The following is a 144,179-nucleotide window of genomic DNA, read 5'->3' as shown; positions in this document are numbered from 1 at the left end:
TGATGTACCAAAGAAACCCCCAAACGAAAAAAAACCCAACAGCAGAAATTTTGCCATTCATCGTGGTTCAGAATGATTGCATTAAAAATAAAACAAAAACGAAGTTATTCCTCATGTGGAAATCTCTTACACTATCTTGGCAGAAATCAAAGTATTAAATTGATCCATTGTTTGTTTCGTCTGATCTCAAAAAGAAAGAATCAATCATGATTTTCTCTCTTGCCTTCTTGCTCTGTTTTGTTTGCTTTTTATACTCCGACCACCTCACACCAATGCCTTTTTTCTATTCCAGATGCTGCTAAGATGTTGCTAGACGGGAGTTGTAGTTCAGCAATAAATGGAGGGCCACAGGTTCCACCCTTTCCCCAATATTACTTCGCTCCAAGCTCACTAGTTAAAAATCACAACACCTGGCACTTACAGATTCACTCATGCACCAAAAAAGTATGGAAATAGCAAGTTAACTTAGGACGTGTGGATGCTAAGCTCTCAAGTGAGCACAATAAGTGAGACTGTAGAATGGGTTGGAACCATGCTTACATGGTTGGAATATCATGCTGCAAAGCATGTTCAGTAATATAAAAGAAAACCACCGAAAAGCTTGTGGAGAAGGCCCACCATTGTGTTGACCACAAGCCAGCATGTGTCAACCACCGATAGGATAAAGGAGAAGTGCTTCCTGGCCAAATTATGTACCTTCCTGGCTGGCATTTTGTTCCCTGCAACTCTTTTTAATAGAAAAGAACCTCGAAATCCATAGCCCGCAAGCCTCACTCCCGAGGATCCAGGAAAATGTGTTCACCTGTGTACCATTTTATACAAGGGGTTAAAATGTGACAAATCCAAATTAAGTGATCTTGTGTGTACACCCTGAAAATGGCTTTAAACAAATCGGGCCCATTTCCTTCTATGGTTTCAATCAACATAGTAAGTAACAAGGGCCTTCATTTTTATCAGATACATGCGCAGGGAGGACTGCTTCAGCACTTCCTGAAAACAAGGAGCATGGCTGCTGAGCTGTCTTGGACTGACCCAAAGGGTACCATGTGGTGATGGCTTTCTTTGGCACTTTCTGGCCCACAGGGCAAAAGCTGCCAGTGGTTTTGGAACCTGATCCAGCCTGACAAGGACGTCGCACCAGATCAGATCAAACTGCTTGGGATGACCTGGTGTGAAGTGATTTTATTTGACAAGGCCTCAGATTCAGTGATGTGCCGAACTGGGACCACTTTCTCCCAGCTCTCAAGGATTTGGAGAAAGAGAGGCATCTAAACAGCACAATCCAGGCTTTGTGTTGGATGGGTGTGGCCAAATGTGATGGAGAAAGAACAAAAGCATGTCAGATGCATCCCTCCCCTTTGCCCAGGAATTTCTTGCTGATGATGCTGACCTGGCAGCTTCTCCGAGGCAAGTATTTGTTTTGTTTTTTAAATCAGCACAAGGGAATGAGTAAGAAATGGCGAGGAACTGATGGAGCTGTAAAATTTTTACAAGCATTTCCCCAGAATTGTTATTATTTGAATTTACACATTCAAAGGTACAGATTTATTGACAGCTCCCAAAACACGTTTAAAATTTAAATATCATGATGCACAGCCACGTAGGCATTTACTAAGAAGTAAATATCATCATCAATAGGATTCAAACTTTCTTTTAGGGTGACACTGTGTGCCTTAAAAAAGAAAGAAGAAAAGAAAGAAGGAAGGAAGGAAAGTCCCCAAAATATGTTTTTGAAAAAAAATTCAAAATTTGCACCAGCTGATGCCAGTGAAGTATCCAACAAGCATAAACATTTGATTTTTTTTTAAAAAAGCCATTCATGGTAGTATACACCAACATTTGACTCACACTATAGATTAGGATGTCCCTTGTGCTGGCCAGCGGCAGAGAGCAGGGATCTTATATTGGTGCATGCGGATGAGTTGTACCAATGCAAATAAATTTTGGAAGCAGGTGATTACAGAAATCAGTACACTTTCAGGTAAAAATGTGCTCCTGGCCCCTGAACGATGTATTTTAGCTTGTGCAGATCTTACACATAAACCGCCATGAGATTTTTATTTTTTTTTAATGAAGGGCAATATGTAAGTTTAATAAACAAAACAAAAGAGCTAATTGTATATCTTGTGGTAGCTGCTCGACCAGTAATTGCTCAAGGCTGGAAAGGCTTTGCATTATGCCGTAGAGAACTGGTTCAAAAAAGTTATATTCATTGCTACCCAAGAGAAACTATCAGGCAATATCTGAGTGGCTGGGGTCATGCTGCTCCTTTGTATTTCGCCTCTGTCTGGTGTGAATAAATTTATTCATTAAATAACGAATATATTTACATGGGCGGCTATCTTCAAAATATGATCTTATTTGGTGGTGTCTACAAAGAGGCAAGAGCTTTCTCTCCCACCCGCCCATTTCCTTCATTGTACAATGTAATGTGTTTTTATACCTCATTTATAATTTTATAAATATATATCCATTTCGTACACTCCTGGTTTTTTCTTTTTCTTTTTGACTTTATCACCAAAAGCTCCTTGTTTTATAACTTACATTGTTTTGTTACTGTTTCTCTTCATGTGTATTGTCTGTTTTCATTCATTCATATATATATATATATATATATATATATATATATATATATATATATGTAAAAAACATGATTTTCCATCATTTAGACTCTAAATATTGTAACGGCACTGCTTGAAGATCCGAAAGCTTAAAGAATGAGCCTGCAACTATGTCACAGAATCAATTTGCAGATCTAGAGGGAGGGGTTGGCTTTTTAAAATTGCAGTTGCAAAGTAATTGTGGAGAGAATGATGAAGGCAGCTAAGTGCAGACCATGGCAAGGTATCTGTGGCAAGCAGCTGTTTTAGTATACTAGTCCACGCAATGCCAGCTCATGGGCAAGGTGAGGCAATTGCCTCAGGCAGCAGGATCCACTGGAGCAGCAGAACCTGATGTCTACCTTTCTCCCCCCTTGTTCTGAATGTAAATCTTCCCTCAGCCCTGCATCCCTGGTGGAGAGTGGGGCACCATTTTGAGGTCCACCCCAGATGTCTTGGGTCAGTCCTGTGTTCTATTGCCTGCAGTCATGTGCAATTCCTCCCTCCCTCCTAAGTTTTGGATCTTTATATGCGCTCATGGTATCTTGCAATAACAGCACCACTGTTAAGGACATGGGTAGGCAACCTAAGGCCCGGGGGCTGGATCTGGCCCAATCGCCTTCTACATCTGGCCCGCTTTGGTCTGGGAATTAGTGTGTTTTTACATGAATAGGATGTGTCGTTTTATTTAAAATGCTTTCAGTGCAGCTTTTGTTGTCCCTCTGAAGAATATAAAGAGAGCCTGGCAGGATCAGGGTCATCTGCCCAGCATCTTGTTCTCACAGTGGCCAGCCAGGTGCCCAAATGTTCCCTGCGTGTAAGCAGGATCTGAGCATTCTTCCCATATTGGATTCCCAGCAGCATTCAGTTTCATGGGATTTCCACAAAGTCTAGTGTTATGAGAGAGCAAGGAAAGCTTTTTCAAAATCCTGATTAACCATCCCCCCTCACCAGGGGTGAAACTAGGCTTTATTTCACCCAGGTCAAAAACCCAGTTTGACACACACCCAAACATTTGCACGCGTGCACACACACACACACGCTGGGAGTCTCAATGGTGCCCTTATGGAGGCTTACCTGGGGTTGCAAAATACCTGGCTAACCCCCCAGTAGCTACAGCATTGCCCCCTGCCCAAATACTAGTGGACTGCGTGGCGCAGTACTGGATCAGGGCCTGACAGAGAAGGGCTCAAATCCCCACTCAGCCATGAATCTCATTGGGTGACCTCTTTAAAACGGTACGCTACTTGGTAATAATTTAACCAACTATTGCAATAATTCTTAATTTCTTCATAAGGGTTTAATCTTACATCACCATGCTCTTTAACTAATAGCTGTTCATATGTTGGCCAACCCTTTTCCATATTCTTCTTTTTCACGGCTACAACTTCTAAGGGAGATACCCACCAGGGTATCTTTGCTTCTAAAAGCCATCGGTAGTTCGCCCAAATCTTGTATAATGACTTCCTGATTATATGGTTCAGGAAGTCCTTATTTACAGCCACATCATAAACTAGGTAGGCGTGGTTGTTCCTGTTATGTACTGAAGTTCTCACCCTGGGCCAGCAGGGGGATGCTGTAGATAGTTTTCACTCAGGTCCACATATGCAAATAAGGGATTGAAAGTGATGCTCAGTGACAGAAAGTTGTTACAGTTGCGTTGTTGTGGAGCTCTATATAAGCAGGCTGGCTGAACCCTCCAAGGGGAGTTCCAGGAATGGAACCTGTATCTTGTCTTGAATGAATATTTATTACTTTGGGTGATCTGTAATGGCAGTTGCAGGCTTTAGAAATTATACTGTGGGATCTCTCATTACCCCAAGTGTGGCACCATAAAGTATTCATGCTGTGAATTTTTTTTTTCCCATGGGACAAAGGGCTTCAAGAGACATTAAATGCAAATAAAGTTTTACAGAAAAGCCTTTTCTAAAGACTTATGCATGCCATATATTTGGCAGCCATTCTGCTTGTCCTACATAAACAGGCAAGGCGGTCAGATAACAAACATTTTTCGCTCTCACAAGGGACAAAGATGCCTTGGGCACTTAGCATGCAGATTCATCAGGACAGTTCAGGCTGCCCACTATGGGTGGTAAATTGATGGCTTCAGGGGTCTGGGTGCACCAGTTAATCCCCTTAGAATATCCCATCTCCTCCTCTCTCCTAATAAACAAGATTAACCCATTACCAATTAAAAAAGGAGACAGATTTGTCAAGACTATCCATGGCATATGTATAGATCCAAATTAGACAGAGGTTCCTAATAAGGTTTATCCACACTTACCTTTCCTCTGGTCTGTCTAGTCATGGCCTGTGATTTACACTTTCTTCCTCTAAAGCTTTCATTGTGAAATCTGCTCTTTGAAGCTCAGTCGGAGCAATTGTCAATCCACAGAAAGCCTGAATTGACGTTTGTTCCAACAGCTTTAAAGATTGAGTTTTCGCAGGAAAGGTTCAGTGCAAACAACAAAAATGCTCAGACATGGAGCATTTAAGTGTGAACCTCTGCCTGCAGAGTGAAGGACAAAAGGTACGTGTGGATAAGCCCTTAAACAGAACTCCAATGCTGCTTCCACAGGAGGGCCTGCATTTCTCTGCAAGGGGGCTACAGAGCAGGCAGTGCTGATCTACCATTCCAAAACCACCCTTCTTGTTGCCCAGCACACTTTCATCCTTAATCCGTGAGACAAGCATCCTGTAAGTAAGAAGCATATAATTCCCTAATGGCAGATAGTAGACTTATTGGCCTATCATTAGCAGGGCCACTTCTACTCTTAAAGATTGGCATTACAATAGCTGCTGGCCAAGAAGGGAGCATGTGAGCAGAAACTGACACGAGTGAACAAGGATGCTAGTACAGGGACCCACCACGCCGTATTCACCTTCAGAAGTTCAGGTATAATTGAATCAGGCCGTGAAGCTTTCCCTGCCTTTAACAGGAGATCAAGAGCCTGGTTTCCTGCTGGGTTCCATGAGGGTTCTTCAAAAGAGAAGTGCTGGCATGAGAATCTCTGGTGTCCTCAAAAAGATTGGAAAAGTGGGATACCTGTGTAATAGCTGACATACCGCAAATAATTGAGCAAGAGAAATCTTCCAGGGCTCTTGTAATTATTGACCAGAGCAGTTATGTTTTGAACAAGAATCAGGCAGCATTGAGGCTGCAGAACTTTTCTCTTTTTCTGAGCTATGTTTATATTGAGATTTAAGCGTCCTCCATTCTCTACTCCTGGGACACAATTCTCCCCTTTATCTCCTTATCAACCTACCTGGAAAATTCATTTAAAGGGGTACAACGCTTTCAGTTCAAGGCCAGGGTAAGTTGGGAGTAGAAGCTCAAGTCAGATAATGCATCCAGGGCTGCTAAGATTCATGCTTTAAATCCTATGCCCTCTGATGATGAAGAAGAAGAAAAGATAGCATTTAAACCAGCATATCAGCAAAGTTGCCTGTGAGGTGATGAAGCTTTTTCATGATTCTGCTTATTGGTATGCTTCTAGAGCAAGGATGGGAGAAAAAATAAAGCGGGAAATGGTCACTCTCCATGTAGTCACCCACATTGTTTTTTTAAATGAGGTTATAAGCAGAATCAGAAATGCAGACATAATCAGGAACACTGCTTCCTCAGCCTGAGATGTACGTATGTAAACTCAGCACAATGTCTGCCATTAATAATTTTAAGAGCTAAGAGACTAGTGCTGTGAAATACAAATGCCTGCAAAACTGACCTTAGAATATCTGTTTGCAACAGCAAATCTCACACCCCAACGCCCTCCATATTTGAGAGGAGAGCACCTTATTGTTAAAACGCATTCTGGCATTAAAATCACCTGCTGCTGAAGGGAATTGACTCTAGATTGATAAAATAGTTCTCCAGAGAATGCTATGGTTGTTTTATCAGGGCACTCCTAGAGAGAGGAGAATATAAACAACAAAGAGAAGGGATGGGGTGAGATCTAAACATAATTATAGCAGCTGCTGCAATTTGTTTACATGGATAAAGCCATTTAACAATAGTATGAGCATGGTGACAATCATAAAACAAATAATATAATATCGGATATACTATGACCCACTAAAAGTGAGATCAATTAAATTAAAACGTAATAAATGAAATTATTATTATGTAGCCCCAGGCATTTCTCATGATATAAAATCCCAAGCGTTGATATTCAATTTGTGCGGGTGAGCTAATTCTTTTAGAGGAGTCAATAGATGAATTCCCAAGATGAACCATGTAGCAGAAGCACCTTAGATGCTACAATCAAATATATTGTTAAATGGCTGCTCTCAGGGTAGCAGTACACTTCAAAGCTGGGAATACAGAATATCAGATCAGTAGAAACAAACACATAATTGATAACACTTCCCTCTTGACTAGGGATGAAGGTCAAATTCCCAGGTTAATTGCTAGAGCCCCATTAAGAATACAAAAACTGTATTTCGTAATTATACTGTAGAGGATTTTACCATAATCACCCATCATACTATCCTTCAGATCCCTTGCATTTTAAAGGGAAAAATTGGGCTTATATGTATTTACTCATTCAAAATTCCCTCCTCATTTTATGCAATATGGGCATTTAAATCTCGCATTAGAATAAGGCTCCCCTCCTGGTTATGAACTCGAGTTGTTAAATAGATTCATCCAAATCTCCCCATTATTGGAATTTACAGGTGGAATATGAATATTTACCAAATAAACATAATTGTAAGCATTTAAGTTATATATGTTTACACATTGGATGCTAGGGCAAGCTACACCAGTCTCAGCTCATTTGATGTCATATTTGGTAGATAAAGGTAAAGGGACCCCTGACCATTAGGTCCAGTCATGACCGACTCTGGGGTTGCGGCTTTATTGGCCGAGGGAGCCGGCGTACAGCTTCCGGGTCATGTGGCTAGCATGACTAAGCCGCTTCTGGCGAACCAGAGCAGCGCATGGAAACGCTGTTTACCTTCCCGCCGGAGCGCTACCTATTTATCTACTTGCACTTTGACGTGCTTTCGAACTGCTAGGTTGGCAGGAGCTGGGACAGAGCAACAGGAGCTCACCCCGTTGCGGGGATTCAAACCGCCGACCTTCTGATCAGGAAGTCCTAGGCTCTTTGGTTTAACCCACAGCGCCACCCGCATCCCACTATCAAATTTCACACATTTGGCAGGCATTCAAGCATTTGTGAAGGCAGCACAAACATTTTAAATGGCTGGGTTTTCTCATATTAAACCAGAAGTTATGAGAAAAGGGACAGGGTCCCCTTTTCAAATTTCGTGCAGAGGATTCTGTACATCAGGGTGATGAAACTGTGACCAGAGATAATGGGAGCTGGAGTACAACAACATCTGGAGGGCCAGAAGTTCCCCATGAGTATATGTCATTCAACACAGAACTACACATGTAGTTTGTCATTTACACTTGAACATTCTCTATGTGTGTTTTGAAAGGAAGGTCAGAAACAACAATGAAACTACAGGGAAGCTTTTTTGGGGGGGGAAGCTTTTTCATAATTGAAATCAGGAGTGGGTTCATTTCAGAGACTGTAACAGGTCAAAAAATGATCTGGTCAGTTTGAAGCATTGGCTAGCAAATCTTAAGAGCATCCTTCCCAGTCACCAGAGCCCTCCAAATGTTTTGGACTACAACTTCCACTTGATGCAGTACCATTAAAACTGGGTTTCAGTTGCACTTTTGGCTGACCATATTTTAGCAACTTTGGTGGGCTGGATTTAACCAATAATTAAATCCAAATTAACATCAGTCTGCTCCGAGAATATCCAGGTTTCTTGGAGGCAGATAATGGAATATTTCTTCAAAAGGTTACCTCCTTATCAATTATTTTCTTAGCTAATCCAGCAATATTCCAAGAAACTGATTTACAATAAGATCTTTACATTGCACCAATCACTGGTAGGAGGGACCCCACCACCATTCTGTTATGCAGCTTTCCTGTTTGCAGGAGGTGTACCTCCTCAAGTACTAGGATATCCCTGGGGGTGCCACTTTTCGGCCAAGTCCAGGGTACCATACTACCAAAGATTACCAAAGTCCACCTTTGATCTCATCCAGCAAATTCAAAGAAGACTTCCCTGCTTTTTGTTGACCCAGCCCTGTTCACAGGAGAAGCTGGTCAGTTTGCTGAACCATGGTGGGCACTTTTCTTCAGAGTGATTCCTTCTCAGCTTCTCCCAGATGTCAGCAAAATGCACTGCAGTTTTATGACATGGCAATCAGACGACTCCAAACTATGGAGGGGAAAAAGAAATGAAAAGGAGGTGGGGAGAAAACCTAGCCAATCTACACATTACTGACACACCATTATTGTGTCCCCTCAGCAAGAGCACCCCTTGATTGCAGTGTGGGGTGAAGATTACTATTGGACTGCAATATCCTTTTTGCTCCTGTGTGGCTGCTCCATTATCCAAATCTTTGGTGCAAGCACATTTGGAATTCTGTGCACCATTCTACACCACTTCAAAATGGATAATGTAGAGTTGGAACCGTTCAAAAAATGGGAACCAGGATAATCAAGTGGGTGGAGTCCCTCCCCTGTGGGGAAAGGGTGCAGCATTTGGGATTTTTTTAGTTTAGAAAAAAGGCAAGTAAGAGGTAACTTGATAACAAGTATATACAATTATGCAGTGCTTTTTCTGTAAAAAAATGTTTTGGGTACCCTCATTTTTTCAAGAAAATCACCATTTTATAGTTTAAATCTGGAAAAATAAATACAGTAAATGGACAAATGGACAAAGATTCGCAAAATGTTTAGTGGTCTGCGTTCCCCTCCCAGAAAAAAGCACTGTATGCCATAGAGACCATAGAGAAAGCTGACAGATAATAGTTTTCCTCCCTCTCTCATAACACTGGGACACAGGGGCATCCACTGAAGCTGAACAAAGATTCAGAGAAAGGTAAAATAAAGTACTTTTCCCACGCAGTGGGGAATTAAACTACAGAATTTGCTCCCACAACAAAGGTAGTTGTGGCCATCGACTTAGATGTCTTTAAAAGAGGATTGGACAAACTAATGGATAATGTCATCTTGTCTTTGCCAATCCCTTGCAGCTGAGTAAGATTGTCTTCCATGAACACGGTCTTAACAGTGAGTCCGTAAGTGACTGTGGAGGCCAATTCTGGATCCACACGTCCTTCCACAGTGGGGACAGAGGTTTCTGGGTGGGAGTTGATCAAGGTGAGGGTTTGCCAAACATGCCTTCCTCTTAGCACATTTCTCCCCTTCATTTTGAGTTTGAGCGTCTTCAAAGTCCACGACACCTTTGGTAAAGGCTAATCTCCAATTGGAGCACTTGCAGGCCAGTGTTTCCCAATTTTCCGTGCTTATACTGAATCTTTTTAGATTTGCCTGGTGAGTGTCCTTAAACCTCTTTCGTAGTCCACTGACAAATTGCTTTTCCATTCTTAAGTTGGGTATAGAGTAGTTGCTTTGGAAGATGATAATCAGGCATCCGCACATGAACAATAGTAATCTTCACCCCACACTGCAATCAATATCGGCCTTTGTGGAAAGATAACTGCCTAGGTAGGAGAAGTGATCAACATTTTACAGCTACACCGTTGTTGGATTTGAGGCACTGCAGAGGGGTTGTTTTGTGCTTGTTGGTGCAGCACTTTGTTTTTCTGTATGTTGAGTGATAGGCCAAGCTTTTCGTTAGCTTCTGCGGAGATGTTGAGGATGGTTTGGAGGTCATCCTTTCAGGGCGCACACATTACATTTTCATCAGCATATTGAAGCTTTATGGCGGAAGTTGCAGTAACCTTCCTCTTTGCTTTCAGCCTACTCAGATTAAAGAGATTTTCATCTGTTGGATATATGAGTTCTACTCCGGAGGGGAACTTCCTTTCGACAAAGTGTAGGATCATGGCAATGAAAATAATGAACAGAGTTGGGGCGATAATGCAACCCTGTTTAACAACTGATCATACTGTGAATGGTTCACTTTGAGAGCCATTGTTATCTGCAATTGTTGCTGTCTTATTATCACAGCCGAAGAATGTTCACAGATTTATCCAGGCAGCTGATATCTGTAGGCTCTCCATGGCTACCAGAAGAGCCTGTTGGATCAGGCCACTGGCCCACCTAGCTCATTCAGCCCAGCAGGAGCTGGGTTGAAGCTTGCAAACTGCATGCATAGTCTTAATATATATTTCTTATTAAAGATGCTGCTGCCCACCTGGGCATTTAATCCCTTCGCCTGCCCCCTGGATGGGACCAGGCACACCTTGAGGCTTCATTTCACACTTCAAGGTCTGGCAACACTACACACCACAAGACAAAATTCAATGTGTGCTTCTCATCCCATGCTGCCTATCTTCTTTCTGTCTTGTGTAACAGCTGCTAATTTTTTTGCTGTAAGGCGGATCCATGGGAAGAAGGGGGGGGGGGGCGAAGCCTGGAAGGTCATGAGGAATAACAGCTTAATTGATTGAAATCCATCCTGGCACTTTAGAGAGTTTGCTAGCCACAGGGAGAATGTTGCAAACCTGGTTGGAGATTTTATATATATTTTAAAGTGCATTGGTGAAGCATCAGCATAGACAGACAGGTGTGGGCTTGAATTGCTGCACTGAGCTGAATCTCGAAGCAACCAAGATTCAGAAAAGGCAGGTTTAAGTCTCCCTTTAAAAAGAAGAAAGAAACCAGTAGCACACAAATATTAAACAAGAGGAATCAAGAGTTGTCCTAAGCCTTGAGCACAACCTCTAGTTCCTGCTCTACTCAGCAGGGCTGAATTATTAACACTGAGTAATCAAACCAAAGCAACATTCCTGAGGCATTTATTGGTGTGGAATTTTCACCAATTCCCTGTGGGGTGGGGGTGGGGGGCTCCTGGACCACAGCTCTATGCATTTTCCAGCATTAGCTACTGTACATGTAGGGAGTGAGTGGCACTGTGAGCCAACCTAGCAGTTTAAAAGCACATCAGTGCAAGTAGATAAATAGGTACCGCTGTGGTGGGAAGGTAAATGGCGTTTCCATGCACTCTGGCTTCTGTCACAGTGTTCTGTTGTGCCAGAAGCGGTTTAGTCATGCTGGCCACATGACCCAGAAAGTTGCCTGTGCTCAAATGCCAGCTCCCTTGGCCTGAAAGCAGAGATGAGCACTACACTACATAGTCCGCCCAGGGGTCCTTTATCTTTACCTTTTACCTACATGCAAACTAAACCTTTGTCTCCAGAGCTGGACTTTGGAAGCTTCTCCAAGCTGGTGAGAGCCTGTTGTAACCTGCCAGCTTAATAAAATCCCCCCTTGCTACATGCTGCCATGATGTGGGGCTGAGATCAAAAGCAATAAAAATGACAGGGAGCCATTTATAAGATGCATGAAGCATCATCACAAGGGATGCGGATGGCGCTGTGGTCTAAACCACTGAGCCTAGGGCTCGCCGATCGGAAGGTCGGCGGTTCGAATCCCCACGATGGGGTGAGCTCCCGTTGCTCTGTCCCAGCTCCTGCCATATTAGCAGTTCATTTTTTTTTCATTAAATATTTATTGGCATTTTCAGGAAACACACAACAAACAAAAGCAAAAAATAAACAACACAAAAAAACCACAAAAATACATAATAAACAAAAAAAATAGAAAAAACACCTAAAGTTTCTGATACTTATTATTCTTAACCTTATTTCTCAGACCTCCTCACACCTCCCCTTCTTGTATTCCAGTTTAAATTGTCAGTTCAGCAAGTCCTTAACTTATTTCTTTACCTTAACTTAGACATTTGTTCTAACATACTATTGTTTTACTTTACTTCTTTTTTCCATTTCCTCAATTTATTTTTAACAGCCTTATTTTCAATTAATTTAAAAAGAAAAAACCAATTTTACCTTATTAAAATCCCACATCAATACTTATACCTCATTAATTATTCTTAAACCTTTTTCCTAAAGTCGACCAAAATTTCCCTTCCACGATTTACCCAATTTCCTTACCACTAACAAAATATAAAAAGCAAATTATCCTTATGTACCCTTTGGATTCCCAACCTCCACCCACCCTTTTCCCGGTTCCAGTCCCCAACCAATATCCATCAGTCTTTATGTTATTTATTTAGCCTGGAGATCTCACGTCCGAGGCCCTTATATCTCTCTCAGTTCCTTTCTGCCGGTCTCTTTGATAGTCCTTGATGTTAAGCCCCAAGTCTCGGAGGGGCTCCGGCCCAACAGAATCCATGTTGCTTCCAGCCAGTCCTCCATACTTAAAAGCAAAGCCTATGGGGTGCTCCAACTCTTGTTTCAAGTTTCTTTCAGATCCAGATGTCCCCAAAGCTCCAGCTTTCACCTTCAACAAATTTGTAATCCTCAGGTCTTCAGATCTCCTCCAAAGGGGATCTCTCCATTTTCCAAACTCCCATTCAGACCAGGCTTTCCACATCCAATTTTTATTGTCCTTTTTTATCATCATGTCAGGCCTCATATTGTAACTCTCCTTTGACTCCTGCAAATCTCCTGCTCCTCCTTCATTTTCTTCAAAAACAACATATTGCTCCATCGTATCTACACTTTCAGTTTCATTTATTTGTTCAGTTAAATAGGCTTCCTGTTTCAAGTCCTTATCAGGCTCAAAACTGTTGTTTACTGTCCAGTGTAGTAGTGATACCTCTGTAGACAAAGCATTGTATTCATCTTGCAAGTTTCCCAAGAGAACGAGTGCTCTGTCCAATTCTGCTTGGATTTTACATACTCCAGCCATTTTTGTGATGTAGTGTCCCTATTACCCCTCTAGGGGGATTTTAGTTCCTTAATATTCCTTTCAGCTCAAAACCAAAAGTCCAGTTATTTTGTATCAGCCCTCCTTATTTTCAACAAGTTATACCAAATAAACCAGCAAAAACAGCAGAAACAATGTTCTCTTTTTCCAGCTGACAACTAGCTGACTAACAGCTCACTTGACAGCTGTCAAAATCTTCAATGCAACAGGCTTTCTCATAGGATGTTCCCGGGTCTCGGGGGGGGGGGTGAAATTTCAGCTCCCAAAATTCTTTTTATCCTCCAGTAAATCTTCTTATAGTGTCAAAACCGTGAAGTCAGGATCTTTCGTTAAAAAACAAGAAACAGATTCTCTCGACCTTAGCTGCCCAGTCCTTTGCTTTAAATTGTTTACAAAGGGGGGGGGTTGGACTTCCTTTTTAGCCCCTTCCCGCTCGTTCCAAATCCAAAATTAAAAATTTTTTAAGGTTCCAATCTCCGTATTACTCACGGGTTTATGTTTTAAAGTCCGATCGGTCTTGGAAGAAGTTGGCGCTCTCTGTCAATGGCTTGCGGCTTCACTCCGTAAGCGAGGGAGTACTCTCAGCACCACGCCTCACCCTGCCTCCGTTCCGAAGCCTTTAAAAAGGCTCCGTCGCGGATTGGGGGGGCGCAAATGGTGCCCGCCGAGTCTCTGTGTTCACAGGCATCCGCGGTTGTGATTTTAAGGGTCTCCGCTTCGCCGCAGCGGCCAGACCCAGACGCTACGGAGCCGATTCCCTCCGGAGCTCAGAGGGAATCCGCCATTAAACAATGGCGCCAACCCGGAAGTCCCATATTAGCAGTTCAAAAGCACACCAGTGCAAGTAGATAAATAGGTACCGCTGTGGCGGGAAGGTAAACAGCGTTTCTGTGCACTGCTCTGGTTTCACCAGAAGTGGTTTAGTCATGCTGGCCACACGACCCGGAAAAAAATGTCTGTAGGCCAACGCCAGTTCCCTTGGCCAGTAAAGCGAGATGAGTGCCGCAACCCCAGGGTCATTCGTGACTGGACTTAATTGTCAGCTTTACCTTAAGCATCATCACAGATGCAAAGCATACATGAGAGCCAGTGTGGTGTAGTGGTTAAGAGCGGTAGTCTCGTAATCTGGGGAACCGGGTTCACGTCTCCGCTCCTCCACATGCAGCTGCTGGGTGACCTTGGGCCAGTCACACTTCTTTGAAGTCTCTCAGCCCCACTCACCTCACAGAGTGTTTGTTGTGGGAGAGGAAGGGAAAGGAGAATGTTAGCCGCTTTGAGACTCCTTAAAGGGAGTGAAAGGCGGGATATCAAATCCAAACTCTTCTTGTGCTTATTGCAGGAGGATATAGACAAAGGGGGGTGGGGTGGGAAGCAAGGATTCTGTTTCCATTTTTGTGTGTGTTAATACTGTTAGACAAGAAAGCAGGGCTTAAGGTATGTCTGTGTTTGTCACTTCCTTTTATCCAGTGCTGATCAACCCAATACCACATGCTTGGTGGTAAGAAATTATAGTTCTTTTAGGAACATTTTTGTAAATAGTTGTCCTGAATCTGTGTGTATGAAGCTCCAAATATTTCAGAGTGTATAACTAACCCCATCAAGAGAAGGCAACCTCTCATCCATCCAATGTCTCAGTGGTACCTAGATTGAACCTCAGTCCATGACCAAGGGAAGACATTGGTCAGCACACACCTGCAGGTGTAAAGCTGAAGTAGAGCTGTGTGTCATCATCGCATTTGCTGAAGATGTACTGCAAAATGCTGAATGGCCCCACTCAGCGGTCAATAGGCTCCACATTAACCAAGATCGTACCACATGCTTCACCAGACATTCCACCTCTGAATGTTAGGGGATGAATATTGTTATTGGCCAGTTACATTTCAGAGAAGCTTGTTTGGCATTACCAATCTTCTTACTCAGGAGCCCCAGTCTTTGGAAACAACTAGGACAGAGGACGGGAGGAGAGATGTATGAGTGGTTAAGTCTTAGATGTTTTCTGATGACAACCAAAAGGTAACATTATTTGGTGGAAGAAACCAGCAACAACCAAGCAGTGGAGCGCAGCCAAGTCAGACCATTGGGTTCATCTAGCTTAGTCTTGTCTGCACCACCTGGCAGCAGGTCACCAGAATTCCAGGCAGGGGGTCCCCCCCCCCACAGCCCTATATGGAGATGCAAGGGATTGAACGTCGGATGTTGTGCAGCCAAGGCATATGCCCTGTCCCTGAGCTGCACCCTATGGAATGAGGCTGCCTGACTGAGAGCAGAAGGCGATGGACCAAACTATGGCCACCTGCTATAGGATCTTCTTCACAGTCTTGGCAGAGGGTAATGACCTTGATCAGCCAACCTTGATTCTTTCCAGTTAGCCACACAGAAATCAACAGATCAAATTGGAGACAGGGGCTTTAGATCCCATGGACCATTTATTCACCTTATTGGCATATGTGAGCACGGGCTAATCTCTGGAAGAAAACCCAGGCTTGGTTTACAGAGAGATGCCATCCCAGTGATCAGAGGTAGTGAGCTTATCCTACATGAAAGGATGCCAACTTGAGAAAGATGTCCAGAAGAGGCACCTGCAAATTAATGTTATTTATAACCTGTCTCATTAGCATTCACAGCTTGAGATCTCAGACAGAAGCTCTTTTTATTAAAAATTATATATATATAAAACCAATCCCACTTCATCTATGATTAGATTTTTTTTCTTTATAAAAGTGAGCCAAATTGCATGCAAGTTGTGTGTGTGAGGTTTTGTGTGTATGTGCACACACACACAAACACACAAAATTGGAGTTTACTTAAAAAACAATGAGCTACTTTTTCTTGCTGTGAAAAACTTGTTTGTGTTCAATCGGAATGAACAATGAAGAAATTACATGCTTGATTCTTCTGCCTCATCTTCCTTTTGATCTCCAATATTAGATTGGTATAATTGGGTTTCATCCCCTTCTGCATGCAGAATGAAGGAATTACATCCCTCCTGCAAACAGAGAAATTGCATTGCGCTTGGAACAGCTGGTCCTCCCCTCTCCTTTTAAAAATCCCTCATGGCACAAACCCTCACTATTTAGCAAGAAACATTGGCAAATTATCTTTAAATGGGGTGTCCGGTCCAATTCTCCTCTTTTAATTCCTGCATTTTATTCAAACTATGCACATTGTTTTTTGGGGACTGACATAATGAGAATATACTGCTGATTCCTGACAAGGATTTCACACAGTTTCTGCCACACACAGAGGCGTGCCTAGGCTCCCTTGCAACCTTGGCAAGAAGACATATTGGTGCCCCCACCCCATTCCTTGCACCCTTGGTAGAGGAGCTGAGCCAGAGCAAGGGTGATTTTTGCCCCCCCTCCCAGGACTGCCCCTTGTCAGGGGCCAACCTAGCCAACTCCTAGGATACACCCCTGGCCTTGGCAAGCGGGGATGCCACCTTCATTCAATGGGGTGTTTCAGCAGCAGCTGGGTGGCCATCAGGAATGCAAGGGTTGCAAGACGCTGCACTGACAACACTTAACGTTTCAATGCTTAATGTTCTATGATTCTGCTACTAACCAGAATGGCTATGCTCTGCCTGCAGGGTTGGAGGCAGTAAAACCTGTTGCTGGAAACCATGGTGTGGGTGGAGGGGAGTTCAGTGCTTGGATCTGCTTGTAGGTTTCCCGCAGGCATTTGGTTGGCCATTGTAAGAAAATGATGCTGGACTAGATGATCCACTGGCCTGATCCAGAAAGCTCATCTTACGTTGCCACCCCAATCTCCAAGCGGTGAGAGCCTCCCAGGGTTCCAGCAGAGGCTGTGTGTCTTTGGCATATATGGATTTATTTATTTATTTATTTATTTATTTATTTATTTATTTATTTTTACCTTCATTTCCACCACCTTCTTCGGGCTGGGCTGCAAGATGCCTTGCATTACCTGGGAAAGCTCTGCTGGACAGCATAGTGAGGATGCAACGGAGGCAGCAAAGTATGCCTTCTTTGCTGCCTTCACTGCCACTAGGAAGCCTCAATGAAGAGCCCTCACCCACATTCTATTTCATTCAACCAGAGTTTTTCTCCACTTTCGCTCAAGCCACCTCCAAGGTTGTTTCTTTGCCCTAACTCGGGAGTATACCAGGGGGCCAAGCAGGCTCCACAAAGTGTGAGAGGGTGATCTTGTCAACCACCTCAGCTATTTGGATGTTCTGCAAGTTGCCCAGAACTTCAACAGAAACACATCATATCAACCAGAAAATCTCTCAGCCTCCAAGGGCAAGCCATCCTTATAGGTCCCACACCTTTGTAGTGGGGAAAAGTTTTGAAGCCTAAATCTCAACAGGAAGTGATCTGACCATGACAAGAGACTGATGTCAATATCCCCCACTTTCAGATCATTCTCTTCCTGCCCAGGTGAGAAACTAAGGTCCAGAGTGTGGCCTGCCGCATGGGTGCCTGTGACATTGGGACAACCCCATGGTTGTCATGGCAGCCATGATGTGCTGAGCCACCCCAGTCGCCTTGTCATGGATGTTGAAGTCCCTCAGATCCCTCAGTCTGGGAGTCCTCAACACCACTTCCAAACAAGCTCTCATAGTTCAGGCAGAGAGATTGCTGCGCAGTGAGGCAGAGAGCAAACCAGAAGAATCCCTAATCTGTTCTGACGGTCCAGTGGCAGGAACAATGCCTCTAGATTCCCCCCTGGAACTGGAGAGAGTCTGGAGAGGGAGATAGAATCTCTACAGAGCACAGCAACTCCCTCTCCCTTTGTGTCAGGGCAGGTGTTGGGATCAAAAATTCACACGGCATCAGTGAAGTACTTTATTCAAAGAAACAAAATAGCTCAGGCCTAGTGAGAACAGAAACTCTTCCCAGTAGATCCTACCCCTATGAGGCAGCTGTGGAGACTCCAATTCCCATAATCCCTGACCACTGGTCTTGCTAGCTAGGGAATATGGGAAATGTAGTCCCAAAACAGCTAGAGACCCAAGTTTGGGAAACCTTGGCCTAGATCAGGGATGTCCAACAGGTCGGTTGTGAACTACTGGTAGATCCCCAGGAGGTTTTGGTAGATCGTGGTCAATCGCTGGGTCCCTTTCCAGCCCAGCCCCCTCGTCCTGCCATTCATTGTTGCACAATCTGCGAAACGGAAAACTGAGGAAGATTGTTTGGTACCCCAGCGATCTGTTGGTGAGTGACTGTTCCTCTTTCTCACCAACCCCCCCAAAAGTGGGCTTTATTCCTCCCTAAAAAAAGGTCAACAACTTTGATTTGAACCTCCGCAACACGTAGGGAGCAGTCTCTTGGGAGTTGGCTAGCCCTGGCCTAGACATGCTGATGCGTTCTACCCCCCCCAAAAGGATCACAGGTTTGGAAGGGACACAGGGTATATCATCTAGACTGACCCCCCAATATCATCACATTATGTTCTAATGACCTTCTGCATGTGAAACAGATACTTTGCTTTGTTGTTGTTTAGTTGTGTCCGACTTTGTGACCCCAGAGCATGCCAGCTACTCCTGTCTTCCACTGCCTCCCGCAGTTTGGTCAAACTCATGTTGGTAGCTTCGAGAACACTGCCCTAGCATCTCGTCCTCTGTCGTCCCCTTCTCCTTGTGCCCTCCATCTTTCCCAACATCAGGGTCTTTTCCAGGGAGTCTTCTCTTCTCATGAGGTGGCCAAAGTATTGGAGCCTCAGCTTCAGGATCTGTCCTTCCAGTGAGCACTCAGGGCTGATTTCCTTCAGAATGGATAGGTTTGATCTTCTTGCAGTCCATGGGACTCTCAAGAGTCTCCTCCAGCACCAGAATTCAAAAGCATCAATTCTTCGGCGATCGGCCTTCTTTATGGTCCAGCTCTCACTTCCATACATCACTACTGGGAAAACCATAGCTTTAACTATACGGACCTTTGTTGGCAAGGTGATGTCTCTGCTTTTTATGATGCTGTCTAGGCTTGCCATCGCCTTTCTCCCAAGAAGCAGGTGTCTTTTAATTTCGTGACTGCTGTCACCATCTGCAGTGATCATGGAGCCCAAGAAAGTAAAATCTCTCACTGCCTTCATTTTTTCTCCTTCTATTTGCCAGAAGGTGATTGCCATGATCTTAGTTTTTTTGATGTTGAGCTTCAGACCATATTTTGCGCTCTCCTTTTTCATCTTCATTAAGAGATTCTTTAATTCCTCCTTACTTTCTGCCATCTAAGTTGTGTCATCTGTATATCTGAGGATGTTGATATTTCTTCCAGCAATCTTAGTTCCGGTTTGGGATTCACCTAGTCCAGCCCTTTGCATGATGAATTCTGCATATGTTAAATAAGCAGGGAGACAATATACAGCCTTGTCATACTCCTTTCCCAATTTTGAACCAATCAGTTGTTCCATATCCTGTTCTAACTGTAGCTTCTTGTCCCACATAGAGATTTCTCAGGAGACAGATGAGGTGATCAGGCACTCCCATTTCTTTAAGAATTTTCCATAGTTTGCTGTGGTCGACATACTCAAAGGCTTTTGCATAGTCAATAAAGCAGAAGTAGATGTCTTTCTGGAACTCTCTAGTTTTCTCCATAATCCAGCGCATGTTTGCAATTTGGTCTCTGGTTCCTCTGCCCCTTCAAAATCCAGCTTGCACTTCTGGGAGTTCTCGGTCCACATACTGCTTGAGCCTTCCTTGTAGAATTTTAAGCATAACCTTGCTAGCGTGTGAAATGAGTGCAATTGTGCGGTAGTTGGAGCATTCTTTGACACTGCCCTTCTTGGGGATTGGGATGTAGACTGATCTTCTCCAATCCTCTGGCCACTGCTGAGTTATCCAAACCTGCTGGCATATTGAGTGTAGCACCTTGACAGCACCATCTTTAAAAAATTTAAATAGTTCAGCTGGAATGTGATACTTTGCTACAGAGTGCTTTTCATTCCTGTGTACTATGTGCATATGTTGGGGAAACACCCACCTGCAACAGGGGAAAAAATATCTATACAATGAGTATTCCAGATCCTCCATGTGTCCCTATTTTCCAGGGACAGTCCCAGATTTACAGAAGCTGTCCCGGTTTCTGATTTGATCCTGGAATGTCCTGCTTTTCCTTAGGATGCCCTATTTTCATCAGAGAACTGTTGGAGGGGAGGCCTCAGGTGGGGTGGGGGGAGTGCACCATTGGGGAGGGGGGTACCGTCGTGGCCGCCCCCTGGACATGCTCCATGCACCCCCCACCACACCGGGTGCCACGCCCCCGTGGGCGGGGCTGCATGCCCCAGGATGCTCTCCACCCCCGGTGCTGGAGCATGCAGCTTCGCTACTGCCTGCAAGGTAGAGGTTAGGCTGAGAATCTGTGACTGATCCAAGGTGTCTTTTTTTGGCTGAGAGGATTTGAACCCTGGTCTCCAAGCTCTTAGTCCAGCACTAACCACTATACCACACCAGCTCTCTTTTCCTACCTGTATGTTAAGAAGGAGAAGGAGAAGGAGAAGGAGGAGAAGGAGAAGTGGTAGAGCTGGGTGTGTAATTGTGCACAGGTGATTTGCCATTGCAAATGCACAAATAAAAATCAAATGCCAAGCAACACACATAGTCTTACTTACAAATTGCTTTTTGATGCCATACTATTTAGGGCTTAACTACATGCACCTTCCCTCTGCTCTTTCTAGGCATGGTCTGTAATTTAAAGCTCCATGTCTGAGTGCCCTTTTTAATATTCTGGAGCGTTCCCCATGAAAAGCCACTCTTTAAAGATCAATTGGAACAAACATCAATCTGCAGAAAACCTGAATTGATGTTTGCTCTGATTCAGCTTTAAAGAGCAGGGTTTTGCAGAGAAAGCTCAAGGGGGAGAAAATGCTCGGAGGCATTAAAGTACAGACCTCTGTATGTTTGTCTTTTTTCATTTAAAACACTTATTACAAAGAAACAGTGAAGTACAGAGAAAAGAATAGAAGAAATCCAAGTTTGTATGTGTGCGCATGTATCTGGATTGATTGCCCTCTCCCACAAGCAAAGACACAGTATAAACAAACACACGTGGCATGAAATAAAAATTGGCTTTAATAATTAATTTGAGGGGAGATTAAAGATTTAAAACAAACTAAATGAAGATGTTAGCAGAACAATTCTGTTCCCATTTGCACTTTTTAATTAACAATTTACTTATACTAAGAATCCAGGAATTAAGATTAAATGGTGCTGGCTCACTTGCTTCATCTCGGGGAACAACATGCTGCTGGTGGGTGGGGCTAGATGCAAAAGTGGGTGGAGCAATTAATGCAAATTTTACCTTTGTGTAGAAGGATGGTTTCTACACATGCTCACACACCCTTCTCTATCTTCTTTTTATTTATTTTTTTAAAAAAAGTATTGAATTTTCAATTTTACAAACCAAACAGACATTTTACATAGCATTAAATATCCTGGGACATCTCTAACTTTCCAATTTTGGGCTAACAAAACTTGAGCCACCGTTGTGGCGCATTTAAATAATTTTTCCTAACATCTGGGAATTTCTGTCTGGATTATTTCTAACAAAATGGACTCTGTTGTGGGTTTTTTTTTTGGGGGGGGATATTTTACACATTTTCTCCAGCTCATTATGAATCATTTCCCAATATTATTTTACCTTTTTACATGTCCACCACATATGAAAAAGAACCCTTCATTTCTTTACATTTCCAGCACAAATCTGATTCTGATTTATACACCTTAGCCAACCTACTTGGAGTTAAATACCATCTATGAATTATTTTCAATTAGTTCTCTTTCAATGAATAACATGCAGTAAATTTCAAATCATACTTCCAAAGTTTCTTCCAGAGGTATTATATTATGTCTATCCATTGCCCAGTGTGTCATTGAAGCTGTAAGTAGCTCATCTTTTGTTTCCCATTCTAATAAAAAATGCACATTTTAGACAAATGTTTATCCTTGTTCTGTAATAATTCTCTTTCAAAATGTGAGCATAGGTACAAGAACCTAATTTTAAAATCTAGCTTAAACATATCATGTAATTGGTAGTATTGTAACCAATCCATGACTTGACTCCTTAAATCAGGGGTCCCCAAACTAAGGTCTGCGGGCTGGAGAAGGCACAGGGGACTCATTTATACGGCCTGCAGCAACCCCCACTGCCTGCTGCTGCCGCTCGCTCTTACTGGTGCTGCGCTGCATGGCTGCCCACTTCCAGGGTGGAGGAGCACCGGAAATAGCTTGTGCGCATGCACAAGTGTTAGTTGCACATGCGCACAAGCTATTTCCGGTGCTCCTCTGACCTGGAGGTGCACCAGAAATTGTGTGTGCACATGCGTACAGGCACACGCTCCTCCCCCCGGCCCACCACGCAATCGGCATTGGAGACACTGGCCTGAAGAGTGGTAAGTTTGCTGACCCCTGCTTTAAGTCTTCCATAGGTTTCAATCTGGGTTCCCTCTCTGTAAAATCCAGTAGTTCCCTGTAAGTCGCCCATTATCTACCCATATTAACTCTTTTAACTGTAATTGCTTCTATGGGAGATAAATATAAAGGTGTTTTTCTTTCCAATAGATTTTTATACCTCTCCCACTTTTTAAATGCTGATTTTAAACAACAGCAGAAGTTCGAATAAAGTAGGGATGGGGAAACACAGAGGAGCTATGTGGATATTGGGGGTGGGCTTAAAGGAGCTGTGAGGGGATAGTGGGGTTGGTTGTGTTGGTGGTGGGGAGAGGTAGGAAACCCATGTGACCATGTGACCAGAGCTGGCAGGCCTTTGTAAAATCATCACCATCCACTTCATTATCATCATCTAAGTTAGCATCTTGTATCAATTCTCTGACCACAGTAAATTTGGACAAAGCTCCAGTAAGCACCACTTTTAGAGTACATGGGAAAGGAGAACAAGCTGGAGGGAGGAAAGGGGGGAGATGGGGCTCCCTCCCCCCACTTTTGCAGGAGTTCAGGTCAGCGGCATGCTGACTATTTGATGGCACCATTCCCCTTCTTCGCAGCTCACTTGCATCACCATCTCATCGGGTTATCTCAGGTTCGCACATCACATTGCATCAAGTCACATTAATCTCATTAAAAAAGAAAGAGCTGCAGCAGCTGAGCTTGGTGCATCACCCTCCCCCAAGGCACATGACTGTCCAGGGTCAGAGGTGAGATTTTGCAGAGGTCTTTCTCTCCAGCTCCAATGTCAGGCCCGCATTGAATCATAGAATCATAGAATCATAGAGTTGGAAGAGACCACAAGGGCCATTGAGTCCAACCCCCTGCCAAGCAGGAAACACCATCAGAGCACTCCTGACATATGGTTGTCAAGCCTCTGCTTAAAGACCTCCAAAGAAGGAGACTCCACCACACTCCTTGGCAGCAAATTCCACTGTCAAACAGCTCTTACTGTCAGGAAGTTCTTCCTAATGTTTAGGTGGAATCTTCTTTCTTGTAGTTTGGATCCATTGCTCCGTGTCCGCTTCTCTGGAGCAGCAGAAAACAACCTTTCTCCCTCCTCTATGTGACATCCTTTTATATATTTGAACATGGCTATCATATCACCCCTTAACCTCCTCTTCTCCAGGCTAAACATGCCCAGCTCCCTTAGCCGTTCCTCATAAGGCATCGTTTCCAGGCCTTTGACCATTTTGGTTGCCCTCCTCTGGACACGTTCCAGTTTGTCAGTGTCCTTCTTGGACTGTGGTGCCCAGAACTGGACACAGTACTCCAGGTGAGGTCTGACCAGAGCAGAATACAGTGGCACTATTACTTCCCTTGATCTAGATGCTATACTCCTATTGATGCAGCCCAGAATTGCATTGGCTTTTTTAGCTGCCACGTCACACTGTTGGCTCATGTCAAGTTTGTGGTCCACCAAGACTCCTAGATCCTTTTCACATGTAGTGCTCTCAAGCCAGGTGTCACCCATCTTGTATTTGTGCCTCTCATTTTTTTTTGCCCAAGTGCAATACTTTACACTTCTCCCTGTTAAAATTCATCTTGTTTGTTTTGGCCCAGTTCTCTAATCTGTCAAGGTCGTTTTGAAGTGAGATCCTGTCCTCTGGGGTGTTAGCCACCCCTCCCAGTTTGGTGTCATCTGCAAATTTGATCAGGATGCCCTTGAGTCCATCATCCAAGTCGTTGATAAAGATGTTGAATAAGACCGGGCCCAAGACAGAACCCTGTGGCACCCCACTAGTCACTCTTCTCCAGGATGAAGAGGAACCATTGATGAGCACCCTTTGGGTTCGGTCAGTCAGCCAGTTACAAATCCACTGAGTGGTAGCAAAGTCAAGACCGCATTTTACCAGCTTCTTTACAAGAATATCATGGGGCACCTTGTCAAATGCCTTGCTGAAATCAAGGTAGGCTACATCCACTGCGTTCCCTTCATCTACCAGGCTTGTAATTCTGTCAAAAAACGAGATCAGGTTAGTCTGACATGACTTATTTTTCAGAAATCCATGCTGACTATTGGTGATCACAGCATTCCTTTCTAGGTGCTCACAGACTGTTTGCTTAATGATCTGCTCCAGAATCTTCCCTGGTATTGAGTGGGTGCACTGACAGGATGTTGCAGTGCCGCCATCACCATATAGAGCAGTGCTGGCTGGGGCTGATGGAAGTTCTATTCCAACAGCATCAGGAGGTGGCAGAAGGCAGACAGGCAGGGCTGTTGAGAGCAAAGTGTTGTGTGAGCACATCTGCTCTGCTCTCCCTTAATCCATGTCATTTTGGCACCACTCATTTCAGGGCAGTTTTGCCATTATGTCAGGGACCAGCAGGGTTCCAAAGAGTGGGTGGTGGAGGTGGGGGACCAGGAGAATGACCCAGGAGAGGGGACCAGTGATTTATGGGGTGTGATGCCACCCACAAGGCAGGATCCAGTGGAGGAGGGAGAGTTGGGGCAGTCCAAGGCGGAGGAAGGCATACAGGATGTAGCAGAGGAAGTAACAATGGTTCAGGGGAGGGAAGGGCCAGTAGATTCCCAACCTTCCCATGCCCCACTGTCTCCCAGCACCAGGAAGGGCTTGAAAAGGGAAGAGCAGTGGCAACCCTTAGGTTGCAGGCATGCAACCAGTCAGAGGAGGGTATATAAGCTGGCAGAGGAGAGGGAGCCCCTGTTTCTTCAATGACTCCATAGGGCCCAGACCTGTGAACAGCTGCCTAGAAACATGAATTCTGCACCAAACTAATTCTGTTTCCAAACCATCTTCCAAGGCAGCCCTATGTAAAGCATGATGCAGTAATCTAACTGTGTGGTTATCATAGACAATAGAAGTTAGGCTATCCCTGTCTGCGTAGGGGTGCAGCTGGGCTACCAGCCAAAGCTAATGGGAAGCACTTCACGCCACCTGAGTCTCAAGAAACAGCAAAGGATCCAGGAGTGCCCCAAGCTATTTACTTGCTCCTTCACAAAAAGTGCATCCCCATCAAGGTCAGGCAACCTCCCAGTCATCAGGTCTAGGGAACCACCCACTAACAGGACCTTAGTCTTACCTGAATTCAGCTTCAGTGTACTGGGTCTCATCCAGTCCATTACCGAGGCAGAACATTCACTGCCACACCTGAAGATGTAAAGGAGAAGTAGAGCTGTGTGTCCTCATCATATTGCTGACAACAAAGTGCAAAACACCAGACCACCCCACTCAGCCACTTGATGTAGGGGATAAAAACTGAACCTAGAAGAACCACCCAGGGGGCTAAAAAGGACTCCCCAAAGCATCACCCTTTGGGAATGACCATCCAAGTAGGACCAGAACCATGGCGCCACCATCCCCAACTCAGACAGCCTCTCCAGAAGGATACAGTGTTTGATGGTATCAAAAGTCTCTGAGAGGTCAAGGGGAATTAACAGGGACCTGTTTCCCCTGTGTCTTTCTGGACAGAAATAATCATCTAGGGTGACCCAACCAATTTCTGTTCCAAAACCAGTCCTAAACCACAACTGAAATGGATCTAGAAAATTGTACTAAACAGGAATAATTTTTTGAAGGTAAGAGCTGTTCAGCAGTGGAACAGACTATTCTGCTGTGTGGTGGGCTTTCCATTATTGGAGGTTTCTAAATAAAAGTTCTATGGCCATGTGTCAGGGATTCCTTAGCTGTGAGTCCTGCATGGCAGGGGGTTTGACTAGATGACCACTGGGGTCCCTTCCAACTCTACAGTAGTATGATTCTATACGTGGACCCCAGGCGGATGAACGCTGACCTTTCACAGCAATAGCACATTTGTTACAGTGGATGGATGCAGCTGCCGCTGCTTGCCCAAAAGTCGCTATGACCAGGGCTGGACCAACACATTTTGGCATCTCAGGCAAACTGCAAAATGACACTCCCCTCCCACTCCCCACTAGGGTAGATCATGTGAGTGAAGATCTACCTCCAAAACATGTGGAAAAGAAATATCTACCCTCGATATATTTGAAGATGGCTATCATATCTTCTCTGGCTCTCCTCTTTTCCAGGCCAAACATACTCAGCTTCTTCAACCGTTCCTCATAAGGCTTGGTTTCCAGGCCCTTGGTCATCTTGGTTGCCCAATGTTTTACTTTATTTATTTATTCAAATGATTTGTGCCCTGCTCCTCAGCCAAAAAAAGCCTCCCACAGTGTCTTGCACACTTTCAAAACAAGACAGCATTGACCTGCAGGTTTACAATCTAAAGCAAGCAAGCAAGCAAGCAAGCAAGCAAGCAAGCAAACAAACAAACAAACAAACAAACATGGCACACAAGGGAAAGGGGACAGGAAGGCACCAGTTTCCAGACAGTTCTTCTCATAATGACCTGCTGGCACAGTTTAGGGGCAGGAGGCACCTGATGGAGCTTGGCCTCCAGCAAAGCAGATGGAATAATTCTTCTGCTTCCAACCTCTCCTACTGAGGCAGCCTGATGGATTGGTTCCCCCTAGGTGAAAATTGATGGGAAAGGAGGCCTGCTTTTTGCTTCCTGACACAAAGGAATATTATTTTAAAAAGGAGGGAGCATTTGAATACTTGCCTCCCGACCTACAGACTGAAGTCACTTCAGAGGGCTTTACATCATTTATCTCGACTTAAAGGTCTGGTTGATGATACAAGTGGTGAAGAATAACAAAAAAAGTTATCAAGACATGAAGCATAAAGGTAAAGGGACCCCTGACCATTAGGTCCAGTCGTGATCGACTCTGGGGTTGCGTCGCTCATCTCGCTTTATTGGCCGAGGGAGCCGGCATACAGCTTCCGGGTCATGTGGCCAGCATGACTAAGCTGCTTCTGGCGAACCAGAGCAGCGCACGGAAACGCCATTTACCTTCCTGCCGGAGTGGTACCTATTTATCTACTTGCACTTTGACATGCTTTTGAACTGCTAGGTTGGCAGGAGCAGGGACCGAGCAACGGGAGCTCACCCCGTCACGGGGATTCGAACTGCCGACCTTCTGATCAGCAAGTCCTAGGCTCTGTGGTTTAACCCACAACACCACCCGCAAAGCATACATTGTCATAAATCTGTGAACTGGGGGAAATTCCTAGGGCAGTCTCTTAATCAAGACCTGGACATTCATGGGATAAGAACTTCGCAAACTAGAGTGTATACCTACCACTTCAGCTCAGCTGTGGTTTGATGGGTGTTCTCTATTGAATTTTTTTTAACTTTTCAAAAACTTGCCCAAGTTCATTGAATGGGCTGGTGGCACTGAGTGGAATTTGGGGCTCCCTCTTCTTCTCCACTCCCACAGGCAACTGGCTTCATCCATGCTGTATGCCATAAGAAGCCTTTGCAAGTCCCCTGCGTTCTGTGCAGCATGAGTTGCTTGGGGAAAGCCAGCTCTAAAACCTTGCTTTAATTCTCAGGTTTCACTGTTCTCTAGTACAACAGAGTCAAGGATCCAAAGGATTAAGTGTCACCCACAGGCTATCAAAGCTAACCTTGGGAATGCAGGAAATCAAGATCATCAAATGAGAACGTTGCAACAGCCTTATTGCAGAAATTGCTTTTTGTTTGTCGCTTCACTGTGTTTACACGGGTGGGAGGGCGATCATAGAATCATAGAATCATAGAGTTGGAAGAGACCACAAGGGCCATCGAGTTCAACCCCCTGCCAAGCAGGAAACACCATCAGAGCACTCCTGACATATGGTTGTCAAGCCTCTGCTTAAAGACCCCCAAAGAGGGAGACTCCACCACACTCCTTGGCAGCAAATTCCACTGTCAAACAGCTCTTACTGTCAGGAAGTTCTTCCTAATGTTTAGGTGGAATCTTCTTTCTTGTAGTTTGGATCCATTGCTCCATGTCCGCTTCTCTGGAGCAGCAGAAAACAACCTTTCTTCAGAATACAAGCTGCTTTCCTTTCATTTCTAATCATGCTTGGCATCATAGGATTAAATTTCAGCATAGTAAAAAATATACTACTTTCTAGGATGGCACATTCTGGGAAACCACAATATTCAAGCTGTGATGTCTCTCGCTTTCTGCCTGGAAGTGCTATGCTATAGGCTTAGGGAACTATGGTGAAATCCAGGAGTTTTCATAGGAATGTGTATTATAGCTCTTGTTCTTGAGAATGAGGGCAGTTAAAAATGTAAGTTCTCACAAAGTATGCCCATATGAAGTGGCTCAAATATCTTTAAAAGTGCCTTTCCCCACATAGGTAGGAATATCATCTGTTGCTCCAAGACTGTTTAGAGAAGTTTTTAATGTCTGACTCTGTATTGTTTTTAATATTCAGTTGGAAGCCGCCCAGAGTGGCTGGGGAAACCAAGCCAGATGGGCGGGGTATGTATGTATGTATGTATGTATGTATAAATAAATAAATAAATAATAAAGTGGAAAAGCCTGCCCATCACCTGGAATGGCTGGTTGTGTGTTTTGTCTGTTCCTGCCAGGTAAGTCAAGCTTCTGGAAATGACATATCTGTACTGAGTGCCATGTTTATAATTCATCCTCCTGCGTCCCTAGGTGAGCCAAAAACCTGAAGTGTAGGCTGTGGAATTGTCCTGACAGGTTGGCTAGTTCTGCTATAAAGCCCTTTCTCACCTTGTGATTTCCTGTCACCGCGAAGCACATATCCAGGGCAAGATTCTTCTTATCCTCACATAAAAGTTTGATTGTGTTTCTGTCTGCAAATCTGATGAGAGGCACTGAATTCTAAATGGGGAGAATCTTTGACTCTCTGAGGTCTGGTAATTAGATTTATTTCCCTTGAGTGCAACTGCCAGTCTGGCTCCCTCTTCTGAAACTGGCATCAGCGAGAGGAGGAGGGTGCTACTGGAACTGGATGGCGTGATAGATCAGCAATTGGGAAATGATTAATTGAAAGGAATTGATGTGAGCAAACTTTCAGGAGTGAGCAAAGATGGACAAATCTGCCAGTTTTAGTTTCTCTTAGTGTCTTGTCCCCCCCCGGTCCCCATTCATCTTATTAAAAAAGTCATCACAAAAATTCATCAGAATTTTTGTGCATTCTTCTATATAATACCCACTTTTTTGCAAGCCATTTTCTCTAAGAATGCATTTTTCTTTGTTCCTTTCCCTTATTATATGCATTTTTAATGAGCACTTTCCACTAACTTGCACATAATTTCAAAGGAGCATTGCAAAATCACTTTGAAGAAGCAGGGAGAAGAAGGAAGTTCTTCCCACAGTCCCTTTCTCAGGAGGGCTGTGATGGCCACCAGCTCAGATGGCTTTAAAAGGCAAATTCATGGAGGATTAGACCATTATTAGTCCATACCCTCCAACATTTCTCCAATGAGAATATTTTACTATTTATGCCCCACACATCTTACTGGGTTGCTCCAACCACTCTGGGCAGCTTCCAACATATATAAAAATGTGATTTTACAAAATCCCTATACAGAATTGCCTTCAGATGGCTCAGGGGTTGGATAACTCCATACCCTCCAAGATTTCGCCAATGAAAATTGGGACATCCTAAGGAAAAGTAGGACATTCCAGGATCAAATAAGAAACTGAGATGGCTTCTCTAACTTAGGGACGTCCCTGGAAAACAGGGACACTTGGAGGGTCTGCTGTGGTGGCAGCAATGCCAGTTGGAAGCAGCAATGCTTCGAAATCCCAGTTTCTGGAAACCACAAGGGGATGGGCAGAGTGTTGCACTTGTGCTTGGATCCTGCTTCTTGGTTTCTTACACGCATCTGGTGGGGCACTGTGAGGATGCTAGACAAGCTGGACCATTGGCTTGACCCAGCAGAGTTCTTCTAATCTTATTATGTCATTTAACCGCCCCATAAATCCATCAGAATTTAAGTGAAGACTGGGAAATCTTTCCAATACATAAGATATGTGGAGGAAAATGAGGATGAACGCAGAAGAAACAGGCCATCCAGAGAGGAAGTTGGAAAAGTCCCAACCAGAAGCTGTAAAACACTCGCATGGATTTGGTCCTCGTTTTCTTTTCCTTGTCACAAATAAAGAGAAAATCTGGAAGTTTATGGCCTTATTAGCATAAATGAAGAGAGAAATCCAATTAAAAACTTGCATGGTGCACCACAGGCAATTAGATGGCAAACAAAAATTATAGTCCTAATGACCATCGCCTGTCTCTCCCCCCCTTTTTAAGAAGCACAGTGGCAAATTTCCCTTTCCCCCAGAGGCTTTCTCACATAGGATACTGCCTGAATCTGGGCTTTCAAGAATTTGCCCGAGTGTATGAAAGTTATTGTGCCTAGAACAGATAGGTAAAGGGTAAAGGGACCCCTGACCATAGGTCCAGTCATGACCGACTCTGGGGTTGTGGCGCTCATCTTGCTTTATTGGCCGAGGGAGCTGGCGTACAGCTTCCAGGTCATGTGGCCAGCATGACCAAGCTGCTTCTGGCGCACCAGAGCAGCGCACAGAAATGCCGTTTACCTTCCCACTGGAGTGGTACCTATTGATCTACTTGCACTTTGATGTGCTTTGCAACTGCTAGGTTGGCAGGAGCTGGGACCGAACAACGGGAGCTCACCCTGTTGCGGGGATTCGAACCGCCAACCTTCTGAAAGGCAAGTCCTAGGCTCTTAAATTGTGGTGTGTTCCACGTGCATCACTTACAAAAGCTCTCACAGATTGCCTGGCATGTTTACGGAGAAGACCTAGGACCTTTCTTTCCCTAGAGGTCACTTCAAAAAGCAGAGTCTGGTTTTGACTGGGAAATAATCTCTGGTGCCAAATGCCAAGAGATATTTATGCCCATTGCATCACATTATGAATTTACAGCTCTGAAATGTAATGAGTTATGATATTACACCAGGCATGCTAATTGAACCTAAGGGCCATTAATTTGCCGTCTTCTTATCAGCAAGATTCTTAGCTAGGGTGTGTGTCTGTGGGAAAGCTGAATAAGCCTTGGATACTGTCTAATGCTTGTTTTCTCATTTTGGAAAAAGGCACCCAAATTTACAACCTAGGCTCAGATCCATGCCAGTCCATCATAGGCCACATGGGTAGGCAATTATTATGTCTGTGGGGGGCACTACAAGACCAACCTTCCAAGCCTGATTTTCTTCTGATGTTTTGGACTACAACTCCCAGCCAGGTCAGATGTGCTTGCTGGGTCTGGTGGGAAGTGTCGTCCAAAACATCTGCCATCTAATTGCAGTCTAATTTAGTTCAACAATTTTTGGAGGGCAAAAAGTTTCCCACATCTGCAGTCCATCCCAGCATAGTAGTGAACATGACTTTGACTAGATGTGCTTGCCCAGCCTATTGGCCGGGAGCTGCTGACCACGGATGGACAACCTCAAGACCTCTGAAGGTCTCCCTTCTTAGGGTTCTTTACCTTGAACAGATCTTTAAGTGGAGGCCAACTTGCAACAGAGAACTGTCTTCTATAAATGAGGACTCAGGGCAGCTTTTCCAGCAGCTCTGAAACCTTTTTAAATGGCAAAATGCCTTGAGAGACAAGTGGTGCATAAACAAGGCACGTAAAGTACTTAAGGAAGCAAATAAAGAGCAGAAATTCAAAGAAAGGAAGAGGCGCAAAGGACAGTGGGCTCGCCCACACTTCCACTTGCTCTGCTGCTCCCTCGCCCCAGGAAAACCAGTTCTTTCCTACTGAAACGGAGCAAACATCAATCAAATTTCCCCTGGATTGATGTTTGCTCTGATTCAGTGGGATAGAGCAAATTTTCCAGGGGAAAGTGGTGGGAGAAATGGAAAACTGCTTAGACCTGTGCCTGGGAAACACGGGACAAGCAAAGCATAGATAATGACCCCTAATTAGCTAGGTAGGTTTTTCATTTTTTAAAGCATTTAAATTAATCTGAATCAATGTGCCTATTATTATTATTTTCAAATTAAACCTGTGGGAGCCTGTAATGATGGTGCCCTGAGAGACAAATTGCGTCCCCTCCGTGACATCTCAGTAGGCAAAATACTGTTTGAGCGAACATTTAAAGGCATTATTTTTAAAAAATAACCCCACAAGGAAGTAAAGAAAGCTTTGAATTTGCCCATATGAGCTCTTTCTCTTTAATGAAATGAACTGTTGTTTTGCTAAAAATGTGTAATGCCGGATGGCTCTACTGAACTCCAAAAGAAGAGTTCTTTTCTAGGAGACCCCCGCAATAAGTCAGTGGCCTTCTATGCTCATTAATAGCATCGATCAAAATCCACCCCCCTCCCCCAAAGCTTTTGACCTTGTTGCAAGAGGGCAATCAGCCCATCTCTCGTTCTGCCCTTCGCATATGCAAAGGAAATAGAATCCTGGGTCACCAATTTTGGCAACAGAGAGAACTCAATTGCCTATCATGAGTTTTGCGTGCAAAATGTTATTGGGCAAAGCGAGGGGGAGGAACAGCAACCAAATGACAATCTGCAGCAAGATGAGCTGCTAAATCAGGTGTAAGGAACTGACAGCTCTTTAAATGTTATTGGACTCTAACCCTCTCTACCTGAACCTTTCTGGCCTCTTTCTCTAACAGGTATGGGAGAGAAGGTCATTTCAGTTCCCAAGTAAGGACAGATTGCCTTAATTCACGTTTTCCAAAACGTGATGCAAATCCAAACACAACTCTCTGCATCTTCCTTCCAGGCACATAAGAGGCAGCATCATTGTTCAAGGACACATTCCATCCGGGGGGGGGGGGCGGGCTTGGAGGGTCTGCTTGACACCCCCTGCCTCAGGCCTTTGGTTTGCCATCCATGGAGTGGGACTTACAAAATAATCCTTGGCATGTCTGTATTTTATTTTGTGAGCTGTTGCTTAATTTTTCAATCATTATTTACAAGCCTATGGGTAATAATGGTCTCTCTGCAATGGTAGGTGGCTGGTTTCATGTGATAAGAGCACAGGCTGGTATTCATTCCCACCAGACATGGGCCCCTTCTCCATTATACATTTCAGGTGCACATTCCTCACACATTCACACTCCTGTCTCAGCAACATTTATGCTGGCTTGGTCATGCCCACAGAATGGAAAGATGGCAGGATGTCCAAGGATGTGCTCTACAGGGCGCTGGCTTTGGGCACCAGGCCCGTTGGCAGACCAGCTCAGTTTTACAAAGATGTCTGCAAATGTGACATGAAGGTTGGCAACATCAACCCTGTTGCAGACAAGGGCAGTGCCTGGAGACAGGTTGTGCATCCATAGCAGTGGCCACAGGAGGAATGACCGTTGGGAGGAGTGCAGAGAGAAGAAATGCCATGGTGCATCTGCAGCAACACAACCGGGCGCCTTCATCTACCCCAGCTGCAACAAAACATGTCTCATATTGGTGTCTACAGCCACAGCAGGCGTTGTTACTCTCCATCAGTTTGACTTTTTCTCTGAAGGCTCACTCCTCCTTTGTCTCATGAGGCAGCTGGACATTAACCAACCTCTTTAAACAGTCATGGATTCCCTCCCCCCTCCAAAAAGGGAAAGTGTAGCTGGTTGAGGGTGCTGAGAGTTGTTGGACCCCCTCCTCTAAAAAATTTCCCTGACAAAGCTGCAGTTCCCAGGGAACTCTGAGAATAGTAGCTCTGTGAAGGGAAAGTGGGGGTCTTCCTAACAACTGTCAGCAACTGTAACAAACTTCAGCTCCTATGACTATTTAAAGTAGTATGATACTGCTTTAAATTTACAGTGCAGATGTCCATACTTTCCTTTTGGCTGCTGACTTAAGCTTAATAAAGGCTGAATCACTCACATCAATAATGTGTTTAAAATGATGATTAGGGAGGACTTTGCATATTTTAATAAATACATATATCTTCCTTGCCTGCTTGTAGATCGCCCTTACATAGTTATGAGTGCTGAATATTTTCAAGAGAGGAAATATATAGCTTAATTCCTATTCCCTAAGCAAATAGCTTAGCAAATAGGGATTTATGGGCATCTTCTGAAAATGCACAGCCTGTCCATCTTTCATAGGAGATTATACACCTATATGATTTCTATATTAGTGGAGAGATCCAAGAGAATAATTAGTACCATACAGGGCTGTCTCTCAAGCTTTAGAATGAACAATTCTAATAAAATAAATTCATATTCCCCTTCACCACAAAAAAGTGTAACTCCCCCTTTTAAAAAAAAGACCACCAAAGCAGTAGTCAAGCTGTATTTTTCTTCTGTCCCAAGGATAACTAAAGAGTTAAGTCATAGACTTAATTCACATTCAGCCATGTATGCCATGCTATCACTGAAATCATGCCATGGCAGTTGTGTTGTCTGAAACAGTTACCTGCGTAATTTACTTATCCAGTGTCAATGCCTGATACTCCAGGATATAAATTATGCCAGCCAGGGGTAGCCAATGAGGTACTCTTTAGGTGTTGCCGGACCACAGCTCCTATCATCCTTGACTATGCCAACTGGGGCTTATGGGAGATAGAGTCTACCCCATCTGGAAGGAGAGGCTGATTTTGGGGAGTGCAACTGGTTCCAGTGTTCTGGGTGCTGACACTAAAGGGCACTGCAGGGCCACAGAGTGGCCCGCCTGAGAGTGCCAGGAGTTTGAGAGCAGAACGGAAGACGAGTTGGGAGGGCGCTGAATTTTGGCCTCACACAGGGCTCTGCTGAAATTTTAAAGCCCACCACTGCTTGCGCTTCAATACCCCCTCCCCCGATGCATACCCCCCTTGGGGGGTCTAATGTTATATCAAGCATTTCTGCCTCCTTGCTGTATTCCAGTAACTTCTGCTAAGCAGATCAGTGTTACATTTGCAATGCTCATTGCCTGCTATTACTTTGGAAATTTCTCCTTTTACGTATACCTAAGTTTTTGGTTTTTTGGGTGTTATGCTGTATTTGCTTCATCGCTCTGCATGGAGAACTTCAGTAAACATCTAATTAATAGTAATAACGAAAAGCAAACAATAAATGGCCCCTTCTCCTCTGACTGCATGGATTCTGCTTTTAAATGGTCGCCTCAAGGAAGAGAAGAAGAGAGATTTTTTTCTCCCTGCTGGATTTACAATCGCCTGCCTGTCTCTTCCTCTAGTCCAGCTCACCGGGACAGAAGATTGTTCCTGATGGATTCCAATCCCTTTTGTCCTCAGAGTTCTATCTGAGATACCTTCCTTTTATCATGCTGTTTTGATCTCGCTGAGAAGATTTTCGAGTCGCTTAATCCTCCAATGCCGGCCCCTGCCAGGGCCTATTCACTCCCATAAAAGTCTCTGAGAAAGCCACAGTGACACAGTTGTTGTGAAATTGTAGCTTATTGATTTAAGGCAAGATGGTTCGCTGTGACATCAAATGTTTCTTCAATAAAGCTCAGAGTGTCTTCGGAACAAAATAAGTGACGTTATATATCTGTGTCCTCTGCCACTCACTTTTGGTCAGAGATAAGTCATTTGGTTGAGCTTCAAGATTGCTGCAGGTCAGGGAGGACAACAAACCTGGTTTTATTTCTATGATATAGCGGACACACAAATTGATTTTAATAACTGCAGTCTTGCTTTTCATTGGCAATTATTTAGGGAAAAATCAATAGACTGTCCCAGCAACATACTATGAAAGTCACTGGCAAGTAAGAGCAGGGCCCTTCTTAGCCTGTTTAATAATCCAGGCTTGGTCCCAAATGGCCTTGACCATCACAACTGCCTGGGGAGATAAATCGAGTGCAGAGCCAGGTATGTATATTCTTGATTGTTTCGCAACCTTTTTGTGGACCTTATTTGAGCACCTCTGTTCCAATTTTGTGAGGAGTTCTAAGACCCTTGTGAACAACCAGTTTTCTGGGAGGTTATGTTGTTCACTGTTGCAGGCAGTGTGGCTCTGAATAGCAGGTGCCAGGAATCACAGGTGTAGGGAGTTGCTGTTGTGCTCAGGTCCTGCTGGGAGCTTTGCAAGAGGCACCTGGTCGGCCACTGTGAGAACAGGATTAGATCCAGCTGGCTCTTCCTACTGTTCCTTGAAACTGTTCTTACGGTTTGCTTTGAGCTCCCCAAAGTGCTGATTCCTGGTCTTCCTCAGCCAGCAGGCAATAACCCTGCACAATGCTGAATCCTTGTGGTTACTTGATGGAAGCACACTCTTTATGTGCAAGCTCTGGCCATGTCATAAGCTGGACAATGAAATATCGCTGCAGTTCTACATGTTTCTTTGGAAGTTTAACTCCATTAAAATCAATAGGTTTGGCATTGGAAACAGGAACATGTTTAGGAGAAAAGCCTTAATATGAAATTGTACTGTGATTTCTCTTTTGGCAATTTTAACACGTGAGGCAAACAAACTCATTCAACTACTGTTTTCCAGTCCTGCAATGCAGTTTGCTTTTCAGGTGCTGTTCTTAATGTTGCTATTTTAGTTAACTGCGTTTCACGTGCTTTTTACTGTTTTATGGTTTTGAAATAACCTCGAGAAGCTTTTTATTTTTTATTTTTAAAAAATCCAGTATAAAAATATTTTAAAAGCAAACAAACATGCCAAAAGAGAAACTTGCTTGATTTCCAAGTAAGCCTTATTGGGGCTGGTCAGACAGAATCGGCTGACACCCATTTTGATGTATTAGGCCTATCAAACCTATGGGTGCTACTGCCCACAGAAGGAGGCTTCTGTTGGTGGTGGGAAGGGACGGGGGGGCATTTCCACCCTTCTGCCTACTAATTCACACTGCATTTGTGTCCCACTTTGACTCCTTGAAGCCACTGAGGGGGGTGTACATGGCTCTCCTGCTCCCCATTTTATCCTCACAGCAACCCTGTGAGGTAGGCTAGGCTGAGAGTTTCATACTTTTGGTCACTTTGATTATAGCTTAAGAAGCATTTCAAGGATGAAGGAGTGAAGGTAAATTTCTAATATTTCCGCAGCAGGGCTACACTTCCTGAGCTTATCGAAATTGCAAATATTCCTATGCTAATCCGACTCATTCATATTAATGCCTGGAAGATCAAGGTTAGCCTGATCAAAATATATGCTCAGCGTTGAATTTTTAAAAGAGAAAAATCAGATTTATCGCCAAAACGCTATTTTAATGGAATATTAATCATGTCAAGGCAGGAGAGGGCTTATGAAAATCAGTCAGAGAATGTTTTTTTTAAAAGAAAAAAATTAATTAAAGTTTTCTTGGTTTACAAAGGTATGTGCAATGTCTCTTTTTTCAAGTTACGTTTTCCATAGGTCAGTTTTATTTGTTGAGACATTAGGGTTACATTAGGAAGAAAAAGGGGGGAAGAGGTGGAGGGGGGAAAGGTGAGTGGGGGTGGGGTCGGGAGGTGATGTTTCTATTTTGCTTAATGTATGTGTGGAGTTTTGTGTCAGTGTTGTTTGTGCGGGTTCTCTTTGCTATTCACTTGTGTTCCTTTGGTGGTGAGAGAAATTGGGGTTGGCCTAGGGTGCAGTTGCTTGTTTGTGGTTGGCTATGGTGATCTTTGTTTTCATGTGTGAGTGGAGTGGGTGGGTGTTTTTGAATCAGGTTAGCCATGTTGATTTGTATGCTGTTGGTGGATTCTTGTCATTGTCTTGTTGGGCTTGTTGTATGTGATAAAGGGGAGCCATACCGGGGTGAAGGTATCTTCTTCTTATTTGTCCCCGTGTCAGTTTCAGTTTATTGGTTAATTTTTCTAGTAGGGCTTTTTCCCATACTATTTGTTACCATTGGTCCATGCTTACTCCTGGCAGGTCTCTCCAGTGTATGGCTATGATGTTTCTGGTTGCTGAGGGTAGGTCGGTGATGAGTTCTTTGTGGTGTAAGGTAAAGGTAAAGGTACCCCTGCCCGTACGGGCCAGTCATGTCCGACTCTGGGGTTGTGCGCCCATCTCGCTTAAGAGGCCGGGGGCCAGCACTGTCCAGAGATACTTCCGGGTCACGTGGCCAGCGTGACGAAGCTGCTCTGGCGAGCCAGCACCAGCGCAGCACACGTAAACGCCGTTTAAAGGTAAAGGTAAAGGTACCCCTGCCCGTACGGGCCAGTCTTGCCAGACTCTAGGGTTGTGCGCTCATCTCACTCTATAGGCCGGGAGCCAGCGCTGTCCGCAGACACTTCCGGGTCACGTGGCCAGCGTGACAAGCTGCATCTGGCGAGCCAGCGCAGCACACGGAACGCCGTTTACCTTCCCGCTATAAAGCGGTACCTATTTATCTACTTGCACTTAAGGGTGCTTTCGAACTGCTAGGTGGGCAGGAGCTGGGACTGAACGACGGGAGCTTACCCCACCGTGGGGATTCGAACCGCCGACCATGCGATCGGCAAGTCCTAGGCGCTGTGGTTTTACCCACAGCGCCACCCGCGTCCCTCTTTGTGGTGTAAGTGGGAATTATTGTCTTGGAATATGCATAGTAGGGCCAGTTCTGGGGTGATTTCTAATACTTGCTTAGTTATTTTACATATTTTTTGTATGGCTGTTGTCCAAAATAGTTGGATTTGGGGGCATTCCCACCACATGTGTATGTATGTGCCTGGGGAGGTGCACCCTCTCCAGCATTTTTGTGAGGTTCCTGTGCATATTAGCGCTAATTTCCTTGGTGTTAGGTACCACTTGTAGGTGAGTTTCAGAGTGAGTTCTTTCCTTTTCATTGATATGGATTTAAGGGGGCGTTAGACCACATTCCAGTCCACTGAGTGGGGTTAATGTCATAGCCTATGTTGTCTTCCCATTGTTTTTTGATTATGTCTAAGGCAACCTTAGCAGGAACACAACAGGAGTTCATTAAGGATTTTTGGAGAGTCAGAGAAAAGGGAATTAGCAGAAGATGGTGCCAACCAGCTCCTGGGAACAAACTAATAATAACAGCATGACTTGGAGTGAAACGTATAACTACTGTTGTCTATGCTCTGGTAACCTCAAGGTTAGATTACTGCAATGCATTATACATAGGACTGCTTCTGAAGACAGTTCGGAAACTTCAGTTGTGCAGAATTCAGGGTCCAGGTTGCTCATCGGAGCAAGACAGTTTGAGCATATTGCACTGATCCTGGTTCAACTGCACTGGCTACCAATTGGTTTCCGGGTTCAATTCAAAGTGCTGGTTTTGACCTACATATAAAGCCTTAAACGGTTCAGGACCGCAATAACTCAAGGACTGCCTCTTATGGATCCCAATGGCGTCCGGCACACTTCTCTGCACGGTTCTGGTCTTCCCCCAGGGACCTTTGACTCAGCAGCACGTAAACACAGCGGAACAGAAGCAGGAACGTCGTGTGAGGGCAATAATTCAGGCTGGATGCAGCAGTCTCCTTATCTTTAAAGTCTTTATTCCTTAGCCAAACACAACAGCTATAAATCTCCTGGCGACAGTTCACTCATCGCTGCTCTCTTCACGGAGCAAACACACACACCCACTGAGAGACACAGGAAACCACTCCCCTCAGTGTTCTAAACCACGCCTCAAAATGTGAGACGTCACTCAGAACTCTTAACCCTGTGCGTTCTGAGCCTCTCTCCACACCTCTTTCTATATGAACCTACCTGGACCCTGAGATCATCTTCTGAGGCCCTTCTTCGTGTGCCTCCTCAAGAGGTCCGGAGGGTGAAACCATGAGAACGGGCCTTCTCTGCAGTGGCGGCGGGGGGGGGGGTGTCTGTGGAAAGCTCTCCCCAGGGAAGTTCGCCTGGCACCTTCATTATACACCTTTAGGCAACAGACGAAAATGTTCCTTTTTAATCAGGCCTTTGGTTGATTTTATTGACATCCTATGCACTTTTAAAATGTGGTTCTTTTTTGGGGGAGGAGGGTGTTATTGGGTTTTTGTTTTTATTTTGATTATATATTTTGTGGTTTTATATTTTGAATTTGTTCTGTGAACTGCCCTGAGACCTCTGGGTATAGGGCAGTATATAAATTCAATAAATAATGATGATGATGATGATGGTGATAGGTGAGTGAAGACCTACAGAAGGGGTGACAGTAAGAGTAGTTTGACCGTGGAAATGTCTCCCTTGGGAGGCTGGGGACTCTCCTTCCTTGGAGGTTTTAAACAGAGGTTGGGTGGCCCACTGTCGTGGATGTTTTAGCTGAGATTCCTGCATTGCAGGGGGTTGGACTAGATGACCCTTGGGTCCCTCCCAACTCTACAGTTCTATGATTCTATCAGAAATTGGGGTGGTGGTGGAATGAAGATCTACATCAGGAACAAGACTGGGAGGAGACCAGCACTGTAGAGGAAGCACTGGAGAGAGAGAGAGAGAGAGAGAGAGAGAGAGAGAGAGAGAGAGAGAGAGAAAGAGAGAGCGAGCAGGGGGGTTGGTGAACTGTTCATCTCATTTTGCACCAATATTCAACTAAGTAGATTTTAACACTAGGTGCACTGAATCTCTTTCAATCTCTTGAAAATCCCCAGCGGTCCAAAAGAAATATGAAGCTTATGAAGAGAAGGAGGGGGAACCATGTTATGTGCTGCCCCAGCCTCCAAGCGGTGAGAGACTCCAGGGGTCCAAAGTTCTTTACCCATTGTTTGGTTTCCTTGGAATGAGGGTCAACGCAGACTGTGGTGTCTTTAGGATATATGGTTTTATTTGCACATATATGCAACCTCTGCACAGGAAGGAGGGGCTAACACCCCAACAGATCTTAGAATTATAGAATTGTAGAGTTGGAAGGGATCCTGAGGACCATCTAGTCCAACCCCCTGCAATGCAGGAATATGCAGCTGTCCCCTATAGGGATCAAGCCTGCAACCTTGACGTTATCAGCACCATGCTCTAACCAACTTTGCTATCCAGGCTCCATTATATTTCCAGAGAAGCCCCAAAGTCCAGCGTATGCTCAGCACAGGGCAAGGCATATATCTCCCTCCAACTTTCCAACTCTCACACACAATAACTCTGGCTACTGTTCTATCTACCAACATGTGAAGGTGGGGAGGAAAAGCCCGTCCATTTGTTTTTATGGCAACAAAGCTCACTTATTTAAGATGGTTCTCACTCTTTTAAGCTTCAAAAGTTTGGCGCTTAGCTGAGCAGCTAAGGTCATGACCCTGCCAAAGGGACTAGTCTGACGGGCACACCAGTTTCCATCTTATTTATTCCAGCTTCACAGATACAAGACCACAAGTTTTGCAAGGACCCACTCATGCAAGTTGTTTCATCAGTGGTGGAGGCTTCCTAGGTATGCATGATGCCATCAGTTGAGCATTGTGCCTCATAACATGTGCATAGCCAGGACTTTTGTTGGCGGTGGGGGGGGGGCAGAACCGACGTGATTGGTCAGTTAGTTAAGTATTTCTATTGCTTTACTTTTTTACTTAAGGGGGGGCAGCTGTCCCCCTGCTCCCCCTTGGCTACGCCCATGCCTCATGAGTCCCCATTTGTTTCCCTTGTAACATTATTATTATTGTGGTTGTTTGCCATATGCTAATCTGAAAGTCTACAAATCTTTTGCAAAATAGTAAATCGCATCAGGGAGATGTAAAGGCTTGCAGCCAAAACTCCTCCAACTAAGTGGCAATCACAGATAGCATCCCCTTCTCTTTCTGCATTCTCCCCCGCCCCCATTTAGCCACAGGGTGAAAAGGCCTTGTCTTCTTCCATATTTGTATTGTGACAGCTGTTGTCTGGATGAGAACCAACTTACTTTGAAATATCTTTGTTCTTCCAGCTTCAGTCCTTTTGTGCCAAGTTCTATTTGCATTTCTTTGGGTAAAAGCAAAGGCCAATGTGAAACTTGCTTGTTCCAGTGGGACAAAAAGGAACTTGCGAGGGCAGCAGGTAATAAAAATGACAGCAGCAAAGCTGGCAGTAGCCTTAATCCCAGAACACCCTCTGCTCTCTGCAGCTCCATTTAAGCATGCCCAGTGTGGTTCTGACTCGTCCTCTTTGCACAAAGGAACCTGCTTTGCAGATTGACACAAATGACCGTGATTCTGCTTTGGGAAGGACAGTTGCTCGGGAGGCTGATCCTGACCCCATACACTTGCAAAGTGATGTGCATTTAGCTCTCATTAGTCAGTAAGAACTCCTGAGGACTAACCCCCTTGCCTTAAAGAAACACAAACATCTTATTGTATTTTCCCAGAATAAATGATTCAGCTTCTGAGAACCAAGGTGTGATCTGGCTAAATGGTTTTCCATAAAAAGAAACAGAACGTTGGACTTAAGTCATATCAGGGATCTAGCCCAAAGTAAGCTAAACTAGGCAGTCTTAAAGGGGAATATGAAACTGACTTATAAGGGGCAAGGAATCTAACCCTGGTGTTCAGCAGACAGCTTTTCAAGAAAATAATATCCCCTTTTCAACCTGTGGAATCGGAGGAGGGAGTTGAAAGCAGAAGGTGGCTCCGCCAACCAGGAAAATCAAGGTGGGGCCCTAAGATTGTTGTATGGGGCCTTGTACACTTCCTTCTGGCAACTCCTGCAGCCAAGCTCTGCTTTCCTTTGGACCACATCAGTGAGGCTGGGGGGGGGGGCGTCTTGTCACCTGGGAAGCCCAGGACCTCCAGATCTCCAGATCAGGCCTAGGAAGGTCACTTCGTTGCTGCTAACACAGCAGTTTGACTTCACCCCCAGAGGTACACTACTTTGTCTCTTGGGACAGATGAATGTCAACAACAATAATTCCTCTGGGAAGGATATGCTTTTCAAGTGAATCGTGGGGCAAGCAATACACTCACAGATGTGGCTTACCTTGATCCCAGGAGGCAGGCTTCTCCTGACACCTTTAGCTACTTTGGCAAACTCTGCCAGTATTTTCTGCAAAGTGCCACTGATGAGCATCAGGTCAGTTCACTCTCCCCAACTTTATATATGCGGCAACAGCTGCCAAGGTGGTAGCATCAAGCATGAAGGCTGTGAACAATGGAAGCATTTGTGGCACCAGGGATGCTATGCTAACAACTCTTGCCCCAAACAGGCATCTCTTCTATTTACTGTGAAGACTCATACTGAAATGAATGCTGATGGCAACTCAGCTGGATCCAGGAGCGCTTCCCTTTTCTCCGGAGGTTCTCCTCCTGAGTGAGTGGCCTGAGGCTTGCAGCCACGACAGTGCAAAGTGGCATTATTAGGGCAATAGTTTCATTGGGGCCTAGCAAGACGTCAGAAAGCGGTGGGCAAGGTTTTGAGTTCTCCAGCATTTTTCTTCAGTATGCATGTGAAGCAAAACAACAAGTAGGGAGGTAGAGAGAGGGGAGGGGGAGAGAAAGATGGGACAGGAAGTGTCAAAGGGGGGGGGTTTGCCAGCCCTTTTGCCCTCTTCCTTATACCTCAGTTTTGAATTGAAAGTTCACATGAGAAGTTTTGTCTCAGTATTATCAGGAAAAAAAACCTGCTAGGGCAAACCAAAAGGTTTAAGGACATGGCAAGAGCCCTGATGGATCAGGCCAAAAGCCTATCTAGTTCACCATCCTGTTCTCACAGTGGCAAACCAGATTCCTCCTTCGGGAAATTTGCACTCAGGACCTGAGTGCAACAGCACTATCCTCATTTGTGATTCTCTGCAACTGGTGTTCAGAAGCATATTGCCTCCAGCCATGTAGAACATAGCCTTCATTACAATTCATGTACCAACTGCACCAGTTCCTTATCTGGCGATGGGGATGTATGCCTTAGGTGCACCCCACTTGGGCTCCTATCGTGTGTTCTACATGGGACTGGTCATAGAGAGCATGTTACTGCCTCGTTAAATCAACTTCACTGGCAAACAGTCCATTTCTGGTCACAATTCAAAGTGCTACTGAAGACCTATAGAGCCCTGTATGGTTTGGGCACAAACCACCTGAAGGATTGTGTTTCCTTTACATGAACCTGCCCAGGTGCTAAAAACCTTGGGTGAGCACCTTCTCTCGGTCCCATCAACATCAGAGGCATGGTTGAGTGGTGACGTGAGAAAGCACCTTCTCTGCAGCTGCTCCCATGCTGCAGAATTCCTTCCCAAGAGAGGCTTAGGCCGGCTCCTTCCTTGTTATCTTTCTGCTAAAATCTTCCTATTCAGGCAAGCCTTTGGAAACCAAGCGCTGACTACTGGGTAAACTGCATTTGAATCGCTGGTACTAAACGTGTCCTGATGAGTTTTGATTTTTGTTATTGTAGTTTTTTTTTAATGTTGCTTTTAACTGACACCAGCTGCCTTGAACCCAAGCATGGGATAAATGCATGGTAGAAGTACATTTAACAGTAATCGTAATGGGGTTGGTTTTTCTTTTGGGACCATACCAGGGAGGGGGTGGGGAAGTTAGAAATAAATAACACAAAATCACCTAAGCTGGTTTGATTCCTCCCATCTTACCAAGGAAGCACACTCTTAATGAATCCTATTCCATAACACGCTCGCTCTAGCAAGCAAAGGAGAGGTGGAGCTCTCATCAGTGTCTCTTCTAATTAGCAATCATGTGCTTTCATGATAATGCGTCTGAAGGGTGCCTCGGAGGATCGAAATTAGCAGCCAGGACATTGTTGCAAGTACATTTCAGTGTGCCTGTGTGTGAATGCAGAAGTGGGCCAGGGGAGGAGAGGTCGGAGCTTTAAAAGAAAATGCGAAGTGACAGGGTGGCAAGGAAGTGTTGGAAGCAAAGAGTTGCATAACGGAAACCACACAAAGGAGAACCCTTTGCTCCAAGTTTTCCCAACTGCAGGAAGATATTGTAGCAGGCGGGCAGGGCCAGCCTAGCCACTGGCCATTCTGGTCTGGGACTTTGGAGGGTTGTAGTCCAAGTGGAGTATGCCACATTGACTGCCCTTGCAAACAATAAATTAAAATGCAAGGCAAGATTATGTGGGCACCCACAAGAAATGGGCCCACAGCTGTACACAGGAGCTAAAACAAGCCGTTGGGTTAATTGGCAAAAAAAGGCTCATTTTCTAGAGTGCAGCTGGGAAGGTGAGATGATGATTAAAAAGAAAAGGAATACGGTAGATTTCACACGAAGTCCAAAGCCAACAGACAGCTATGCAATGCCATTCCTATCAGTCACAGAGACTTTTAAGATGTTAATTTATTGCGTGGCGAGTTCCCGCCCCCCACCAGGATAAATAAAGACACGAGACACCATAGTTTAAGGTTAAATGGGCGAATTAGGCCACAACTTTATTGAATTCAGGAATGAGAGGCATTGGCTTAGGCATTGGTCCTAGCGACTATCCGGCTCCAGCCCATTTGCTGGAGACACGGGGAAGGGTTAACACTATATCAGGGGAGTCTCCTGCTGAGGCACGTCGACTAGGAGCTCCCCCGGGTCACCGCTCTGGGGCGTGCCTTTGGCCCACACCTTCATAGGCTTCGGACAGGGCCACGCCCCCCGGAGTCCTTTAACGGACCACCCTTCGCTCACTGGGGGGAGGTGATGGCGTTCCTCCCCCCTACATCCTCTTAACCCCTTCTTACCAATGCCTACCGCCACACGAGCAATCGCTCGCCGCCAATACTCTCATGCCTGAAACCAATCCCTTACCCCCTTTGCTATATCAGTAAGCCACATGTCATTTCCCGCATCTGAAAGATGCACGCCATCAAGCCAAATATCATTTCCCGCATCCGAAAGATGCACGCCATCAAGCCGGAGGAGGGCCTCGCAGTTGCCCGGGTGGTCAATGACCCACCCACCCAGGGCTGCCACTCTACGCACCACCGCCCGATCCAAGGCTTTCCTAGCCCTATTTGTGGCTATCGGGCACCTGCTCTCGCTCCAAACCCGGCTTTCCATCAACAAGGCCCCAAGAATGGTGATGTTTGGATAAGAGGCCTTAAGTTCCTCAAAGTCACTAAAGATATGCCACATCAAGTCGACTGCCTTTCTGTAAGCTAAATCCTTTTCGCCTAATTGGGTAACTAAAGCATCTGGGGGCCCTCCGCTGCCGCTCTGGACCTAATTGCGGGCAACATTCCGGCCCAGCGCATTCCCCTCCGAGAGATCCAAGATATATTGATGTAGTTAAGGTGCGGCCCGAGACCGGAATTGATGGCGCGGACCCTGGCCCAATGCACAATGCTGTGCCCGATTATCCAGATGCGCGCCCTCATAGCTCCTGCACCCTAGGGTCCCCGTTAACGGCATGGTTTCTATCCCAGTGGACAGTGCAGGGCCTATAATCCAAATGGGCACCACAACGTCACCTGAAAGCAAAAGAAGGTAACGAAGCCAGGTCAAGTATACTGTGAACAATCACAAGGTCTTACGAATATATCCCTTAAATGCATCAGACTTCCACTGCCCCCAAGTCCCAAATGCAGTGCTGCGGTGGCGGCCCCAATCCTAAAGGAGTTAGCCGCGAATTCAGCTGAGGATAAACCGCAGGCAGCAATCTCTCTTTGCATAATGCGCGTGGACTGATGCCGTGCAAGGCGGGAGCCATCCAAATGTATAAGGAATGGACCTGAGACGGTTGGTCTCACATACATGAAATGTTTAGTGTCCTTTACCGCTGATCGGTTTTGGAACATTGGACATGCAGGACTAAATTGGATCTGAACAAGGTCAGGTCTCTCAAACTAACCCCGGACAGCGGATTCTGGTTGGCCCTTACAAACCACTTCGCCAATGCGCATAGCACCAAAGGCAATGGAGTATGCAGCTGAAAATAACCGGGCCTTGTCCTCGGACCAACAGATACTTCTTATTTTATTTTATTTTTATTATTTTTATTTTATTTAATTATTTTGGAATTGGCATAGAATGTCATAAGGGCCTTCTACCATCACTTTTAGGAGGCTGCAGCCTGTGCCAGCCCTACAACAACAACAACAACAACAACAACAACAACAACAACAATAGTAATAGTAATAATAATTTATTATTTGTACCCCACCCACCTGGCTGTGTTTCCCCAGCCACTCTGGGCGGCTTCCAAGAAATCAAACATACACTAAAATATCACACATTAAAAAACTTCCCTGAACAGCAGCCTTACATTGCCCTTCACACTAAGAAGTCCACGCCAGGGTCTATGGATTAAACAACCTTACAGAACAAGGGAGATTGCCGCCTACTGGATGTTTAAGAGTCTTTGCTGCACGACCCAGCACCCTCCAATGTACCAAGTATTGCAGAGCTTCAGCCTTGGTAGGAGGTGTGTCAAGCCTAGGATTTTCTAATTTGCCTTGAGGTGTGTCAAGCCTAGCATTTATTCATTCATTTATTTATTATTCTTATTTATTTGTTTGTTTGTTTGTTTGCTTGTTTGTTTGCTTGCCTTGGAACTCCATAAAGTCCAACCAAGCCTTTTTATAGGATCTAAGCATGGACGGGGCTCCTGAAGCTAATACTCCCTTCAGGACATCACGTTCCCAAAGCTCCAAAGGTGCTCCCGGAATGGCTGTGGCAATTTGCTGCGCCTGAGCATCCGTGATGTCATTGTTAACCGTAGGGGTAAATTTGGTAGAGAAATAGATGTTTAATTCTAAGCACAAAAGGACAAAGGTCCGGGGCAGATCTGCCACTCTAGGAGAGTGCGATAATTGCCTTGAGAGGACACTGACAACCGTTTGATTGTCGGTCCAGAAGCATACCTGGTGATTCCTGAACTCGTCATCATGCAAATGCCATTGTACTTTTCCAGGAACTTCAACCCAACCTTCAGGTCTGACTTGACCACTTTAGAGAGGCGCACTCAGTGTTGCGGAGCACGCAGTCCCACTGACAGCTTAGCCAATTGCCCACAAAAGGGGCGGCCAGGGAACACTACCCAGCATGCAAAGTTGAGGTGACCGAAGCGTGAATTGACTCTGGCCAAGGGTGATCTTCTTGAGGGGAAGTTGCAGAATTAATGCTAGCCTCTCCCTTGGTAGACGGGATGTCTGTGCAATTGTGTCCAATTCAATACCCAAAATAAGTTATGGTCAAAACTGGACCCTCTGTTTTGTCCGCCACCAAAGGTACCCCAAGCTCCTCAGCCAGGGAGGTGAAAGCCTCTAGAGAAGCGCACTCAGGGCTATTACTAATGATGGGGGGGAGAGTTATCGAGGTAATGGGTCACCCCTTCAGAACCAGTTCTAAAGCGAAGCCCAGTCCAAAATTGCACTAAATGACTCAAAGGCTGCACAAGCTACTGAGCACCCTATCGGCATAGATTTGTCTATGGAATAAGCCCCCTCAAATCTAAAACCTAGCCATAGAAATTCCTCCGGGTGAATTGGCAGGAGATGGAAAGTCGACTCAATGGCACACTTAGCCAAGAGCGCACCCCTGCTGAACCTGCGCATACGCTTTATAGCCTGATCAAAGGAGGCATACTTCACAGAACAAGGCTTCTGTGGTATTGCATCATTGACTGAGCCACCTCTAGGGTAGGGTAGGTTGTGGATCATAGGATACTCTCCTGGAGTCTATGGGGGGACAATGCCTAAAGGTGAAATGAGTCAACCCGCTATAGGTGGCTCCCTGAAGGGGCCGGCCACCCTCCCGGCCAGAAATTTCTTTAATTTCTTTTTGCAATAGCTGGCATTTCCCAAACTGATTCTTTGGTTTGGGGGGGGGGTTCCCTGAGTTAGGGGGTAATGAAACGAGGATCTTGAAGCCATAAGAGAAACTCTTTCCCAGGGTACTTTGCTGCCTCTATTTTAGGGTATTTATCGAGAAGGGTTCTAAGAGGTGAGAGCTTAACAGAAGAGAACACCACAGTCAAGGGCCAAATTCATACCAGTTTGTGACTGTTCTTCTTGGCGGGTCTGTGAGCTTTTAAGACCCCTGGTGGAAATGCCCCCTGCTGCCCGGAAAGGCTGTTTACCTTTAAAACATGAAGATGCTGGGTGGTTACCTAGGCACTTCTCACCTTCATGCGCATACTTACAATTTGGCCCCTGGCACACACCCGTGTTGTGCTCCCAGCAAACCTCATGGTGAGGGACTCGCTTAGCTTCAAATTTTCCAACTTTCCTTTTTCCACATAGGGACCCATATGCTCCATCCAGTCATTCTGGTCGCTCGGAACCCAGCAGTTGGTGGGCAGCAGGAAGCTTTTCTGAATCGTCCTCGGCATCAGAAGGCTTACTTCTTTTGCTCTTCTTGGCCGAATGCTTCTTCTTACTTAGAAACCATGTTTCTGCTTCTAGAGAAGCTGAGAGTCACCAGCGGGGAAGAGATTCTACAGTAATTTGAAACTCTGTGGGTTTTCCAGAGAGAAGGAGCATTTTGGAGCAGTTGGTCCACTGGCATCCTTGAAGGGCATTCGGATAACCCATTTTCCCACAGATGAGAGGGGCCTTGAGCAAAAATCTGGTCTATTTTGCCCCTAAAGAGTAACACACAGTAAGGTATGAGCACACCTGGGTTCGCTTGCCAAGAGACATTGGTTGATAGTCCACGGGGCCAGATGTGGTTTGTGCTGGCTGGGACTAGAGCTGTAGTGGTTTGGGGTTACAGAGGGTTAAAGACTTGTTGCCATTTCTGTAGAGGGTCTCAGCAGGGTCCTTGTTTCCAGCATCCTAGAGCCAAACACTCAGCACGAAAGGGGAGCTTTTTAGCTACTGAAAAGAAGTCTCCTCCTTTGTGCTGACTGGAGCTGGTCAAAGTAAAAGGAGGAGAGTCTGCCATGAAGGATTGGCTCCTATAGACACCCCAGAGAAGGCGCGTAGGAAGAACACCTTGGAGTTGTTGGTCTGCAAGCTCCAAAGCCAAACATTTAGAAATGCCGAAAGCGACTTCCGGGTTAGCGCCATCGGCTAATGGTGGATTCCCTCCGAGCTCCAGAGGGAATCTGCTCCGCAGGATCTGGGTCTTGCCGCTGCGGTGACACGGGGACCCTCAGAAATCACAGGCGCTGAAGCCTGTGAACTTGGTGACTTGGCGGGCACCATTTGCGCCCCCCGACCCGCGAAGGAGCCTTTTTAAAGGCTTCGGAACGGGGGACAGGGTGAGCGCTGACTTCTTCTTGTGAACAATTGGACTCTAAAAGCAACAACCCGTGAGTAATACGGAAATACCAAAGGGTGCAGAATTATAATCTGTTTTTTTTATTTTGTTTTGTTATTAGTATGAAAATTGGGGAATTCGTGGAAGGGAATTTGGGTCGACTTTAGAAAAAAGTTTTAAGAATGAGTACTTGTTTAATGTTTAAATACTGATGTTTATAAGTTAAAATTGGTTTTTTTTAAAAAATGAATTAAATATAAAAAGGTCAAAAATTGGGGACAAGAACTTGTTGAATTAACAATTTGAATTGGAATATAAGAAGGGGAGGTGTGGGGAAGTCAGGGAAATATGTTATTGAAAATAAGGATTGTAAACTTTATGTGTTTTTAACTTTTTTGTTTTTTTGTTTTTGTTTTTTTAATGTATAAAGGTGGAAAAACTCAATAAATATCTTTAAAAAATAATAATAGAAATGCTGAAAGCATAAGGCGTTTCCGGTTGGATCTAGACACATCAAAAAAACGTTTCAGGAAAATGCGTTGTAAAGCTCATAATGGGAAATCATGTTGCTGAACTAATGTAGCTGAGTCTTCTGTTTCAAGAGAATGGTGCATAAGTTCTGTTGCTTCTGTTCTCCCAACATTTCTCAGCACCCTTAACAAACTACAGCTCTGGTGATTCTTTGGGAGAAGCCATGGCTGCCTAAAGCAGCACAATCCTGCTTTAAATGTGCAGATGGGGCTAAAGTCCATCGTTGTAACCCTGTTGCAAAGGGGTTGTGGCTGTTTTGGTGAGAAAGTGTTGGTCCCACCAGCCACCAGGAGCAGGGAATGAGAAGAGGTTTGTCAAGTCCTTGGGAACCACAATATGGCTGCAATCAGACTCCCGTTTACTCTGTACCCAATGCATTTTGACTGCTGGTTTGGGAAGCAGTGTAAACACAACATTAGCCACAGTCTAGATCTATCCTGTACTTATCCTCTTGCTTCTGGGTTTGGAGACATTATTTCCACAAACTAGTTACGATCTGGACTGAGGAAAAGGACAACATTGCTACGCTTTAATGCAGTCATGTGGGTACAACTTCCGGGGTTCTGGAGCTCCAGCTTGGTGGGTAGCTCACAATTTGAGCATATGTAAGCCTCCACACTGAAGTTGCAAGCACATTTTCTCCAGGAGATTACTTTTTTTTTCTTTTACACAGATCAGGACTTTTTTTTCAGCTGGAGCTCACTGGATCTTGGCTCCAGCACCTCTCAGGTGGGTGCCATTGCCATTCTAAGAGAACAAGGGAGAAGTTCATGGTGAGCTCCAGCACCTCTTTGTCTAGAAAAATAGCACTGGATAAGGTAATAACAACTGACAACACTGGGCTTAGTTAGGAGGAGGAGTCTTTTCCAGAACTCCCAGCACTATGATTTCCAAAGCTCTGAGGGCTAATTCTTGCTCCGATTCCTTGTATGCCCTTCTTTTTTCCTTCCACCAGCCTATCCCTTTTTCCAGGGTTCTCTTCCCTGGACATACCAGCAACCACTGGCCATCTGGGAGGCCGATGTGGTTGCTAGGCAACCCCAGCAGGCCAAGGATGTGATAAGTGTTCCAAGTCCTTCAGAAGCATTGGCTCAGGGCTCAAGCTGTGTGATAAGGCAAGGGCAGTGGGGGAATCCACTTTCCTTCCTGGCGCTGAAGTTAATCAGGGGGAAATGATTTCTGAACAAGCCAGCAAAAGTTTTCAATATCTGTAGCAAGCAGATAAACAGGGAGATTTGCCGCAGATGTTTTGAAAACTGGGCTTGCTTTTTGGCTTGCCTCACATGAAAAGGACAAAAGTGCCTGCCTTGACTTCCCCAGCCCCCATTTTCCACTTCACTTACTGTTGAGGAGGAAATGCAGACTGCCGCCACTCTGGATTTCAAGGAATATGGATATATATTTATCCTATAAATGTAAGAGTGCTTTACAGAACCAATTAAAAGTGACTCTAGGCAGATAACCGTGGAAAGGCTGGGACCTGAAGGCAGAGAGAGTAAACTGGGGATTGACATACTATCGTTTCACTGACATGTGCTTAGGTTTTGGGCCCAACTACCTGCTGTGTTAACAGTTACCTGATTTGGTACTCTGTGTTTTTTTCAAAAAGAAAATACCAAGTGCACAGGAGATAGGGGATGACCCACAGCAGCATGTAGGGTGGGGTGGGGTTAAGCTCCCACCTCCAGCTATGATCTTGGTAAGAATCACCTCCTGCACATCAGTGAACATTAGAGAGAAAAGCTCCCACTGCAGCCCATGGAAGCTCTTCTCTCTAGTGCTAATGATCGTGTTTATCCAGAGGGAAGACTTAAACCACCTACCACACTGTGGTGACACTGTCCATCTCAACCCTCACCCCACCTGGTTGCATATTTAATAATGCTGCTGCTGCTGCTGCTCAAAGTTACAGCAGAGTCTTAGGGGGACTAAGGGGTGTGCCAGAGGCTTCTTCAAAAAAGGTAGTGAATACAGCTACAAGCTGTCTCTACACATGTACTAGCATTTATTATTATTATTATTTTAAAATGTTCTCCTGGATTCAGCCCTGAGCCTAGATTGGAACTGTGCGGGAGAAGAGTTTCCCCCTTAACTGGGGACTCTGGAAGAAGCTGTTCTTGGAGCAAGAGATCTCAGAAGACTCGGCTGGGGCTGGGCATAGTCTGCTGATACATCACACTGGTTGAGGTGTGGTGAACTACCAACTGACTCCCACAAGTCACTAACACTGATGACTTGTACATCAGTCTCCCTCTCTTCTCCAAACCTGTCTTCTCTTGTGGGTTTCTCTCCCTCTTCTTGGCTCCTTTCCTCCTCAGTTCCTCCCGCTGACACCTGTTCCCTCCTTCTCTTGTTTGCTATCCAAGAGTCAGCACTACGCACATCTTCCAGGGTCAGGTGGAAGTCTCCATTTTATACGTGGCACAAGAAATGTGAAAACAAGCCATGCGTTCTTGCTTTGGCATCATTCATGTGTTGCATCCAGACTGGTCCAGAAACAGCCCCAGTCTTGTTCCACCACCTGTTCTGTCCAGGCTTGAGGGCCTGTTCCCTTGGACATCTTTCACATGGAGAAGCACCTCCATGCTAATTTGCCCCAGAGGCCTCTGCAGTTTGCAATTATTTTTCATGGGGTCCAGAAGAGTCAGTTGTAAAAAGCCAAGGATGGGGCACACCTGCTTATGAGAGGGAGGGGACACCCCATCACTTGCCTTGAACTCTCATTATACTCCCCAACATCCAGGACTTGTGGACAAGTTGGACAAGGAAGGTGATGAGGTACTTGCCAGCAGGCGAAGTTGAAATAATTAAAATAGCCTCAGTGATTAATTGAAATAGCCTCAGTGCAGTTAATCAGGTCAGAGCTGAGTTTTAATGCAAGTTAGTTCTGATCCAAATTGAGGCATGCCAGGGTCAGCATTTGTATGGATAGCTCCATTACATTTTTAGAGACTCGACAGTTTATCTGAAATTATTAGTGTATCAAAAACAGAGAGAGAAAGGAAGATGCACTTCTCAACAACGAGGCTTCATTGGTGTCCTGAGACTAGAATAGACAGATTTCCTACTATGAGACAACATGTCAACAGCTGGATGTACCTGGAGCCCAGCACAGGGGTCTTCTTCTCACTGACTGGCCACCTGGTGTCTTGGGTTCCAGGAAGCTCCTTCAAGGCACAGGGCAGCCTCCGGATTTGTGTTGCCTCTCAGCACGCCCCTCCCCAGCTGTGGCTATGGGTCTCTCCTTTTCCATTCCTTTTACACACATGCACACACACACAAACACAGTTGTGAGGGTCTTTTTTTGGGGGGGGTAGGCTGAGTCTCTTCAAATTCCTGGATCCAGCAGGGATCTAATTGCTGAATTAGACAGGCAAGGGCCATAATGGTGTCCAAAGTATGGGCTATTAAGGTAACAAAGGAAGTGGCTCTGTGCCAGAGAGAAAATGGATGGGCCCCTCAACTGTTTGTTAGTTGGAAAGACAAAAGCCAGAGTTGTGTGGGTGTGAGCCAGAAGCTAGAAGCAGGCTGGGCAGCTGAGATACAGAGTCGTCCCTGATTTCTCATGGAATCCAAGGCTGTGGCTATGGGAGAAGCAAGACTCTCTTGGGGTGTTAATGCTGTGAGCTCCTCCATCATCAGCTCAGGTTGTATACATGTGGAAATAAACCATATATAACAAAGGTACCACAGTCTCTGCTGTCCCTCATTCTGAGGAAACCAAACCTGGGTAAGTGCCTAGAATAGCTAGAATCTCACCTGATTGGAAAATGGGTGACATGCATCTCTCTCTCTCTCTCTCTCTATCTCTCTCTCTCTCTCTCATCTAGATCTATATCTATCTATATCTATCTATCTATCTATCTATCATCTATCATCATCTATCTCTATCATCTATATCTATCTATCATCTATCTATGTATATCTATCTATCTATCTATCATCTATCTATCTATCTATCATCTATCTATCTATCATCTATCTATCTATCTATCTATCATCTATCTATCATCTATCATCTATATCTATCTATCATCTATCTATGTATATCTATCTATCTATCATCTATCTATCTATCTATCATCTATCTATCTATCTATATCTATCTATCTATCTATCATCTATCATCTATCTATCTATCTATCTATCATCTATCTATCTATCTATCATCTATCTATCTATCATCTATCTATCTATCTATCTATCTATCTATCTATCTATCTATCATCTATCTATCATCTATCTATCTATCATCTATCTATCTATGTATCTATCTATCTATCATCTATCTATCTATCTATCTATCTATCTATCTATCTATCTATCATCTATCTATCTATCATCTATCTATCTATCTATCATCTATCTATCTATCTATCTATCTATCTATCTATCATCTATCTATCTATCTATCTATCATCTATCTATCTATCTATCTATCTATCTATCTATCATCAATCAATCAATCAATCATCTATCTATCATCTATCTCTATCATCTTAGGGCTACCATACATCCAAGATTTCCCGGACAAATCCAGCATCCATCTTTCGGAAATTTCCAAAATGTCAGAAACAACTCTGTTCCGCCTCCCCCCAACACAAAAATCTCAAGAATGCCCAACTTTTTTGTCCAGATTTTTAAAATATGGCAACCCTTATCTATATGTATCTATCTATTATCCATCCATCCATCTATCCAGTGTTTTTTTCTGGGGGTACACATACCCCTAAACATTTTGTTAATCTAAGTTTGGCCTCATTGAGAGGCAATATTTCAATATGAGTAGGAAAATGAGAGTACCCCTAAACATTTTTTTAGAAAAAAAGCACTGCATCTATCCTTCCTATATACAAAGAAAGGTAAGGTTGTCACTGTTGGGTTTGGTGGGTTTGGGTGAGATATAAAGGGAGGCGGTATGGCAAGGAGGGTGGGGGATTTGGTGGTAGCAGCGTGTGCGCGTGTGTGCGTGTGCAAATCCTCCCCAACAGCATCTTAAGCCAAATCGCTTCCATTAAAAACACATTCTCTCTCTCTCTCTCTCTCTCTCTCTCTCTCGTTCTCTCTCTCCCCCCTCTCACTCCCTCTCTCAAATCATCCTCTTGAGCCATCTGAATTTCCAACCACTCATCAAACAGCATTTAGAAAGCCCCAAACAGCTGTGGTTTAATTGTGCTTAGTCTCCCAAGCTTGTATTCTAGAATCTGTTTTCTTTTCTCCTTCTCTGCCTGGAGACAGATAATAGCTCTTTAAGAGCAGGGGGGAAAGGGGTCTGTGAGGGAGGAGGCAGAATCACTTCTGGCAAGAGTGACGAATGCACACATTCCATTTTAGGGTGGCCACTTATGTGTGACCTACAAAGGGACCAAAAAGGAGTCAGGTTTGCATAAAATGCATGGGTAGAAATGCAGATTTAGAAATAATTGCCGTAATATAAAATAAATGCATCTGATGATAGTGGGAAGAGCAATGATCAGGTGAGCTGGACAACTCCATCTGCTGTCCAGGTGTTGCTAATTGCTGATTGAGAACTTCTGCTTTCTGACCTTTCCGTGAGTTCTTTGGACCAGGCAACCCTCTAAAGTAGGACACATGGGCACCCTAGTTCCTTTGGCTCCACAGTTGCCACCGATGATACATAGCCAGAATGCTGTGACAAAGAAATGGTTGGCATCCGTCTGACTTGGGAGGAGTGAGCCTTTGGGGGTGAGGTCAAGCTGTTGGCAGGTTGCAGCCTGATGTGGCTGAAGAGACTGATGCAGGGACATGTTTTGCTGCAGCTGCATGAATCTCTGGCAGATGATCACAGGGCCTGGAGACAGGCAGACAAGTGACCAGAGGAGAAATGATCTCTGGGAGGAACGCAGAGAGAAGAAATGCCATACTGTACAACTGGATGCCTTCATCTGTGACAAAGAGGAGAAACATAAATACCTAAGAAGAGCCTCCTGGATGAGGATAATGGCCCATCTAAGCCAGCATCCTGTTCTCAAAGTGAACAACCGGATGCCTGTGAGAAACCAGCAAGTAGGACAGGACACAAGAGCCCTCTCCCTTCCTGTGTCTTCCAGCAAGTGGCCTTCAGAGGTGCATTGCTTCTGACTGTGGAGGCAGAGCAGAGTCATCATGGCTAATAGCCACTGAGAGCCTCATGCCCATGAATTTGTCTAATCCTTTTTTTAAAGCCATCCAAGTTGGTGGTCATCCCTTCCTCCATCTGGAGAGAGTGCCATAGATTAACTATACATTGTGTGAATAAGCCCTTTATTTTATTTGTCTTGAACCTTCTAACATTCAGCTTCATTTGACCTCCATGAGTTTTAGAGTTATGAGAGACGGAGTAAAACTTCTGTTTATCAACTTTTTCTATGCCATGCATAATTTTATGAATTTCTTGCATGTCACCTTTTACTCACATTTTCTCTAAACTAGGATTTGGGACATTTAAAAAAACCTGTTTCTTTAAGCAGGGCTTAGTTAAACTATGGAACTCGCTCACACAGGAGGCAGGGATGGCCACCATAGTAGATGGCTCCAAAGGAGGACTGGACAAATTCATGGAGCATAAAGCTGTCAGGGACCTTTAGCCCCGATGGCTATGTTCTGCCTCCATGGTTGGAAGCCAGAATGCTTCTGAGTATCAATTTATGGAAACCACAGGAGAGAGAGAATGGCTTTGTGCTCTGGTCCTGCTTCTGGGTCTCCCTCAGGCATTTGCTTGGCCTCAGTGAGAACCGGATGTTGGACTAAATTTCCCTTTGGATTGATTCAGCAGCAGACTCGTCTTATGTCGTTAACAATAAAAGCCTGAAAACACTGCAGAGCAAATAAAAGGCTATAAACACAGCTAAATAGAAAGGTAGAACTACCAGTGCTGCCCCAGTAAAAGAGGCATGATCTCACACCCTTCAAATCAAGGGCCAAAGTCAATAGAAGAGCATTTGTTTGGTGGCTTTCTAATCTTAGTAACAGAGAAGCACCCCCCAAACCCTTTAAAAGGACCACTTTTTATTGAAAGGGCTAAAGTAAGGTTACCAGATGTCCCCGTTTCCTGGGGACAGTCCCCGGATTTACAGCTTTCTCAGCATTCACATGTATGTAATGAACAATAAGTGTCCCCAGATTCATTGAAAAAAATCTGGTAACCTGTAGGCTAATAGCAATGTAATGAGTCAATGATACTAATTGAGATACATGAAAATCACAGCAGCCAAATTACCTTTTGCACAGAAGTTGCTTCTTCTGCCAAGAGTGAGCTTGCTTCTGTAGGCACCATTGCAGAAGGCTGCAATTCTTCCTCAGCCCCCCCCCCCCACGCACACCTGCCTGGCCCACCAAACAACCCCACCTGACAAGCTATTCTCATCAGAAACAAGGATGCAATGCCACAGTTGTTTTATGTGCTTCCTAGAGCCTCCACCTGAGCTCAGCATTACGGGGAGTGATGATGACTGAAGAAACTTACGCACAACCAGACCTGACAAAATCCAAACTGGCAGCTGGATTTTGTGCTCAAGTTTGGTAAACAGGGCTTCAGAATGGAGTTGTCGCATGTCTGGCCCCAGAAACTGAGCCTAAAAAATGTTATTCCTCTCTGTGTCCTTCAGCTACGAGCTTACCTTATTAAGGAAGAGGACCCTGCTGATCATGGCCTAAACACTGTGTGCTTCCTGAGTCATACTGAGGCTTTCTGATGCTGAGGTGAACAAACTCTCTAGGAAAGCGACAATGTGTGTACCTGAATTGCCACTTTGCCTCATTTGCACAATTTTCTTCTCTTGCTTTTCCTTTTACTGTAAAAAAGGAAAGAAGGTGAGTTTTCTCACCCATCGTTGGGAAAGGAACTGCTTGCAACATAAAAGCCCAAAAGTCTTAGGGAGCAATAAATTATGAATGAGAAGCAGCTCTTGTGGAACAGATACCATCACTAAAACAAAGTCTCTGGTTTCATGTCACAAATTGCAGTGGGAAACAACTCATCCAAGAGAAATACAAAAGTAAACACATTTTGAGCTCAGAGGAAATGGGATCTTCCTTGTGCTGCAGAGAAAGCCAGCCTCCCAAGAATCTCCTATCTAATTTTGAAAGTGGTTTGACTGTTATTTCTCCATGGTTTCAGCTGCCCCTTATCTTGTCACAAAACTTGTCATGAGGGGGTTCATCAATGTTTGGATGCTGGCTGCCATTTTGATTCAAGATGGCAGACCAAAACATGACTTTGCTCATTTTCTCATTTGGAGCTGTCTCTTGTGATATCATTGCTAGACCTGGCAAAAGGGTTCCTGTAGTGGGGGCAGCCATCTTCATTGATGTTTGGATGCCAGGCACCATTTTGAATCATGATGGTGGGACCAAAATATGCCTTTGGAGTGACTTTACCCAATTTTTGGCATGACAGGACCAAACTCACAAATTGCACTATTCATTAAAAAAAATATCCACGCCTTTTCATTTCTACAAATTCCCAGGCAGTGCTGGGCATACCCTGATACTAAGATAGACACTGTGGGTCCATTTGTGTTCTGCTTGTGCCTTGGGTTGCCAGCTTCCAAATCAGTCCCTGCACCTGTGCATTAAGCAGTGCTTCTCTGTGCAACACTTAGCAGCATGCTGATCACTTTGCCGTTACTAAAGGCACAATAACAAAACAAAAAAGAATGATGATGAATTGACAACTGCACAGGTGGCCTGTTCACATATAGCAGTACAGTGGTACCTCTGGTTGCGAACAGGATCCATTCCGGAGCTGGGTTCGCAACCTGAAAGGAACACAAGTCACGTCTGCACACGTGCGGGTCGCGATTCGCCTCTTCTGCGCATGCACGTGATGTCATTTTACGCATCTGCACATGTGCGAGTGGTGAAACCCGGAAGTAACCCTTTCCAGTACTTCTGGGTCGCTGCGGGACGCAACCTGAAAAGATGTAACCTGAAGCAAACGTAACAAGAGGTATGACTGTAGTACAGTGGTGCCTCGCAAGACGAAAATAATCCGTTCTTCGAGTCTCTTCGTCTAGCGGTTTTTTCGTCTTGCGAAGCAACCCTATTAGCGGCTTAGCGGATTAGCGCTATTAGCGGTTTAGCGGCTATTAAAGGCTTAGCGGCTTAGCGGCTAAAAGGCTGTTAGCGGCTTAGCGGCTTAGAAAAAGGGGGGGGGAGCGAAAAAAATCGCAAGACTCACAAGACGTTTTCGTCTTGCGAAGCAAGCCCATAGGGAAATTCGTCTTGCAAAGCACATCGAAAAACGGAAAACCCTTTCGTCTAGCGGGTTTTTTGTCTTGCGAGGCATTCGTCTTGCGGGGCACCACTGCATACAATGTGGTGTCCTCGACATTGTTGGAACTCCATCTCCCATCAGCCCCAGCAAACATGGCCATTGGTCAGGGATGATGGGAATTGTCCATTGACATCTGGAAGGTCCCACATTCTGTGCCACTGAAATCTGTGTAAGGGGTACAAGACTCTTTCAGCGATGTAGATGTTGATGACTCATCCCTTGTAGGAAATTATCTCCTGCTATTGCTCATCCAAGCCTTTTTGGGGATTGATGACTTCAGCTAGACATATTTTGTACATTTTGTTTGTTGCCCTTTCCCCCCTTAAACTGTATTATAAAGTGTTTATTTTTAAATGATTGAGCAGTTAAGCTTTGAATGGCAGCTGCATCCCCCCCCCCCAGTTAGTGTCATCATAACATCATTATGTTGTTGCTGGAACTCTTTTTTCCCTTTAATCTCCCTCTCACCAAAATATGCATGCAAATAAACGCCGATTCATTTATAGAGCAACATCAAATTAAACAGCTTGGATAATGACTTAACACCGATTATCACCGCCCCGAATAATATCCACTTAGACACACCACTTTGGAATCAAAGGCACAACGCCTGTTGTAACATTCTTGTGTTTTTTTAACATTAGAGAATCCCTTTAGAAACCAGGATGGGTGTATATTTCTCTCTTTCTCTCCCCCCTCCCCAAAATGGCCAATCTTCAGTGGGACACTTTGGTAGGTGGACAGAGTCACCAATCAATCAATCTCCAGGCATCCCAAGCAGGAAAAGACAAAGCCTAAGCCTACAAAAGAATCAGAAGTGTGCCAAAGAGACAGGACATGCTTGGAAATGACCAGGAGCTCAGATCCCTCCCCAAAGCAGTGCAACGGGGCAATGGGCCAGATTCCAATTGCACCAAAGGAAAAGCCATGGCTGCAAAAGTATGTTCCTATTTACACCCATGGATTCAATTTGGTGGTACGCTCAGTTGCAGCTATACTTGTCCTGCACTTAATGTCAGGTGATGTCAGGTGATGGACAGGCAGAAGGAGAGGCCTGGTGGGCCTAACTGGGCTCCAGGGACAGTGGTTCTTCACCATCACTGCTCTATTTTCAGGCATCCATGCCATACAAATCACTGCAAAAACATTCTTCTCATCCTCCTCCTGCTCGTTAGTTTGAACACTGCTCCTGAAGATGGTTAGATGTCTATTTGTTGAAACAAATGAGACCCACAACAATATGTTGCTGTGCATCCTTTTTTACCGCCTAGCAGGATCACTCCTGTTTTGGTTTCCTGCCGTTGTTGTTGTTGTTGTTGTTGTTGTTGTTGTTGTTGTTGTTGTTGTTATTATTATTATTATTATTATTATTATTAATATAAATATACTGTCCTTCACCATAAGATCTCAGGGTGGTTCACAAGATAAAAGCACAAATAACACCAAGGTTGCAGGTTCGATCTCTGTAAGGGACAGCTGCATATTCCTGCATTACAAGGGGTTGAATTGGACAATCCTCAGTGTCCCTTCCAACTCTATGATTACATTGGGGTGAAATACCACTATGTGTGTGAGGTGATAAAAGATGGACTCGTTGATTTTGCATATTGTCAAGCCAAAGAAAAGACAGGCAATATTCTGACCAAGCCACTACCAAGAGACAGTTTTGAGAATCTTTGAGTCAAGATGGGACTCTGGGTGCTTCATTACTTGTGCATGCAATTGTTATATTTTCCAGAGAAGGGGTTTCTGCAATAACCAGCTTCATACAACCAACATGCTTAAATCTATTAATGCATGAAGGGGCTAATAACATAAGGTAAGCTGCCCTGCCAGGCTTAGTGAGGTCACTTTCCTTTAACTTAGGAGGAAATGGGTAACCAAGCCTATTGTTCAACCCTCAGTCTACCAGGGAAGCTCAATGCCATTTAGTTCCTATACTGTACCAATGATTTAAGAAATTTCCCCAGTGCAACTAAGTCAAGTTTTACTGCCTGTGCAACTTTTCCTGGATGATGTATGGAAAAGCGCATGAATCTGACCTTTAGAGAGCTTGAAAGTAAACTATTTTTAACTTACCAAACGTGTGGTCTTTTTCTACCCTTTTTATATCTCTGTTTTTTACTTGAACCAACATGAGTCACATCCATTGCTCCACTCACTATTGTATGTAGCCCCACCCACCACTTGCAAGTGGACCCTGGAAGGCTATGTAAGAGGGGAGGGGGGCCTTTGAGTTAAACAAGTTTTCCTGCCTCAAGCTTACAGGGTAATTGATTCAGGCACCCCATTTAAATTGTTCCAAGAAGATTCGCCTGTTCCACTTCTTGTATATAAATAACATTTTAGTCACACAAATGAATTTTATTAACTATTTTGATTGTGGTTTGGGTTGGGCATATAACAGTTTGGCAAAGGCCAGCCTTCCTCAATGGTTTGGATTTCCAGCTTCCACCAGCCCCAGCCAATTGTGTCCAGCACTGCAGTCCAGCAGCCTCTGGATGGCACCAGGTTCAGAAAGGCTGGTGTACAGAGAGAGATTTGGTCACAGGTGATGGTTGTCCTCTAGTCAGAAATGCTCAGCTGAGTCCAGACGTTCTCCACTGTCCAACTCAGGTCTGAAAGATGGAAGTATTTTAAATGGTCACAGTCTATGGGCAGAATTAAATACTGAAGTCTTGAGATTGGTTCCCCTCTGGATTCCATTAGGCTGTCTACAGTTACAATAAAAAGGAAATGATTGTTTTCCTATCAGGTATAAAGTAGAGACCCAAGTCTTAGAGGAGCATCTGCCTGATGGCGCTCTCTGTATGGACCACTGGTCATCCTTTGGGATTATCCCTTTCATGGTTGCTCAGATTTTCGGGCCATTGCTTCCTTTTCCACCTGTCCTTCCGCTCTCCACTTAGCTTTCTTCTCTGCGTTTATCTTCAGCAGCGTGTCTTCTCTTTTGACAGCCTTCAAAAATAAGAACATCTGGTTGGTAACATTCCCTACAGCAGAGAACCAGGGTAAAGATCACAAGGGCCCCACACAGCTGACTGTTTCTTGAGCAGCCCCCAAGTGCAAGCATCACTTGTCAGTGTTTGAAAAAGAAAATTTTCTAAGGACTTTGGGAGAAATATAGAGAACTCAATTTCAAATTAGAAACATGAGAAACTTGGGCAGATCCACACCATATATTAAAAACACGTCCAATGCTTGTTGAAAGCCTATGACTTCTTTCCAAGAATCCTGGGAACTGTAGTTTAGCCTTCACAGAGCTACAATTCACAGGATCCTTAACAAACTGCTGTTCCCACGAATCTTTGTGGCAAGTCATGTGCCGTACTTTAAATGTACATTAAATGTGCTTTGAATCTTAGGCGTGGCTCTACTCCAAGAGAAATCAGAATGGACAGATCTGTCCATCTCTGGCGGTAGCCCTATACAGGTGTGATCCCTCGCAGGGAAGCCCCTCTCAAGTAGACACAAACAGCAAGGCATGTAGAAGCACTGGCGGAGGAAGAGGGCGCGGCGGGTGGAGCGCACCACCCCCAGCAGCACGATCCCGGTGGGGTTCCATTGTGGTTGCCCCCCCACGCTGGGTGCCACGACCCCAGGCCGTGCACTACACCCCTGTGGGCAGTGCACCATGCCCCTGGGCAGAGCACCAGCCACACCACGCCTGCTCTTTGCCCCCCCCCCAGTGCCAGAGCATGAAGCTCCACCACTGTGTAGAAGCGAGAATCTTCACAAAAGTATGTGAACCCTTCTCTCTGTGTATGTGTTTAAAGCACGTTGGGTTGTATTTCTTGGTCTGAGAAACAAATGAAGTCAATTCCTTTACCATTTTACCAGAGGTGATCATGGCCATGCATCCTAGCAGAGTCAATGCAATCATGATGTAGCAGATTCGGATCCTCAGCTGGCTCTGAGCAGCCTTGAGGACTTCAACTCTGGAAAACCAGAAAACAATGGCATTGTAGTGTCATTGACTACTCTAGGCTCCAGGTGGAACCTCCTGGTTGTTTAGGGACTCCATCAGCTCCAACCAACATGGCCAACGGTCAGGGATGGTAGGACCTGGAGCTCATCCTGTCTGGTGAAGGGTGAGAGCCACCCGTGATCTAAAGTATCTCCTCTCTTCAATTAGCACAACACAACACAACACCACCCTAGATACTATGCCACCAAGTACAAAGTACCACATGTTGTCACGTATCAACTTTCGGGCAACAAGTTTTGAAATCAGGCCCCCAAAACTGCACTCCCCTGCCCCTCCCCTCTTCTGGCACAGCTGCAGGTATATATGATTACATGATATTGGAGCTACCACAATAGTTAATTGATCTCTGGTTTTATTTTATTTTTCTGTGCTTTTTGCAATATGATCTCATGTTTTCTTGCTGTAAAGCGCTGGTTGTTTTTTTATGAATAGCAATATACATTTTTCATTACTATAAATAAATATATGAATAATTTTTTGGAAGGAGGCAACAACAAATTTATTTCGGCTTTCCCCCGCTCTCCAACATTTGTGTGTTACTATCAAGCACCATGCAGATGAACCATGATAAAAATGCTGCAGAGATCCTCTGTGTACCTTGTCATGGAAGCAGCTGAGTGCTACAGTAATTTGCTTTGCAAAATTTCTCTCAAAAGCAAGTGGAAGCGGTTATGGATAAACGAATGCTTCCAACTTGGTTTGGTTTATTTTTGGACGGAGACAATGATCGACGCCCACACACTGAACTTCCTGTATCACACACAGCCCTGGTGAAGCTCTTCCAGAGAAAGTACACACTTGCCATTAAATGTATTTTGGGTGACAAGGGAATTAATGGCTGCGCAGGCGTTATTATGAAGAGCAAGCAAGCGAGAGAGAGAGAGAGAGAGGAGTCAGGATTTAGTTCTCTCTTCTTGGAGACAGGATGTTGCTTCTGAGACAGCAGATGGGTGGAATGATGCAACAAAATGTGACAGGGTCTTAACTCTCATTTCGCTGGTCTTGCTACCACCCCTTGTTTCACAAATCTGGCAGGATGCCTCTGAATCCCAGGAGCTGGGGATCCCAAGTGGGGAGGATGCTGCAGGTGCCCTCAGGACTTGCTTGCAGGCTTCTCAGTGGGGCACCTGAGAAAACGGGTGCAGTGTCCTTTTACTGTTGAATGAGCACTTTTAGTTAACGATGTTTCTTTTTTTAAAAAATTCTAATGTATTCTAAATTTGGCATGGTATGGTTTTTTTTTGGGGGGAGGAAGCAGCTTAATAATCATGCTAGGGTCATATAAAGAAGCCATGAAGGCTGCACTTGACCCCTGGGCCCTTTCCTTTTAAGGATATTGTAATAAATAACTAGCGAACCCCTGTGGCTACTTACGACAAGAGGTGTGGGATGTCTTCTTCTTTTTTGAACCGTCCCAACCACAGCAGTACCTTTTTGTCAAACTTGGTTGGTCTTCTTTCATTTCTGAATGCTCTGTGACCTTAAAAATATAACCAAAGTTCAGTAGTTGTTGGTTCCAACTGCATCCAGAACAGGATCCTTGATCCCTCCCCCTCCACTACTGAATCAATGGATAGGATTGACCACTCTAAATAATTCCCTTGTAGGATGGGATTTGTGGATCATCCCTTTCCAGCAGGCAGGTGATGGAAAAGCCACAAGTACTTTTCAAGGTGAGATGATGTTTTCTTCCCTTAAACTTTGGTTAAAGGGCAAAAGGGTGGATGGAGGTTCCCCCTTCCTTTCCCTCCACCCAATTTTTTAAAAAAACACAGCCCAGATGGAAATGGCAAATGTCTCGTCTCCCTTTAGTAATTCTCTTCACTGAAATCAATAAAGCACACAGCTCCCAGAACAAGCTATGCAATGAAAAGAGTCTCTAAATGATTTATAGTTTGTGGGAAGAAAGTACCCAGAATAAATTGCTAAGCCGGGAAGTTATAACAATGCTGCTGCAGCCCCACTGGGTCCATACTTCAAGAAATAGATTATTTAAAAGAAGATTTTAAATTTCATTTAAAATCACCTTTCTTCATTTCTACCCATCTACCTTCTGCAAGGAAATAGAAAGACTTTTACAAGAGAAAGAGAAAAATCACATGCCTGCCTCAAGTCTTCCATTATTCAGAAGTGAGCTGTTGTTTTTTTGCTTTGATTTTCTAATAACTAAAACAGGGGGGACCGAGCTGGGTGACAGATCAGGAGTGGAATTAGATGCAGTTCAAATTCCCTGCTTCAACTCTGAAGATTGTTTGGTGACCTTGGACCAACCACCATCTTATTTCTTTCTTTCATTTATTAGGCACCCAGTGACAGCAGGTTTTGAAAAAAAGGTTGCACACGAGGGAATCTGGCCCTTAGGTGAAAAAAACCTCCCTACCTCCGGCTTACTGTTTTCCTAATATTTTATTTATTTGAACTATTATTTGAACTATTTCTATATCACATAACTCCAATAGTCCAGACCCTCCAAGTGTCCCTATTTTCCAGGGACATCCATGATTTAGAGACGCCATCCCAGTTTCTGATTAGATCCCAGAATCTCCCACTTTTTCTTAGGATGTCCCTGTTTTCACTAGATAATATTGGAGGGTACAGAGGTATCCGACCCCCAAGCCTTCTGAAGGCAATCTTGTATAGGGAATGTTTTTAAATGTTGTATTATGTTTTTATTTATGTTGGAAGCTGCCCAGAGTGGCTTGGGCAACCCAGTCATATGTGTGGGGTATAAACAGTAAAACTATCATTATGGAATGGGGAGTCCCTATTTTCTTCAGAGAAATATCAGAGGGTATGATAGTCTCCAAGCAGTTTGGAAAGGTACAATACCAAAAATAAATAAAAGCTGGTTAAAACTATAAAATCAAACCTCAGTTAAACAAATGCTAGCTGGAATGACAAAAAAAATAAAATCTTCAGTAGATGCTGGTTGTTCAACAGGTAGAGAGCCTGCCTGGACTTAACTGGGAGGGACTTGTACTAATTTGGGCACATAATACTGAACACAGGGCTTCTGAGTGACTCCCCCAAGGATCCCAGTGACTTGGCAGGGAATAGACAGGATTAGGTGGTCCCTTGGACCCAAGTTGCTATGGGCCTGATAAAGTAATGCAAGAACTCTGAACCTGGCCTGGAAGCATCGGAACAGCCAGCAGCATATTGTACCAGCTGGAGTTTCTGGACAAGGGAAGGATGGTTGGATGGCACGTTCGCGTGCGTGCACACACACACTGCAGTAATTGAGACTTGAGGTTAACATTGTGTGGCTTATGGTGGGCAGACTATTCCTTTACAAGAACGGTTGCCTGCTGTGCCCTCCCCCGTGTATATTCCACTTGTTCCATTACTTTTCACACACACACAAATTCTAAACAGCTTTAGGACTGCTCTTACCGACCTGAAAAAGTTCTAGGAGATGCCAGCCTACTCTTCACTGAGCCCTCCGTTTCGGGCAAAGGGGTTGTCCTCGCCAGTGTCATTCTGGTGCCATGGCTCCTACAGAAAGCACCTGTTTTCCGCAGTGTGGCTAGAGGCCTGTGCCCAAACAACCTTGCAAACATGCTGGCAGCCTCAGTGCTCCCTTTGGAGTTCTGGCTAGGTAGGCAACACAGGAGCAATTGAGTCTGTTGACTGAAGCAAGGCAGTATGGAACAGGCCGCTCCCTCCTGAGGTGACTCAGAGGCAAGTTCAGCCTTGGAGGTTTTCTTTCTGGGTTAAAGCTGAAGATCATTATATTATCATGAACCTTCTCCCAGTTAGATCTCCAGAGTAACAGTGACAACATCAATCAAATCTGCTTCCTTTGGCTGTGTACACACCATATATTTAAAGCAACCCCCACTTTCCAAAAAAGAATCCAGGGAATTGTAATTAACCCCTCATAGCACTGGATTTAGGGTGGTGCAGGCAGCTCCGCCATACAGGACACTGAACCAAGAGGGTGCAAAATTGAGAAGATCCATTTGGGGGTGCTAAATTTTGATCTCACACAGTGCGCCATACAGTACTACAAAAGATTACCAAAGACCACACCTGCCCTCACAGATATACAATTCCTAGCACCCTTAACAAATTACAGGATTCTTGGTGAGTGTGCTTTTAGAAGTACTGTAAATGTATGGTGCGCGTTCAACCTCTCCCTTTTGCCACAGGCCACGCATCCCAAAGGAGTATGGCACGGGAACAGCTTGGGAAGCAACCTTGCAACGTTCATGGAAGTCACCTTCCTTCTCCAGGGCAGAACTCCCATAAACATCCAAATGTAATAGTGCCACAAAACTTAGCTGTGGGTGGTGATGGTTGGCCAGCACATGTGAAGCTATCAGGACACTTCTCCCCTCAATCCCTGGAGAAGTTCTGCAACTTTTTTTTAGAAAGTGGTTTTGGTGTTGGGGAATAAAAGGAAGGATGAAATGTACATGGAATTGCAGAGTTGGAAGGGACCATGAGGGTCATCTAGACCAATCCTCTGTAGTGCAGGAATCTTTTTTGCCCAACATGGGGCTTGAACCCATGAGATTGAGAATCATATGTTCTGCCAACTGAGCTAGCTCATCAAAATTTCATTTCTAGAAGGCAAAGGGTTCGTATGAAGTAGGGTGGGTTCTCCCACACTGCAGGTCTCCAAGCAGACAGCCATCTCTTGAAGGTGCACTTGTTCAGGATTCCCTGCACCAAGGGTCCTTCAAGTCTGACTCTAGCGTCCTGTGTTGGAGTAGGCTAACCCAGCGTTTGACTCCATGCAAGGATGGGAAAGTGGGAAAGAGCCTGGCACACTAGGAACAGAGGAACTTGGCTTCTTATCTCTCTTATCTCTCCCTTATCTTCTTATCTCTCTCTTACCTCTCTCGCCCTGACCTAGCCACTGTGATCCATGCGACGGTCACCTCCAGACTGGATTATTGTAACTCGCTCTACATGGGGCTGCCCTTGAGACTGACCCAGAAACTCCAGCAGGTGCAGAATGCCGCGGCGAGACTCCTTATGGGGTCTTCGCTGCGAGACCACATTCATCCGGTACTATACCACCTGCACTGGCTCCCGGTGGAGTACAGGATCAGGTTTAAGGTGCTGGTTTTAACCTTTAAAGCCCTATACGGCCTAGGACCCTCGTACCTATGGGACCGCCTCTCCTGGTATGCCCCACAGAGAAACCTACGGTCTGCAAATAAAAACATCCTGAAGGTCCCAGGCCTCAGAGAGGTTAGGCTGGCCTCAACTAGAGCCAGGGCCTTCTCGGCTGCGGCTCCAATCTGGTGGAACACTCTGTCACAAGAGACTAGGGCCCTGCGGGACCTGACATCTTTCCGCAGGGCCTGCAAGACTCCTCCTGTTCCATCAGGCCTTTGGTCAGGGTGCAGCCTGACTCCCTCCTCTGGCAACCTGCATAGAATTTTGCTTAATGGTTGCCATCAACTTGATTTTAATTAATTTTTATAATGAAATATTTTTAGAATGTTGGATTATTTGATTGTTTGATTATTTGATTGTTGTTAGCCGCCCTGAGCCCGGAGATGCTAGGGCTTGACCCTGGACTTTGTTCATGCATATAGCATACCCTCCAACATATGGGTGATCCAAATGGGATTTTTGGTGTGGTGCTCTGGTCCAAGCCAGCTGACTCATGTCAGAGCGCCAGACCAAAGAATGGGATATTCTGGGATCCAAGCAGAAGCCAGGTATGGCTTCCATAATTCCAGGATGTCTTGCTTAAATCAGGATGGTCCAGCGGTATCACATGGAGTGGACTACACCCTGTGACTTCTCTTTAAATATTGATGCCTGCTCTTCATGCCCCCAGTGACTCCCATTTCTCATTGCTACACATCTTGTTAGAAAAGCCAACAGGTGGCATTCAGTGTTAGCCATACTCAGAGCAGACTCATTGAAAAGAACTGTGATGACTTATTTAGGTCTGCTCAGTTCAGTTGGTCCATTCTGAGTGTGCGTTAGTTGGCGCCTGACCTACAATCTTCCACTTACATATTTAATATGTCAGCCCTGGCAATGAAAAAGGATGATACTGGTGAGGGATTTGTCACAGAAGGCTCCTAGCCCAGTGAACTTTGGTTGAATATGAGTGTGATTCACCTTTGTGGCTATAAAAAAGAAACAGCAATGTTTCTATTTTTTAGAGGGGGAGGGACATTTGCAGAAAGCCAGATGATCCCCAGGGAAGTTGCAGCAGGAACAAAGCTCCCCCCCCCGCCTTTAGTGAAGAGCCCCAGATCTGCTTACCCCACCCACACCTTTTAAAACAGGCATGGCCAAACTTGGCCCTCCAGCTGTTTGGGGACTACAATTCTCATCATCCCTGAACACTGGGACCGAGGTGTGCCGCCCACTTGCCTGCCATTTTGTCACCCCCCCCCTCAGTCATGACACCCGGGTGGACCGCACCCACCACACGCCTCTGCCCTTCCCAGGTTGGAGACCCCCATCCTCCCCTCACTTCCCTCTTCCGTATGCACAGAAACTGCCTTCTTGGCCTTTGGACCTATGACTGGTCTCATCTGCTCAATCTGCCAGAGCCTGTCTTCACACGCAGGCCACAGGCAAGTCCCTAACTCACCTGATTCACTGAGAATCTGTTGGAGATGTGGAGACTTTTGGAAAGATCCTGTGAAAATGTGGGAGACTTTGTGAAGGGCTTGTCTGAGGGATATTGGACTTTGCCCCAGCAAGAACCTTTTAAGCTAGAGCCCAAGCTAGACTCAGAGAGTGAAGACTTCTTGCAGCAACTGTAAATAGTGTTTTTATATAGTGTGTGTGTTCGTGTTTGCTGTGTAAAAGCTGTATCTGCCATGCTGTTGTTTCCTGTGGTGAGCCTAAGTGCTTGACTTCTGTGGCACATACTCAACACAAAACACCCCACCCCCACCCCATGCAAGTTTTGTGCTGAATGCCCCCCTTTTGAACACCCTAAAAATCTCAGTGACTTTCCAGTTTAGCAGAAGCCAGCCTTCCTCGCTTAATTAATATGAACTGCTTGTTTGGAATCAAACTAATTGAGCATTTTGAAGTGAAAGGTTAATCTTGTAGATATCCTTTAGACTGCATTTAATCAAAGTCAAAGCAAACATGATTCAAAGGGGCTGAGGTACCTAGACAAATATGATACACATGAGAAATTCCAATGAAGTTGATGCAAAACTCCCAGCAAACTTGAGTAGGTAGAAAATAAGGCAAGCTATAAAAGACGAAAGGGCCCTCTTATGCCTATGGAGTGTAAAGGTTTGGGTAACGGCAAGAACACACCCTTTGCATGTAAAAGTCCCAGGACCAAGCCCCGAGATCTCCAGGTAAGGCTTGGAAATACTCCCATAGAAGAACCTGCAGGGTTGTTGCCAGTCAGTGTAGACAATGCTGAATCAGATGGAATAATAGCCTTCTATAAATCAACTTCTTATTTTTTCTTGTTTTATCTCAAAATGCAATCTATAGACTGGAAGGTAATTTCAGATCACAGCTTCTGATGTGATGAGGTGAAAAACCTGTGAAGTTTAGGTAGTTTCTATAAGTAGCGGTCATGAGGCCCCCGCTCTCCTCGTGGGTACAATACCCCGAGTTCCCTTGGAAGAGGGATGGACTTAAACCAGGGGTGGATCTACACACAGGAAAAAAACACAGTATAAATAATACAGAAATTAAATCGTTATAACAAAAGAAAAAAATGCTATGGGAAATCTCAAAGAATTTTTTTTGCTCTCCATCACCATCTGGTGTTGCATGTTTATAATGTATTCAAAGCACTGTTTTTTTGACTGATGTAGGTGAGTTCCAGGTCCTTAGTATGTGGGCTGAGAATTGCAGCCTTCAGGGGCACCAGTCTGAGCTCTGTCCTTTATGAACATCTCCATCTAAAGTCACTATGCTAGGTTCCCCTCTCCCTACAGTAGCCTTTCACATGACCTCATACCTTCCAACATCCCAGTGAGACAAATCAATGGATGCCATGTCCCTTCTCAGGCCCCACCCCTTCTCTGTTCTCAACTCCCTCCCTCCCTCCCTTGGGGCTCACCAAATCCCCGCTTGCACCATCCTGCTGGTGGGCCCATATGCACTTTTGCCCACCACCACTCCTTCAAGAGCCACTGCGACTTGGCTTTCCAGACAGCATACTTCTGGAAGCCGGTGCCACTTCTGGAAGGAGGAAGAGGAGTGTGTGACGCTTGGGCACAAGGTGAGAGAGCATCTTTTGGTCCCATGCTATGGTGGGAGTCAACTGACTCGTGCCAGAATGTGGAACCCAAGAGCACACATCTTTTGGTCCTGTATTCTGGCACGGCCAGAGCACAGGAGCCACAACAGGACATCTGGGAATGTGATCAGAAGCCAGGGTGGCTTCTGTAAATCTGAGATGTCCTTTTTAAAATGGGACAGTTGCATGGTATGTGAGCTGCCAGGCCTGAGAGCTCTCAAGCCTTTCTGGGCAGTAGGCTAGATTAAATGTTCCATACCCAGGTTTCCTAAACATGTGAGAAGAAATGATCCCCTCACTTCAACGGAACCTGGTAACACCCACTTCAGCTAATATGTTAATTTCCCTCATTTGTTACACTTTGTGGTTTTATTTGAATGCCTGAAACTGTGGTTAATGCTAATGTTTAATTACATCCCCAGGACCCGTGACATCTGTGGGCCCCCACCCCTGCTTCTCAGGCTTTGGGAATCTCAAGGAATTTCAAAGTCTGGCATGTGCCTGACTGCGCTTGACATTTGTGCTGCAGATGAAGTTCTGGAGAAAGTCTGCTTAGTTCCATTTTTGATGCTGTTCAGGAGGCAATAAGACAGGCCTGGCCCAGTGCACTTTAGGGACTTGTGTTTGCCAAACTGATTTTTGTTCTTGTTTCTGAACAGTATTCAACGACATCTTTAATCTAAATGTATGATGTTTCTGCAGTCATTTGTATAATGTTTGATATGTGTTTGGAGGATTTTCTTTTCTTTCTGCCTGTGATTTTTTGTGTTCTTTTAGGGTGGTCTGGGAGCTTTCCGTTTTCCTGTGAACTGCCATGGGCAGCCTTTGCAATCAGGTGCCCTCTATGTTTGGGGCTACAGCTGTAATCATCCCCAGCCAGTTGTTGCCTCCAACATGTGGAGGGCACCAGGTTGGCCAAGGCTGGTTTCAAGTAAGCTCAGTTAGAAAAGGAGGCTATATTAGTGGGATAGGCAACAAAATATTACACTGTTGTTTTAGGTTTTTAAATTTATTTTTCAAGCATCCATTCTAATGTGCTTGCATATTGGTTAGACTAAAGTTCTGCATGCACTAACTCATACTGCTGGCATGTTGACTCCTGATTATGTGAGGCTCTGGGACTCCCACTTATGTGGAACCCTATAAGTCACTGACTTGCACTGATTTAGGCCATCAGCATTGTAGATCAGTATTGTCTACACTGCCTGGCAGGTGCTGTCTGTGGTTTCAGTTAGGCATTTCTCCTAGCCCTACCCAGAGAAGCGAGATTGACCCTGGGACCTCCTTCTACATGCAAAGCAGATGCTCTACCTGCTTCCCCAATATACATGCAGGTTTCCATGCTTAGATTTCATCTGTATAGGTTTCTGTACAGCAGGGCCCCACTTCCTAGTATAAGTGGGCAAGCCTTTGCATGGCAAATGCATGAAGGGAGCTGCTGTTATGCCCCATTACACCTGGGGGCAGCAGGACAGGGGCAAGCACCCAGCTCTATCCTCCAGCAGCTAGCTCTTGCTGATTGTGTGTGTGTGGGGGGGAGCACACTCTATCAAAGAACAGGCAGTTTTTGCCCTAGCCTCTGCCTGTGCTGGACCACAGCATTTGGTGATGTAAGCAGGATGCTGAAGGTCAAGGAAGAGAAATAATAATAATAATGATGATGATGATGATGATGATGATGATGATGATGTTTTTATTAGTTTTCCACTATTTCCCCAATAATAGCCAAATTATAACAATATCAGTTATTTTTCCAATTTATACAATTATTCAAATGCCAGAGACAGTTTTAAAAAGAAGGAACTTGACAGATGGTGGTCAGGTTGAATCCTGACAAGACTTAAGTACTGTCTCTGGGGGGCAGGTGGGGGGGACTCCCTTGTCCTGAATGGGGTAACTGTGCCCCTGAAGCACCAGGGGCATAGCCCGGGAGTCATTTTGGACTCACAACTGTCCATGGAGCCGCAGGTCTAGGACAGCTGTCTACCAGCTCCATCTGGTATGCAGGCTTAGACCCTACCTGTCTGCCGACTGGCTTGCCAGAGTGGTACATGCCCTGGTTATCTCCCACTTGAACTACTGCCATGCGCTTCACATGGGGCTACCTTTGAAGGTGATTCGAAAACTACCACTAATCCAGAATGCAGCAGCTAGACTGGTGACTGGGAGTGGCTGCCGGGACCATATAACACCAGTCCTAAAGGATCTTCACTGGCTCCCAGTACGTTTCCGAGCACAATTCAAAGTGTTGGTGCTGACCTTTAAAGCCCTAAATGGCCTTGACCCTGTGTATATCTGAAGGAGCATCTCCACTCCTGTTAAGTTGTGGGTGAACATATCAGTTGGTCAGTCACCGGCGAGGAGGCCCCGGAGCGGCTTGTGGTTGGTGATGAGGTCGAAAGTCCTGCCGTAGAAGTATGCATGGAACCTCTTCACTCCAGCCACAAGTGCCAGTGCCTCCTTGTCGAGCTGGCTGTGATTCCGTTCAGTCGGAGATAGTGTCTTGGAAACATAGGTGAGCGGTACTTCTCTTCCACCTGGAAAACAGTGACTTGAGGACAGCGCCGATGCCAAAAGGTGAGGCATCGAAGGCAAGGACCAGTGGCCTGGCTTCACTGTACGGTATTAACACACTGTCCTATGAAAGGAGAGCCTTGACTGCGTTGATGTGGCCCCTTCTGGAACACTTCCGACAGATGGCGTCTCTAAATCGACACTTGGCATGGGAATGGTTGCCTCTGCAGCTGGCACATTCCAATTGGCCCTTGGACTTCTTTTTGAACTTCCCGCGCTCCCCTTTGTCTGGTGCACGTCATCGTCTTCACTGGAGGATGCCTTGTCACTGCTGGCCTCTTCATGATGCACTGGAACTGGCTTCCTAGCAAGACATAGGCTGCTGGCCTTGCAGATCTCCTGGGCAGCTTCCGAGGCCACGGCCTCCTCAATGGCTTTCTGCAGTGTGAGGTCTGGCTTGGCGAGGAGACACTGTTGCAGACGGATGTCCCAGATCCTGCAGACGATTTGATCCATCAGGACATCGTCTAAGTCTCAGAACTCACAGTGCATTGCAGCCTGTCGGAGGGTGGTGGTGTAGTTGTTAATTGACTCCCCCTCTGCCTGGTTCCGGTGGTAAAACACATGGTGGGCAGCAATCTTGGACGGCTTTGGCACGTAGTGGTTGCGGAGCTTCTCTTGGATCGTGTCCCATGGTGTTGCCTGGACTGCTTCAGGCGCAACCAATGCTCGGGCCGTCTCAAACACCTCGGACCCACAGAGGCTGAGAAATAGGCCCCGCTTACACTCCTCTGACACTTCCGTCAGCTCGTTGGCTTGGAGGTAGCAGTCGAACCGAGCGAGGTAGGAGTCCCATGATTCAGAGGCTGGCGCAAACGGCGGTAGAGGCACAAGTGAAGCCATGGTTCCAATGCCAACGTGGAGGGCGATGGATGGAACACAGTGCTCTAGCCAGAACAGTCAGCTCTGAATTGTGATTTCGCTTGGTGTTTCAGCTTAGTGATTCAACTCAGCTCAGAGGGTGGCCGCATCTGGCTGTGCTCTGATGTCCATCAATCCCATCCTCGTCGCCAGTGTTAAGTTGTGGGTGAACATATCAGACGACACAGCGATTCTTCAAACAGCTCTTGTTTATTCACAGGCCAGAACAGAACTGAACTGATGGGTTCAGCCAGCCTGCTTATATAGAGCTCCACTACAACGCAACTGTAACACTTTCTGTAGCTATTCAGTCATTGAACGTCACTTTCAATCCCTTATTTGCATATGTGGACCTGAGTGAAAACTATCTACAGTATCCCCCTGCTGGCCCAGGGTGAGAACTTCAGTACATAACAGGTACCCTCCCTGTGGAACGCCCTCCCATCAGATGTCAAGGAAATAAACAACTACCTGACTTTTAGAAGATATCTGAAAGCAGAGCAGAAGGTTTTTTATGTTTTATTGTGTTCTTATATCTGTTGGAAGCTGTCCAGAGCAGCTGGGGCAACCCAGTCTGATACACGGGGTCCACATTAAAAAGTTATAATTATTATCATTATTAGAGAGAAATGTAAACTGCTTAGAGGTGTTTTATGATGGTGCAGTGTAGAAACTTAACCAAACAAGCAAACAGAGAAATGTCGAGGAACAGGATTACAGCTGGGCAGCCTTATGCAAAGCTGGGGAGCACATGACTGATCTTGTTCCCAGTGCCACTTACGTTGTAAGAATTGGGCATGGTAACAGCTTGCCCTGCAATGAAATGCACCTGGCATGGCTGCAAATTTGCAAGAGCAATGACGCTCCATGGCATCCACTTTTGATAACACTTTTTTGTTCTCCCAAGTTGTTCTTTTTATTATTATGCATATGAGCCAATAAAATTGCACCCCGTGCAAACTACGAGGGGGATTCATTTGCTGAGAACGGGGGCGACAAGGACAAGGAGGCAGCAGAACACCTTGAGCTCCCCCCCCCCCCGCTTCTCTTTCCCCTTGTCAAGGTTGCTGAACTAAGCAACAGGACAGCATCACGCAGGCTTGGGGATTTGCCCAAGGCCAATTACTCTGGCAGATGTTTGTGCGTGTTGAGTGGAAGCTGGGAGTTTCTTGAAAACCAGCCCATAGAGGGCAGCATAACCCAGCACTAAGCATCGAAAGCACTTTGTGCGCTGATGATGAAGATTCTCTAGCCCATATGGGGACTCCTGCACGACAAACTCCCAAAGAAGAAGGTGGTTCCAAACAGCACAGTTGCCTCTTTTCCATTTCTTTATAAAAGGCTCACACTGTGCAATTTCGTTTTCATATTTGGCCCTTTAAGTTATATCTCAGGGCTACTACCGTGAGAAGCATTTTTAAGCCTGCCAGGCATTGCACAGAGTTATAAATGGGAGGCCTTGAGGGTAGAGAAGCTGCGCAGGCAGCTTCTACGATGCAGAGGGGATTGGTGTATTAGTGAGCCTCTGTGGTAGTTCTTAAGAAGGAAACCTCCACCTTCAGAGGCAGTTTACCTAGGACTGCTATGTGTTGAGGACAAACAGCAATGGCTGTCCCTGTCTGACCTGCTTAGAGACAGGGTACTGGGTCTATTTTGACCTAAGCTGGCAAGCCAAGCCCTCTGCTACTGGTTCTCCCCCCCCCCCCACTTGATGTGGATAATCACCCCAGGGGATTGTGAGATTGTAAAAGATAAAGGTAGGTAAAGGACCCCTGGACTGTTAAGTCTAGTCAAAGGCAACTATGGGGTTGCAGTGCTCATCTTGTGTTCAGGCCGAGGGAGCCGGCAATTGTCCACAGACAGATTTCTGGGTCGTGTGGCCAAACCACTTCTGGTGCAACAGAACCCCATGACGGAAACCAGAGTACATGGGAATGCTGTTTACCTTCCCGCCGGAGCGGTACCTATGTATTTATTTGCACTTTGACGTGCTTTCGTACTGCTAGGTTGGCAGGAGCTGGGACAGAGCAGCGGGAGTTCACCCCGTCATGGGGATTCGAACCACCAACCTGATTGGCAAGCCCAAGAGGCTCCGTGGTTTAGACCACAGCACCACCTGCATCCCTTGTGAGGGTGTACATTGTTAGGGAGCCAAAGCCTCTAGTCTCAACCCCGATCTCCTTCTTTCCTGCTCCTTTAAAAAACACCATATAGTGGTACCTCGGGTTAAGAACTTAGAATCATAGAATCATAGAATCATAGAGTTGGAAGAGCCCACAAGGGCCATCGAGTCCAACCCCCTGCCAAGCAGGAAACACCATCAGAGCACTCCTGACATATGGTTGTCAAGCCTCTGCTTAAAGACCTCCAAAGAAGGAGACTCCACCACACTCCTTGGCAGCAAATTCCACTGTCAAACAGCTCTTACTGTCAGGAAGTTCTTCCTAATGTGTAGGTGGAATCTTCTTTCTTGTAGTTTGGAACCATTGCTCCGTGTCCGCTTCTCTGGAGCAGCAGAAAACAACCTTTCTCCCTCCTCTATGTGACATCCTTTTATATATTTGAACATGGCTATCATATCACCCCTTAACCTCCTCTTCTCCAGGCTAAACATGCCCAGCTCCCTTAGCCGTTCCTCATAAGGCATCGTTTCCAGGCCTTTGACCATTTTGGTTGCCCTCCTCTGGACACGTTCCAGTTTGTCAGTGTCCTTCTTGAACTGTGGTTCCCAGAACTGGACACAGTACTCCAGGTGAGGTCTGACCAGAGCAGAATACAGTGGCACTATTACCTCCCTTGATCTAGATGCTATACTCCTATTGATGCAGCCCAGAATTGCATTGGCTTTTTTAGCTGCCGCGTCACACTGTTGGCTCATGTCAAGTTTGTGGTCAACCAAGACTCCTAGATCCTTTTCACATGTAGTGCTCTCAAGCCAGGTGTCACCCATCTTGTATTTGTGCCTCTCATTTTTTTTGCCCAAGTGCAATACTTTACATTTCTCCCTGTTAAAATTCATCTTGTTTGTTTTGGCCCAGTTCTCTAATCTGTCAAAGTCGTTATTTTTTTAAATTTTTAAATTTTTTCCTTAATTTTTTTCTGGAGCTCCATTCTTAACCTGAAACTGTTCTTAACCTGAGGTACCACTTTAGCTAATGGGGCCTCCTGCTGCTGCTGCCACACGATTTCTGTTCTCATCCTGAAGCAGAGTTCTTAACCCAGGTACTATTTCTGGGTTAGCAGAGTCTGTGACCTGAAGTGTCTATAACCTGAAACGTCTGTAACCCACTGTAATTGTATTTGTTTCACTTTGGTTACAGGGTGTGTCCAGAGGCGTGTATACATATAAATTAATGCATTCAAATTTCATGCCAGTTTGTGTTATGGGCCTTTTTAAAGTACCTCACGACACTTCTGAATCACCAAGCATTTGCAATTTGACCTTGTTGCTACCACATGCAAATCCAGCTGAGGTTTCAGTGAAATCTCATCTTGGGAGACCTTGGTGATATCTTGCCGGAAATCAGCACAGATGCTGGTGGCAGAAGGTCAGTGGGGCAGGTGAGGTGCATCACCTTGGGAGCTTCTGCCACCCAAGGTGGCTCCTTCACCTCTTGGCTGGGCTATGCCAGGCCTGCAGCTGCATCAAACAGACAGAAATCAGGCAGCAGGAAGTGGGTGAGTTCCTTTGAACTGCTTGTTAGGAATGCTGCAAACTAAAAACCCAACAATGGCATAAGCTGAGGCTGCCCTCTAAGGGCGAAGTCTTGAATGCACAGCACAGCAATGTCTCTTGAAACTTGCTTGTCAAAACTTTCTGTGCCTGTGGAACTATTTCCAAACCGAGGTCTTATCCATACCAACTTAAAAGCTGCCTTGTTTTTCATATATTTTGTGTGTGGATGAACCACATCACATTTCTATAAACTGGCTGATATGCTGGTTTTTGGGAAGGCAAAAATCCAGCTTCCTACTAGCAGGCAATAGCACAGATCTGATTACATGGCAACTTGGCTGCCAGCCTGTATTTGCCAAATCTTGGTTTTGTGGTTAGCCCACTTTCCCCTGTCTCCCAACCCATCTGCAGCCATGTCCAAGCCACTAAACCTCAACCTTCCTTTCCTCCTTTCTTTTGTTGTCGTTGTCACTGCTGTTCATTTCCAGTTGCAACTTTCTCTCCTTTCTGGGCGGATTTACCTGGGAGGTAGTTTCTTTGCACTAAACAGTGCTTACTTTTGAGTAGTAGGGTTTACCAGAGGTACAATTCTGATTGTTAAACCACTCTGAGAATTGTAGCTCTGTGAAGGGAAAAGGGGTCAAGCAGGTCAAAAACAAACAAACAGAAATTTTATTGGTTTTGAGATGGCAACATGTTCATTTCCCAAAACAGACAATATGTTTTTTTACAGTACAAAAACACACCTGGGGGATCCCAGAGCTTCTCACCTATCACCACAGGCTCGGTGTCCCTGGCAAAAAAAGTGCCCTGGCCCTATTTTATGTCATGGACTGTGAAGGCAGCTAAAGGACTCTTTTCAGTGAAAGTAGACTTCCAGGACATAGGCCTACAATTGACAGGAAACGTGGAATGAAGGTGGGTCTAGTGGTCATGCGACCGCTTGGTACGGCAGCTGGAACATCCTGCCACATTGCAATGGCATTTTTCTACCACCCACCCACCCAGAATCAAACATCTGGGGACAAATGGTGGCCACATCCACACTATGAGTTGAAAGCACCATGACACCACTTCAAACGGTTATGGCTCTCCCCCCCCCACCCAAAAAAGAATAAAGAATTCTGGGAGCTGTAGTTTTTTAAAGGCACTGAGAGTTTTTAGGAGACCCCTGTTCCTCTCACAAAGCTGCACTTCCTAGAGAGGCTTAACCATCCCTCTTCACAGGGAACTCTAGAAATTGTTGCTCTGTGAGTTGAATAGAGGTTTTCTAACAATTCTCAGCACCTGCTTTAAATTTATGTTGTGAATGTAACCTGTTTCTGGGATCCCTCCTTGTGGCTGCCATCAGAACCAGAGTAGCCAGTGCTGCCTGTCCTGACGTTGTTGAACTACAAGTTCCATCACTGGCTAAGCTGTTTGCGGCTGGTGGGAATTATGAGTCTATCAACATCTGGAGTGCATTGTGTTGCCTACCTTTCCATTAGAACAGTGTTTCCCGAACTTGGGTCTCCAGCTGCTTTTGGACTACAATTCCCACCATCCCATGCTAGCTAAGGATGGTGGGAGTTGTAATGCAAAAACTGCTGGAGAGCCAAGTTTGGGAAACTCTGCATTAGAAGGATGAAACAACTCCACTTCCATTCTTCAACTGAGATGACTTAGGGCAAAGGAAGAGTGTTCTTGCTCCCCCACCCTGGGCCCAAAGAGGCTGTTATCTTTCAGAGCCAGGGCTGAAGAATTGGTGTCCTCTAGATGTTATGGGGAACCTGTAGCTCTCTGGCATGGGCAGTGGCTGGGGATGATGGGAATTGCTGTCTAGCAACATCTGGAGAGCTGGACATTTCCCCTCCCAGGTGTTCAGTGGGACAAGGCTATGGACATCTTGCTGTATCCCATTATAGAACCACAGAACTGTAGAGTTGGAAGGGACAACAAGGATCATCTAGTCCAACCCCCTGCAATGCAGGAATCTTTTGCCCAACCAAAGGTTTGGACCCATGAGATTAAGAGCCTCAGGCTCTACCAGTTGAGTTATCTTCTAACAACAACAACAACAACAACAACATTCTGAAATAATATATATATATTTAAAGCCACTTTTCTCTTTTGGAAGTAAACAAATTCGATGCCATAAAACTTATAGCAGGAGCTTCAGGGAAAGTTCCTTTGTAACTCAGGTTGCCTGAGGGTTTAAAGAATGGCATTTTTGAAGAAAACTAGAAAACAAGTGCTGACTCACTTGTGCAACATCCTTAAGAAAAATGACCCTCTCCAGAGACACTCACAAATTAGAGATTCAGGAGAGAATGGGGATAAAGATGGATGAAAGGAAGAGCCTCTTGAGAAGATCGCAGCCATTACTAGCTCAATACAAGATCAGGCAGAACAGAAGCATCGTGAAAGTCAGGTCTTTGGGCTGGCCAGCCAGCCACTCTGGGCTTTCTGAGACTAACTAAGGCCACAAAGCACAGAATATGGCACTAGGCACAGGACCCAGCTTCTGAAGTGTCGCATTTGAAAAACAAACTCCAAACACCAAGCTGCTAGCCTATATTGCTGGGACTGTAACAATATGCTTAAAGGTGTGGCAGAAACACCAGCTGAAATCCCCCAAAGCCAAAGAGTTGGCTGGATCTTTAGCAACTGCATGAGGGGTGGAGAGTACCTGGCTTATCCATCAAGAAGAAAATCTGATCATCATCATCATTATTTTGCAAGAGGATAAAAACAATAAATTAAGCAAAATAAAATAAAGAGCGCACATCACTCAGGTTTCTGTGGTGCCAAATTTGGAATGCCTGGATGCAGAAATACAGATATAGATCTGATGTATCATACACATAGTTCCAGGAACAGGAATACAGAAACAATAGCTAATTGTCAAAAAACTAATCTATTTGGGATTACACCCCACTGACTTCAACAATGCTTTCTTCTAGGTAAGGCACTTGTGTGATACTGAATCACCTTCGAGCATTATGGAAGTGTATTCCTGTCACAAAGCCTGTTAGGAGGGCAAGGCTGCTGCCCTTACATTTTCAGTGGAGGATTAAGACTCCGGGGAGGATTTCTGCAGGGTTGTTACAGGAATGGATCATGATGGGTTAGGGAATGGAGCCCACTCCTAGCAAGATCTATGTTACAGCCTCCCCTGGGAACAGGGACTAAACTCTGGAACTTCTTCCAGCTCTCCCCATGCATAGCATGGACCAGTTTTAGCACCAGCTAAGGGGTCAGGAGACATGCTGTCTTCCTCACTATATCTAGCAACTGGGCAGGTCAATAGGGCAGTACATGTTAGCGACGAAGAACCTGCCTCCACGCTCCGTTGACTTGCTGTCCATTGATCTATCACAATATACAGTTCTCAGAATAAATAATATGGCTTCCATTATATAAAAAAAACCCGTTCACACAAACCCAAAAAACCCACTCTCTCTGCTGAACATGAGTGCCAATTGCCTCCCAACGGGCCACTTCACTCTGGCTTGTGTACGTAGGCATCCACAGTCGGGATTTCGATGTCTTTCTCCTTCTCTGTGTCAACCATGTTGCGGTATCTTTCTCCACGATTGCGCTCTAGGGCGGGACCCCAGTTGGGCTGGGGCTTGCAGCAGAAAGTAATGCGCTAGAAGGGGGAGAACCAGAAAGGGGGAATGAAGGCTCAGTCTAGAGGTGTCATCCTAGTAGCAGACACAAGAGGCCTGGCGCAATTCTCTGCTGCAAGGTGTATAGGTGAAAGCCTCTGGTTTAGATAGCTCTTCCAAACAGATTAGGTCAGTCGTATGGAACCTCAGGTTTGTGGGGGAATGAATGTGGCTCCCCTCCCCAGGCCTTTCTATCTAGCCCCTGGGATTCTCCCCAGACCATGCCCCTTCTTCTCAGACCACATCCCTCACCACTCCTGCTCCATGCCCTTATGAGAAGTGTCCATAAGTTTCTAGTCCTTAACGTTATGAAGAATGACTGGAAGGTACATGGCCTGTGTCAATATGTGACACGAAAACTCAGGACCCCAAGGGACAGGAATCTGAGCAGCCGCCATGCAAGGGTTCAGAGGCACCATATTCCCAAGAACATTGAGGAGCTGACACAAAATCTGATGTCGCTCCACGTCTGGCTTCATGCTAGGCTTCAGCAATTGGGGGAGGGGCCAGCTCCCTCAAAAAAGAAAAAGAAAAAGATTGGGGGGGGGCAAAGAGCCTTGGGCCCCCTGGAGCTGTTGCCTATGCAAGGTTTCTTGGCCAGCAAGTCTTTGTGGAAAGTAGAAAGCTTATAAACCAATGCTTTAGATTGCTTAGCAAAATTGTCCTAGCATTCATGGGAATTTACATATGCATTATTATTTGCTATTGTTTCAGCTCTGGCTGAACTCAGTGCCTCTGGGTGCCTCCAGGCTGATGTTTTACTGTGGGTGTATTCTGCAACATTTTCTTAACATAACAAACGTGCAGTAATAGCTGGTTTTATCTGCTTTAGTTTGGTCTGTGAAGTTTCTCCAATGCTACCACATTATTGAAGTCTGGAGGGGCTACAGCAGAACAAAAGCAGGGCACCCGCCTGCCAGAACATTTGTGGTATGAAAAGTTTCAATTTCAACCAGAAGTTACAGGGTGTGCACTGATGGGAAATGAAGCTGCCCCAAAATCTTTACAGGCACAAACAGTATCAGGATTTCGTCTAACCACTTCAACAGCATTGTGATTACAAATCATCACGAATGCACAATTAAAGGACATCTGAAGGGACCCAGAGAAGGGCGACTATCCCATCAGAGCAGAGTTCATGATACCTCAAAGCACTCACCTGCCACAAGCTCCCTTTTGCTTTTGATATCTTGTAAATGGCAATGATGGGAATCCAAATCAGGCAGAACATGATCATGCACCAACCAACAGCAGCTCCCCAAACTGGGTATTCCACAGAGCCAAATTTTGGGCGCTCAAAGGTGACCAAAGACCAAATCAAAATTGCCTGTTTGAAAAAAAAGTTAGAGAAACAGGAGAGTCAAACTTAGACCAGCCAAGACTAAGCTGCATGTGCAGCATTGAACAAGACCTGATCAGACATGTTTTAGGCCCAGCATTCAAGACTTGGTTTCCTAACCTCAAAATCTGGCCAAAAGGGAAAGCCAGGATCTGAGACTGAACCACTGCTGTGGAGCTGGTGGCCCCTGGTAATGTCATGAGGTGGGCCTGGAGATGGACGCTAATTGGAAAAGGGGAGCAGAGGAGGGCAACCCCCCCCCCCAAGTGCCAGACTGAAGCCTGCGCTGTCTTCTTACTATATATTTTTTTATTAAAGGCACTCTTGCTCACCTGGAGATTCAAGCTCTCCACTTGACACCTGAAGAGGCACCAGGCAAACCTGGAGACTTCAAAGCAGACCTAGATGTCTGGCAACTGCACCAGGGAGAGAAGTTCACCTTGGCCTGTTTTCACACTGCATTTGAACATGGCTGAGCATGGCCCCATCCTTCACCTATTCATGCTTAATGTTTGCAGAGTGCCAAGGAGAGTCAATGTCATTGTCTTCAGTGGTGCAGCCAAGCCTAAAATCAATGTGGCTTGTTTCCTTCTGTGTACCTAAGAACCATTCCAAGATAACGCATAGCCCCCCCAAGAGAGGCATCTCATGGAGTGCTGGGGTGAGGGAAATATTTTGCTCCCTCTAGCCCAGGAGCTTATCCAGTCAGCCAGGATATTTCTGGGCAGCCCACAAAAAGACTACAAAGACCTCCAATATTATACATCATGGCATTACAAGGAGTGGGAGCAAGTAGTATTAAGCTCCTCCCTGTGCTTCTGCTGGTGAGCCAGATTCTTCAGGATTTGGGTGTGCAATGCAGTTTCCTGCAGGGGGTGGGGCGGACATCTCACACATCCAAAGCATTCCTAGATGTGCATGTGAGTTTAATCCTGCTTTCTGCAGGAATCAACCATGCGAGGTGCTGATCCAGCCATGTTGCCACCTGCCCAATACCTGACACCATATATGATGTCAGCTGTGGAGATGAGGGACTTGGATTTGGGAAAATATGGGGAAGCTTGGCTGGGGAAAAAATGACCCATGGAGGTTCCCTGTAAGCCCAGCTCTACCTCCCCCCAGCCTCAGAGCTACTGAAATCTCTTGCTAAAAGTTGGCTACTTACGAGGAGGAGGAAAGGTGTGATGAAAAACCAGCAGACTCTCCACCACAGCCAGAACAACCAGCTTTTCTTCCCAATCATCATCTCAGTGTCTTCGATAAATCGGTTTCCACCTGTGCAAAGGGGACACAAACCGCTGGGTTAGTTCTGTGTTTGTGAAGAGTCAGCTTTCTTTTACTCCCCTTGGGATGATCTGCAGACTGTCCTCAATTGCAGGTGTGTGGCACTGAGGTTTCTGCCTTGGAGTGACTGAAAAACTGCTGCTAAAGTGTTTTAAGATGGGGAGAGATGTTAACAGACAGAGAAGGCACAGGACTGGAGTGATTGAGTGGATTCCAGAATCTAATCCAAGATGTGACCGGCTTGGATCAGATCCTGTGACTCCATGCTAGAGTCCTGCAATTCCTCCCCACTCCTTCCCTGCCTACCTCACAGGGTCGTTGTGAGGATAAAATGGGGAAGGGAAGGAGCATGTATGCACCTTCAGTTCTGTGGAGGGAAGATGGGATGCAAATGTAATGACGAGGATGAGGATGCCAAGAATTAAACCTGGGACCTTCTGCATGCAAAGCAAGTGTTCTGCCACAGAGCCCCTTCTCACAGGCATAGTGGTTAGAGTGCTGGACTTGCACCTGGGAGACCAGGGTCTCATGAAACCCCTGGGTGACCTTGGGGGCCAGTTGCTGCCTCTCAGTCTAGTCTACCTCATAGAGTTGTTGTAGGGAGTAGGTGACAAGGGGTTCTTTCTGTGTGAAATAAACAAGCTGAAGGTTCCTGATGTTTGGGTTATACCCTCAGAGCACTGAGTACAGCTGGCTTAAACCGGTTCTCTTATCTCTTTCTGTCAAGGTTGTGCTGACTATGATAATCGGCCAGAAGGAGCCTGGGTTTAACTGTCTCTTTTTATCTCTTTTCCTTCTGGTGTGGTGTTTTGTACATAGTGTGCTTAGTATTAAGGTTTAGTCTTATTATAAGTTATTGTAAGTTTAAGTTAAGTCTGCTGCAACTGGATTTCTTATGGACAGTGCCAATCCTGAATATATTGGATTTTTAACCGTTATGCTCATTTGCCTTCAGTAGCAGTAAAACTCTTCTGGATAAAATATAATTGCCTCTGGTCTATTTTGGGGGGAATCCTGCAATGTGTTGAATTTTTTATTCTGCTAACTATACTTTGGAGTTCTGCTCTGGATCAATATTGAGTAGAATTTCATGACGGAACCATGTACACCACCTTGAGCTCCTTGGAGGAAAAAAAGGGATATAAAAGCAACAAACAAACAAACAAACAAACAAAGCTGCTAATTCAATCTTACAATTATGGGTGTCACTGGGTCTAGCCATTTGACCAGGGCGAGGTAGCATATAAAGCAATGCATTTGGGAGACTGAATTATCAAAATTTAAGTTAGATGTTAAATGGTGATCACTGGCAGAGGAAGAGGGGGGTGGGGGGAGCGCACTGCCCCTGGCACCACGATCCCGGTGGGGTGCCATGGCAGCTGCCCCCCCGCGTTGGGTGCCACGCCCCCACAGACGGTGCACCATGCCCCCAGGATGCACGTCACGCCCCTGCGGGCAGCGCACCACCCCCAGGACACACTCCAGTCTGCCCCCACCTGCTCTCTGTCCCCCGTGCCAGAGCAAGAAGCTCCACCACTGAGGTTGATGAAGCCTTCCTAATCATGAAGTTGCTGTTGCTGCTTTGGAACTGGGGAGTGTTTGGTGAGGTTAGTGTTTTATTAGGGGCTGGGTGACACAGCATTCATCATTTACCATAAATCCAGCAGATCCCCACCAGCTCCAGGACAGCTGCGAAAAGGATCCCCCAGCCAGCACAGAAATGGTCCACCAGGTTGACCCAGTAGATCCCTGCCTGCAGAAACAGGATGAAAGGCAGCAGAAAAGTTAGTTCCATTCCACACAGATCTCTCTCAGGTGTCTCTAGATTAGGGATGGACAAGTCTGTCAATTTTTGTTTCCTCTGTTTCTCAAGTTCTTAAGTTCAGTTCACATTTTTGCAGCATTAACAAAATGCAGCAATTTCTCATTTAAATCTTCATGAAAATTTATCAGCATTTTAGTGTGATTTTTTCCTAATATACACGTTTATTGTATGCAGTTTTGCCTAATATACACATTTTTGCAAAGCCGTTTCCTCCACTGTAATGCATTTTTGTGTTATTTTCAACAGCATATGCATTTAAATTGGATGCAATTTTTGTACCCAGTACTTGGCTGGAGAACTGCATTGCAAATTTCGGAGGAAGATGAATTTGGGAGCATGGGTGTGTTTCAGTTTGTAGACTGTTTTGGAAATCCAGTGGGTTTATCTTTAAACCCAAACTTCAAATTAATTTCTCCCCCTTCCTTCTTCTGAGTGTCACCTACTTCCAGGAGGGACTGAATCACATCTCATAAATATAGGCTCACATGGTTAAAAGGTCACTCTCTTGCCCGTGCACAACAAATCCTCTTATCCTTATTCTCCCTTTAAAAAAGACTTTTTGCAGCTAGGGAAGTGACAGGAATTGCACTGAGAAGTGCAGGATGCACAAATCATTAGCAGGAACATGCACAGCCAACCAGGATGATCACTCAATAATGATGGGAATAGTGCACCAGCTGGGCCATGATTCAAAGCAGTATCACACCACTTCAAACAATCATGACTTTCTCTAAAGAATCCTTAGAAGTGTAGTTTGCCAGGGGTGCTGAGTGTTGTTAAGGAGATCCTTATTCTCCTCACAGAGCGACATCTCCCAAAGCTCCCTGGGTAGAGGGAACGAGTGTGCTAAACCACTCGGGGAGTTATAGTTTTGAGGAGGGTATAGGGGTTCTCTTAAAAACTCTCAGCACCATCACTGTTTAAAGCACTACCACAGTTCTTTAAATGCATAGTGGAGATGGAGCCACAGTCTGACCAGTGTGTAAGCTTCATGCACATAAACCAGGGTGCATGCTCAATAGGACAGTCATCTGGAAAAGTCCATAGTGATTCCCACCCCCCTTTGTCCCTGAGATGAGAGATTCACAAATTCTATCCTCCTGGGGTCCCATGCCTCAAGGGAGAAGGTGGGCCCATGGAGGCTTGCTCCTTCCTACCTGCGTAACACAGACAAGCCCAAGCAGGAATAGCACGGTGCACAGGCCCAAGGTCACTGGGATCCTCATTTTCTTCATAAGTTTGGGGTAAACATCTTGGATGGTGGTTGTAAGGGTCTCTGCAGGATAAGGTGGGCATGGTGAGCATTAGTACTACTGATTTATTTTATCATTTCAAGCTGCACTATACACACTATACATTTAAAGTGTGCAACTTCCCCACCAAAGAATAATGGAAACTGTTGTTTCTCAAGGGTATGAGGAACTGAATCCCTAGAACTACAATTCCCAGGGTTCTTTGAGGGAAGCTGTGTGCTTTAAATGTGCGGAAGTTCGCCAATCTAACATGCATTGCAAATAATTCATTTCCGCAGAAGGGTTTGCAGAGTTTAAGGGACTGTAATCCTAGGAAGACAGTTCAGAGTGGCAACCTGATGAAATAAAATTTAATACAATCTCTGCTGACTGATTAATCAAGGGTTCATTTGAGGAGGTTTGAAACGTTAATAAATTATTAACTAAAGAGTGCAATCCTAGGCATATGACTTTTCTGTTCAGGCCAGGCTACCCAGACATGGAATTTTGTTGTATATATTGCTTGCTAATATTATCATGTCTATTTGTTTATAAAGTCTGTTGATTTTATTGCTATTTCCCCATCATACTAGGTTTAAAAGCAATACATAAATGAACATCTATGAACAGGCTTGTGCTGAGTTTGTCTGAGGCCTGGGGCTGGAATCTTGCTAGAATAAAATTATAAACTTAAACGAAAAAGGAGCCAGTCCTTGGCCGAGCCCCCCCCCCCCCCAGCCAGCTTAGCTTTCATCTTTGCATCAGAAACCAGCTGCGCGAATCAAGGCTGGAGATTAGCACGAAGGTCACAGGGAAGAGTGGCTGAGATAGGAACAGCTTGTTTTGTAGCATGACTCACCTACAGTAGCAAACTGGGAATCGAGCCCCAGGAGCAGGAGCATGAAGAAGAACAAGAAAGACCAGAGGGGGGCGACGGGGAGCTTTGAAAGGGCCTCCGGATAGGCAACAAACGCCAGATCAAAGCCTGTAACAGAAGAGAAACAATTGTGGGATGAGAAGGCAACAGGAAGTGGTTTCTTGCAGTGTCTCAATGGAGGCCTCTGATGCTGTGGATCAAGGAACAGCAGCAGGGAGGCTGCAATCTCCAGCCTAGTTTCATCAAAATCAGCTCTCATTCCGTTCATTCTGCTGCAATTCTGCATCTGCTAAAATCTACCTTGTTCATCTTGCTATTTGCCATGGCCAAAACTAATGCAATTAATTACATAATCATGCATTTGAGTTCAATGGAGGAAAACAGCATATTTATTCAATGCTTATGGACTAAAAACCCTCACAATGATAGCGAATGCCGCTCATATTTGCTTGTGGGATTTCTGTTTCTGGCCTTGGAATATATGAATTGATGGGATTTTTTCTGCTTCCGGTTTCAAGAAATGCTCCAACTTCCCTACCAACACATATCCCAAGAGCAGCACAAGCCCCGGGCGCCCACAGCACGCTCTGGCTGCAGATGACCAAGTATCCTCCAGCTGTGCTTCCCAGTGGTCGGAGGGCACCAGTTTTTGCAAGGCTGCTGTAAGATCACCAGCAGAGCCTTGCTGCATCAGAGCAGCTGGGCTGGCACAGAAGAACATTTGGCCACCTAAGGTGAAGGAGAAGGTGGCGTCTCCCCCACATGTCAGGGGGGCAGCATCCTCTGTAGCACCTGAGGTTTTCAACCTTTTTGGGTCCACTGCTCCCTTGACCAACTACATTCTTTCTGTGGCTCCCCTGTGGGGTCAGGAGCTCAGTTATGTCACCCCCCCTTGCCTGCAGAGCTGGCAGCCCCTCACCCTTTTTCAAACACCCTCCCTGGTGGAGTGCTCCCTCAGCCTCCTCTCCCCTCCCCTTGGGAGTCCTCTGGGCAGCTGCCCCCCCCCACAAAGAGAGGTGCCTCCTCACCCCCCCACAGGGGCCTGGGAAGAAGACATTCCTAGGCTTTGTGGCCCAATGGAGACTGACCAAAGGTGAACATGAGGCCAGCACTTTACCTTGGGAGGCAGCAGTGGCGGCAGCAGGTGCTGCAAGGCCTGCATGGCAGAAGGGCTCCCCTTTAGCACAGGGCACTTAGCTCCCAGGCAGGCCTTGCACACAGTGAGCACAAGAAAGGCCAGTGTAATGGCTGGCTGCCTGCCCAGCCTCCCATTTGTCTGTCCATTTCCCAACAGCAAGGGCTGCTGGGCTGGCTGTCTGGGCTCCCTTGCCCGCTTGCTTGCTTACTCCAAGGCTGCCTGAGCTCCTGGCAACCGGCACCCCCTGGCCAGCCCCAGAGGCACCATTGGCCTGCGGAGCTTATAGCCAGGGCTGCTGCAACAAACAGCTGGGCAAGCCTTTGGCAGGCTTGAGAGAGAGCATCAGAGGAGGGAGGGAAGGAAAGAGGGACAGACGCCAGGGTTGCCCACGGCACCTCTGACCATCCTTCAAGGCGCCCCAGAGTGCCACGACACACAGGTTAAAAACCACTGGGCGACCATATAGGGTATGGGGCAGGGCACAGGGCACACAAACCTGTGCTCGCTCCCCATCCTTCTGTACCCTCAGCTCTCTCTCTGCCTCACGGTAAGGCTAGGATCCAATTTGTCACAGTTCTAAGAAAGCTCAGGAGAATTATTGGAAGGATCTTTTTTATTTTGCTTCTCCCAGCTTGTTTGCTTTTTTCTGTCTTAGATTCTCTACATTCTTGAAGCAATTGGTGTACTTTCTTGGTGTACAGAGGCATGAAAATGTGCCAAGTGTTTCATCGTTTTTGTGTGTGTGTGTTTCTAATCAACACATTTTTTGTATATTATTTTGACTGCAAACATTTCTGCAAGTCACTTCCCAGTTCTGGGGAGGGCAGGAAACAAATAAATAAATACCTAATGGAATGCATTTTTGTATGTCATTTCCACGAATGCTTTCATTTTTTAGGCATGCTTTTCTCTGAAATAAGCATTTTTGTAAACATTGGTTGGTAGGAGAGCTGCATTGCCAAATTTGGAGAAGTGCAAATTTTGATGGCTGGCTGGCTGTGCTCTGCTTCTCATATACTTCTCGAAAGTGCAAACTTGATAGATCCAACTTTAAATGCAAACTGCATAGAATTTCTCCCCCACCCCTACACACAAGTAGGGGATGCTTGCCACAGCCCACTGCTGCTCTATAACACCCAAGAGCGCCACATTTGAATGTCCATTTTCTCTCCCCACATTCCAGGTCAGGACTGCAAGCAGATACACACAGGGTCCATGGCTTCAACACCAGCCAGCCTTTCCTCCACCCAACCTTTACTGCTTAGTATCTAGCGTGATGAAAAGCCATGGAGAACCCCAAAGTTGGCACACCATCATTGTGATATTTTATTTATCATTAAATCATTTGATTCTTAAAATTAGGCCCGATTCATCCTTTCCCCAAATAACCAAGGGCAGCAAACCACTAACTTAATAATTCCAGTACAAACACAGACTGGGAAAAATCTCCGTTTAAAAGAGGAAGGTGTTCAGTTGGCACTGGAAAAAACATCAGAGGAAGTGTCTGTCTAATATTTAATGGGAGGGAGTCACATAGGATAGGTACCACAACACAAAAGACCTGATTTCTTTGTTGTGTGGAAGAAATCTCCAGATAAGGAGGCCTTCATGTGCAGAGCATAGTAATTGATTGGGGTGAGATAATCTTTCAGGTTTCCTGGTCACAAGCCACACAGGGCTTTATACACTTAAGCCAGCACCTGTAACTTGGCTGTTAACTGCTAATTAATTGGCAGCCAGTAGCAATTAGGCCAGCACTTTGGTTGAGCAAATAAAAGTATTGCTGTAATTTGGATTAAAAAAGAAGATTCTGAGCTACAGGAGGACAGCTGTCTTGAGCCTCCCACCCGTACGTCTACTTATTACTTATAGTCCTCCTTGTCAAGGAGCCAGACAAATGCATTTGGTGCATCTTCACCCAGGCATGAACTATGAACACATCATACATTAAAGCACAGAGAATCTTGAGAACAGAGCTGCAATTCCCTGCACCCTTAACAAACTGCAGTTTCCAGGATTCGGGGGGAGGGCGGGGGGAAGTGTCGCATGCTTTAAATGTCCCTTAAAAGTACCCAGCCATAGATGGATCTAAACAGTATTTCTCCAGTCTACCTGAATCGACGACTTCTGAGACTTTCTTGCCTGCCTCGTGTGCCATGTGCCCCAAGATGGAGAAAATCGCAAAACCAGCAAAGACGCTTGTGAGGCAGTTTATCACGCAGACAAAAATGGCATCCGAATAGCAGTTGTTGTTGAATTTGTTGTATGAGGAGAGGGCGACCAACCCTCCCCACGCAACAGACAGAGAGAAAAAAATCTGTGTGGCAGCATCTTTCCAGACCTTGAGAAAGACAGATGGAGGTGGGGGTGAACAATATAGATATTATTGCATCACAATCCCTGCAATGTAATAGGCGTGTGTGTCGCAAAGGCTGTTGTACACAGGTATAGGCTGGGGTAGCCAACATAAGAACACATCTCTGAGGAACAAGGGGAAGTTTAGCTGTGTGGCCTGATTCTGCTCATATTTATTTTTAAAAATATAATGTCCCTGCTCTCTTCATCTAGCAATGTTAGACAACAGGAAGTTTTTGCAATGCTGCCTGCCATGTTCAGACTGGGAAATGATGCATTTTTAATGCCACTCTGGAACTCATACTTTGGGGGGGGGCAGAGGGGAGGTATGTAGTGTGGAAAGAGGATAACAGGGACTTGATCCCTCTTAGGAACATCATAGGAATCTCCTTTATATAATGTCAGACCATTGGTCCATCTAGCCCAGTTATGGAGATGTTCAGAGGTCATGACTCCCCAAGGTTTCAAGGAGAGGACACCCCAGCCCTGGAAAGTCCGTTGGGGATTGAACCTGGGGCCTTCTAAATGCAAAGCACTTGTTCTACCATACACCAATCACCTTTCTCTTAAAAGGTAAGGCTTCTCATGGTTGAAGATAAAGAGCTGATTTAATGGTACATAAGAAGCTAGGACTAATCTACACAGGTGAGTTATACTGTTAAAAATGTGTTATAAAAGTGTGAGGGCACTGTAGAGCAGCGATCTGTCACCAGTGGGAAATTGCCCTGAGAGCAACATTTTTATAGCATTTTTAAAGCGTTCTCCTGATCAGTGTAGATCCAGCCCTAGAGTCAGACCCCTGGGCATATCTAGCTCAGTATTGTCACTCTACACTGATGGGCAGCAGCCTTCCAAGTTTTCAGGCAGGGGACATTCCCAGACAGTGCTCTAACACTGACCCTTCTGTGGCCCTTCTGTGCTGTTATCTGATATCTGGCAGAAGCCGTGCTCAGCGCAATTCCACCACCTGCCAGGACACACTCACCTCTGCCTCTGTGAGCTTGGTGAAATTAGACTGCTTTCCAATGTAGAACTCAATGCCCTCCAGAGCACCGTCTAGAGTGGCACCTCGGACCAGCAATATCACAAGGACAACGTAGGGGAAGATTGCTGTGAAGTAAACAATCTGTGATGACGAGAAAAGAAATGAAAGAATGATCAAGATTTTGGATTTGGCAGGAGGATGTAGAAGGTGGAGTCAGGGTGGGACCGAGTCTTAAATGGAGGATTTCACTAGATCTGGAGCAGGGAGCCACTTGCAGCCAATGAGATGGATGCCTTGTGTCCCTCAGCACCCACAGGTCATTCTGACAGATGGGCAGAGATGCCCACCCATCAATCACCCAATGATACAATAATGATAATGATAATATCATTATGTTGGATATTATAATATGTTGGAAAAGAGGAGACTGAGAGGAGATATGATAGCCATCTTCAAATACCTTAAGGGCTGTCATATGGAGGAGGAAATATGCCTGTTTTCTCCTGCTCTGGAGGGTAGGACTCGAACCAATGGCTTCAAGTTACAAGAAAAGAGACTCTGACTAAACATATGGAAAAACTTTCTGACAATAAGAGCTGTTTGGCAGTGGAACACACTCCCACAAGAGGTGGGGGACTCTCCTTCCTTGGAGGTTTTTAAGCAGAGGTTGGGTGGCCACCTGTCATGGATGCTTGAGCTGAGATGCATGCATTGCAGGGCGTTGGACTAGATGACCCTTGGTGTCCCTTCCAACTCTACAATACTATGATTCTATTAAGTAAGTAAGTAAGTAAGTAAGTAAGTAAGTAAGTAAGTAAGTAAATAGTGTCTCAGAGCTATTTAATATAAAACCAGTGCTTTTTAAAAAAAGATGGTATGCACCAGTAGGCTGTACTGCCACCTCTCCCCCCGCCCCCATGCTACAAATTCATGTGACCCTTTTATCACCGCCAAGTGCCTGATTATTGTAAAAAGGTGGTGCCAGGGCAGAGGCGCTTTGGCACAATCCTTTTGTGATTGTCAGGCAAGTTCCTGGAAGGCACTTTGCTGTTCGTAAAAGGATTGCGCCAAAGCACTTCTAGGATGCAGGAGGCAAAGGTGCGAGGGGGGAGGGAGTGGGCGGGTGGGTGGGCAAGTGGAGGTCAGCATGGTGGCGGGGGGGTGGTGCGAACAGGCAAAAAGCAGCAGGGTGGGAGAGATGGGGGGGCATGGTGCGTACTGGCACCATTTTCCCTAGAAATAAAGCACTGTGCATTACATACATACAGTTGTTAAGTAATATGTGCAATGATTGCCTATAGAAAATATTTCTTGAAAATAATTATAATTGTAAAAGCTGCTCCTTCTATCTACATGCAAAGCAGCTGATTTGCATTTGTGACGGCCCCTCCCTCAATTCTGCCGGTACTGCAAAACTTTCTTCTGGGGAACAGCCTCCCTCTCCTCTGCTGCAATTGTGAGCAGTCGTGCAGGTTCTCTGGAATGCATGAGTGTGTGAGTGACTGTGTGCACGAGTGAGGACACTCCCATAGGTGATACCCCACAGGAGCCTCAGCTCTTGTCCTTGGGATCACCTCCAGATGAGCAACATAGATAAGAGCAACCCACAGCTTCCTGCCAAACTTGTCCTTCTATGCTGGCCCTGCAGAATTGCTTAGGAGAACCCAAATGCCATGCCAAACTAGACTCCTCTGCCACGTTGGTAACTGCTAATTTTAGTGGAATCACCCTGCCGATGCTTCTCAGTGACTGGAGAAGGAAAGGGAGTCGGCCCCTGAGCTTAGCAGTGCTTAGAATAATCATTGCACTCTCAGGATGTCATCACTGAGGCAGCCAGGCTGGTTCTGCTCTCACAAACAGAAGCCCTCTCATTGCTTCACCATCACCACTTGCCAGAAACCCTATGCAGATGGATAACCCTCTAGATCTCTCTCTCTTGCCACCCTGAATTTAAAACACCATGATACTGACTTAAACAGTTGTGGTTTCCCCTAAAGAATTCTGGGAGTTGTGGTCTGTTAAGGGTGCTGAGAACTGTTGGAAGACCCCCTTATTGCCCCCACAGAGCTACAGTTTCCAGAGTTCCCTGTGAAGAGGGATTGACTGTTAAACCACTCTGAAAATTGCCACCGCACCCTTAAACTACAGCTCCCAGGATTCTTTGAGGGAAGAAGCCAGGGAGGTTTAAACTGCTTTAAATGCATGGTGTGAAGGCAAACTCTCTTCCAACTCAAGGGAGTTCTGAGCTATGTTGCACAACCTCTTCTCAAGGGGGATTTTTATTCTGTAGATAGGTATGAAACAAGCCTGAACATCCCACATTGGAACAAGGGGACAATTATGCCATTGTGGCTGACTGGAAAGAAATGCAGGCTCTCATAAGCTCATGTATCTGTGAGCACAAGTCTAGGCAGTGGCTGCTGGTACTCTTGCTTTGGTGCCCAAAGGTGCTTGAACTATCCAAAGTTATTCTGGATTTTCTAGAGTGGGCATAGGAAGCTGCTGTAAACCAAGTCAGACAACTCGTCTGCCTAACTCAGTAATGTCTACATCTAGATAGCTCAGATGGTTAGAGCATGATGCTGATGATTCCAAGATTGCAGGTCTGATCCCTGTATGGGACAGTTGCATATTTCTGCATTGCAGGGGTTTCGACTAGATGGCCCTGAGGGTCCCTTCCAACTCTACAGTTCAACAATTCTATGGTTCTTTGATGGTCACAGCTCTCGAGGGTTTCAGGAAGGGTTCCCTCCCATCCCTACCTGACATTGGGGATTGAACCTGGAACCTTCTGCATGCAAGGCAGACTCTCTACCATGGACCTATGACCCTCCCCTTGAAAACAGTGCCTCACTCTAAATAAGGGGCTGGACTTAGGAAACTGCTTTGTCCATCAACTTCAGTACAGTATGCACTTTACAAGCAGTTGCTCTCCAGGGTTTGAGACAGGGAGTTCATCTGAGCGTTTCCCTTTCAATGTGTTTGCATCCCATTGGAGTACAGGCTTGATCAAAGAGAGGGAGAGCAGATCTGGTGGACTGATTATGTCCTTTCCTCACGCAAAGGAGGCTGGCACTGCAGCTGGTAGCCCAACGTGTCTGGGTTAAGCCTACCTTTCCCGAAGACTTGATTCCTTTAAACAAGGCCACTGCCACAATCAGCCAGGAAAGGAGAAGGCAGAGGGCGAGGTACCACACAACCTCCCCGGTCTTGTCTAAGCCACTTGAACGCTGAAGGACCTTGTTGCTGGGGGGAGACAAGGGAAACATCAGCAAAGACATCACTTAGAACGGAGTGCTGTAGCTAGCTGTGCAAAATGAGGTGTTCTAAAGGAGGCATCTGTGTAGCCTCCAAAAGAAGCTCCTACATCCTGCAGACTCCAGTTTGGCTTAGGAACTTTTATTTCACCCAGGGATGGGAGAATGGCCTAAGAATATGTTACAGGCCAGACAAAGGGGTTTAGAAGCTATTTGGTTTTGATTCACCAAGATTTCCCCTGGCAACAAATACTAGCTTAATCTTGACTTGGTCATACACCATGTCTGCGTGTCTGAACCAGATCTAGCTTGCCAGGGTTTCATCCTGGCCCTGGGCACTGATTGTTTTGCCTCTGGGTTTTGAGCTTGGAGAACTGATCTTGTGAAGTCCCACCACCAGCTTGCAAGGTTTCCCAAGCAATATCGGCAATGTCACATTTCTCAAAGCAACCAGGATCCATGTCTCTCTTCTGGAGGCTGTACCATGTTGTTTCACTAACAACATAGCTTTTATTACTCATATTACTCATCGGGCAAATGTGCCGCAACCCATAATGATTAGTGCACAAAAGAAGCAGGGCAGGTGACACACCTGCAAATTAGTTGTGTTCAGGTGTCATTGCCACTCTCCAATGCCTGCCCCTTTCAGGTTGTATACACCTGAACAAAGGGGTCACCTAGGTAGATGCTTAATGATCAATGAGTTTTGGGTGAGAGACAAAACTGCCTAACATTTCAGGATCTTCTCTCCTGTGTTGTTAAACTGCTTCAGGATAGGTAGTGATTGGGGTTTTTTGGGGGGGGGGGAGTTGCAAAAAGGTTGATGATAGAGGTGGATGGACAAAGGTCAGCTTGGATATGGAAGAACCCTGTTGCTCATGTTTGTGGCCTTGGGCAAGTTTCTCAGTTCCCCATCTGCAAAATGGGGGTCAGCAGAGTCTTACCTCACAATGCCATTGTTTTAAAGGTCATAGGTAGTTGCCTATGGCTGTATGCAAACCAGACCTTTAAAGCACATTCTTCCCCACAAAGAAACCTGGGAATGGTTAATTACCCCTCACCAAACTAAGGTTCCCAGCACCGATAACAAACTACACAACACAGGATTCTTTTTGGGGGTGGTGTGCTCTGAATGTGCTTTAAAAATCTGGTGTGCACTAGAGTTTGGCTAATTGAGACCACTTGCCTATTTAGCTCAATGCTGTCTGTACCTTCTTTCTCCACTTGCTGCCCATCATCCCTGGCCATTGACGAGAGTCATGGTCTAAAACATCCAGACGGTACAAGGTTGGGTGAATGCTGGTCTACACTGACTAGGCATTTTTCCACCTGGGGATGCCAAGGATCAAACCTGAGTTCCTTCTGTGTGTAGCTGTTGAGCCACAGCCCCTCCACCCACTGAGGGCAACCCCAGTGACACCTGCAGACCACATTTCAACTGGAAGAGCAACAGGCCCAGGACTCACTTCCAGTATTGTTCGCTGGGAGCCTGGGTGTTCGCAAACACCTTGGTGCCATTGATGCAGGTGAGGTTGTTTTTCTCAACCCAAGAGTAATTCGCATTGATAGTAGTCTCATTGTCTAATGTAATGTTGCAGTCTAACACTGAAAGACAAAAAAGTGTTGCTCAGCAGTTCTGCAGAAGGGAGTACAACAAGTATGTGAAGCAACAGCAGCAAAAACATTTTTAACCCCGAGTGTGATTTTGACCTCTGACCATTTCTTATGAGCAGAATGCCCATCACAATGACACAAAGGGTGTGTGTCGGTACAGAACAAGCAAGGATGGGGACCTTGATGTTGATGGATGTTGTTGTGGTTGTTGGCATTGTCACATTTATTAATCACTTCCCAAACCACTGTCAGAGTGATTTATACATATGACAAAAACAGTTAGAAACAGAAAAACAGCAAATACCTTTAGAGCAAAACTAAAACCGTAACCACTGAACACTTACGGTAAAGAGCCATTTTATCTAATTGGGAAAGCCTGTTGGAGCAAAACTGTCTCCAATGGTTTCTACAAGGTGCAGGTGATGGTCGTCTGTTGTATATCAACAAGAATGCTATTCCACAGACAGGGGCAACACACTAAAGGCCTTGCTCCAGGTTACTGCAAAGCAGGCTTTCTGAGATCTTTGGAACTTGCAGGAGAAACTCTTCTGCAGAGCACAGTGAATGTATAAGAGATAAAGCAGGTCTTCCAGGTAATTTGGTGCTGAGCAGTATAGGAACCTATACTCTCTGCTGTATTATGAATCCCCATCATCCCTGACCACTGGCCATGCTGGCTGCTAATACTGAGAGCTGGAGGCCAGGAACACCTGGAGGAACCAGGCCAGGGAAGATTGGCCTACAGAAAATGATGGGGGACCTGATAGCCACCAATTAACACCCCAATTGCATTGGTTCTTTTTATGTGGTTCTTTTTCAGTTTGCATCAGCACTTGCACACATAGGTTAAAACACTGTAGAAAACAGGCCATCTCAACCTGACTGCACATCCAGGTGTATTAAGAGTCTTGGTGTGGTGTTTTACCACTATGCATGGATGCCTATACATATCAGTAGATCATCCTGAAAAATGAACTGAACATAGGAAGCCTCCTTAGACTGAGTCAGACCATAGGCCCATCTAACTCAGTATTGTCTACACTGACTATCCAGGGCTTTGTACAGGAAGTCTTTCCTGGCCCAGCCTGGAGATCCTGGGCTACTCTACCATTGCACTACAGAGCTTCCTTGCATTGCAATCATACATATGACCACATCAAGATTGCTCTTTTGCAGTGTTTTATCAGTCCACATTCCATACTGGTAACATGGAGGTTCAAATGAACAGAAGTTGTTGAGCGTGGAGGCAAACTCTGTATTTCCCCAGAGAAGTAGATGCAGGCGGGGGGGGGGGAGGTTGTAGTTAGAGTAGTAACTGTCGGGGGGGGGCACCAGTGCTTAGTGGACCTCCCGTCTCCAGTTTTGCTGCAGCTTACCCAAAAGAAGGAGTGGTGAGGTCAGCATAGTACAAATGCATTGATAGGAGTGCCAGATTGGTTCTGCCAGTGTGTTTGCACTATGCCATCCTCATCCCTTTCCGCAGTGACACAGTGGGCAGGAAACCAGGTAAGAGCCACTTGCCCCACCCTGCCAACCACTACAGACTTAGAGGACACCATTAGCAGTAGGGTCCCAGCTTGCTTTCTGCCCATGGTGACTTGGCCACAGATAACCAAACTCGCTTCTAACCGCATAGTGCCACCTATGCATGTCCACACGCTTCATTTGCAGAGTCCATCCCTGTTTTTTGGTCACACACTGATGTGTGATGGGCTGTTGCAACATTGCTCTTATATACTGAGGCACCATTTGGGAGGGGTAAAGAAAAATGATGCACTAATCCAGACTCCAAATAAGCCATCATTCAGCAACAGCAAGAGACCACGGCATCAGTTTACTGTAAATAAGTTGCAACACGATCAAGGATTATTGAATGAGCTTGAAAGAACAGTCTTGCTGCTATGGAAGTCTTACCTAGCCTCGTCTTGCTGCAATTTGCATTGGCCCACTCAGGATTGCAATCTGCCCAAGGGAGGACGCTTTGGAAGGAGGCAAACAAGTAGTAGAGGCTGTAGCCAATGATGACATTGTAATAGATGGTCACAAACGTTGAAATGATCACCATTGTGACTCCGACTCCTAAAGGGATAGAGAGGAGACATCGTGATAAGAGCAGGAAGAGCATTTCTAATGGCCATGATGTTCATTCCCTCAAAATTATTTAACACTGAATTTTAACAGGGAGAAATGTAAAGTATTGCACTTGGGCAAAAAAAATGAGAGGCACAAATACAAGATGGGTGACACCTGGCTTGAGAGCACTACATGTGAAAAGGATCTAGGAGTCTTGGTTGACCACAAACTTGACATGAGCCAACAGTGTGACGCAGCAGCTAAAAAAGCCAATGCAATTCTGGGCTGCATCAATAGGAGTATAGCATCTAGATCAAGGGAAGTAATAGAGCCACTGTATGCTGCTCTGGTCAGACCTCACCTGGAGTACTGTGTCCAGTTCTGGGTGCCACAGTTCAAGAAGGACACTGACAAACTGGAACGTGTCCAGAGGAGGGCAACCAAAATGGTCAAAGGCCTGGAAACGATGCCTTATGAGGAACGGCTAAGGGAGCTGGGCATGTTTAGCCTGGAGAAGAGGAGGTTAAGGGGTGATATGATAGCCATGTTCAAATATATAAAAGGATGTCACATAGAGGAGGGAGAAAGGTTGTTTTCTGCTGCTCCAGAGAAGCGGACACGGAGCAATGGATCCAAACTACAAGAAAGAAGATTCCACCTAAACATTAGGAAGAACTTCCTGACAGTAAGAGCTGTTTGATAGTGGAATTTGCTGCCAAGGAGTGTGGTGGAGTCTCCTTCTTTGGAGGTCTTTAAGCAGAGGCTTGACAACCATATGTCAGGAGTGCTCTGATGGTGTTTCCTGCTTGGCAGGGGGTTGGACTCGATGGCCCTTGTGGTCTCTTCCAACTCTATGATTCTATGATTCTATGATTGGAGAATAAGGCTTGTGGGGAGCCGTCCCTATCTCATCCCTCCAGTACCTGCCCAAACTGTCCTCCAAACTTTCTAGTTGAAAACGGCATTCCACATGGGTCAAAGCACTTTCTAGAGCAGAGATGGGCAACACTGAGCCTAAGGGAAGCATCCCTTTCCAGGGGCCACATACTAGATGCAAAAGTGGACAGAGCAACAAATGTTAATTTTACCTCTGTACAGTACCCTGGCATTATAAGAGTTTAAGGGCACAATTCCAACCAGGCAAAAGCAGTCAAGGAGGATACAAATCAGATGTGTTGTTGAGTTTATGAATGGTCCCCAGGGATCACGCCTCCTACCTCTTAACATTTTCCACCCAAGGGGTGGTGAATATCCCCTATGCTATTATTGTAGCACAGTTTTGACCACCAAGCATGCAATTTTGCTTCCTCTGCTGCTTTCCCAATAAGCCACAAGCAAGACAAGGAAGATGCAAAAGACGGAGTGGATGGAAACTGATTGACTCAAGTTCTAGATCAAATTCTTTTGGGGGTAAATATTGTGGGATGTAATCCATGAGAGGCAGTCAAGTACAACATTCCTTGAAAAGCTAGAGAAGACGTGTGAGGGAAGGTTTGGTTCAGCCAGTTGAAACTTCCTGTTCCTCCTGGCTGAAGCATCCTTCTTTTTTGCATGTGTTAGAAGGTGGGCGTGAGGTAACCTGTCCAGGTATCAAAAGGACGAGTCACGCAGCACACCTCTCTCTTTTTCACTTCTTTCTTCATTTGACCAGCTTCTAGCTAGGACTGCTCTGCTAGCTCTCAGCTAGCAGAACACTGGGATTACTCCCCCATATGGGGTAGATCCACATGTACATATTTGTAACTAAGTCTGCCTTCAGGGATTCAACTCTGAACTGATGTAAGTAAACTTCTTTTATTGACTTCTTTATTCTTTGAAGAGGGATTCAAGGGAACTTACCAGGAATGTACAATTCAATTTGAGACAGACTGTGCATTTTTAACATACAATGTCTATGGGTCTCCCTCCACTGTTTGAGGCTGTGTGCCTCTGAATACCAGTTGCTGAGAATCACCATTGGGGAGAATGCTGCTGCACCCACATTGGGGCATCTGGCTGGCCACTGTGAGAACAGGATGTTTGTTGGGTTAGATGGGCCTTTGGCCTGATCCAGCATGGCTCTTCTTATATTCATATGTTCAAGGCTGTTGTGCTGATATATAAACCCCTGAACAACTTGGGTCTAGGGCACCTTAAGGACTGCCTGTGGTCCAATCCCTGAGATCACCCGGAGGAGTGCTGTTTGTTGCCCCTCACGTTGCAATGGCCCAAATGGCTTCATCCGTAACTCAGGCGTTTAGTGTCACCAGCCCCATTCTGTGGGGCACTCTTCCAGCAGTGATCCAGCAAGCACCCTCACTTCTCAGGCATCTCTTGGAGGTGTTATCATGCTGGCAGGCCTATGCGGTTGCTTAAAACTCACACAAATTGTCTGTTCTGTGCTGCTTAAAAAAATGTTTGTATATTGCTCTGCACTACCCTGATATATTATGAGAGGGTGGTAGATTAAAATACATTCCAAAATAAAATAATGAGCACAAACCACCCTCGATTTTGCATTAGAGAGCTACAAACAGAAACCTTCCCAGGAAGTGTTGTGTATGTGTGTGAGTGTGTGGATGTTTCAGGGCAGCCCAGTGGAAACCAACGTGGAAAGGGTAACAATGCCAACCTTGTAAAAGGGGTAGAATTCTCCAAACAGAAATGGGTCCCAAGCTGGCAAACTGCCCAAGCGAGCATTCCAGGAAGAACAAAGGCAGCCCAGCCAGAGCCAGCATGACGGTATAAGGTATCAAGAAGGCCCCTGCCAAGAAGACAACAAAAGGAAAGAATGTGAGCATTGGACCAGCCAACCTTCCAAGACGTGTGCATATACAAAGGCAACAAAATGTTACGCACCACAAACACACTGGGGAATAGGCAGATTAGCAGCCTGCTGCTGGTGTGGGCACAGAGAATCATAATCGCTACACCCCCACCCCGGAAAAAAGCACCCTTAAACAGGCATTTGGCATTTGGATGAATTCTGTTGTTAAAGTATTACCCCAACTTCTGCGTAAATCTAAACCGGGCTTCTAGAAATCTGGTGTTTGGGGCTCCCACTCCCAACACCCTTCCTGACTGGGGTTGGCGGGCATTGCTCGAAGCACTGCACCTTTTATGCCAACCACACTTGGCACAATGTAAGTTATTTCTAGCCTGCAGCATTCATGCTGTTTGTGTCTCAAGGGCTGGATGAGGAGTGGGAAGAAATGCCTTTCATGGAAATTTCCTTGGCTGGTCGCCTAAAGGCACTTTCAACACACTCTAGGTGAGTAGGTAAGCAGCTGTTTGCCAGCATGCATTATAAGACAGGCAACTTCAACAAACGCTCCACTAAGGTGCTTCTCCACTTTCTCCTTCTAGGATGGCCTTGCCACTGACACAGGAAGCACAAACAGAAAGCCTACCTCCTCCATCCTTATAGGTGAGGTATGGAAAGCGCCAGACATTCCCCAAGCCAACGGCATAGCCAACCATAGAGAGGAGGTAGTCTGATTTGCGCGACCAGTTTCCTCGTTCACTCTCTTCATCTTTTTCGGTAATTTTCTCAGTAGACAAAGTGAAATCCTTTAAGAAGGAAGAGAGAAAGTCATTCATGCATTTATATCAAAACCTTTGCATCCCACCATTCTGTCCATGAATGAACATTGGCGAGAGAGGGAGAGAGAGAGATGATACAAAAGAATGCATGCCAATTATTATATTAATTTATTATATACTCAGTGTAGACCCACTGAAATTAATGAACATGCCCATCTTAGGTCCATCCATTTCAATAAGTCTACTCTGAGTAAAACTTAATTGGATGCAGCCCAATACTTAATATTTATTAATTTATATTAATTAGTTTACATTAATTTACATACACGACAAGGCCCAAGTAGACCCATTTTGTTATATAACGACAGTTATAATGCTCACCAGCCATGGCGACTATGTTCTGCCTCCATTACAAGAGGCATAATGCTTCTGGACACCAGTTTCTAGGAATCTCAGGGGAGAAAGTGCTCTTGCAGACCCTCCAACTGCCCCTATTTTCCAGGGATGGTCCCAGATTGACAGAAGCCATCCCAATTTCTTATTTGATCCCAGAATGTCTTAAGACGTCTCTGTTTTCACCAGAGAAATGCTGGAAAGTATGGAGTTATGTGACCCCCTGAGCCAAGGAGATAAGTATACAGTGGTACCTCGGGTTACATATGCTTCAAGTTACATACGCTTCAGGTTACAGACTCTTCTAACCCAGAAATACTACCTTGGGTTAAGAAGTTTGCTTCAGGATGAGAACAGAAATCATGCAGCGGCAGCAGGAGACCCCATTAGCTAAAGTGGTGCTTCAGGTTAAGAACAGTTTCAGGTTAAGACTGGCCTCCGGAACGAATTAAGTACTTAACCCGAGGTACCACTGTACAACCTTTAGAAGACCTCTAAAGGCAGCCCTATATAGGAAAGTTTTTTTAATGTTTAATGTTTGGTTATCTTTTAAATATGTTGGAAGCTGCCCAAAGTGGGCAGCAAATAGCAAAATTATTATTATTATTATTATTATTATTATTATTATTATTATTAGATAGGACACCCCTATTTTCATTGGAGGGTTTGTTGTTGTGCTCATATCCTTCTTGGGGTCTACCCTTGGGGGCATCTGGTCGGCCCCTGTGAGAACAGGATGCTGGATTAGAAGGGCCATTGGCCTGATCCAGCAGGCTCTTCTTATGTGCCTATGCTCTTGGCAGTTTACAAAATAAAAAAGCCAAGTTACACCAACATTAAACTATAAACACCCATGATTGAAATACACAATAAAAGAAAGCCACTTATAACAATGCAGCAATTAAAGGCAGGAGACTCAGGAAAGGCACCTGAGCCAAGGACAAGGTTAATAATGCCCCCCCCCATGGTGAAGCTCTCAAGGTTTACCAATCAAAGGGCAGAGATGGAAGAGATGAGCCTGAATGCCAGGGGGCTGCAGGCGGGGGGGGGGGGGAGTTGCTCTTGCACTCATGCGCTGCTTCTGCTTCCCAGAGGCCGAAAGGGGAGCTGGGCCAGTGGGCCTTAGACCTGATCTAGCAGCCAGGTCCTTCCTGTATTTCTCCACCATCAGGGCAGAATCAACAGCAGCAACAGTGAAGCAGAAAAGCATTTCACATAACTCAATTTTTCTGTGGATATCCAGGTCAGAGCATGTCCTGGGCTGCAACTGAAATGACTGCTGTTGCTTTAAAATCAGCTGAGAAAAAGGCAGAGAATCTTTAGTTCTACATGCAGAGCATGGATTCCTCCAAGGTAGGAGTGCCATCTTGGCCCTGCGACTGTGGGTGCCCGGGGCTGTGGTGGGTACCACGCAGCTTGCCTGGTCCTGGCGCTGAAATTTGTGGGTGCCCAGCCCATTCATGGGAATTTTGTAGGTGGTGCTCAGGCACCCAGGGTCCCAAGGCGTCTTAGGAGCTGCAATTTGCCCGCAGCAGAGCAACAATCCCCACCACCCTTAACTACACTTCCCAGAATCCTTTTTTTTTTGGAGGGGGGAGAGTTGTGTGTTTCAAGTATGCTTTAATTATATGGCAAAGTCAAAATAAATTTGTCGGCCACCTTTAGATCTCATGGCAGTTCGCGGCATAAAAATACCAATGCTTCCCTCACATGCACCTGCCACTTTAGTTCTGATACTTTTTTAAACACACACCCACACCCAGGATCAATCCTCATGGGCATGGCCGGGGGGGCAGGGGGTAGTTGCCCCCCAGATCAAGTAAAACAGCAGAAATACTTAACTAACTGATCAGTCACCGCCCATCAAAATCCCTCACTATGCGCACGTTAACCCTTTTACCTCTTGGCCATTTCTGCTCCGTCAGAGGTTCCCAAGAGGGGAGCAACAAAGGTGAGCTCTTCTGTTCAACCTTGTGGAAGCCTTTGGGCTGCCAGAACCCTGCTGTAATTGCTAATCTTCAGTCATGCAAGCCTTTGTTCCCCCTTTCGCTTCTGACTCCGCTTCCCCTACCCCTGGTCTCACCCTGGGGTAGAATGCTATTCGTTCGTCTGTATCTATATCGATATACTTAGCGATAAGACTGTAATGAGAGCCTCGAACTACAGCAGTTCAGACACTTGTTCCCTTGCTCTGGATCTTGATAAGACGCAGTTAATCACTAAAACCAGGGGCGAAACCAGGCTTTATTTCACCCAGGTCAAAGACCCAGTTTGGCACCCCAAGCCCACGTGCAACCCCCCCCAAAAAACTCCACACACAGGCAGGGAGCCTCAATGGCGCCCCTCTGGAGGAGTCACAAGGCAAAAAACCTGGCTAGCCCCGCCCCCCAGCTAAGGCACTGACTAAAACCATCTATTTATGCCAGTGACTTAGCAAGCAGGACTTTTAAATTATTGTAGCAAAAAGCAGAGCAAGTGATGAAGGCACAAGCCCAAACCCTTTGCTGTAAGAATTGAGCATTTCTGATTTGCAAGCTATTGTTCGTCATATATCTGTGTCTATATATCCCAAAGTATCTATAGATCCAAAAGCAAATCAGAGCCCCGCCCTGCATAATCGATCACACTACACGGGGCACACACACCATTTGAATGGCAATGCCCATCAATGGGGGAGGCAGTCGTCTCAAATATTTTATGGGGGGGGGGACGGAATCAAAGGTACCTTGGCCCCTCGGAGTTGGCTCCGATGAAACTACCCATCACTAACTCGCTCTAAATGTAGAATCCTTCATACTACAGGAAGCGGCCCCCTCCTTGCAACTTGAATGAGCGACCCATTGAACTGAGGGGGCTTTGATGCACAGGGGGTGCAAAGATGCATGGGCAACGGGGCACACAAAACTTCCCTCTTGCGCTCTGAAAAAGGCTACAGGCAAAGAGGAGGAGGAGAATAGGCAGAAGTTACCTGCCGCAAGGAGCTTACAATCTAAACCTCTACCACATATGGAGGAGGAGGAGCCCCTAGGAGCTTCCGCGCACCCCGGCTTGCTGCCCCATGTTATTTAGTGGGGAGGCGGACTTTTCAGTCGAGGCACCACAGTTTGTTTGCGGGGCATCCTGGTTATTCCGAGCAGCCTCCTCCCGTCCCTCCTTGCGCGTCCGGCCGGACGCCGGTGACGCCTGTTCGGCTGCATCTTGCCCATCACTGTGCGGACTCACCTCCTTGTTACCGCACCGCAGGAAAGACGGCAAGCTGAGCCACCCCATTGCTGTCTGTGCTCGAAGCCCGGAGTCCTTCGCAGACTGCTACCTCCTGCCGTCCCGTCCAGGTAGCTTTTATGGGGCGAGGCGGGCCGGGCCCGCCCTAGCTGCTCTCCTCCTCCACCTCTCCGGGAGGGACCTTACAGGTGGAACCGGGAGAAGGGCAGGCCCCTCCCCTCCCCCACCCGGTCATGTCCCGTCCCGTTTGGGCACAGCACGTGGGGAGGAGGCCGCGGAGCAGCGTACCCGTCACCCGCCTCCACTTCTCCATTCAGGCAGTTTGTCCCCCCGCCCCAAATCGGAGCCTACCCCGGTCTCAGGAGGACAGGTAGCCGTTCAAACGTTCCTCTGTCGCTTCCCTTTTCTTCAATGGATTCACGTCTAAGTTCACTTCCCCTCGTCTCTGCCGCTCAGGCGTCCCATACTTCTTTCCTCCCCCCCTCTCCACCCTTTGCTCATCTGCGCACCAGCCGCCCTTCCCGTTTCCCCCTCTCTAGCAAGGCTTCCCTTACCCGCTTCAAAATTTTAATATGGATTTTTCACAACGGCGGCGGGAGCTTCCTTACACTAGCCTGGTCCACACGGGACGTTGAAGAGGAGTCCAAGCTGCCTCGGTTATTTATTTACTTCTTACATTTATGTCCCACATATTGGTCCCCAAGGAGATCAAGGTGGCCTGCATGCTTCTCCCCTTTCTCACTTAAGCCCAGCAACAACCCAGTGAGGTAGGTTAGACTGAGAGGCTGGGAGTGGCCCCCAGGGTCACCCATCAGGAGCTTCACTGCTGAGCAGGCTTCAAACCTGGTCTTTCCCGTGTCCTAGTCCCAGACACTCTAACCCAGGACAGCCCAACTTTTCATACCAAGTGGGCCAAAAAAGTACTTTGACACAGAACCCGTAGGTTGGACACTGCCCTGTTGCGCGGGGGTGGGGGTGAAGGCTGCCAAAATTTGATCCCCCCCAGTGTGCTGCCTTGTAACACCATACAATCAACTAATAATCTACTCCTGTATAAGATAAGTGTGCGCACTAATGTACATAGATGGTACCCTTGCTGAATAGCGCACATTAAGAACCATAGGCGTGTGCAGTTCAGTCGGTTTGTGTACACAGATTGTGCACTCATCTGGATCTGATGGTTGGTCCATCGACCCCAGTATCCTTACTGGCAGAGGCTTTCTCTCTCTCTCTCTCTCTCTCTCTCTCTCTCTCTCCCTCCCTCTCCGCCTGGAGATGCCTTTGGGGGTTGAACCTGAGACCTTCTGCATTCAAGGCAGATGCTCTGCCACGGAGCTACAGCTCTTCTTCTAAGAACAAAACAAGGTACTAGTCCTCATAGTTTTGTATTAAGGGTGGATTTGATAAGAACATAGAAAACTGCCTGGTACAGAATGAGATCGTTTTGGGTACAACCAGCTCAGTATTGCCTGCACTGACTGGCAGTGGCTCTCCATGGTTTCAGGCGGGCGACATTCTCATCCCAACCTGCAGAGGCCATCAGATGGAACCTGGGCTCCACCTGCAAAGTGGGTGCTCAGCCACTGAGTCAGAGCCCTGCCGAAGGCAAGAGCAGGGGCATAGAGCTTCTCCATTTAGAAGGCCAGAAAGATAAAATCTGTGCCTGATTCCAGGAAGGAAAAGTAGGCAGCAGGATGCTAAAGAACTATCTGTCCACTGAGCTTTCTTTTCAATCCATCATCAACTGCCTCTTTAGGACTGTTTTGGCATCTATTCCTCCATCTATTCCTCCCTTTCAGTCCAATTATCCACCATTCCATTCATTTTTGCCTGGCTCTTTATCGCGGACTGCTGTGTGTGTATGAGAATTGGGGGGGGGGGAGGGAGAGGGGGAGGGAGAGAAATGTCTCTGCTAACTTTTCAGAATCACAGTCTCTCTCACTTTCTCCCCTCTCAACCTCTATCCACACATTTCATTTTATTTGGAGCAATAACATTCATACATTTTGCAAAGTACGCTTTTCAGCTCCATCTTTTTTTAAAAGGGAACCATAGAAGCCATCTCCTAGGGGCCTGGGGGCTTTGGCCCCCAAGATAAAATATTTGAGGGGGCCAGGCCCCTGCAAAGTTGATGGGCATTGCCATTCAAATGGTCTTGTGTGTGTTGTGTCATGTGATCAATTATGTGGGGCGGAGCCCACCTGCGCCCCCATAATATTTTATTCAAGTTGGCACTCCTGAAGGGAAGCACACAAGGTCTGTGTTTCCTTGCTTTTCGAGTCAACTCCCACAGTATAGCTTTGCACTCTTGAACAGTGCAAAGCAGGACAGCATTTGCATCTGAGGGACAAGCAAAGCTAAGCTAGGAAAAAAATGAGATTGCATTGCTTGGATAAGATGTTTGCAGTCTAGGGAGCAAGTAGTGGACAGGAGGACAAAAGAGTTTTAGCTCCCCCACCCACAGCCAAATCCAGCTGAACAGAGCCTCTCCTACAGAAGGGCTTTAAGAAGACCAGAAACAGTTGGAAGGGGAGGAGTTTGGCGGCAGGGATTCTTTTAATTTTATTGCTTCTTTTTGCATGGCTTTTTATGTATTTCGGTATTTTATGTATTGCAATTCTGCTGCTATTTTTATTGATTATAATTTAAGTAATGGTTTATTGTAATTGTTGAGAGCAAATTTCCAATCGTTATTTGTTGATACTTGAGTGTTGATTTTGTTGTGTACTATAATAATAATCATAATTATTTGTACCCTGCCTCTCTGACTGGGTTGTCCCAGCCACTACATTCTAATGGATTATTGAATACTACATTATTTGATATGTTGTTTATTTTAAGTCATATTTTTGGTATGACTTGTATTGGATTAGATGGTTGTAAGATGTGTGATATTTGTTGTATATTTCCTTGTTTCTTCTGTCTGTAAACTGCCTTGTTGTGTAGCAATACAGAAAAGCAGTATGCAAATTATAAATGAAATGAAATGAAAATGAAATGAAGGTTGTTAGAGTAGGACCTGGGAGACCAGGGTTCAAAGGCGCCTCTCATTCTAGCCTCCCTCACAGGGTTGTTGTGAGGATAAAATGCAGAGAGGGAGAAGCATGCATTCCACCTTGAGCTCCTTGGAGGAAAGGCAATATTGAAACGGGATAAATAAAATAAAATAAATATTGGGAATGTGAGAGGTTTTGCCATGGTTTGAAGAACACATAAATCCGGTGGGGGGGGAGGGGTTTAAGTAGAAAGGGTAAGGCAAGTGAAGGATAGCTGCCAGTTCAACATTTCTTCACGCTTCTTCTTTCATTCTTTGCAGATCCAGAACTTTGCTTCACAGTCAGCTGAGAGAAAGGGTGACTTCAAAGAGGAAAATCCAGAATTGCCCCATCACTTTTCCTGCACCCACACAGTTGCTGTGCAATGCAGAATTTCATTCACTCTGAACTAACAACTCTCCAAGGTGTCTTGCAATGTATCTGGAAAAACCAAAGTCACCATCACAACAGCAGCTGGAGCAATAAAACCAAGGTAGGTAGGTTGACTCATAAGGAGGTAGAAACCAAAAACTGAAGACCATTAGAGCAACCAGAATGGCACAGAAGAGTGTGCAAGCTTTTGAGTTACCAGGAAAAGTGGGTAAACAAAGCAACCGGGATCTTTTGTGGGCGGGAGTGAGGGGTGGAGATGAAGCTGTGAGTTTGCAACAGGGAAGAGACTTACGATGGAATGTGGGAGGAGATAGCAGACATTAGAATAAGGTTACCTGCGTGTGGTGAGGTTTCAGGGTGCACAAAGGGCTGCTGAGAAATAAGAAGGAAAAAGGGAGGGGTCATAGGTCAGCAGCAGAGCACCTGCTTTGCATGCAGAAGAATATGCCAGGTTCAGTCTCCAATGGCATCTCCCAGTAGGGCTGGGAGAGATCCCTGCCTGAAACCCTGGAGAGCTGCTGCCAGTCAGTGTACGATACTACTGATGGACAGCTTCCTGTGTTCCTAACGTACAGTGACTGACTCCCCATCTGTGGGAATTCAAAAGAAGAAAATTACCTTGATCCATTGCCACCCTTAGGAACAACACAGGTGTCTTGGAACAGGTGGGAAACAGGAGTGAAGAGAAACAAGGCAGTAGTTATGTCAAGCAGGTACAGGCTAATTTTAGGTGCCTGAGATTGCTTTATTCCTCTTACCTCCTGCTCCACTTTCCCTTGTGTTGTGTTGTGTTTGCTTAGATTATTAGCCTGTGGAGAAGGGACTGTCTTGTTTTGTATGTAACCTCATTTGGGAACCACCCCCTGCCCAATGGTATTGCTTTTTCCACTTTAGAATTTTGCATCCAAATTGCTTAATTTTTTTAAAAAAAAATTTCTAAAGTTGCATAAAAAGTTAGAATCTAGAATCCATTTTGGGGCACTATCTTTATTAGGCCACCAAAATGTCACAAAGGATAGGTCCGGATATTATTAGTATTGTTGAGATCTGGAAATGGCCTATGTCTCCAGATTTAAGGACTTAATAAGAGCATTGCTAGATCAGCAAACGTTAAGCAAGTTGGTGTTCATCATCATCATCACAGTCATCATTTTATTATTTATATCCCACTCATCTCACTTGGTTGCCCCAGCCACTCTGGGAGGCTTCTAACAGATATTAAAACAACATACATTAAGAGATTCCCTATACAGATCAGACCAAAATACTTCTTTCCTGCACTTACAATATCCTTTTCAGACTGTGGTGACCAGAAATATGTACTCTATTCCAAATGTGGCAGCACCATAGATAGACATTGCAGTACTGACAGTTTCAACACACAGTACACAAATGTCCCCATTTAGAAGTCAAGAAGAAATCTTTTGATTGCCTCAATAGCTATCAGGGACGCCAACTTGGGTCTCGGCTTATAGGTGCCCAGCATATGTGACATGACATCATGATGTGACATCGTGATGTGATGTCATGATGTCACACACCCCGTGACCTCAGAACCTGACTTTTCCAGTGCCACCGGAAGTCAGGTTCCAAGGTCTCACAAGGCCTTTGATAGCATCTCCAAGGTCTTGCAAGATGCTTTGTGAGGCCCCCAGGGCTCCCTATAGTTGGTGCCCCTGATACCTATGTTCTTCCACTGTAGAAGGAAGCGTGCCTCCAAATATCAGTAGCTGAGGTCAAAAATGTGAGGTGAGGATAAATTCAATCCAGTTCAGATTTTAAGACATCCTTCAGAATTTGCAGCTTTCCAAATTTTGCACTGTGGTTTTCCAACCTACCAAATGACTACAAGAATCCAAATATTTGGGGAAGTTGTGCATAAAAACAAATATGTTAGTGAAAACAGCATACAAAAAATGTAATATATTAAAGAGAAATTGCCTGCATGCATGTGTGAATGAGTCAAAACTGCATACAAAGATGTGTTTCTTAGGAGAAATTTGCACTAAAATGCTGAAGAATTTTCATGAGGGTTTTTTGGAAGGAAAAAAAGGAAAAATCACAGATTGCTGCAGCAACATGGAAAACTGAATTTAAGATTAGAAAAATGAGAAAACAGAGAGAACCAAAGCTGACAGAACCTTCTCCCACTAGCTGGGAATTGCAGGTGTTTGGGTGCTGATGTGCTCATATCTTGCTTCCAGGCTTCCCATTGGAGTACCTGGTTGGCCACTATGAGAAGGGGATGCTAGACTTGATGGGTTACTGGCCAGATCCAGGCCCTTCTTGTGTTTCTGGTTCAGCTACATTTGTGCCTAACTGGCCAGTGTACCTTGAAAAATGATAATGTGGGGCTGGGAGAGGGGGCAGAAAATAGCAAAAAACACCAGGGCCATTGAAAAGGTTGTTTCCTTCTCAATGGCCTTTGGAATCTCTTCCATTTATGAATGCATTAACCAGGGTGAAGGGTTGCTTATTAGTCTTCTTTAGGGAATATCCCCAAATGGCCAAGCAGTTTCCCCCCTTCAAATGGCCAGTTTTGAATACATTGGCACGGTTTGGGATTCTGCGCCCGTGTCCTACAAGGTTTCTATATGCCACAAAGCCAGATGGGCATGCCTGTTTCCAAAGGGGACTATGAGAGTGCCTGGGATAGGATGGCCTACTGCGCACTGCACTGCAGAACATAGAATAAATGTCTGCAAAATGCTTGCTCTGCTGAGTGACCAGGAGAAAGGGTCCTTCCTTCAAAACAAACTCGGAGCAGGATGTTGAGTGTGGAACAGCATTCCTGTTGAGATTTAACAGGTACCTGCCACCTGCACTTCCCAGGTACAATTGGAATACTTTTTTTTTGTTCCAATGGGCTTTCTCAGATGGATAAATGGCTTTTAGTATTTTGTATGGTTTTAGTTCTGTTCTACATGTATTCGGTTGGGGATTTGCTGTGTTTTTAATAGTTTTTATTGTACATTGCCTTGAGACAATTGCATAGAAGATTAATGAATAAATGCTAATGATATTAATTATCCCCACCCTCTGTCCCCTGAATGGCTGCTAGAGGCCACTCAACACACCCTCATTCAATGCATTCCTCTCACCATTCAGGAACATTTATCTATGTTCATCTGGCGATCCAGAATCTCAACCCTTTCTAATGTATTTCCATGGCCATTTGGAAGGGCCATGGAAATACATTAGAAAGGGTTGAGATTCTTTTTGTTCTGGCCATTTGAAGACGGTCCCTAAGAATCAGCAAGGACACTGGGCCAATCACCACCCTGATGGTGGGAAGCATGTAGCAGTTGGGGCATGGCATTCCTTTGGCTATTCAGAAGGAACCAATGTATTCCATTTGCTACTCCCTGTTATTGGCTTGAATATCTCCCCAAGGGAAAAGCAAAAGCATTTGGAGCTTTGGAGAAGGGTGGGTGGGTTATAAAAAACATGCATGGTGCAGAGAAAGCAGGCAGGGATCATTTTTCACCACCTGCCTCTTATGCCACTAGAACTCAGGGGCCACCCAATGAAACCAGCCTGCAAGAGGCAGAGAGCAAAGTGAAAGGGGGCACAATTAGCTAGTGGAATTTGTAGCTGCACAAAAGTGGTTTAAAGAGGGCTTGAAGGAGGGGATCGTTATTCTGTTGTGGTTGTTACAACCTTAGGTCTGATCCAGCAGGAATCTCCAAATTTTCTTACTAAATTGCCTCCTTTCAAAAGCACAAGAAAAGGAAAACCTTCTGCAGAAAGCACCTTGATTCATGACAATTTTGGGCTTTGAATGCTTTTGGGGGAGCACTCAAGGCACCATGCCACACCTGGTTTGGGGCTAGTCTAGACGCTGTATTAGCCATATATGTATATAACCCCCCCTTTTTTAGGTGATCTCCACCACATTTTTGGAATGATGCAGCCTTGGCTGGGGCTCATGGGAGCTGTAGTCCAAAACATACGAAGGGCACTAGGCTTGCAAGGGCTGCTATAATACAGTTTTCAAGTCCATTTATTGTAAAATGAGAAGTAATGGAAATTAAAGTTGCAAGCCTCGTGACCATCAAGGGCTAAAACTAATAACCTTTGCAGCATAAATCTGCCAGAATAATTTTTAAGAGACAGATTAAATTGGTATACAACTGTATAACAAAATATATTTGCATTTACATAAGGGAACCCTGCTGGGCCAGACCAAAGCCCAAACTAGGTCAGAATCCAGTTTCTTGCAAGTTGATGCATCTGGAAGAGACCATAGATCAGTAGCAGAGCATCTGTCTTGCATGTTAAGGCCCCAGGTGTGACCCCTGGCATCTAGGTTGGGCTGGGAATGTCCCCTGCCTGAAACCCTGGAAAGTTGCTTCCAGTCAATGTAGACAATTATTGAGTGCGATGAATCATTGGTTGACTCAGCACATGCAATTTCCTTTGTTCCAATGGGATGCCCACAAGAGGGACTTAAGAGGACAACGAGCCCTCACTGTCATATGTCCACACCGTTTGGTAAGCAGATGTAGACTGCTTCTGAAAACAGAGGTTCCATCATAACTCCTAGCTGCTCATTCATCTATCCAAAATTAAATGTAGCAATGGTTTTTCACTGTCAAACAAACAACAACAACGACATCATAAGCAGAACAGAAAGCAGCAAATGTCCGGGGGGAGGATGCAATTAAGGATGGGTTTTAACAAGGCACCAAAAGCTACACAGCAAAGTAGCCAAGGCAGGCATGACTTGGGAGATAGGGTTGTAATCACAATAAAAGACCTGCTTCTTGAGTCACCCACTCAGCTTCCCACAGGTGTTTGAGATTCATGCCCTCCTGCCCAGAAGTGCACAAGGCTATCATTTGCCAATAATAACAAAAGTGTTTTCTGAAGACTGGCCCTAAAAAGAAACCAATTTGCTCCAAGCTATCATTATTACAGTGGTACCTCGGGTTACATACGCTTCAGGTTACATACGCTTCAGGTTACAGACTCCGCTAACCCAGAAATAGTACCTCGGGTTAAGAACTTTGCTATAGGAAATCATACTCTGGCGGCGCAGCGGCAGTAGGAGGCCCCATTAGCTAAAGTGGTGCTTCAGGTTAAGAACAGTTTCAGGTTAAGAACGGACCTCCAGAATGAATTAAGTTCTTAACCTGAGGTACCACTGTATTTCAATTTATTATTGGCCCCTCAATGTAGGGTCTCAGGATGAACCAGTTAAAACTATTTTCAAACAAGATAATAGGGCTGGCCCTTCTATGAAGAAGAAGAGGAGGAGGAGGAGTTTGGACTTGATATCCCGCTTTTCACTCCCCATAAGGAGTCTCAAAGCGGCAAACATTCTCCTTTCCCTTCCTCCCCCACAACAAACACTCTGTGAGGTGAGTGGGGCTGAGAGACTTCAGAGAAGTGTGACTAGCCCAAGGTCACCTAGCAGCTGCATGTGGAGGAGCGGAGACGTGAACCCGGTTCCCCAGATTACGAGTCTACTGCTCCTTACAACAACACCACACTGGCAAGATGAGGCAATTGCCTTGGGTGGCAGGATCCACAGGGGCAGCAGATCTGGCTTCCAAGAAATGCATCACCCAGTGCTGCTGCCACTTCCATAATGACAGTGATGGCTGTGGTGACTCAACATCCTGTTTGGAAGTCCCCCTACCCCCACCTTCTCTACAGTGGCCTCTTGACAAATAGGAGACACTACTGGTTTCCTCCCACCCCTAGGGAGGAAATGGTGGGAGCTTCCCTCTGGGTGTTCCTGGGGTCTGCACCTACAAGGTGTGATTTAAAGCAGGGTGCCACCCCACAAAGGCCTTTGATTCTCACTTCAACTGTCAGGTAAGCCTGATTTGATTCCACTGCCCTTATTCCCAATGTAGACCTTCACTCACCCCCATCTTCCCTGGAGGGGGCCCACCATTTTGTACTTTGCCTCAGGTCCCAGATGTCTTGGTTCGCCACCCCCCTCCCCCACACAGCAGATGGTGCTCATCCACCTGGGAAGTGAGCCCATCTAGGAGAAGGAAAACCCTGATCTTAAACCTCTACTGCCTTGCAAGATATCTTCAGGAGAAGAAAAGGCTAAGGAGTAAACCTACAGAAATCTGGAGTCCCTAAGAAGGGTTGGGTGGCGCCTTGTACGTCACCTTCCAGCAACTCCTGCAGCCAAGCTGGTGCTAAAGGTCTTGCTCTGCTTTCCTTTGGACCATATCAGTGAGGCCGAGAGGGAGGGGTCTTGCCGTCTGGGCAGCCCAGGACCCCCAGACACACTGCCCAAGCTTGTGCCCCTGAGGGGTCACTTCAGTGCTGCTAACACAGCAGTTTGACTTCCTCCACAGAGGCATGGGGAGGAATTCCTACTGCTAAGGAGCTGCCACAGAACAATGATATTGAAACCCTACTCCTCAGGTGGATAACAAACAGCCCTTAGGCTTATAACAACCCCAGGCTTGGTAGAAGGTTTTTGTTATGATTATTTTTTTTAAAAAAACCAAACACTCTATTGGCATCTTGCCTTAATGATTATGGAAGGCTCCTCTGAGATAATCTGTATTTACTTGGCAACACACCCTGATGCCAACCGCACTGTGCAGTCACGTTCATCCCTGCTTAGCAGGATGAAAGTATATTTTGCAATGTTAATGATGTCATGCTACTGTGGTGTTTTGTTCTTTTTAAAGGTGCAAGCACAAGGTGCCCAGAAAGCAAAGTGTCAACACTGCAAGATAAACAGAATTTAATCCTCATAGGGGGTGGGGGAAACCTGGGTGTCTGGGGGATATTTACATTATTTCCTTCTTTAAAAAAATATAACCAGTGTGTGTAACTAGGCTGGCAACTGCAAGGCTATGGTGACTGCTGTGAAACAGACTTCTGGCATTTTCTCTGGGTGGAGAGGGGTGGGCTTGGCCTTACAAGAAGGAGTCTGAAAGCCAGTTCAAGCAGGATTTGGAGTTATGGGGGTGAGGAGGAATCAAGCTGCTATTATTATTCACTTTCTACACAGTTGTCTCAGGCAATGTACAATAGAACCTGCAAAAAACAACCTAGTTAGAAATATAAAAAACAGCAGATTTAAAACAAAAACAAAACCATACAAAGTATACAACTCACAGTGAAGACCCATTTATCCAGCTGGGAAAGACTGTTAGAACAACAGCAGCAAATGTCCTCAGTTGTTTTTGGAAACTGGCGGTTAGAGTACTGGGTTGAGACCTGGGAGACCAGGATTCAAATCCCCACTCACTGGGTGTGACCTTGGGCTAGTTGCTTTAGCTCCTTGGAGAAAAAGGTGGGATATAAATGTAAGCAAAGAGATAACAAATAAATACGTGTTTATTCAGAAGCAAGCCCCAAGGTGCTCAGCGGATGTTATCCCCAGGAATGGTTGTGTTGGGATTACAGCCTTAAATCCATGTGATTGGTAGATTAACCAGCCAATTAAGTAACAAAACGTTTAGTCGATTAACTGGGGGAGGCCAGTTCCAAGCTGCAAGTGATGCTGAAAGCGAAGGGGAAAGCTTGTTCTTTCTGTGCCATGGAGTTGTGACATTTAGGAGGGGGGAGTCCCCACCCTTCTAATAACCAAACATGAATGAGAAAAGGAAAATTCATAATTGATTCTTCTAAGAATAAGTGGCAGCTGCTGTTTATAGATCTGTAAGATATCTTTCCTCACTTTGTAACACTTTCCCCAATATATTAGTTAAACTGTGGAACTCACACCCACAGGAAGAGTTAGTTATGGCCACCAACTTGGATGGTTTTAAAAGGGGGCTGGACAAATTCATGGAGGAGAAGGCTATTGGGGACTGCCAGTAGCTTCTAGCAGTGATGGCTGTGCTGCACTTCCACAGTCAGCCTCTGGCTACCAGTTTCTGGAAACTGCAAGTGGGGAGAGTGGTCTGGTTCTCTGTTCCTGTTTCCAGGCTTCCCACGGGCCCCTGGTTGGCCACTGTGAGAACTGAAAGGTGGACTAGATTGGCGCCCGTTGGCTAATCCAGCAGGCCACCTTTGTGTTCTTATGCTTAGGAGACCTTTGTATCAGGGGTTTCAAAATAGCACTTTCTTTTCTTCACTGCACTGGAACCTTCTGCCCTCTTGCCTAGGACAAGAGACAGGTATGCCAGCCAACTTGTTTCTGTTTTCACCCAAACACTTTCAGACAGGTTCTCATCCCTCAACTTGCAGGTGGAAAATGCAAGATCCACAGAGTAAATCAACTTGTAGGGCAAGTCTGCCCACATGCCACTCATGGAAGCGAAGTGTCCCTTAACAGGAAGTCTTCCCTGAAAAGTCCTGGCAGAAGCAATGAGTGCATGCCAGTGACTTAGATGTCATTGTGGTGGAGATGAGTGACTGTCTTACAAGACCAGGCTGGGCACCCCATCTGACATATGCGAGAGGCAGCCCTTACACAAGCAGGTTGGCAGAAGGAGAACACCCAGGTCAAACAGTATGTGTCAAGAGGTGCTGCCCAGGTGATGGAATTGGAGAGCTGAGTGACTGTCAAAGCAAGGTTAGTTCAACACAGAAAGCTCCAAGTTGCTTCCAGGCCAAATGGGTGTGCCTGGCATTCCAATTCTCGTCCAGACATAGTTTCAGGAGTTACCTTAAGCAGAACAAAGGCACATGTGTATTCGGACTCTGACCAAAGATAACCCCAGTTCTGTATCACCATCAATTTTGTCAACCTGGGATTTTTTTTATTACAGTGGTACCTCAGGTTACAGATGCTTCAGGTTACAGGCGCTTCAGGTTACAGACTCCGCTAACCCAGAAATAGTACCTCGGGTTAAGAACTCTGCTTCAGGATGAGAACAGAAATCGCATAGTGGCGACAGCAGGAGGCCCCATTAGCTAAAGTGGTGCTTCAGGTTAAGAACAGTTTCAGTTTAAGAACGGACCTCCAGAACGAATTAAGTTCTTAACCCGAGGTACCACTGTACTCATATTGCATATTTCTGTGTAATTTACCGTATTTTTCGCTCTATAACACGCACCCGACCATAACACGCACGTAGTTTTTAGAGGAGGAAAATCCGTAGGCATGCCACCCGTAGGCATTCCCTCCATAACACGCACAGACATTTCCCCTTACTTTCTAGGAGGAAAAAAGTGAGTGTTATGGTGCAAAAAATATGGTATTTGGCTTCTCAGATTTAATGAAATCTATGAATATGTGTGGGTGGGAAAGACTTGGTGGTTGAGCAACTACCAGGACCATGATGCAGCACAGCAAGATCAAGCAGGGGTTTTGTTGTTGTTGTTTTGTTTTTTAAACCCTTCAGGAATGGGGAATTTGTAGCTCTCCAAATGTTGCTGGGCTACAGCTCCCAGCCTCCCTGGACATTGGTTCTGCTGGCGGGGGCTGATGGGAGTTGTGGTCCAACAACACAGAGAGAGCTAACCATCCCTGTTCTAACTCTAACTCTAATGGTGCAATGTGCACCACTGGGTTGGCAAAAATGCTAAAATTGTGCTCTATCAGTTACAGGCACACACACACCATTCACACGCATTCAGTATGTGTGCAACTGCGCACACGTGCATAGTGCGGAACCTGGAAGTGACCTGCTGTAAACTTCACAGAAAGGGGCAGAGTGAGGGTGGACTTTTCCAGTGGTATTTCAAATATATGCGATTTCGCTTAAATGCACGGTACCTTGGAACGTAACCCCTGTGAAAATTGGAAGCTGCCTGTACTCATTTTTCCAACCTTAAATTTAGTTTGTGGATTTTTTGAAGTCCTCGTGGAAATTCATCTGATTTTAGTGTGAATTTCTCCCAATATACAAATGTTTGCATACAATCTTGCCTAATATGGACATCTTTGCAGAGCAGTGCTTATTATTATTATTATTAGCCCTCCCTTTACCACAAGGTATCAGGGGCAGTTCTCTGACTGGAAGAAGTAGAAAGTGGAGTCCCATAAGGATTGGTATGGGAGCCTGTGCTTTTTAACTTGTTCATAAATGATCTAGAGTTAGAAACAAACAGTGCGGTGGCCAAATTTGCCGATGACACTAAATTGTTCAGGGTTGTTAAAACAAAAAGAGATTGCAAAGAGCTCCAAAACGACTTCTCCAAACGGGTGCAATGGGCAGTAAAATAGCAAATGCAATTCAGTGGAAACAAGTGTGAAGTGATACACATATGTGCTAATGGGATCTGAGCTGGAAATGACAGGCCTTCATATGAGATGGCTTGATGAAGATGTTGAGCCAGTATGCAGTGGCTGTAGAAAAGGCAAATTCCATGCTAGGGATCATTAGGAAAAGAATTGAAAATAAAACGGCAGATATCATGAATGCCATTATAGAAATCTATGGTGCAACCACATTTGGAGTCATATGGACAGTTCTGGCCGACTCACCTCAAGAAGGCTATTGTGGAGTTGGAAAAGGTTCAGATAAGGGCAACTGAAAAATAATCAAGGGGGTGGGGGTGACTCCCCTCTGAAGAAATGTTGTAGCATTTGAGACTTCTTAGTTTAGAGAAAAGGTGAGTAAGGAGCAGCATGACTGAAGTTTGTGCTTGGCATGCAGTCAAATGCATGGAGAACATGGGTAGAGAAAAGTTTTTCTCCCTCTCTCATAACACTGGAACTCGTGGACATCGAATGAAGCTGAATCCTGGAAGATTTAGGAAAGATAAAAGACAGTATTTTTTCCAAGCAGCACATAGTCTAAGTGTGGAACTTGCTCCACCAGAAGGCAATCAACTAGGGTGGCTTTAAAAGAGGATTGGGCAAACTCAAGGAGAAGAAGGCTACCCATGGCTACTCGCCAGGAGGGCTATGCTCTACCGCCACAGTCAGAGGCAAAAGTGCTTCTGGTTGCCCTCCTAGGGAGGGGAAAGTGCTCTTGTACTCGAATCCTGCCTCTGGGTTTTCCACTGGGGCATCTGGTTGGCCCCTGTGAGAACAGCAGACTCTCCAAGTGTCCCTATTTTCCAGGGATGTCCCTGATTTAGAGAAGCCGTCCCAGTTTCTGATTTGATTGTGGAATGGGACATCCCTATTTTCATTGGAGAAGTGTTGGAGGGTATGGAACAGGATGTTGGGCCACTTGCTTGATCCAGCAGACTATTCTTATGTTCTTGTGGCAGTTACAACCATTACAACACAATGGCTAAGGACAGTTTAAAACAACTTACAGCCACAGAAATAAGGCGAGTCCTGAAATAGACATCGAAGGGGCCTACAGATGTGTCTTTAGCATCTTTCTACGTTATTTTAACCAATAGTACATTTTAGGCACACTTTACCCAAGTGAATGTGCTTTTATACACATTACTTGGCTAGAGAAGTGCACTGCAGAATCTGGAGAATCTGGAAGGAAAGCTGTGTTTTGGATCATGTGCAAATCAGGCAGATTCGCCTTGGAATGCAAGTGAGACTGATTTCTCCCCATCCTTATCATCCTTGACATCAGCCGAGTTGAGCATCATTGGACTTGGCAATGATACAGAGGAACAGGCTGCCCCTGTCTTGGGTTTCTGACGCTGTGATAGAAACCCACAATGGAGATGGCGCAGCAGAGGAGGATGCACAGACCGCTTTGCATTACGGTGCAGAACATGTCTGGGTTCACTGGGATTAGAGATGGCAGCAGTGACCAACCCTTTTTCCCGCAGCCAAAGGGCCCCCTGCCTCCCATCTGGGGCTAGTGTGTCAGTGATGGCTGTGGCCACTGCCAACTCCCACCTCACATGCACACATCAGAGCACCACAGTGACCAGCTGGCAACCCCTCTCCTGTCAAATCCTCAGCAAAGGACAAGGGCCTGGGGGGACAATTTCCTCCCCATCACAGTGCTGGGATGGGCAGAGTGCTTGAAATCTCTTTGCTCAGCCCAGTGCCGAGATGGGGAGGAAAACTGCAACCGCTCTGCTCTTCAGATGAGAGGCAACAGGACTTGCTGTTACTTATGAGATACTCAAGGTCACTGTCGTCCACCTCCTTCTTCCAAAATTCCTGGATCTGGGCAGTGCAAGGATTCTTCCATGAATCATTCTTTTAATTTCCCCAGGCAGTTTCAGTTTTTGATTGACTCACATTCCTGGGAATGTTGAACCTTCCTCTTGTTCCTGTGCTGTTACATAAACAGCCGTTCAGTAGTTGATGGGGGAAGTTTCTCTAGGGTGTCTCAGTCCAACCATCTAGTTTCCAACACATTCCCATCTAATTGGGTGGTTGGGGTTGAGAATGTGCCAAAAAATACTTCCAAGGCCTTTGGCCGCAGAATGGGGCTTCCTAAACATTTCTTGCTGCTGAGGTCTTCCAGGTTTCACTGAAGGTGAGGAGCCAGCCTACCTTCTCCTGGCGAGCGGCTCCAAATCTTTGCTTTCAAAGAAACAATAAATGTCACAATTCACGAGGAAATACTCAAAATGTAAGTCATTTTCAAAGGAGGTTGAATCGGTGCACATACACTCTCTTTGACCTGCTCATAAATTCTGGTAAAATATTGCGGTGGCACATCAGCACAATCTGTTTCTTTTTTGAAACCTTTGTTTCCTGCTCTTCTGGTGCAAAAAACCAGCACACCGGGTGGCTTATGGCTTTTAACATTGCAATGACATTTGAAGCAATATAAAATAATTGTGCAAGGTGACAAGGTTGGTGTTTGAAAAAAGGCTAAAACGTAAAAAGTCTGCCAGAATCCAACGGTCTTTGGGTATCGATGCAGGGGCAAGGTATATTTCATGAGGCAAGATGTTCCATAAAGTAGCTTGGCCTTGGCTAACCTGAGTTGTAGTCCAAAACATCTGGGGGGCACCAGGCTGGGAAAGGTGCTGAGATATGAATTTTATTGTGGGAAGACAGAAGCTAGTGGCTCACCAGGTATGGGGCTGCCACTGAAAAGGCTTTTCTATAGAACATAAAAGACTTCCATATCCAGCTGGAATTTGCTCCATTTACCTGTGTGGGTGGATGTGTGAAATCTCAAGGCGTTCAACATGAGCAAATGAAGTAATCTTACCCTTTTGAGTCAGATCCTTGGCACATCCAGGCCAGTATCAGCAACACTGAATGGCAGCAGCTCTCCAGCATCACAGGCAGCCATCCTTAGATGGTGGCTTAACTGGAGAAGTGCACTTTTTCATGAAATGCTTCCAATTTCCTTCTTATGGTCCTCAGTGCATCCTCTGACTTGTGTGGTTAACAGAGTTGTTTTTCTCGTGATGCAACCATTTTTATTTTTATTTTTTAAAAAGTATCAATCTAAACTTGCCTAACTAGAATTGCAATACACAGCACGCAAACCTGTTCAGCAACAGCAACCTGCATGTGGTAGAAACTGAGGCTATAAGTCAATAGATGCTTTATCCTGCCAGATTATTTGCCAATGTGACTGCTTCCTTTTGTGCTCCTCTGGCCACCTTCCTTATTTGTTTTTATGCAATACATGTTGAAGAAGAGTTCCCCCATCTAAGAAAATTTTGGACTCCTTTGCAATAGTCATCAAGTGTTTGCGAGAACATGCAGGTTTCTCGCTCCCCACCCTCCCCCCGCCAAACCCAGTGAACGCAGATATTCAAAGTATGTATAGAAATATCTCAGCTTGCCAATACAACATTTGCATTCAAAATTATCAGGGAGCAAGCTTTGGAGTTCACCAGCACTCTTCATCAGACTGTATGGGTAGCCAACATGGTGTGTTCCAAATGTTGTTGGACTACAAACTCCATCAGCCTCAGCCAGCATGAGCAGCCATCAAGGAAGATGGGAGTTGTAGTCCAACATCAACGCCAAGGCATTTTCACTTGACAGAGTTCCAGAGCAGGGGAATGAAATCCTCACCCCCACATCTTGTGGAAGGGTACCACGTCAGCCCTATGGGGTTCAGGTTTCAATTTGCTCTGCCTTTCAGGAGTGCCAACTAGAATAAAATATGGGGGGGGGAGGTAAGCCCCACCCTGCATAATCAATCACATGACACAGTGCATGCACACCATTTGAATGGCAATGCCCATCAACCTGGGGGCCTCCTCAAATATTTTAGGGGGGCAAAGATCCCTCAGCACCTAGGAGGTGGCTCCTATGCTGCCCTTAACATAAAAAGGGATGGCATGCAGAAAGAGGAGTCAGGAACTAAAATGCTGAAAAGTCTTCAGCTGGGCACTGGCTGGTCTCCCAAGCAGGTATCACATTAGTATGGAGAATTTGGCACTGGGTTTCAACAGTCAAGGGAGCATGGAAGTAGACCAAGCAGACAGATCAATGTTGCTTCAGGGGAAAAATAAAAATGAATGAATGGTGCATTTCCAAAATAGACCAACCTAGAAGATGAATGGTGCCTGCCATGGCCAATGAAACCTGTCAGATCAGTTGACAATGAGTGCAAGATGGTTGCACAAGAGCATAGTGGATCTTCATACACAACAAGAGGAGGCATCTATTTCATCACTGTTGCACAGATTTCATCAAATTTTGCATGGAATTTTCAGTTTGGAGTCAGCTTTACTTCTTCAGAAGGGGACAAACTCTCAGGCCTTGTCTTCTGAGCCCAGGAAGGGGATATGATTCATTTTGGAAGCTGTCTGGTTTTTTGTGTTGTTGTTTGTTTGTTTTTGAGTCAGGAAGGATGTCACAAGGTTACATGTACATTTCTTTTGAAGTGTGAAATGCATACACTGTGTTTCCTCCAGAATGAGCTCCAAATGATTCAGATAGGGTCCCTAGGTGGGCTGTCCTTCATTCATGACTTTTATCAAGGATGGGCTAACTCAGGTTTCAAACCCTGAACCTGAAATCTCATTGGAAGGAGGAACAGGGGAAGCAGATTTCATCAGCGGCACCCTTGAGAAGCAAGGTTGCCTAGGCTTCCAGGTGCGTTTCAGGCTGCCCCCCCATCACTCCCAGGGTTACAGGAGCAGAGCAGAAAACAAGCTAAACAACAGTTTCAAGGCTGTTTGCCGACAGATTGGTTAGATCAAGATTGTGTGCATTATTTGCTGCTTTAATAATATCTGACATTTAGTGAGATAGCATATCAAATTTCTGCTCAAGCAGAGCTGGGGCTGCTCTCCCGTCCAAGGCCAGTGCCTGCCTTTTTATTATTGTACACATCTGAGTCTCTGTCCTCCTCCATTGTAGCAGAACTTCCCCGCCTTCTTGGTCCTTCATATTGCCTCTGGCCATGTCAGCATCTGAGGCCTTCTCTGAAGACTCAGGCAGAGCTCCCTCTACTTCTTCCTGAAGATCTAACCTTGCTGAGGCTGTGTAAAACTTTTTGATTAGATGTCAATAGGATCCATCACGGGCGTAGAATGGGGGTGTGAGCCAGGCGCCCCTGCACAGAGTGTCCCATCCCACCCTGCCTGCTGCTGCGTCCCCAGTCCCCTCACTGAATGGCTGCCTGGCCAGCATCAGGGGGGATTTGCCCACCAAGAGCTGCATTGGTCTACCGGGCTCCACATGTGTGGGCAGGGGCACAGCCCTGCTTGGCTCAGGTGGCCAGGGCTGAGCTGGTGCACGGGCTCCATGAACCCTCTGCACCTGGTGGACGTGTGCTCAGCAGTGTTGGTGGTGATGGCTGGCCTGGCGCAGTGGCTTCTGTGGCCCTGCCCAGCACACACCCACACACATGCATGTGTCCCAGGTGTCAAAAAGGACGCAACACTGCTGGGATCCAGTCTGCTTAGATTGGAGACAAAGAGCTATGCTGCCATTTCGCTTTCCAGCTAGCCACAGTCCCACCCTAGGATTCTGTATGGCACTGCAGACACTCCATTGTGTCAGGAGCAAGGAGCCATCCCTGGAGGACACTGTACCCATCCACCAATGACACCAACAGCTGTCCAGAGTTCTGGGTGGGGTAGGGGATTAAAAGGGAAGAAATGCTGGTCTGATGTGAATGATTTTTGGACTAGGTAGAGGTTGAGGTTTTGTTTATTAAGTAGAGAGCCTGAGTGTTGCTTTTATTATTATTAGGGTATGTTTTATATGGACATTATGGTCTCAACTTGCTGGTAGAGACCAGAGTTGGGGGGTTGTGTGTGCAAGCTAGAAGCTGGAAGCAAGCAGGCTGCAGCCTGGGCAGCTGGGAGGCAGAGCCATGCCTGATTTCTGCTGGAATCCAAGACTGTGGCTAGGGTAGAAACAAGTCCTTCTGGGGTGTTAATGTTGTGAGCCCCTCCATCATAGGCTCCAGTGGTATATATGTTCAAATAACCCATATATCATGAAGACACCCAGTGCCAAATTCACATATAAGCTAAGCAAACTATAGCTTAGGGCCCCACTCTCTTGGGGCCCCCCCCAAAAATAAAGGAAAAAACCTGGATGTACATTTCCAAAATATAAGAAAAAAATAAATAAAACCTACATATTTTGTTATGTGCAAATGGCTTGAGATACCTATTAGGTCCATCAATTACCATATAGCATATATTCAACACAAAAACCAGGACCGAGTTGTTGTTGACAAAGGACAGCTGGACATATAAAGGGCCCCATTACCTCCAGTAACTTTGGGCCTCATTAAACCTAAATCCAGCCCTGAAGACACCACAGTTGCCACTGAGCCTCATTCTCGAAGGAAATATGGACCCTGGGTAAGCACCTGGAACCCCTGGAATCTTGCACCACTCAAGAGATTATGGTGGCCTGCAGCTATACTATTCAAGGGATTCTGAATACTATAAAAGCCAGAGTAAATAGGATGGCCTTTCCCTAAAAGAGATGAGGATGGGCAGATCTGCATAGCTTTCAACAACCTGGCATGGCTCCCCCAGATATTTTGCTTGGGGCTGATGTGAGTTGTCAAAAACATCTGGTTGGTGGAGCCTGGACTAGGGAAAAAGTGTGCCATGTATGGCAGCCTCCAACAACTTGGTGCCCTCCAGAGGTTATGGACCACCATGCACATCAACCCCTGGAGGGCGCTAGGTTGGCAAAGTGTGGTTTGCAACTCTGTGTCCTGCAGACTCCATGGATATGTCAATAGATGCTATTAAACTACAGAATCTGATCTTTGAATCATTGATAAGGGAAAGGAACAATGAGGAAATGGAGATTAGTTTAGGGTAGGTGTGCAAGAGAATGTACAGACTTGCTGCCCCAGATGATAAGGAAATGGTGAATAAGGGTAAGGGCATACAAAAAGATGCATTATCTGATGACAAAGATGATGAGACATTAACAGACCCCTCTCCACCAAGAGTGAGTTTGGGATGTTGTTGGAAAAAATAATATTTTCATAAAACTGTATTTTGGTTATTATGTTTTCTTTTGAGTCTATGGCCTAGCTAAACTGAAAGAGCCTGTACCTGCCTCTTACAGTACAGAACTAGCTGCTTTTAGGTACTGTAAGTAGCTAATGTCCGTTACAGAACATTGAAAAGAATAAGCTGTTAGGATCTAAGGTGCACAAAAAAAGAATCAGCTGGACACAGTAATTGTGATTAATCTTGAATTGTTTTGCAGACGGATGAAAGGCGACATTGGAAGACTTTTAACCAACAGGAAAATTAGTTAAAGTCTTAACGGAGAAAGACGCTGAAGAGTGGTTAGATGTAATCACATGATATTATGGTGAGGGCTGATCTGAAGAGTCAAATGACTTTGACTGGTCCAGGATGGTGACACTGGGTTGCAACAGCTAAGATTGCTGTGATTGTTTGAGTATTGAATAGAAATGATGTGTGCAATCTGGAAGTGTAAAAACAAGAAAAACCCATGGCTTTGGATGTGGTTCTTTGCAGCCTCCTCCTTACTTTTGGGGCTGGCCCTGTTTGCATTTGTACAGTCATACCTCAGGATAAATGTGCTTCAAGTTAAGTATTTTCGGGTTGCGCTCCGCAGCGACCTGGAAGTAACGGAGCACGTTACTTCCAGGTTTCGCCGTGCGCACATGTGCAGACGGTCAAAATGACATCATGCACAGAAGCGGCAAAACGCAACCTGTGCACGCACAGACGCACGGATGCGGATTGCTTTCGTTTCAGGATGCAAACGGGGCTCCGGAAGGGATCCTGTTCGCATCTCGAGGTACCACTGTATTTTAATAAAGGCCTATCTTCTCACTTGGAGCTTGCATCCTTTTCTTTTAGGTTTCTAGGAGGGATACCTCCAGTCTAGGAACCACTTTTTAAATTTATCCAACAATGTCTCTGTGGAAGTGCCCCAATACGAGACCAGGCCTCTTGAGGCGTGGCCCCTACCTGTGGAGTGCTCTTCCCAGGGAGAATTGCCGGGTGCCATCTTTGTACAGCTTTTACATGTTTCTGCTGGCCAAGGCTTTCAGTTAAGTAAGGGTTACCTCCTGTGGTGTTGCTCATGTTTCCGTAGGTGGGCAGGACGTGGTCTGTGTTAGTAGGTTGCTAGATGAACATTTTACCTGCCATCAATGTTTTAAACTTAGCATGGCTTTAAACTGTTTTCAGCTATGCTGTGTTTGATTTCCGTCAAGTTATTTTGAGACATTTGATTGCAAAAAAGCAACTGATAAAAGTAATAAATAATAATAATATAATAATAAAATCACTATAAAAATTATATACAGTCTGAAGATCACAGGGGAATCTTATATAAAACACTTAAATAAACTTATATAAAATATAAAGCTCTGTCTACTCCTCCTCCCCAAGAAACAAATATATACATTACATGTGTGCCAGACCAGAACAAATCTAAAATGTCCAAAATTTAAAAATAAATTTATAAATATAGATACATTATTTCTTGCCCACCCTTCATCCCATCCCAGTGTGGATTATACCAACATATTGCACAGTTAAGAAAACAGGTAGAACTATTATAATGATACAACAAGTAAAGACCATTCCAAGTGGAACAGAACAGTTATAGATGAAAGAGGGTCTCACAAAACATGACACCTTTTCTGTCAAAGGCAAGGGTAGAGAGGGTCATCTCTTATATTGAAATCAGGCTCCATATACCTGCTGTGTATCTTGCAATGATACCTAGAGAGAAGGATTCAAGTCTAGCTCTCTCTCTGATAATATAATTTTTAGGTACCCAAGTGCCTAAAGGAGTGCCTCTCCTAATACCTCCCATCTTGGGTCCTAGGATCAGAAGGGGAGACCCCAGTGGTGGTAGGTTCAGTGCTGCCTGTTGACCACAGCAGGTCCTTCTCAGTGGTGGCCCCCCATTGGTGAAATGCCCACCCTGGTAAGGGATGTTTCTCTTCTTTTCCTCCCTTCTGTTAACATTCAGAAGGAATTTAAGAACATTTCTCTCCACCCAATCATTTGATGGCTCGAAGAAATTATTAAGTGTGAGGGTGTGCAAGTGTTTGTCATTCTTCTTAGATACTGTAATTTTTAAAATGTCCTGTGGTGCATTTGATTTTTTTTATTTGTTTTGTTTTGTTTTTAATTGCCTTGTTTTCTTACTTTGTAGTTTGCTGTCCCCAGCTCCTTGGGGAGGAAAGATGAGACAGAAATTTAGTAAAGAAAGAAGTCAAATTTTGTCTTCCAGAAAAGGAGCCTGCCCCAAAGATCCTTATCACTCTTGGCAGCTGTGCTGTTCCAAGTGGAAGTCTAGGAACTGATGTGGGACAAGCCACACAGCAGTACTCACCAAATTCTAAAGGTGCTAGCCAGAAAAAGAATTACTCTGTGTTGACTTTGATGCTCTGCAGGAAAAAGGCAGAGGAGAGTCATTCAAGAACATGATGACGGCTCTTCATTTTGTAGTTTAGTATCTGGGCATGAACATCTAAGGTCCCTGCTCACTTGAGCATGAAGCAGACAGTGGTGCCAGGTGGAACATCATGTGGGCCCCAGGTGAAAAAAAAATTCCTCTCACCTCAGCCCTACCCTCTGAATTACACACCAGCTTTTTGCTCCTGTCTGAAGCATGCCAACCCAGTAACCATATATAGGGATGTAAATCAAGCACCTACTTTGTTCCAGGCCTGAGCCTCTGGACCTGGCTCGCCAGTCCCGGTTCCTGAAGCATTATTCTGTCCTTTCTGGCTGAGGGTCCACAACCACAGCAAGCCCTGGTCCCACATTTTGGGGGGCAGAGCCTTCGTGCTGCCAAGTTCTGGACTTCTGGAGGCTAAGAGGGAGAGAGGGAGGCCCACCATGCACTGGGTGACCCCTGGGTGCTGAGAGTTGAGAGCAATGCCTGCTTAAGCACCCAGCTGATGCACAGCGGCTGCCGTTCAACATTCTAAATCCCCACCCAGTAAGTGGCTTGACTAAAGGATTGATGGCCAGTTCTAAGCATGGGCTTCTATGACCTTGGATCATGTTCGAGGGTTGTCTTTGGCAGGCGGGGCTTCATGTGGAAAACCCCCAGAAGATGTCCCATCTCCCAAGGAAATGGAACAGGAAATGCCCACACCACTAGGATCCTCTCCCTGCCACCTGACTCAGGTTCTGGCTAAATGGCACTCATGGCTCCCACTGGCTGGCTTCTTTGAAAAGCTTCAGCTGCATCTACCTTTATGACACCAGGTTTACCTCATTAGCTACTTCAAAATGAGCAAACAATGAAATTAGTCAGAGGGATGCCTCTGAGTGATGATTAGGTGTCCCTTCCTAACCTGTTGTCCTTATGCCCCTTTCACGAGGAAGTAAAATTGTTATTTAATGACACTGAGGGAATTGCTGTTCCTTCTTCCTCTAGTGCTTGACTTGCTAAGATCAACATTATTCTCAGTACAGACTTTCCACAGCAAACTTATTTTGGTTGCTGAGTTTCTGAGCTTTCCATGTTTCCTCCAAACTTTCCATTTTATTCAGCAACATAACAGCATTTTGAAATTTTGCGGTCAGATTCATGGCTTTCCAAAGGTTCTGAGTGTGCTTGGGGAAAAGGTGTTTCCCTGTAGAAAGTTATAGTGCTTGTCATAATCACCAGTCCAACACAAGTCCACTTCACTCTCTTTCAAGGTATGCTATTCCTACCCTCTATTGCACAAGCCCCACTCAAAATGGGGATGCCCCAAATTCTTCATGTCCTACATTGCACAAAGAGCACTTAGTTCAGGAATGCATCAAATGAAGCCATTCAGAACTCACTCCACCCTTTCATACCTGCCACCAGCTGTAGAGGCAAAATGTACAGGACTAACATTCTTTGCCACTTGTTTGAGTGACAAAGTGAATTTACCTTCTGCAGTGTAATGTGGACTTAGTCATGAAGACAAATTAGTCGTCTTAATTCCTCTGCACAAACACACACACACACCAACTCCATGTAATCTTACCTGCAGGAAATGTACAGCACAGCAGTGCCAAGTTCTAAGATTACCACACCTGACTTCCTCGTTTCCCTTGATGGGCACAAGCAGTCCAAACAGAACAAACATTTCAGGCCTCACAAGTCAAAACTTTGAGGCAGCAAAAAGAATACCATAGAATTCAGACTGTGATACAACAAAATACAATATTAGAAATAAAAACTCAGTTAACAAAAATACAGTGCCTAACACAGCACATTCCAAATGATAAAACAGGCAGAAAAATTACTAGGTGGTCTGCTAAGACCAGCAGCAATATTCAAGTGGTTCGTGGGGGGGGGGGTGGAGCCACATTAAAAAAGAGAAAGTGTAGTGGTTAGAGTGTTGGACTGGGACCTGGAAAACCAGGGTTGAAATCTCCACTCAGCCATGAAGCTTACAAGCCTAACCTACCACACAGGGATGTTGTGGGGATTAAAGGAGGAGCAGTAGAACCACCTTGAGTTCCTTGGAGAGAAAACCGGGATATAACTACAGTAGATAAAAAAAGGATCCCCTGTTTATCCTGGACTCCTCTAGATGATGTTTAACTGAGCATTTGCTGGTGGGGTGTTTCATTGGTCAAACATTTGCCCATTCAATTCTCTGTTACTTGCCTAAATGCAGCAGCCGGCTTCTTTTTGAAGGTGCATTGTTGCACCAGGGTAACAGCACTTTAACCCACCTAAAGAAGGCAAACCTAAATCCTACTACAGAATTAAGCCACATTGGATCAATGGTCTTGAGCCCAGTGATTGTACCTTAAGAGTGGATAGTGGAGCTATCCACTGGGAACTAGAAAATCTTACAAACACAGGATTGCTGAAAGTGTTCTTGAGGACTCTTCATAATTTAGGTCCCAGGTGGGTAACATGCCTCCTGAGGCCCTCAGCCAAAGGGGGCCCATCTAGTCCAGCATCTTGTTCTTCCAGTGGCCAACCAGATGCCCTAATGGGAAGGGCACCCACAGGACTTGAGGGCAACAGCAAGTCTCCCCACTTGGGAGTCCCAGCAACTGATATTCAAAGGCAGATGGTCTCTGATCCTGGAGGGAGAACATGGCCATACAGGCTAGCAGCTGTTGAGATAGCCTGGTCCTCTGTGAAAGCCATTGAAGCTGGTGGCCATCACTGTCCCTTGAGGCAGCCAATTCCATGTTGTTCTTCAATTCCATGAAGAAGTACAATCCTTAGCATCTCCAGGCAAGGCTGGGAATGTCCCTTGTCTGGAACTGTGGAGAGCCTCTGCTAGATAGAAACCCTGAGTCAACTGCACCCAGAAACACGGGAAGCTGCCCTATACCAAGTCAGATGATTGGTGAATCTAGATCCGTATTGTCTACACTGACCAGCAGCAGTGGCTCTCCAGGATTCCAGGCAGGGGTCTCTCTCCAGCCCTACCTGGAGATACTGGGGATTGAACCTCAGGTCACTTACCAGGTCTTCTACCAGGGAACTACTGTTGCTCCATTATGGACCAATGGTCTGACACAGCTGAAGATGGATCCATATGTTCTTCGAAACCTTTAAGAGTAGATCAGTATGCTTCCTAAAATGATATGTGCTTCCCAGAGAAGCCTAATCTAATGAAACTGTTCCATCTCACAAATGGAGCTGGATCACCTCCAGAATTCTCAAAGCTCTTATTATTGTTTTCCTTTCAGAAACTGTATTTTGTGTACTTCAAGTGACAGCTTGAAAACAAATGAATCACTGAGGCCTGGACCAAACCACTGATGCTTATCTTCTTTGCCCTATGGAGGCTCACTTCGGGCAAACATGTAAATGAGAAACCCCAAATTAGTGTAAATGTGATGTCATTCTTTCTGTTGGTAGCCACCGACTATGAATCAACCTTAATCGTGTTTAGAGTAAGGGATTCTTTGGGCTCAAGCACAGCCTCAAGAAACCAGCATTTCCCTAGGTACTGCCACTAGGATTCTGACTCTGGCAACAGCCCCCTGGACTTGTTGCAGAGAGGAGGGGGCTCAGTCAGAGAGAGGATGTCTTGTCCAAGGCTCTTGGACCAGCATGAGATACCTGGATGAGGATGAACTTGGTACCAGTCAAATAGAACACCTCAAGGTTGATTCGCCAAAAAAAGGAATATTGATCACTAATGTTAGCACGCTGCACCCTTCAATTGATTCCATTGAGTACCTGGGCGACAATACATCTATGGACATTGCCAAAATGAATGAAATCCAACTAACAGATAAAAAGATAGGCCCAAAAAATCTTTTAAAGGCAAATTGACTAAGATCAATGTTTGGCAAGACAACGTGTAACCTTGCCTTGCTAACTTGGAATATTGCAGGTTGGCAAAAGAGGGTTTCTGACCAATCCTTTGCTAAATATATCCAGAGACATGACATTGTGTTCCTCCAGGAGACCTGGAGCACAAGTGAAGTGGAGCTAAATGGTTTTTCTGCGTTCTCCCTCCCAGGTCTTTTAAGTACTAGAGGGGGGCGAGTTAAAGGTGGGTTAGTTACCTTAATCTCAACAAGGCTAAGGGCCATATTTAAAGAACTAGACCCACTAGACCATCTGGCCACAGCTGTGCAAGTACAGTGGAGAACCCACAGCTTGCTGCTGATTAACGTATACCTACCCCCACAAAGAGAGAAAAGATTGATAAGAAACACTTGGGCTCAGTTAGAACAGTATCTTGACAAACTATCAAATCAATTTCCTGATGCCTCTGTAGTGGTGGCAGGCGACCTAAATGCCAGAACTGGACAATCTGATGAGGCTTTGTATGCCCATTTCCATGAAACAGTCCCCATTATAGAGGAAACCCACCCAATACCAGCTAGAGTCTCAAAGGATAAAGGCTGCAATTATGCCGGCTTATGCCTACTACGCTTGGTCAACAAGTTGGACTTGGTTATACTGAATGGCCGTACAGAGGGGGAGAAGGTCGGAGAATTCACATTTATATCTAACAATGGCGCCTCCACAATTGACTATATAATCGTGTCGTATGATCTTCAAAACAAAGTTCTGGAATGCAAAGTGGAGGAGCGCTTAGACAGTGACCATCTGCCATTAAGTGCACTCGTAGCTGCGGGGAAGGATTTATCCTGCGCTGAGAAAATCGAGCATTCGAGCCCTACAGCTCTGGAGCTTAGATATTCGCGTATCAGATGGACAGATGAACTGCATAAGGAAATTTCAAGCAGGCTATGCTCAAAGGAATTCCTCACTAAGAGAGAAAACCTTATAACTTCCTCTAGCCATGAACTAAAGATAAATTTATTTCAGGAGTTAATTTCACTCCTTCAAGATTCCCTGAAGGAAAAAAGGAACAGGCCAAGTAGGCAATCTTCAGTATATAAAAACTCCAAACCCTGGTTTGATCAAGAATGTCAGGACATGAAGCTAAACTTACTGAAAAAATACAAGAATTATAGATCTGCCAATTTACCCCAACTCCCCACGGGCTGGTTTGAAGATAAACGAAACTATAAAATTTTGATCAAAAACAAAAAACTCCTGGCACAGAAAAGAGAATGGAAATGCCTAATAGATGCATCCAGAGAGAGAGATTCGGCCACCTTCTGGAGACTGGTAGCAAATGGAGTGCGATCTACTTCCTCAGAAGTGGAGTTTACTATACCTGCAGGGACTTGGGAGGCATTTTTCCAATCTTTATATTCAGCTCTGCCTTTGACACAGCCACTAATACAGTGTGCGGCAGGTGATGAGTGGCCTCCGGTGTCGGTTGCGGAGATTAGGAGGCTTATTCAGGCACTCAAACATAGAAAAGCCCCGGGAGCAGATAATATTTCTCCTGAGCTTCTCAAAGCCAATATTGACTGGTGGGCCCCAGTCCTTGCCACCCTTTTCACCAGCATAGATCAAACAGCAATAATACCAGAGGACTGGGGATTGGCAATCATCGTTCCCATATTCAAGAAAGGCTGTAAACTTGATCCAGCCAATTACAGACCAATCAGTCTCTTAAGCATCATTAGCAAACTTTATGCAACTCACTTACGTGAAAAGTTTGCGGACTGGCTGGAACAGGAGCACATCCTAAAGGAAGCCCAGGCTGGTTTCAGGGCACATAGATCAACTCTAGACCAAGGACTGGTATTGCAACATCTAGTGGAGAAATACACCTCAAAGAAAGGAGGCTCTCTCTATGTAGCCTTCATAGATTTCAAATCAGCTTTCGATTCGATACCCCGGCATAGACTTTGGGAAAAATTAAATGCCACAAACATCGATAGACGTCTTTTGCTTCTTATCCGTAGACTACATGAAAATACTCGGATCCGTGTTAGATGTGATCGTTATGGGAACCTATCAAAGGAAATCCAAAGTTTCCATGGTGTCAAGCAAGGCTGTGTTCTTGCCCCCATTCTATTCAACTTTTATATAAACTCCTTAGTCGGAAAGATGGAGGAAGCAAGTACTCATTCCCCAAACCTAAACAATATACCAATACCAGTCCTTTTGTACGCAGATGATGCGGCACTTATTTCCTTCTCTTGTGTGGGTCTAAGAAAACTTCTACGAGCTCTTACAGAGTATTGCGAAGCTGAACACCTAATAATAAATTATACTAAATCAAAAATTATGGTGTTCCCCAAGAGAAAACTCCGACATAAATGGAAAATTAATAACCAACCTATTGAGCAAGTAACATCTTTTAGATATCTTGGAATAATTTTTGATGAGAAGGGATCTTGGTGCCATCAGATTAAGAATTCCATTGTCAATGCGCAAAGATCTTTTAGAGCTATCATAAGATTCTTTTACAGAAAAGGAGGTCAATATGTTCCTGCCGCCTCCCAGGTCTTTGTTGCAAAAATACTTCCACAACTGATGTATGGCACCCAGATATTTAATTGTCAAAAACTCAAGTCCCTGGAATCTGTACAAACTAAATTTTACCGCTCCCTACTAGGGTTACCTACCTGTGTCTCCAACACTGCCATTAGGCTGGAGGTAGGTCAACTCCCTATTAATGCCAGGATATGGATCCTGAAGATTCACTTCTGGCTAAAACTCATATTTTTCCCAGTGGGAGTGGCTCCATTGACTTTATTAGACCCGTTCCAGTCTAAATGGAGATTGTCGCTTTATGAAAAATTGAAGGGCCTGGGGCTTTCCCCACAAGAACTTATAGCCGCAGGTTTTGAAAAGGCTAAAATGATGGTGAGCCAGCGAATAGGAGATGTAGAGCTTCAGGACCATATGAGCAAGATAGATAAATATCCAGCTATCCAAGATTATGAAAAAGGGTTTAATTTAACCCCATATTTGCTGGATCTACAAATCGCAAAATATAGGCGGGCGTTTACCCTTACCAGATTTGATGTACTGCCATCTGCCTTACTAAAGGGCAGATACGAGGGCACACCCTATGCCGAACGAGTTTGCCCATGTGGTCTGAAGGAGGTGGAAACGGCTTCACATGTGTTGTTACACTGCGACCTTTACGGGGATATCAGGTCACTGTTTATCTCTCCTATCGTCCAGAAATTTCCAGGTCGATCTGAATCCCAGCGGCTGAAAATCCTACTAGGAGATAAAAACCCAGAAGTAACACTGAAAGTGGCCAAGTTTTCTGCGGCCGCGATCAAGCGGAGGGCATTAGTTGTAAAAAAGTAAAAGATCTGACTCTTGGACAAGCCCCCCCCCCCTTTTTTTTTTTTTTTCTTTTTAAGTCTACACATATATGGTAGTGCATATATGAGTATATATGTGCGTGTGTGTGGGTGTGTGTGCATATGTGCATTGTTTTTATGTATAATTTTACAACTTTTAATTGACACCATCATTCCCTCGTAAACTACTGTTGTCTTTATGTTGGTTTTTTTTTTTTTTCTTCTGGTCTATGACCGTAATAAACTTATTCATTCATTCATTCATTGTCTTGTCCAAGGGCTTTCTATAACCTGGCACTGACTGTGCAGAACACCTATGTTTAAAGCTTATTTAGCCCATTATTTTCTCCCAAAGAATCCTGGGAGCTGTAGTTTGTAAAGGATCCTGGGAATTGTAGCTCTGTGTTTTTCATAAATATTTATTAAAGTTTAAACATTACAAAAAAGAAAAAAACACACAAGAGAAATATACAGGACATCAACAATACCTAAAAACAAGAAGAAAAAAGGAAACAAAAACATTAAAAAGAAACCGCAAAAAAGAACAAACATACATACAAAAGAACCCCATATTTTCATATCCTTATCTTTCATTAGCTTATTTCCTCAACTTCCTCACACCTCCTTTTTTGTATTCTAGTTCAATTAAATGTTCTAGCAAGTCCTTTCCCTCTTTCACAAATTTAGTTCCATAATTTAATTTAACAAAATTTTAAACTTAAATTTACATCTTTACCCAATGTTGGCTATTCATACTTAATTCTTAATAATATAATATAATATAATATTATAATATTTCTACTAAAGTCATATAACTTCTTTCCAGCATCTTTCTAACATTCATTCATTTTAGAGTATTTCTGTAAACAAGCTTTAAATTTCTTCCAATCTCCTTCCACCGACTCTTCTCCCTGGTCTCGGATTCTACCAGTCATTTCCGCCAATTCCATGTAGTCCATCAGCTTCATCTGCCATTCTTCCCTGGTAGGTAGGTCTTGTGTCTTCCAGTGCTTTGCGATGAGTATTCTTGCTGCTGTTGTAGCATACATGAAAAAACCTCTATCCTTCTTTGGCACCAATTGGCCCACCATCCCCAGGAGAAAGGCCTCTGGTTTCTTTAAAAAGGTATATTTAAATACCTTTTTCATTTCATTATAGATCATCTCCCAGAATGCCTTAATCTTTGGGCATGTCCACCAAAGGTGAAAGAAAGTACCTTCAGTTTCATTGCATTTCCAACATTTATTATCGGGCAAATGATAGATTTTTGCAAGCTTGACTGGTGTTATGTACCACCTATAAATCATTTTCATTAAATTCTCTTTTAAGGCATTACATGCCGTAAACTTCATACAGTTTCTTTTTTTTAATGACCATGTGATTTAAATCACATGGTTTCCCTGCCAAGAAGCTTGGGAAGCATAGTTTACCTCCACAGAGCTACAATTCACGGGCACGGGCAGGGAATTGTAGCTCTGTGGAGGTAAACTATGCTTCCCAAGCTTCTTGGCAGGGAAACCATGTGATTTAAATCACATGGTCATTAAAAAAAGAAACTGTATAGATTTGTATAGAGTATAAGATGTAAACCATAAGCATCACAACCTGGAAGGATAAAAGTACAGAGATACAGCGCAGCTCCAAAGGGATAATAAAGTGTTAACTCATACAAAGGTTCCCTTTACAAATAATAAAGATGCATAAAAATAAAAGTATTCTCCACCTTGAATTCCATCATTATTGAGAATTAAGGTTCTATGTGGTCTTAAAGGAAGAAGACCTTTGCATATCATGGTGCCTATGAGAGCTCATCCTCAGGAGGAGTATTTCTGAATGTGCCAAAGCTGAGCATTCAGGACCACGGAAAACAGAAGGTGCTTCAGTGCATGTTACATACAAGGGAACTTCAAGGAAGGCACAAGTGAAGTCACTCCCGGAGGAGACAGTGGAGCCCTCCACATCCTTTACCCTTGTACTCATGTGCCAGGAAATGGTTGTTGCTGAAAGGCAACACAGGGAGGGCTGCAGTGATGGTTGCGATGCATCCATAGTTATAATTATGCCATAATCATGAGATTATTTTAGAATCTTAGCAGGTTTGTAATCTTAGAAATTGCCTTGGCTGTGACTATTATGAAATGACTCTGCACGTCTGAATTTGCCACTACGCTACTGCTTCTGAGTTAACGTCAGACCAGGCTGCTAATCACTTTCAAAATACATAATAATAATAATAATAATAATAATAATAATAATAATAATTTATTATTTATACCCCGCCCATCTGGCTGGGCCTCCCCAGCCACTCTGGGCGGCTTCCATAGAAACCAAAAATACAGTAAAATATCACACGTTAAAAACTTCCCTGAACAGGGCTGCCTTAAGATGTCTTCTGAATGTCAGGTAGTTGTTTATTGCTTTGACATCTGCTGGAAGGGCGTTCCACAGGGTGGGCGCCACTACCGAGAAGGCCCTCTGCCTGGTTCCCTGTAGCTTTGCTTCTTGCAATGAGGGAACCGCCAGAAGGCCCTCGGCGCTGGACCTCAGCGTCCGGGCAGAATGATGGGGGTGGAGACGCTCCTTCAGGTATACTGGACCGAGGCCGTTCTATAAGATGAGAAGTTATGTTGTATGAATGTTGGAATTGATATATTAAAAAATTAATAAAAATGTATATATATGTGTATATTGATATAGATAGATAGATGATAGAATTAAAACAGAGAGAGTAGTTAGTTTAGCTGTGAAGTATCATGTGCTGATGGAAGTTCAATTGAAAAAAATAATCAAGAGAGAAACCAAATTAAGAGATTAAAAGAAGGAGCTTTTCATATTCACAATGTTATACAACTGGTTGGTTGATGAATGCTGGTATTTTTAGCAGTTGCTTGTGTTTTTGTGACAGTTGTAAAACTTCTCCCTCTCTCATGGCAGTAAACCTCAAGGTCACACAATGAAACTGACTGAGAGTAGATTCAAGGCAGGCACCGTGAAGTTCTTCTGCACATGACACATAATTAATGCTTGGAATTTGCTGCCCCAGGAGTCAGTGGTGGCCACTGGTTTAGATGTCTTTAGAAGGGGACTGGACAGAATTGTGGAGGAAGATAGGTTATTAGCTATTAGCCAAGGTGCTGCATAAAGCCTCTATGTTCAGGGAGTTGTGCCTCTGAATGCCAGGTGCTAGGTACAGTACTAAAAACAGGGGAAGTCCTGCTTGTGGACTTCCCAGAGGGATCTGGTTGACCGCTGTGGGAACAGCTTGCTATAGAATTGTATGGTCTATTATTCATACAAACATTTATTTCCCATGTTTCTTGAGTTTAGGTACCACCCAGCGTGGCTAAAAAGAGTTAAAAGGGGCAATATCATCCCACAGATGTTCTTCCCTTAGAAGAACAATACAGTGGTACCTCGGGTTAAGAACTTAATTCGTTCTGGAGGTCTGTTCTTAACCTGAAACTGTTCTTAACCTGAAGCACCACTTTAGCTAATGGGGCCTCCTGCTGCCGCCGTGCCACTGCTGTGCGATTTCTGTTCTCACCCTGAAGCAAAGTTCTTAACCCGAGGTACTATTTCTGGGTTAGCGGAGTCTGTAACCTGAAGCGTATGTAACCTGAGATACCACTGTACGATAATTCTCAGGTCAGTCATAAAGTTAGAATCTATGCACAGAGGTGAGGACAATGTTGGAATAGGGAATAAGCCTCATGTTTCCTATGAGGGCATTCTAGGAAGCAGGTAGAATTCCAGGCAGTGAAACTCCCATTCTCAAACAACTTGTGCAATGTGCACAATGATTTGCATTATTGGAAAGTTTTTGTGAACCATGTTGTAAGCCCAGAAACCCTAAAGAATGTGGATTGGATTAAAGGTTAGGGCACTGCCAGGGCTGGTGATGAATAAGATGCACCTTGGCTGATCAAAGGATAACACATGGAGGAAGCTCAATATTCATAGACAGATTTATCTAGCATAGCTTCCTCCTTGCCTGAGATGCTATTTATATTTTTTGCACACAGGAGATTTTGACACAAGGAAGCCTTCAAACGTGAAGTTCCCCATCAGTGTGCTCTTAAATGACAGAACCTCAGGAGATTTCTGCACTCAGTATGTATGTGTGTGAGTGAGCAGTGGCAGACCATGGGGTCTCAAATTTCAGTGACACCCTGTGCAGTGCCAAACTTCGCGTCCCGATTCCTGCGCTCAATTCCAAATACTAGTTGTGGAGACCCTGCAGCTCTGTGCACAGTGCAACCAAACTGATTGGCTCCCCAAAATCCACCTCTGGAGATACTTCTCCAAGTCCACTCACCTTCTTAGGTGGGGGCTGTTGCAGGCTGTCATGATTCTGGCAGCAGAGGCCCTGCTTCCTGGGACACTTCCAAGGCAGGAAAGGACATCCCTGGACTGAGCTTGCTACCTGGGAACTGGATTCATCCTGCTCACACAATTGGCCAATCGAGATCAGGCTTGGGGTGGTCCACTCCTGGGGGGTGGACCCAGCCAGGCCTGTTGGCTTTTCTCAAGTCCCCTCCTAGGGGATTTATATGGGGCCTTTGGCTGGCCTTGGCAGCCACTCCTTTGCTGGATCACCCTCCCTCCCTATTTTTCTGTTGTGTGTTGCATTGAATGGCCTTGCCAGGGATATTGGCCATCACCATATTTGGCAGCAGGTTGGAATTTTCCCATTTGGCTAATTGGCTGCTGCCATCTGTCACTGTTTGACAGTGGAATTTGCTGCCAAGGAGTGTGGTGGAGTCTCCTTCTTTGGAGGTCTTTAAGCAGAGGCTTGACAACCATATGTCAGGAGTGCTCTGATGGTGTTTCCTGCTTGGCAGGGGGTTGGACTCGATGGCCCTTGTGGTCTCTTCTAACTCTATGATTCTATGATTCTATGGTTTTCTCCATCCTTGCAGGCAGTTTAGGCATTGGGTAGGCGTAGTCTTGGACCAAGCGGAAGTTGTAGCCTGCTTGCCCCTCCAGAAAATGAGGTATCGCATTAAAAGGATCCAGCAGTGATGCTTCTGTCTGGATGCCCAGGCATGGGCTAGGTCCACAGCTTTTCCTCAGTGCAATCCAGAGGGGCAGCTACTTCCTGATGTAGGTCAAAAACTCCCTCCTGGTGACCCCATATTAAGTACTTGCAGCAGGTGGGCTGGAAGAAGTGTGGTCTACCCAATGCCTATGCCAAACCACTTACAGCTGTAGTCGATAAAGTTGTAGCCTGATTTGACCCAGACGCGCTGACTTAGGCCTCAGATGATGCTTCCAGGGTTATGGCAGGGGTGGGGCGGTGAAGTTGGGGTGCACGTCCGCAGCTGCAGCAGGCCCCAACAAAGGCCCCGTGGTGAAGACAGAGGCCCAATCCAGTTGCCACTGCAGGGCCGGAGAGCTGGAGGTAAGGCAGCAGGTGGCAGCGGGAGGAGGCCGGGCACCCACAGTGAAAATTTTGTGGGTGCCCAGGCCCCCCTGCCGATGGCACCAGTGATTTGATGAAAAATGGAACTTGTCGGTTATTATTTACAGTTTAAGATGTTCCATCAGATAGGGATGCCTGGGAACGCAAGGGACGTTCAGGGGTGCAACGCTCACATGACATAATTTAAGAGGTTCCTCCTTTACCTGCCATAGGCCAACAAATATGGCACAAAATAGGGTGAAAGCTTTCTAGTTCACCC

General features: G+C 45.3%; 2 protein-coding genes and 1 long non-coding RNA gene across 5 annotated transcripts; 1 reads left to right on the top strand and 2 right to left on the bottom strand.

The window, feature by feature from the left end:
• Window positions 1-62,596: 62,596 nt before the first annotated feature.
• LOC128406798 (protein FAM162B-like) lies at window positions 62,597-67,791 on the bottom strand. The gene is made up of 4 exons (XM_053374491.1): window positions 67,586-67,791; window positions 65,563-65,668; window positions 64,030-64,138; window positions 62,597-63,158 (listed from the first exon to the last, which is right to left on the bottom strand). Exons 1-4 carry the CDS (start codon window positions 67,746-67,748, stop codon window positions 63,045-63,047), a joined length of 492 nt encoding a protein of 163 aa, XP_053230466.1. The 5' UTR covers window positions 67,749-67,791; the 3' UTR covers window positions 62,597-63,044.
• A 12,362-nt stretch (window positions 67,792-80,153) lies between these two features.
• SLC6A14 (solute carrier family 6 member 14) lies at window positions 80,154-132,077 on the bottom strand. 3 transcript variants are annotated; one of them, XM_053373792.1, is made up of 14 exons: window positions 131,556-132,077; window positions 104,518-104,677; window positions 103,740-103,871; window positions 100,970-101,134; window positions 98,908-99,046; window positions 97,298-97,430; window positions 94,185-94,325; window positions 92,957-93,185; window positions 89,689-89,814; window positions 88,755-88,873; window positions 87,426-87,525; window positions 85,654-85,763; window positions 84,309-84,476; window positions 80,154-83,130 (listed from the first exon to the last, which is right to left on the bottom strand). In XM_053373792.1, exons 1-14 carry the CDS (start codon window positions 131,739-131,741, stop codon window positions 82,981-82,983), a joined length of 2,058 nt encoding a protein of 685 aa, XP_053229767.1. In that variant the 5' UTR covers window positions 131,742-132,077; the 3' UTR covers window positions 80,154-82,980. The 3 variants fall into 3 exon arrangements, with proteins under 3 accessions (XP_053229767.1, XP_053229769.1, XP_053229768.1); XM_053373794.1 differs by lacking the exon at window positions 131,556-132,077 and adding an exon at window positions 118,792-118,881; XM_053373793.1 differs by lacking the exon at window positions 131,556-132,077 and adding an exon at window positions 108,266-108,376.
• Window positions 109,545-123,925, top strand: LOC128406412 (uncharacterized). The gene is made up of 3 exons (XR_008328488.1): window positions 109,545-109,630; window positions 111,582-111,793; window positions 123,114-123,925. It is a non-coding gene; the product is annotated as an uncharacterized LOC128406412 (long non-coding RNA).
• Window positions 132,078-144,179: the final 12,102 nt, after the last annotated feature.

Source organism: Podarcis raffonei, chromosome Z (genome assembly GCF_027172205.1).
Source record: "Podarcis raffonei isolate rPodRaf1 chromosome Z, rPodRaf1.pri, whole genome shotgun sequence".
Lineage (NCBI taxonomy): Eukaryota > Metazoa > Chordata > Lepidosauria > Squamata > Lacertidae > Podarcis > Podarcis raffonei.
Note: the sequence above shows the minus strand (reverse complement) of the source record. Positions and strands in the feature narration are given on the sequence as shown.

Coding starts and splice junctions, on each gene's coding strand:
- LOC128406798 (XM_053374491.1), bottom strand. CDS start 67,748: ATGTTTGCAAGGTTGTTTGGGCACAGGCCTCTAGCCACACTGCGGAAA. Junction 64,139..65,562: donor GACATCCCACACCTCTTGTC/GTAAGTAGCCAC, acceptor CTGGTTTTCCAG/AGTTGAAGTCCTCAAGGCTG. Junction 63,159..64,029: donor TGATCACCTCTGGTAAAATG/GTAAAGGAATTG, acceptor TTATTTTTGAAG/GCTGTCAAAAGAGAAGACAC.
- SLC6A14 (XM_053373792.1), bottom strand. CDS start 131,741: ATGGTGGGCCTCCCTCTCTCCCTCTTAGCCTCCAGAAGTCCAGAACTT. Junction 97,431..98,907: donor CCCAGCGAACAATACTGGAA/GTGAGTCCTGGG, acceptor GTCTCCCCCCAG/CAACAAGGTCCTTCAGCGTT. Junction 85,764..87,425: donor GGGGATCTGCTGGATTTATG/GTAAATGATGAA, acceptor CCCTTTGCACAG/GTGGAAACCGATTTATCGAA.